Below are 144,179 nucleotides of genomic sequence, written 5' to 3'. Positions count from 1 at the left end.
CTTACCCTGTATATACATGCACACACATAAAATTACTTCTCTTGTCCATTTACAATCTTATGAAAGACAAATAGCTTTTTAATTAAAAAAACCCAAGCCCCCCACATCAGGATGAATTAGCTATTTCCAAGGATTCAAAAGAAGTCAGCTGTCTTATTATCTGATTATGACAAATCTGAGAAAATATTTGGAGACACTTCTTCTCTTATTAAAACATTATTTCGGAAAAGAAAATTCTGCAAATCAATACTGAATCTGACATACCTGCATTTCATGAGATAAGCCAACCACAACCTAATTACTTTATAAAATTTCCGCTGAAATCCAAAGATTAAGTACATATAACTTTTGTATTAGATATAATGATTATATATTTTGTGTGCATAATACACCTTTGCCAGCACAGAAAGCACACAGCTGTGTACAACTTTCCTGTGTCCTTCCTTCAATATTACATTTCTCTTTATTTTAAAGTGATAAATATTAAATTTTTATCCCTCCAGTAGAACACTTATTAAATCTACAGCTCTGCACTCTTAATATCCACACAACTTTTATTACTCGTCCAAAGCATCATTGTCACCTACCTTCAGCTTGAATTCAAGCTGTGGCATGACAGATAGCAGTAAGTGAGGATCTATGGCAAAAAGCTCTTGTATCAAATCAAACACGTGTTCTGATAAGTCACTTACTGAAGACTTTCCCAGTACCAGAACCTGGTTAAAAAACTAGAATACAAACAATGTTATTTAGCAGATTTTCCTTCATTAATGCAAACACTATTTTAAAAAAATATTTTAACATAGTATCATTAATGCTTTATTTCTAATGGAAGGCACTCAATACATATTTTTTTTCTTTACATCAAAGCATTTCACCCTTAGAGTTTTGGCTCAAGCAAATTACCAAACCAACATCCTTCATAATTCAGTTCTATCACTTCTTTTAGGAATGATTCATTCATGGTAATTTGATAATTTATAATATCAGTAACCATCTTGTCAGCAAAATTAACACGTAATAAGAGAACTGTTGATTTAAAATGCATATCGTCCACTAGAAGTTGAGAAACAAATTTTGTATTTTATTTTTAATTTTCTTATCATTTAAAACCAATCCAAATTGAAGATCACCAAATGTTGAAAAAGAAGCTTCTCTACTTCTACTTTTAATCCATTTTAAAGAATGTCCGATGACTTTATGATGTGTCTTGTGATATTTGATGGTAATGTATCAAGGTTGTTAGTGATCTAACAGGAAAAAAAAAAGTAGCTTAAAATATGAATGATTTCTTTTGGATTTGTTAAATTTTAATATGCTTAATATACTTCCTATTAGATACTGTGGGTTAATATTAATATTATTTGAGCAGTGCAAATGCTACAAAGCTATTACACACTTGAATAAGAAAGTAAGAATAATAATATTAAATCAACTCAAAGGTCACTCTATGCACTATCCTGTTTCCAGCTATGACTAATTACAAAAGCTTAAAGAAACAGGGGAGTTGGAAAGTGGTACTTGTTAGTGAGACTCCTTGAGCTTTCAAATACTTACTGATTAATCTTTTATGAATTTGCCTAATTCCCTTTATAAACTACTCCGGCTTTTAACAATTCTATGGGCTTCAGCGCCAAGGGAAGGCAACAGAATGGACCAGGCTACATCCCCCACAAGACTGCAGTAGCTATTTTAATAGGTAGAACATACAACATTGACATTCAACAACAGGTATTACAGTAGAAGGAAGCCTTGTAAGAAACTCCATTCTTTTAGTCTTTACAACTAAAACACATTTATGATGGGGAAAAAAAGTATCTAGTAAAGAGCTGGTAGTTTGAAATGCTTCGCCCTAGAGCTTGGTATGAAATTAGGCTGCCTGGCTGCTGGACATATGAAGTACTAACAATTCTGTTTATTGCAACAGGGTTTTTTGGTGGTCACCTGTTTTCACAGCCTAGATTTAAGCTTAACTTCAGACTGAGATGGGTAAAAATTAATTTCCTCTTCCCTTATTTGAAACATCTGACATACTTCTTTAACAATTGAGCTAATAATATCCTATTTGGAAAATTATATTCTCTTAGCTGCATTACAAAATGTGCCTTTTATAAACAATATTTTTAAACAAACAAACAAATCTTCAACAAATCAAGACAGTAACAGGAACACTCGTTACTTGTAGCTAACATGGATTAATTAATTTACATACATTGGCAATACACGGTTCAATGGTCTGGACGGTCCTTTTCAACAGGACTTTTGCAAGATCAAATGCTTGTTTATTAAGGTTCTGAAATAAAGAAATAATAATAATAAAATTTTAAAGAGACAAACTATTTCAGATGACTTTACTTTTCTCTCCCAGCCTTAAAAGACCATGACTTTAGAAAGGTATGTTTTACCACGAATCTATTTGTTTTCAAAGCTATCTAAATTCAGTTATGTTAATTCCAAAACTACAGACAAATCTTAAATCTAGTTTTCCACACACTAAAAAGATCTAACCCAAAACCATCACTTCTTGCACATTCTTCTAAGACTTTGTCACTCTGGTTGTTACCTCTAGCATTGCATTCATATCTATAAGAAGTTTTCACATGCAATCACATTAAAAATTTTGAAGAAACAATATCACACCTTCATACTTTGATAATTAACACGCACCAAATTTTTCCAATGAAAAGTGAACTAGTCTAACTTACATATTCCTTAAAGACCCACCCTGTAGCAAAGTTCAGCCATGTCTAGAAGGTAAAACTGTGCACTGACTTCTCCATGGGCTGTACTGTGTGCTCTGAGATAGCCCACAGAAAGCACCTACACTTCAGCAGAGGTAGCTACAAACTTTCCAAGTAAACATTTGATTGCAACATGACAAATCTGAACATTGTTTTTATTACTCTCGGGCAAGATAAGGAATGTAGCTGCACATCTGAAAAATGTGGCTGTCTAAATCTGCACAAAACCCAATATGCAGTATCTCATCTCGTCTAGGGATTAATGCAGTTTGGAGGCGGGGCGGGGGGGGGGGGGGGGAGGGAAGGCGGAAGGAAAAAAAAAAAAAGGAAGATGGATTAGCTGATTGCCGTGAAAATTATAAATGACTGCAGACAAAATACAGGCAAAACCTAAGGACGACTGATTCTTGGAAAGACAGCATTTGGCAAGTCTACACTGAGAATGACTCCCTCGTGTTCTTTTAGCTGATGAGATGACAAACCGAAAAACAGTTCATCAACTGATAGTAAAGAGAAACAAACGGCCAAAGGCGCAAACAAGTATTTCCTCAGTCACCATAGCACTAAACTGATATCTCTTTATAGAAGAGAGACAGATACGTATAAACTCTTCTCAAATTCAAAACAAAACAGTTTCTCTCCAGACCACGATAAAAATCTTGTTGGCAGGTACGTCTGTATTAAACTAAAGGACTACCAATCTCCTACAGAAAACGTATTTTATTTGGATCTTCGATACAGCTTCAAAGATTCCTTGCAATGAAGCTGTGTTGGGGTTTTTTCCCCTAGACAAACTCTCCAGAGATAAAAAAATACCCCAAACCAACAAACCAACAGCAACCCAAACAAAAGAACCCCAAACCAAACCCGAAAACCCCCCAAAGAACCAAACACCAAAACAGCCTAGAAGAGAAAAAAACCCAACCACGAAACAACAAAAACAAAACAACCCCACCAAAATGGAACAGAATACATTATCCCAAACACATATTTCAGCTCCTTTACAAAGACGAACTTCCATTAAGTGTAACAGTCTAGCCACACTGGTACTTTTTTTAATGTCGTAGCAGAGAATAACTAGTACTCAATTGCTTTGCACAGACATAAAAGTATTGTTATTATATGTTCTCTACAAAAAAACCCAAACTGTGCTTTTAAAGCTATGGTGCTTCTCATTTACATACCTAAGAACAAACAATTAATACAATCACAGAATTTCCTAGGAGAAGTGTTCATGAAAGAACATAATTACTGCAGTCAAACTCTGCTAGGCAGAGCAGACTAAAGAACTTTCTGTTGTTTGTTTGTTTTGTTGTTGGGGTTTTTTTTTTGTAACTGCCATGGTAAAGAACAGTTTAAGTTCTATTGTTACAGGAAACAAACAAATTAAAACAGACCAAAATACTGACCAAAGTATGATAGTGAGCACTGACTACAGCTTATTATTTCCTAAGTCATGATGGCCAAGAGCCAGCAAGGACTGGCCACCAGCCTAGAGGCCAACATACTCAATGCAGCACAACCCAATATTTACACCAAGTTTACCTCCCTCTTTATCAGACCCTTGCTTGAGAATTTCCTCCATTAGGCAAAATTAGCTAACCATGTTAATGCCAAAGGACCATATTCACTTCTATTTTGCCTACACCAAGTAGTCACAACACATTGCTCCGTTGTACAAGGTTTACCAGGTCTTTGCACCCTCAGAGCAACGCCCACCATCATTAATAGCATCACCCAGCACCTGACATACACATCTCCACTCCTCTATTTCCACTCCTGATCTCTACTGCCTATAATTGATTAGAAACAACTTACAAGGAACGGCATATTTCAAAGGACTCTTTTTCTATTGTTATAAGAGGCCTCCCTTCTTGTTAACAGTTTTAATAAGATATCATCTTGTTGCTGTCAATAAAAATTAGCTGGCAGAACGATATTCCCATCTCATGGTCACGACAGAAGGAATGTAAACTGACCTCAGGTGACAGATACTTTTATACACCCATTGCTAAGATTTCACAGGTGAATGACAATGGCCATGGCTTAGTCACTCCTGTGCTATACATTTCTATGAATTCTCCCTCTTTAGGTAACCAAAGGAAAAACCCCTAGTTTTATGCGCTAATTTAACTTTAATTATGTAGTCATGGATGGAGCTGCCTTAATATTGTCATTATTTTAAATTAATAAATGAACAAACAGAAACACATACTCGCTAATCAGAGTACAGTTCATTTACTCATAACTGAAACTTACTGTTCTCCATACAGTTTTCAGTAAGAAGCACAAGTGTTTTATCAAGGAAATTTCCTTGGTCAATGCAAGGCAACACCAGCCTGGCATCTCACTTTCCCTGATTTCATGGCTAAGGGAGTTCGGTTTATTATCCTTTCAACTTTATTTTAGCCATTATGGTAAAGGTACTTCAAAAGCTCGACTGCAGACCCAGTGACGAGATAATAAGTCACACGATGAAACCGGAAGGAAAGCATCAGTGACAGTTCATGAAGCTGACTGTAAAGGGTGAATCTCTGAAAAACCTGCTGAAGCAGCTGTGTAGTTGGGCTAAGACAACACCTGCATGACAGCAGCAATCTGCCAGGAGGGGCTCACATAAGACTCCTCTAGGAAGAAGCAGGGGGTGACTTCTAGTGAGTTAAAGGGATGCTGAAGTCTGCAAAGGGCAGGATGATTACGGAACTCGCAAAAGAATAGGGAGCACTAAAACCAACCAACCAACTAACTAAAAAAAAAAAAAAAAAAAGTACACCACTTCAGGCAATAATTAGGTTTTATTAAAAGGGAAGGACAGTGGGCAGGGTGGAACACAACTAGGGAGGTGGAGGGGAGTCTGACTGGCAAGCTGAGGCAAGCAGCAGGTCACCACAGAAATCTTGGTGAAGTTTCTCCCCCCCCTTTCTTTTTTTTATTTTAAATAAAAAAATACTTCACATCTTTTCAATTAAAAAAACCCCAACAAAGCCAAAAACCAAAACAACCAACAACCCACAGCCCTTAAGATGTAATGTCTTCCTTATTGCATATTACATTTGCTTGAAAATATTTTATTTCTGTTTCAGTAGAGAGTTCCTGAGGTGGCAAGTAGCAGAATCTCTTGATACTGAATAATCTAAACATAGCTAATGAACAGCATCAAATAATTCCCAAAGGAAATTTTGAATCCACTGTTAACAAGACTGGGGGCGGGGGGAAGGTGTTGTGATGGCTAAAGTGTGTGGAGAGATAAACAAGCAAAAATAAATAAAAATTATTGTTACAATGTTATGCTACTATAATATTTTACTTTGCAGACCTTGTGTGCAGGAATGAGGTTAATCAAAATGGAGTCCAGCAGCTCCTGAGTTACTCCATCGCCTTCCATGATGATAGAACTCATCAAATCCAGCATGTGCATTTGTACCTTCTGGTTGTGGCTATTACTAAGATGATAAAGAATATTATCAATAGAAAATTTTCAGACCCTGACAAATATTAACAGTACTGTTAAGAAACAATGTCTAATGCCGTCCAGCTTGTGCTCCCTTACACTCTCCACATCTCAAAACTCCAAGTTATTTTATGTGCCTTTCCTCTCTTACAGAAATCTTCAAAACCCTACAACACCCTAGCTTTGCATTAAGAAGTGAAACAAAACAAAATAAAAGAAAATCACAACCATGGAAATACAAATGTAGATAAATGAGTCAGAATGAAGTATATTCTTGTAACATGGACAAGAAGTTCTAAAACACATCTACTTTTAGAAATACACCCCTCCATATCGTCAGTAATTAACATTCAGTTGCTTTCCCTTTATCTCCTTGTTTGGAAGAACAGTTCTATTCAGACGTATTTATTTGTGCAAGGATTCAGTCTAACCCCAAAACTGATGATATTTTGACAGTTTAATATAATTGAGGCAATTCGACTTACTTGATAACTGAAAAAAGAGTCCTAAAAAGCTGAATAAAAATTTCATTGCAATCTTCCAACTCAAAGCAGATGTTGTAAGATTTAACCCAAGCTAAATTCTAAAACAAAAATAGGATATTCAGGATATTACAACTTCACATTAAGTCACATAAATATAATCATGTTAGTTACATTTTTTCTATTTAAGGAAAAACATTATACAATAGATTGTAAACCCTTTGGGGAAAGAGACTGGATATTTGCTTTGAATATAAAGAGCTCTTAACACAAAGGGGCTTTGCAACACACATCCAGAAAAAAAACCAAATATAGGATAACCTGATTTCTTATGAATAAAAGCTGATTGGCAGAAATTGTTAATAAGTCCACGTTTCTAGACTTTTTCTTCTTCATGCTATGAAACAATACAGTTTTAAACATCAATAAAAGGTTTACAAACAAGATACTGTTTCTAAACACACACCGATAAATCACCCACGTTTCTTGTCAAGAGTAGATTTTTCTAATTTTTTTAAACAAAAATCTTATATTCCTCCCATCATCAATATAAGCAGATTTGCATTTTAATCAGCATTTGAAATTCTCTCTTGATGAGGTAATACAACCTTAAGGGTGCACGATACGAAAAACAATGTATAGAACTGTAAGACAAAGGCTAAATGTTAATAAACACCAATCGTTTTAATGTGTCCTCAACTATAGGCTGCATGAACTTATTAAATGCAAACAGAATTATAACTGCTAAAAGGAGCAATGCATTGAACTTTAATGAGTTGGTGTGATTTACAGAATAAAAAAAATTTCCCAGGCATACTGGCACATTTGGAGAAAGACTGATTACATTTCTTAGGCTTACAGAGCAAATACCACCTACTGAAAGTTACAATTATTGTGTTACCTCTAACAAGTAAAAGTATCTGTTAAATTGAGGGCTCTTCGTGTCCTCCAAGCCTTTTAATTGTCTTGTAATAAACAAGAATATGTCCTGTCAAAAAACGATAAAGTGTTTACAAGCTTGATTCATAAGAGAGTAAAAATACCACACTTTAGAAGTGACACCTACCCACATTTACAAACTTATGATACCGAGAACATTAAATTGTCTTTTTTGGCACTGACAGAAAGCTATCACCGATACGGATACTGGTTATCTAGTGTTCTTTAACACATCTCTGGCCCTTAAAGTACTACACTGATTCACAGCAACATCTCATTCAAAGCAACACTCATTCAAAGCAACATCTCTTCAATAAAACTGAGCATCAGTATAAATGCAAGTAAACAAAAAAATTTCTCAGTTTTTTGTTTTGTTTGGTTTTGGGGGTTTTTGGGGGGAGGGGGGAGTGGTGGTGGTTGGGTTTTTTTTTTCCCCCTCAATAAGAGAATGAAGTAGGAAGAAAGCCTTTATTTTATAAAGCATTTTTACCTTAAGTTTGTCATGGGAAGTATATGGAGCTTCAGGAGCATAGATACGAAAGATATCAGCCAAGCAACATGCTACAAGGAGGCGCACATCTTTATTGGGATTCCTGAGGAAGAATTCAGATGCAAGGTGCAAGGCTAACGGGAGATACTGCTGCTTCTCATCTTCTGAGTCCTGGTCCATATCCATGAAAGTTTTTACCACCATCTGAAAAACACAGGAAAAATGAAACATTCAAGTGCTTTCTGATTTTATTCCTAATTACTAAACAATACTTTCTAAAAAGATGCAATGCTATCAATATGCATTCCATTGCATAATCACAGTACTAGAATTTTTTTGTTAGGACAAACATCAGAAAAAGAGAAGTGTTAATCTGGTACTTAAAGGCTTACTGAACTCAGTATTTTAAATTAAGACACTGAAAAATGCTTTTGCAGCTCTCCTTATTTTGCCAATCTTAACCTGAGGTGCAGCACAGAAACTGGGGCACACCAGTGAAGTCGGAGACAGCAGCAATTCTTCATCAAAGCTGTCCCAGACCACTTCAAAGTGAGAGCTTGCCTCAGTACGGACAGTGCGAGGGGCTGCAGGCCATCTGGCCTAATGTATGGGCCATATATGATGCAGCTGCTTTAAGAGCTCTGCCAAGACTCGAGAGGAGCCTAAGAGGCCAGTATTATGCTCTGCCTGTATCAAGGCACAGAGCTCAAGAACTACTTTACATATGCACAATCCTTTTATTTAGTTCAAATAAACTAGATACCACATAAGAATTTAATCCCTCATGTAAAATATGTCTAACACTGCAGATCTATTCTTTATGCATATCCCAAACTGCATCTATAGCCTTATCCGTATAATGAAAAAAAAAAATAAACAAACTACGTGGTCTCCTTGTTTCTTCTAGTGCAGCTAAGAACTACTAATTCTGATGAAATGCCACCAAGATTGCTTATTTTTATTTATTACACAACCCCAGTCAAATGAAACATATCAACATAATGATTTGAGAAAACTTACGTGAAAATTTAGTTTGAAGAAATAAAAAGTTGCCAGTTTAACTTTTGGAATAGGGTTTGTTAAAGGATGAGGATGACTTCTAGGATGTAAGCACAGAATCAGGAAGTGTGCCACAGGTTCTTAGTATGACCTTAGTCAAATCAGACTTTGTGTCCCATTCCTCCATGTCACTCGAGAATCTTTAGAGTTAAAACTGTGACAGACAGCCATATTGCATACCAGTTGGACTTAGTATACCCATTACACACATGCACTATACACAGTACTATACACAGTATACACATTAAAGAGATGTAAAAGAAAACACAGAATTATAGATCTTGATGGGTCAAATTTGCCTCTAGACTATTAACAGTAAAACACAAAAGGAGACTGAGCTCACGCAGCTAATAAACACATCTTTTGCTCTTACCACAATTCTTTTGTTATCATGTCATTCAAATGATACTAAGGTTGCTCCTCCATTACTAAGCATGCTCCTGCTGCCAACATGAAAACACTGCCTTTCAGCTTTACCTCCTTCCTGAGTTTTGGAACTCAGTTTCAACTCAGTAGATCTTATAAATTAAAAAAAAAAGGTTTGACAGCAAACTCTTCTACATTGTGTTACTTAAAACTCCTCCATTTCTCTAAATGTACAAGTACATTCCTTCCTGAAGCAACTTATAGCAAACCCAAAAATCAGGAAAGAAACAAGAGAGAAGAACAAACAAACAAACAAACAACAGAATAAAAGAGAACTTTACAGCCACAGACCATAAAAATCCAAATTCTACCCGCACTGGCCTGTTTCTCTGAACATATTCTTAAGTTATATTTTGAAGCACTAGCTGAGAGGACAAAACTATCCTTCTAGTGACAGTACAGGTCTGTCTGTTACAGTGTCACACATCATCTGTCCTTCCTAGCTGCCAGAATTAAAAAAAAAAACAAAAAAAAAAACAGGCAACCCAGCCTTCAAAACCTACCAATTCTTTCAATAAGGCTTAAAAAACAAACAAACAAAAATAACCAAACACAAAACAAACCACACCACCAAACCAAAACCCAACATGATGCAAAGCCAAAAAAAACCAAAACCACACCATGCTCTCTCTGCTGATGGCAGGACAAAGAGTAACAGCCTTGGCTTTCAGCATGGGATTCAGATAAGTGTTACTAAAGGCCTTAAGAACAGGGCAGAAAGGACTAAAAGAGCTGTGGATCCTACCCTGGAGACTGATGATAAACTCTGTCTGTACCATATAAACTCATACCACTAAAGTTCCTTTCAGTCTTTCTACTAATGGTAAAGACAACATATATAAGCGATGTTTTGATCTTTCTCATAAGCCCGATCTCCTTTCTCCCTATGCAAATCGTCAGCTTCATAACCAGAATACCCTCCTATACCCTCCAAGAGAGACTGATCTCTCTCTTCGGGTTCTCATAGTCATATGACAACATGCATAAATCCTGCATACATCCCTTCTCTGATACGTCAAAAACAGGCAAGGGGTAAGGCACCATGGTGCTGTGAAAACTCACACAACTTTCCCATTCAGTAACAAAATGTTAAGATATTCTGTCATTAAAGTAATGAAACTAGTCTTTGGCACTGTCTTCCCTGTTTGAAAACACACCAGCCTGACAGATTTTCCTATGTTGGTCTTGTATTCAGAAGGAACTGCCAACAAGTATCCATAAAACCTTGTTCTATTTCCCTGCAAAGCACTCCTTGATGTTTCTTTTCTATTACAAAACAACACTTGGTCAGTAATTGGGCCATTGGCAAGCTGCAACTGCTATTTAACTTACTGATCTATGTTTCCTCCATTGCTTCTTTATAGTCCTTTACCTGCATGTATTTGTGTGTTCTCTTTTGTTTTCTAATAAAGTCTTCATCCATGACGTTCTGTTTATAGCACCCACAAAAAAGGAAGAGAACACTGTCTTCGTCTTTAACTAGGATCTCAGATACCAAAGCAATACAAATAATGAATAATATGTATGGGGTATACACAAAATATATAGTATAATGCAAATCATGAAACTAGTACATAAAGAAACTATAGAGGGCTATACCATGGTTAAAAAGCATGACGTAAATTCCTGCTAGCAGCAGGACACATATAAGATTTGGGGGAAAGGGAATTAATAAAGACTTCCATTTAAGTACAATCCATAATTCTGTTGGACTGTCACCACAGTTCAACAAAATAATTCTATAAATTCCTTGAATATATGCAATTAACTATATCTAAAATCCTACAGCCGGGGAGTAGTCTCTACAGCCAAGCAACTACTGGCACTGATTAAGGTATTACGCAATAAAATTATTTCCAAATGCTTGCTGATCTACATATGAGATTAATTGTTTAAACACAAGAAAAGGAAAAAAAATCCAGACATTAAATACAATATGTACTTGGCTCTTCACACTTGCTAGAAAGCCAAGAACTCGCTCAGCATTTCACCAGTTACAGGATTGGTGCTCTGATAGCACAACTGAAAAATTAGTTATCAAGCAACAACCAAGTCTTTAGAAGTACAAGTTATTTTATGTTTGATGAAATCACTTATTTGTTATAGAACCACATATCCTTGAGTACAACACACCAATCAACAACTGTTCCATGATTTCCTGGGGTACTTCCTTCTTTCTCTCCACAGCCATCACTTGTCTTGTTTCCTCTAAGACAGGAACTACCTTCCCTTCCTCCCCCCATGTTTATACAAAGTCTTGCTCTAGGACTACAGTTCACAAATACATACATAATACAAAGAAACGAAACTACAACATACTGCAAGTTCTTCTCTGTGTTAAGGTCTGAAAAAGCAAAGTCACTTCTAATCACCTGGGACCGGTATTGCTTTGGATACACAGAACCAATAGAAATATTAACATGTAAAGTTAAGCATGCTTATCCAGCCCTTCCCAAAAATCTTTCTTAAATTGTATTGTAGTCACAGTTCCCACTCTTTGTACATTTCCTACAACTCCATTAAATTTCCTGGTACAAATTAGGGGCTATCAGGGAAATTTAAGGGAGAGAAGAAAAAAAAAGCAGTATGCAAGTTGCATGATGCCTAATAAATATTGATAACATCTTATGAAGAACTGCTCATAATTGCTTCAGAAAGATTTTCATAGTTAAAATTGTTTAGCCATACCACTGCAATACCGGTATTAATTATGACAGGTAGAAATTGATCTATTAAAAGAATCTGCTAAGGAAACAGAAAGCCTGAAATAAACTCTACATATACAAAAGACTAAAGGTCCAAATACTTTAAAATTTTTATTTTTTTTAAACCCAAACTGGAAGCCACTCATAAAACTAGTGACATATGTAAACACAACAATGAGGGAATATGACAAAGCAAGTAAGGCCCAAAAAATTCAAGGCTGTGGTTAATATTTTATTGAACCAGGGGGAAGAAAAAATACAACTGCAGAGATGAGACGTGAATTGCTACCGCCAGACAGATTTTAGTACAAATATTTTTTCCAGGAACCTGCATGTTAAGAAAATCCTTACCAAAGTTATACATCACAATATATGTGTGTGAATAGGTGCTCTATTAAAGCAAATTACATCCAAGATGTGATCCAAGCTATCCCTCCTTCTAATTGCAAAAAAAGCCCAAAACAAACAAAACCCCACTCCAGTTCCTTTTTGTATTGAAGTTTTCATTTTAGGTCTAAAAGGAGTCTCAATTTCCCAATGTTTCAATTCAACCATTAAATACATATTTCTCCAGCAGAATTAAGTAGGTATTTCAGAGTTAGGTATTAATCATTATGACGATAAACCAGTTTTTATTTCAGGAAAAAGTGATTTTCAAGTTACAGTACTATTGTCTAACTGAAGTCTTCCTGTACAGTCAAAACAACCCTAGCTAGAGCATTTATATAAAACCCTACAGATAGTTTCCACCACAAAAAATTCTTACTGTCTTCTGTGCAAAAAGTAGGAGACAGAACAGTATTATTTAAATGTATTAATGTAACATCATCCATTATTTTCCAAACAATTAAGCACTCAATTTAAACAATAATTGCTAGCAAATGTAAACAAAATACAGCTATTCACATTTACTATTAAATTCATTCTGCATTGGTTTTGATTTAATGCATCTCCATTAAGTTATCACATACTGGTACTTCAGTTACCGTGCAAAAATAAAAGTGTTAGAACTCTTCTAGAAATTTTCATTATTGCCTTTCTACCATACTACCTTGAAATTCTAATTATCAGACCAAGATTTCACTTGCCCAGGCTCTGCAAACATGTACGTTAACTGCTCTGATTATAACATTGGAGATGGTACAGAAATGCAAATGCCTTCATTCAAACTAGCAAGAACAACGGTTAAATTAAGACTGATAAGTCACTCTCAGCACATTATAAGCGTATTGAAAATTAAAGAATTTAAAGGTTTCAGGGAGGCGTTCACCTGACTGCACAAAACACGCACTGCGCAAGCCAGTCACTCTGGGCTACCCTTTCATCTGTCAGAGAGAAATGCACAGACCGGGACTGAACTGAAGGACAGATGTCTATGACGTTACAGACCTCAGCTCAGTTTTGCCCTGGAATTCTCCGTGCTGTCCATGAAAGCGGTCAGTGTGACTAGATGCCTGAAATGAAGTGAGATGAACTCCACCTGCAGCTTCTTCTGAGACTGTCAGCCTTTCAATTGCATTGAAACATACACCAGAGGTTGCCAAAGCGTTGTTCACAGCCTGCCCACACCTCGTACACAGTTTGCATGTGGCCTGTTTTCAGAGACAGTAAATCAGCGCGGTCGCTTGCCCTTATGTGACTCAGCTGCATGTGGCTCTTGTGCAAGACCTATGCCTCAGTCAGGAATACTAAACTTTTGCTCTTCGAATCCTGGTTTGCATTTATTGACCACGCAAGATTTAGGTGTATGGTTTGTTGGATCAGAAAGCTCAGCTACTGTGGAAACATACTGAAGGTCCCAGTATTATAGGGAGGAGAGCTATACAAACGCAAAGAGAGGACAGGGTAATTAGTGTAGACAAAGACTCCAAACAGTGCTTGCAGAGAGGAAGAAGCAGCCAGATCTAGGAAAGCCTTGCTGCAGGTGGCAGGACAAACACAAACCTCCAAGCTAGTCACAGAATGCGGAAGATGTGTGCAGGTTGCATCTGTTCTTACAGCAGCTTATTCATAGCATTCCAAAGAAGTAACATTGAACACCCTTGGCTTGAAAAAAGACCAGGGAAGGATACTCAGTATCTAACAATCCACCTTGCAATCCTCAAAACATTAAATTTGACAGCTGAGAGAATTTGATACCATCTACTGTTACAGGCATAATATTAGAAGTTAACTTCAGTATTGAGATTAAATACAAAAGATATTTAGAAGTAAAACTTCCCGAAATTGATGAGAGTCCAGATGACTCTTCCGGAGCTTGGGCAGCTCAGGGAAAGATGTTGAGTGAAGGCTGAAATCAAAGTATACCCAAATGCTGCAATTTTCAACAGAGCATTTCTACTTTTTTCCCCTCTCATGGTTTCAGTAGTATTATGGGTGACCCTTACCATTAGTTATTAACAATAAATTATGTTGTTTAACTAAGACCTAATTGTAAAACATAGGAAAATCCACAAACATGCGTATCTGGAAAAAAATACTTCTACACTGTGCAGATTTAGGACGAGAAGTCTTGGTCTCCCTCAGATGTAGTCCTGTCTATCAGCCAGAACCACCAAACAGGGAAAAATGTAAATTATTGTGTGGATAGAAACAAAATTAAAGATGTCAAAATATTCAAATCAGGAGGACCAGATGATTCTTATTTTGGAATCTTTAAATACCTGACAAATGGAATCACAAAACTTGGAACACAGGTTTTGTTTGCTTTTCTTTAAAAAAAAAAGAAAACAAAAACAAAACACCAAAATCAAACAAAAAAAGCCAACAACAACAAAACCACCACACACAAACTAACACCCGAAGGGCACCAACTGGCCAGAAATTGGCAACTGTTAACCTAATTATCAAGAAGAAGATCCTGCCAACACATCCAACAGGCTGACATCGACAAACCTTTATAATACAAACCTAATTTGGAAAGGCTAAACAAACACAGAAGTTAAGAAAAACAAGGCAACACGCAAAAAAGGAATTACTTTGCTAGCCTGATACACTTCCTTTGATAAGATAATCAACTCTCTAGACAGGGAAGAACATGACAGGCAATTTGTCTGAGTGTCAAGCGCAGCATCACACTGAGCCATGTGGAAACTGGAGATGTTGGAAAAGAGGACACTTAGCCCAACAATGTCTCCTTAGCCCCCTCCTAAAGTGTTAAACTGAAAGCACCTTTTGGATCTGAATGAATTTATTGGTGGAGAACGGTGTTATAATTGACCCTATTTGCTGTTTCCATAAACAACTGTGGTACAAGAAGTAGGAATGGAGTGTAATGACAACAGTTAGGGACTGGCAGTAGAGGACAGGATATCATATGAGAAGAACAGAAATACCAAGAAGTAATCATTGCGAAATGATCATATGCTTAGTGCTTAAAAGCAAGAACTTGCGCTATTAAGAGCTTATCAACTGGAAACAACAGGAGAAGAGAAAGATGGATATTTATTAAGCAACTGTAAAGAGATTAAGAGCCAACAACTGGCTATGTGCATGAAAACAATGAAAATGCAATTGCAGGATATGACAGAATAAGTACTTCCAGTCGAGGAAAGGAAAAAACAGCAATATAACCCATGGAATGCTAAAAATACTAAATGCTGATTTGAAACACATCACTTAGGTCTCATTACCCTCAGTGATGTACAAGAAGAATTCAAAATGGGAAAGGTACAGAAGGTAGCTACTAACGGAGTCTCAAAAGCCTTTTCTTATAAGAGGACATTATGAGACTTCTATTTGCTTAATCTACCAAAACAACAGCAAAAGGTCTCTCTTTTAATATGCTTTAAATACAGGAGTGACATTTATGCACTGGAAAGAGATTGCAAGTAGAAGCGAGTAGAAACGGGCCAACAGCACCTCCAGCCTGAGAACTGGGGCTGCTTTCTGACTGTGGAAGCATACGCTCTGGAGCACCGTCACCTTGCAGGGTGTTGCTTCATGGCAAACAATTCCTTTTCAGGGTCCACATTTATTAAGAGTCATAGCTAGACAGAAGCAGACGCACAAATCAAGTAAGGGGCATATGTGAATCATAGAAACAATGAACTGTAAAGAAGTTGATGGATTTTTGAGAAGTTTTGCTGTCGTCAAAAATGAAACAAAAAGTATCACTGCCTTCCTGATACTGTTAGTAACTCCTGAAAAATAAATTTTATTGCCCAAATTCCTCTAAAAATTCTGTATCTATTTTATACTCTCTGACAGGACATTTAACTGGCTCAGAATAACTCAGAGAAAAAAAAAACCCAAAAGAGTATGCAAAGCATATTGTACGCTCTTTGGGGCAAAGGCTGTTTGCTTCCTCCTTTATACACTGCTCACCAAGTGAAGGCAATGACCAGGGTTTCTAGATGTGACTGCAGATGTATTGTAAGAGATGTAAAGCTTATGCAGGAACAGCAATGGTACCCTGCACAGTGATACTCCTCCAGGCAAACAGTTGAAGCGGCTGTTCTACCCCTTGGGACTAACCTACACTAGGCATTCCTTTGGAGGTTTGGCCAATGAGCCAAAGAAGTCTTAGACTTGTAATTTACCACTATCTTCACACTGGTAAAACAGCATATTCTGTATTATTTTACTTACATTGAGCGACTCAGAATATTTTCCAGGAGCCCAGATGTTAAATTAATCTGACATATGAAAAAAGCAGAGAAACTGACTACTACTTATAATAAAAACACCATACTGAGCAGTTCCTGAATTATTTGAAGCAGCTTTCTTGATACACACATTTTTAAGTAACTACATAATGAATATAAACATCATACACATACAGTATCATAATCAAAACAAGACAAGTATTGTCACCAATTTGGGAGAGAGGTTGTACAATTACCCGCATGTTGTATCTCCATAACCAACGCACATCAGAATTCCAGTTCTGCTATAAATCTAGAAGATTCCTCAAGTAACATAGATGCAACAGATGCGGGCGGGAAGGCGAATAAAACGAGAAAAATCAGATACCTTAATATAAAATGTCTTTCACAGCACAAATTAGAAAATGCTATTTAAATAGTGGTGGAATATTTTGCCGTGCTATATCAGTCATGTAACGTTGACATCTTGATTACAATAACTTGTACAGACGGCTGCAAAGAAAGGTTGCAAAAAAGTATGCTTCCCAAGATTACAACAGCACAAAAGGAAGTACAACGGTGTTCTTCCTGTCCAGCAGAAGATAATTCTAATACGTTATCGCTTCATGTGATAAATCTTGTACTCTTTGGCCATGAACAAGCCCATCAGAAAAATCAGATTCATGATGTGCAAAGAAAATACTACATGCCTGTCCTTATGACTCAAATTTTGACAAAATACAACATCTTATTCAAAACTGAGTCTTTTAGATGGTATCATTGACTTTAAATTTGTACTGTAGTAAGACTGGAAGATTCAAAACCATTTTTATAGAACCCCAATTCCTTCACTACTATATCTAACAGTGAGGAGCTTTCTTCCCACCAAGACAAATGACAATTCAAAGCCAAATCTTTTTTTTTTTTTTTTTTTGGTCTTTAAGCAGGTACCACTATGCTTCATGTAAGAACATCCTGTAAGTTCATTTATGTCCACTGTTGTCACAATATGAGACACTTCTCATCTCTCCTCTCCTTTGAAACAGGGAGTATTTTAAGCTGTTAGAATAAAGTTTAAAAAACCCCACTCCTATCAAAACAGGCTGTGCTTCTGTTTGTTCTGAGGACATTAAAAATTGTCATTAAGGAGTAAACAGATTATAATCAGCTTTAATGGCCAGGAATTTAACAGAACTTCCCTTGTAACCCACTGGCTGGAGTACTATCTTTCTTACAGTTCCGTACACACTGACAGGGCAAGAAATACCAGAGGAAGATGAAGCACAGGCAGAAATTCAGACCTGTTTGCCAACCAGGAGTCACAGCAATACATAGTTCAAGTCCCTCTCCCAGTAGCTATGGTTTTGGTTCCACATAACATGGAGATCCAGTTGAACCACTCACTGCCACCATCTCCTTCTCCCTTTCCCATTACTCACCCTGTCCTGCTTCCGGCCATGAAGTGCCACCACATATTTTGCACTAGCCCCAACACTTGTTGAATAAGTCCATGAGTCAACTTAACCTACTAATCTGTCTGAAAACCTCCTCAGAAAAAGTCACAGATAGTTTTTTGACAGGCACAGTCAGATCATAGACAGATCTGGTATGTTCCAGAGCCAGAGAAGGGAAGGCAGATAGAATCCAATGGTCAAGACCAGGGAGAAAAGAATAATTTAGCTTTCTGGTACATAAACACTTAACGAACAACCTAATAGTGATGCAAATTCTTAACCTTAATACTGACAAGCACGTGAAACCTAAAAAAGGCAGCTATATCCAAATCCTACTGGACCTCCAGAAAATTTACCTTTACCTCTACTCATCAGAAACTGGCATAAGATATGATCACTGATCATTTTAAATTCAAGGTCTCAGAAACATGTTGTTAATAGTAATTTCCAAAACTTGTACCCAATGTATCAATTCATTTATTCATTTTAATTTAATGATATATTTCCTGGTTTTGTATTATGATCTGAGACAGCAGAGGTTCCCCGTTCACCCTTCTAGAACATCACTTTTACTTTGCCTTCCCGGTTCCTATTATTCTCATCATGTCCTCATCTCATACCTTTGAAGGCAAAGGTTCACGAGAACAGCAGTATTGCACAGAGCACATTCACACAGTATTCAAATGAGCACACTTGCCTAATTTATATAAGCGAAGCATAATATCCATAGTGTTTACCATCTGGCTCCTTACCCAGCATTAAGTTCTATTAGGTTTTTTGACAGAAGCTGTTCAGTGACCGATTTCACTGGGCAGACTAGACTGATACACCAGTCTTCCCTGACTTAGTCCTTTACAACTTCATAAAGACAGCAAATAGTTCTGTTTTCTCTCACTATTCCTCACCTTGCTTTTATTGTCAGTAAGCCTAAAAACTCCCACTGGACTCACCCCATTCACTTAGATAATTTGACTTAATAGCAATTCTGTGAAATCCTCCTTGCTTGTGATCAACCAACCAACTCACCTCATCATGTTTCCTGTTTCCCAAGCAGCCTAAAGGTTTCCAAGTGTGCAGAGTACTAGCTAACCTTAGTTAACTGTACGGTTTGTCATTAACAAAAATTATTTCTTTAAATCTACTTTTTGTTTACTATCAGCTTTTGATGCATGACAATACATGGCTACTCAAGACCTTTTAAAATAATTTTACTGTAAGAAAGGTTGAGAAATATCGCTAATTTGGCCTTGCCATATTGAAAACCTTTAAGTAATTTTTTATCCTAGTTTTATATTTTCATTGAGGTTTTATGACAGAAGCTATAACACTGTGGATCAAATAAAATGTTTTAACAATGTATGTCTATTTCTTCTCAAATAACAAGAAGTAAGAGACAGTGCACGTATTTATCGTCACATTATCTCTTCATACTCATGCTACTCATCACCTTTTACACATCCAAGATTTGAGTGTGGTGCCACAGCACCAATTTTTATTTTATTTTTTCAAAGAAATCCAGTCTTCGGCAGTATCTAGTCTTCATTACTGGAAAGATTTGTAATGGGATCCTTTCCGATTTTCCTGCCAAAGTCTAACAATTGTTTAAGTACTCTAAAGAAAGTTCATAAATTAAAAAAACTGAAAGTCTTCGAAGTTCCCAGAAACTTTGCTTCCACATATACAGATACATCACAAAATAGTATTTGCAGAGGGACTAAAAAGAGCTTATTCTTTAAACATTCTAATGATAATTCAAGACATCATCAGTAGAAGCATTTCATTAAATGGTCCTTCTCCCCTAGGTATACTAGCAAGTGTTATATACGGCTGGGGCAAAACCGAAAAATTCTTAACAGAGTATTCCCCACAGTGCAGGAGTTTCTATTTCCATATGAAGTTTCCCAAGTACTTTGGTAATAGCCTCCAGATGTGAGAGAGAGGATTCCTTATAACCAGCTCACTGCTGTGTGATAATTCATTTCCTCTTCCAAAGAGAAGGTGGTGCTGGACAAGAACAACAATGGCATTTTTATTTCTACTGTGAACTGACCATAAGGGTTCATTTTGAAGTGAATATTTAGGCTCAATTCTCACAACAAAATCATGTATTAGAGTTTCACATTAAAACACAACTAGAGGGCTATGCTTCCAGCAATACTGATGCTTTAAAGACTACCTCCGTCTCTATTTCTACACAGCGGAGCAGGTGCATCCCATCTTACAGTCTTCCCGACTTAGTCATCCAGAAGGGGGGGTACATAAAGCACATCATGCTCTCTTTCCTGCTTGTCTTCCAACACACCAATAAATGTGACCAAAACCAGGGATATTTTTTTTTTTAAGAAAATACACTTTTTGTATTTCAACAATCTTGTAAATTGTGGTGAGTTGAAAACTTGCTATACCTACTGAAACAGAAAATTATTCAAAATACTTGTACCTTGATCTTTAGCTCTGATTGCATAGTCTGTGACAGTAAGAGAAGAAATTAAAATTTCTTTCACGGAACTCGTTCAATGACTGGCAATTACGCATATTACCATCATACTCACAAGAAGGTCTCAAGGTGAACAACAAAATACTCTTCAGCCATGGCATTCATTTTCTGCTTTCTTTAGGAGCCAGATTGCACTGAGCCTTAGGACTGAACATTAGAAGGCAAATCATGTGAAACCCTACTGTGAACCCATATGTAATGATAAAACTGCATTGAAGAATTTTGTCTGTGTGCCTGTCATCTACTGGAGCCTTAATACAGGACTATCATACTAACGATGATTACCTAGAATGCAGAAGACGCGGGTTTCTATTCCCCTGTGAAAGGCTGGACAAAAATCAGAACTGTCAAACTGCAAAAACTTGATATTTCACAATCAAAACTAATACTACCAACCAGCAACAACAATAAAAAAACCCTAACCAACGCCACATCAAACCAGAACCTGCTCCCCAGAAGGCCCTGGCTGACATGGACATTCCTGTTCATCTCACTGCAGTAAACTCCAGCCAGCAGCTGCTGGTGCACCAGCTACTGCACCTACCAGACCAGATACAGTTCTGCAAAGGACTTCTATTCAGACAAATTAACTTTCTCCAGTAAAGCACTATTTTACCAGAAAATTTTGCTACCTGTTGGGCGCTATTATCTATATTATTAAACAAAAGTTTACTCTTTAGACAGGTACCAATCTCAAAAATAGGGCACCCTAGAATGGACTGAAGGCAAGACGCAGAAATTTGCTTACTCTGTGCATGGCTGGTGGTTTCATTTTATTTTTAAGTAGCCCCATTAAAAACAAAGTTTCTAGAAATTTTTAAAGCACAGGAGAAAATTGGTGCATGAAAAATTGGACCTGAAACATATCTGGAGTGATTTCCTGGCTATAAGTCTTATTTAATTCTTTAATATGGAGGAAGAAAATGATGTATGATTAGTGCATGGAAAGTACTGTATTGGTAGAATTCATTTAATAAGTTTAAATTATTTCACTCTGAGCAATGACAAGTATCCCTAGTAATAAAGATTGATTTTGGATATATGTTAATAAAAAACTATTTTTTAGAAATTTCCCCTTTTTAAAGTTTTCTTTAAAATGGGGTGGGAAACTAAAGGAAAAACAAAAGGCACCAATATCGCTGACGTAAGGATATGAAAATCAAATCCACAGTGCTCAGTAACAGGATGGTGCTAAAGACTTACTGATTATATGTAGGATATTCAGTGTCTGAGAAATAAGCCTGGAAAATTAATACCACAAGCCGATGTATTTTATTATAATGTAAGTAGCAAAGAATAATATGAAAAGTCTTCAATAAATTGATCTTGTAATATTGCCATCATAATTGCCAATATGAAAATTGTGGAAATATTTCAAATTGAATATATTATTTACAGAAAGCATTTTGGAGGACTTCAGATAACAACATTTAAAATGTTATTTTTTATGATTTTACTGTTCATTCTGCGATACAGTATTTCACACAAGAATATAAATGTTTCAGTTTTGGGTACAGGAGTGAGGTGCATTTGCATGTCCAAAGAAAAAGTAAAAATAAAAAAGGAAAAGGCAAAGGCAGGAGACTGAGGAAAAGAAAGGAAGACAGGAAACACCACAGTTTTTCCCATTCATCTTTCTATCTCAGAATCTTTTTATTTGTTGGATCTTGATGTTTACACCCAATCACCAGTCCCATGACTATGTTTTCACTTGGTTCTAACTTTGCTAAACATTTTAATATCTTTTTCAAGCCATATAGCTATGTTGAGCTGACCAAAAATTATGCCCCATCCAAAATATGTATTCTATTTCCAAAACCAAGACCTTTTTTTTGCCTAATTAAAGAAACAAAATCAAACGACTGCTTTTACAGAGCTCTACTATACCTTTCTGGATTAGCAATGCTATGTTAGGGGACATGTCACCCCCCAGAGTTGTGGTGATTTTGTTAATTTTCTGCAGTTATGTTAATTTCACCTAATAAAGCCTTGTCTGGGAATTCTCCTCTAATATTTTGAGAACTTTAAGTAACTCTGATTTCCTACACAAGAGTTCTGCAACCATTTTTCCTATCAGTTCCATCAAATTTTTGCCTTGTGGATAGCTAGAATATGCCCGTAACTGCTGCACCTGTCCCTCAACATTCCTCATATGTAATCACACAGTTTTATAGCTACTGATTTTGCTAAGATAAGAAACAGGCAATATATCAGATATAAAGTGTTATTGCAAGGTTTACTAAGGTTTACTTTTTTTTTTTTAAGAATGTTTTCAAAAAGGCTATGCCTGACTTTTTTTAAATAGTTCCAATAAGGAGAGTTCTTGTACTAAGACTTTCGCAGTGAAATATGTAAAGATTGCCAATGTCCCAAAGACCAGGGCACTGCAGTGTCCTTTCTTTGCTAAAACCAGACTTCAGATGAAGACTTCATGGTATGACCATTCCCACTATAGACATCAGCCACCCACCATTAGATAGATTCCCCAGACCACCCTTGGTGACATCACCTGCATTGTGCAGCGTTTTCCCATTTTACCTTCTACATTCAATTCTGCTATATTTTGAAGCTCTCCAATTAGTATAACAATTTCATTATCTAAGAAAAAATATGATATTTTCTGGAAAAAAAATAATCATGTAACTATGCAAGGAAGAACTCAAATCAGGCAGACTTCTCAAAGGCTGAAAAGTTGCTGTACAAAACTGTTATTAAAAAATACACTATTGATCTATTTAAAATATTTCATTTATATATTTAAATACATTATTTAAGTTCAGTCTCAGAATTAACCATGCTAAGTTTAGCTTAAAATAACATTTCACTAAACCACTCTGCTGAAACCAGCAACCTGCAAGTACTAAATATCATTTAAATAGCTGCCAGCAACATTCTCATAAAGAATGCCTAAAATAGGAATCCCAGAAGATTTTTAAAGGTCCGATGTACTTATAAAAAGCACTTGAGGCATAGTAGCTCTGTATTTGCAGACTTCGTCGTGTTCACTCAGAAAATCACTTATCCGCTCCATGACAAAATTGGAGAAATTTCAATCCCCAAAGTACAAAACAAAATAAGATTCAATCCACTTCTTGAGGTTATGCCCCTGAAGATTATTTTAACACGTAGTTTAATACTTTATTAGAAATAAAGTATTGTTACCCACTAAATTTTACAGTTTCTAAGAGTCTCGTAGTACAGTTATTTAAACTTATTCAATAAATGCTACCAATGCAACAGTACCACTGTCTCAAGACAGAGCACACACTGCAGCAGTGAGGAACTTTTGCCTTCGCTTGAAACAGCTGGAAGATGCAGCTGATTCCCTTTGTAAGATGAGACACCTGAAACAATACTAACCTGTATCCCAAGCATGAACATAAATTTGGTACCCATTGGCAGAGATTTTGGTCATTTCACAAATGTCTGCATCTGTGACAAAGAAACATCTGAGAAGCTTAGAGAAGGCAGCAAGCCTCAGCCTAAAAAATTATGATTGCCCAAAACACCTAAGAAAGTGCACACTTCATCAAGAGTACTGGATTGAAGTGGCCGGAAACCACAAGCAAAAATAACACCTCGTTGTTTAAAAAATGATCTTTGTTTTTGTTTCTCTGACTCAAAAACCGAACAGAGACTGAACTTCACTTGCTCAGCTGAAGCGTCCTGAGAACAGTAGTCCACAAGGATGTGCTGGATACTTAAAAAACAGCTAAAACATAAAAAAAAATTATTAAAAAACTATTGGGAAAATTGAAAAAAGGAGTGCAAACCTTACCTGGAAAAGAACACAATAGATCTCTCTCACATATAAATTCTGCAGGAGAATGACAACTAGCTCACCAGGTGATTGTCAAAATAAGCCAATTGATCTTTCTTAAGCATATGCGAGACACTAAGCACAAAATTTAACCTTCCTTATCTAAAAACATTCTAGACTGTATAGTTACTACCTTCAGGTCCTGAACCTCATATGTTTGTCTTAAGCTTGCATATAACAAGACTTAAAATACATAAAGTTTCATTGCTTTTACACTTCAAAAGCAAAAACAGGATGAAAACTCAGTTTTTTGGGTTGTTTTACTGTTTGATTTTTTTGTGTGTGTCTGTGTTGATATGGCTTTTATTTTTTTTTATTTTTTTTTAAAATCACCCTCATGATCATAGCATGCAGGTCCGTAGCATACTGAAATGGTTTACAAAAAAACCCTGTGGAACGTATCTTGCTGCGTCTGTTTTCTCACATTTCCATCCTAAAAAGAAAAATGTAACAGTGAAATATTTTATTCAGGTTGAATTTGTGTTGTTGGTTTTGGGTTTTTTCCTGCCTTTTTTTTTTTTTTTTTTTTTTTTTTTTTTTTTTTTTTAGTTTCAAATCAAACATTCCACAATGCGTCTTCATAGCGAGAAAGGAAGACTTCAGAAGTGCACTTTGGCCTACAGACTGTGGAGGCTTGCAACAGCCTTCAAGAGCTGCAGGACTTAATTGAACATCCTAATAACGCTGCTGGCAAAGATTTATGATCAGGAAACAAAAGCAGTCAACAATAATCTTTAAGGCCTAAAATTCAGGCATTAAACTGAAGCCATTTAGCACCTTAAAGAAAAGGTCTGAGACCTAATATTTTGACTACGAATTTTATGGGAAATTAGTGTAGGAAAAGAAAACAGTAAGTTGCTGCCCAAGTAACGTATATTGAGGAAAATGCTTCAGTATTTACATTAGATAGTCCCAAAATACTGACAGATTCATGACAAGATTAATCACAGAATTCTATTCCAGATGTTGAGAGTAAAGTAAATAACTATAGGATAGAGCTGAAATTCCTAGCCAAGTAGAGAGCCAGACGGTGTAACTCCCAGATGCTACTATTGGCAGTTTCCTCACTACAGGTAAATACAGCCCCATACTAAGGACCAAAAAGAAGTAAGTACTAAAGGAAAACATCCAGGAAAAGAAACTGAAGGATGAAGAAAGATACTTCCTGCTGCCTGCTTGAAACCACGGCCTTGCTCAGCTTTAACTTCAAACATCTGCCTTTTGCCAGAGCTCTAACACAGGGCGTTATCGTGGCAGTGGTGAAATTATGGGGTAACGTACACATCGGGTAGTGGCCACCTGCACTGGCTGACACTCTTATCTTCAACATTTGCTTGGAATTTGCTTAGGAGCTGCATCCAGATGTCAAAAGGAGGACTTCAGAAGACAGCTGATTCTTGTGAGAGTCAGGTATTGAGAGGCCAAGTGGCAGAAAAGTAGGTTTCCATCACTGAATATATTCTTCCAACTTAAGCATTTTGTATCCTATATGCTTATCACTTCTCTTGGGTGAGAAAGCAGGATCTCCCAGTCAGCAAACTCAGAGAAGCCCAGGAAAACCAGAACGTCTTCCCCCCTCATCTTCAATGTGAAAGTTTTGTGTGCATTCTGGTCTGAATTAAGACAGTGCAAAGTCAGTTTATAGTAAAATTGATACTAGCCTCCATCTAGCTTCCCTTTGCAATGTGATTATTATCTAGAATCAATGTACCCAAGTTTCTTTCTGTTGGTCAAGCCTCTGAACATTTGATCCATTGGTCACGAATGGTATCAGTCACTCACATTTTTTTTCATATACCATCAGAGACTTGAAAAATAATTAGAGATTTTGAATCAAGACTCACTTACGGTCTCCAGAATTTATTTACAAACGAAAAGACTGAACCCCAGGAATCCCAATGTACTACTGACTGGTGAATATATGCAAAGCATATCCACACATTCATTCCTTAAATATTATTTTGAAGCTTTCTGAATTGAAGATTACAAATAAAGATTTGCTTTAATAATAATACAAAATGAAACAACAAAAAACAACAAGCCACAAACCCACTCAATAATAGGAGATGAAATCAAATTATTTCAAAGTGAGGATTTGTATAATCAAAATTGTCCATACAACTTCATCCAAGAGTTTCTGGCAACATTCCCATGCAGCTATTTTCATAGAAGTTTCCAAATACAAACAAATTACTACTAGAAAAACAGGCAAAATTCATTTCTAAGGCTGGGTGAAGTTTGGCAACTACAGAATTTCAATGCACACACCATCACAGAAGTGCAAGCTCCTTGTAAACACTGTCTCTTCTAAGAATAAACAAAAGTATGTTCAAACATTTTGCAACAGCAGTCAGATTTTTGGCTTATCAAGGAGTCCTTAATAATATATTCTGCACAACTCTCAGGCCCTGAAATGTAAAAAATATGAGTTGAATGAGTAACTCTTAAAGAAGAAGGGTTTTCACTTTCTATGAATAATTCTGGAAGAGCTTCATGTGCAACAGTAAACTCGTGGCCTGTCCCTGCTATGAGCTCTGTGGAGTGTTAACAATGCTGGCTTTGGGATGACACAAAAAAAGATTCTACTACTTGCAATTTATCGGTTCGTGCTTGGGGGGAGGAGAAAGCTATGTATGGTCTCTATCTGCTGCGTAGTACAGTTTTTTTTGAATGTGTGATTACTTGGAAATAAAAGATTAATTTCTGTCTATGTGTACATATGCACACACCTATTGCCCTACAGACAGATATACATCCTGTAAGTTAGCGCAAGTCTTTGTTTGAAGAACAATCAACTACAGCAGGCGTTGGGGGGGATGGGGGGGGATAATGAAAGCTGGCATGAAGACAAATCTGTTTGCAAGCACTGGCCTGTACCGCCTACTCTAGTTCAAGTCACAGCACAAGACTCAGTAGTTTGGACTGCAGAACAGGAAAAGACCAGTCTAAACATCAAAGACCACATCTCATAACCATAATACTGGTACAGGACTGTGAGACATTGGGCTTAGGGAGGCCTGAAAAACACTGAAACCTCAAATTCCTTCTTTTGTACAAATGGGAAAGACAATGAAGGGGAAAAAGAGGAAACCAAACATTTGTAGAGAAAGAAGATGTGTATCCAAGTACCTCTCCCTAAATATTACCATACCAATTCTGAATTACAATATAAAATCCATTTATTTTGAAAGCAATCGTGTACTAGGGTGAATGGTATGATCTATTACAGCAGCCAGTCAGCTAAAACATTAGAAAATTCATCGTGGATTCTACAACATTCACGTTAGTTCAAAAGTACTGGCACCAGCACAATCCCCACATTTGGGTATAATCGCAGCACTGATTTCAATTGTTTCTAACCAGAGACCATTCTCCTCTATATCTCAGTTTCTTTTTCAGACGCGGAAGGGTAGCGCATCATTCGCTGCAAATACACGTGCAGCTCTCCAAAACAAGGGACACACTTCATTTTGTACACAGATGCTGCCTCGCCACATTGAAGGGGTGGGGGATGTTTGGAGACTTTCTTCGGGTGCAGTTTTACGGCAGCATGAGTCAACCAAAATCTGTCAGACCTGTCCCTCCATTACTCCAGCACACATGCAACTTGATGAGGGACACCACTGAAAAATTGCTTTTTCTGGCCAGGTTACTTTTCAGACAGATATGATTCTTGAACCAGCTCACAACATGGCTGAAAAAAACACACAGGGGAGAGTGGGACTGCTTCAGCTGAATCTTAGGGGGCAGTTTAATGAATCTTTAAGTTGATTTAATAAGGTCAAACGCAAGGAACACAATGTTCCCAACTAAGCTGTCATTGCAAGTAACAGTTCTGTCACCCCAAGATTGTCATCCAGCTTCTGCCAGCACAAGGAGGGGGACTGCGTAAGTCACATTGATCCAAATGAAAACCAACCTGGGGGGGAAAAAAAGTGGTTTTGAATAGGATCACTTCCACAAGCCAGTGTCCCGCAGGCCACAGGCACACCTGGGCTGGCATGTGGAAAAGGATGGCCCACAAGCAAGCGTCTTTCACCGGCTCCAAGGGCTGGCTTTGGTGTTTGTGCTTCCACACATTCCAGCTGAACGAGGCACACCAGGGTTTGATTCAGGGCAACCCTCCAGCTACTGGTCGAGCAACTCCATCCTTTCCAACTACGCTACTTTCCCCCTCCTTGCCTACACTCACTACGTGCCTCTGTTTTTCACTTTTCTCCTCTTACTCTTCACAAACCTGATTTGCTTCTATACCTTGAGAGTGCTGCTGACTCAAATAAGGCAAACAACTTTGAACTGTTGCTCTCCCTGACCAGCTATGGCAGCACGGCTGGGGATGAGTAACTGTTTCCTTCAGCAAGTAGTCAGGTACAACAGTGTCAGGATGACAAGCTTCCAAAACACAATTCTGGCACTCCATAAAGAGGACTTGCATTTATTTTATTTTTAGATAAACTTAACTTGCTTTTCACTATGTTAAAATACCTGCTGTGCAGGTCAGCTCAGATTACTAAGCCGACTCGAAATACTCTGCAGAACTAACCTGTAATTACTTACCCCTCCACCTTTTCACCTTCCTGATGAAATGATTTTTGCCAATAGTTTTGTTTTCAAGCAGAAGATTGATAAAGATGATGAAAAGCAGTATGAAAACCCTCAAGAAATCTTCTAAAAATGCTAGTGATTAACATTTTCCTCATTTATAAAGCTCTCAGGTGATCGGCTAGTTTTAAAATTAATTTTATGAGGATGTTGCATGATTGCCAGGCTTTTAACCGAAGTGTTGACAGGAGTTAAATCAGATAGGATACAGAAACTTAAACTCATCACAGCCCACATACAGACTTGAAGTCAGAGTGACTCTGAGGAGTCTCAAGACGGTGTGAATTAGGGCACAGCTCCACAGTATGATTTCTCAGGAGGCAGAGCCAGTGCGAGAGAGTCCCTGGAGATGTCTCTCAAACCAGCTTCACTGCCAGATAAAACGTAGTGGAGAACTCCATCCTCACAGATGCATATGGGTATCAAAAACCAATTTTAGCATCAGAAGCGGAGTGGCACACAGAGCTGCAGCTCTAGCCATGAGTATGCTTTAATCTACACAACAAACTCAACTCAGTCAGAATGTTCCAGCTTGCACAAGAACCGAAACTAAGAACAACAGGCAAAGATGTCAAAATGAAACAAAATTAAATGGCAGCCTTTTTACTTTGTAATCTGACTGAAGGTGTTTTAACCTTTAAAGGGAAAAAAGGCTAGGACTGAAAAGATCGTAACTTTGGAAAACATTACACGCCACCCCCACTTTCCCAGCTGAGGTTTAGAAACATAGCCTTTAACTTGGTTTTCACTCCCAGCTCAAAGAGATTTTTTTAACAACTTATGAGGCCTTCTACTGACCTACTTCCAGTTGTGCCATCGCATATACGTTGTACAAAGATACAGTTTTAGTACCTGGTGAACCCTCCCACTTCCCAAAGCAAAATTCTCATGATTTTACAGCAGTCTAGACTACAAGTTCCAACTGGGACAAAGCTGAAATATTATTTCCAGATTTTGCACTTTCCCTTAGGCTGCAGAGTTATGCCCACTTTCATATTCTACATACATATTCTAAGAAAGAATGTCACTAACAGCTCACAAATACAACTCCTAGATCTTTATTTACTGACTTCACACAAGAAAAAATAGTACTTTTCTTGCCACTGGAATTTTACTGGTGATCGCAGAAGTGGAAGCTTTAGAGAAGAGATGGATTAGAAGTTTTTCAGAAACAGTGACACATGCCAACTACACTTAGAAAGGATGACTGAATAAGGTATTGAAATAAATATGTATTTTCAGTAAAAAGCTTTAAAAGTTGCCTTCCATTTCTTTGTTTTGCTTTGTAAGTGAATGAATGTTAACTCTGCAGCAATTCAGTGCTGACAAAGAACCACCTATCAAAACCCAAAGATACAGGGTAACCTTTCCCGCCTCCCCCCAGAATGCTGAATTCCGTTTCTACCATCAAAGTAAGCACCGAGTTTACTTTATTTCATTTTTATTACTGCAACAGCTTAAGAATTAAACTTCCCTTCACTTAGCCTACAATACATTGTGCCATTGAGGGAACAAAGGGGCATAATTTCTGAATGATTCGTCTTCACTGTTTCATGTAAACAAAGTTTTTAAAGAAAAATTATATCCTTTCTCACTGACTAGGACATCAAAGGCACTGCAGCCAGTGAGACTGTGACTGAGTATCAGGTTTTACTCTTTTAAATCACAAGAAAAGAGCAATTTTTAAAATCCTCAAGATTTAATTTCAAATAATTCCCTATTAAATTATGAATATGGTTTGATTAAATTTCAATAATGAGCTTATTATGGAGAACCATTACTGCATTTTGGATAATTAAGTACACGCATATGTTTTCAAATAGCAGCAGCAGAAGAACATAGTTAAAACACAAAATGATATTAAAATAACAGGACTTACCCTTCTTTGACTACTCTATCTGAAGGCAGACTAAAAATTCTAAGGGGAAATATCCAACAGCATTTTCCTTTCATTAAATTGGTAACACAATCAATTTATTTTTTTTAAGGAACAACTTATTGTAACCAACTTATTTTCACATCCACACTATAGCATCATCATAAGGCTCAAACTGCGAATTTTCTTTATATTAAGCACTTTGTAAGTTCAACTCTACTTTCACTGCACACATTTTGCTTCAGCATTTGCACCTCTGTGATTCTCAGCAGCCAAAATAAACAGAAAAAACAAATTATGTTAAGAAAAATACTATAGAAAACAGTAACTTAAGAGCTTAGTGCTCATCTTTTGAGATTTCTAGCTACTTCTGAGTGTTTGTGTTTTTCTCATTTTTGCTTCACCCTTTCTGTAATAGCATATTGCATAACCAACTTTCATCAGGATGATCAAGGAACACAGGTATCATTTTTAGCTGTTAAAAAAACACCACTCAAAAGTTAAAAAATTAGTAATAAAACAAAAAGTTTTTTGTGCTTTATTTTAGCTGTTTACCTCCTTTACTGCTGCTATATTTTTAAATGAGTTTTATCATAAGGAGCAAAAATTAACGATGGCTGGTTTCCAACAGGTCTGTTCCCCATCACTCTCCTCCAAGAGGGCTGCCAACTCACTCCCTTCTTCATCTCTCACTCCCACCCTCCTGCGCTACCTGCCCACTCCCCTCTGGGTGCCCTGCCTGGAGAGCTGGGGGGGAGACAGCACATCCCCTACAACATTTGTAATACCCGTGTGGGAATCAGTTGAATTTATTCCAGATAGCACATGGGCTGCTGCCTCTTGAAACATTTAACAGTGCCGGTCCATTTTCCTTTATATAAACTGAATTTGGATGTCTCTCTTCTGCTCAGCACCGATTAGAATTAGACAAATCTTGCATCTCTGAAACCTTTGCCCAGCTGCCAGCAAGTTTTGAACTAACATAACTTCAGGGAAGATCAGTAATAAAGAAATTAGACTGGCTGATCAGATAAAAACCTTATTTCATTAGAAAAGCAAGCTAAAAACGTTTGTCCAGATGAAGCACTATCACATATACAAAGTAAACTGAAAAACACAAATATGTTTTCTTTCAGCTTTTGAGACTAATTCTCAGGCACTTAAAACTACAGTAATAAGATTTTCATAATAAGTACAAGTTTTAAGTTGATCTTTTGATGGTCTCTCATGTTAGATGCAGTAATAAAAATAGTTTAAAGATCAGCAGTTACACAATATTAAAAAAAAAAATACTGTAAACCTGCAAATCTCAAGCTATTCCCTGATGGTCAATCTGGTTATTTCCATAGAAAGCCATAAGACAGACAGAGAGTAAAATTGCCAAGGAAAGAGAATTCTTTAATGACTGCAAGCAAATGCTAACACTACTACACACTAACATAACTACTTTTTTCTTTTTTAAGCATGTGAGTTTTTCAGGTGTTGTAGCCAGCAAAGGAAGGGGTGGAGGAAGACTCCAGAAATACTTGATTTCTCCAAACTCCTTTCAAAATGTTTTCTCCTTTTCTTTAATCTTCAATATATCTATCAGTTCAAGAAGTTAATTGTAAATAGAAAAGGTAAGTCTCTTTAATGTTTATGAATGTATTTTGCCAGTACAAAACTTCTTCCTCTGCTTCAACAATTTAGAAAGTGTTGATAAATCTCCTGGAGACAGATGTCATAATTTCTACCATAAGGAATTAAAATACAACACTAAAACCATAGCATAAGGCCTAAAATTGCTAATGACTACACCAAACTGTTTCAGCAAAAGGTGACATTCATGGAAGACAACAAGAGTACCATTGAGATTAGGTAATATTACTGAACAAGAAGAAAGAAATAGGAACTCACTATTAAAAAGACATTAAAAAGGCTGACCAGTCATCACAGTAAACTTGAATGGATTTTTCCCTCACTGTGGCTGCAAAACTGATCCTAACACCACAAGCTCTGACATCTCCATCGGATAACCATGTATCATCTGTCTCATATAAATAAAACATACATTTAGGATAACCCATGCTATCTAGGTACCACGAAGTTTTCAACCTTCCTTTCTAAGCAGGAACATACTTTGTGCCAATTTTATCTTTGTTTACTTTTAACAGTACTTCATCATGCTTAAGTTGTCTTTGCAACAACCAAATTCTGATGTCAGCACAGCAGTGGGAATACAGTTCATTAGTTTACTGCAGCTGCAGAGCCAGCAAACACACATTGCTTTGAGTGACACCAATAATAAGCATGTGTTTTAGATTTCTAGGTAACAATGGTGATTAAGAAGATACTGCAGTCTGGAAGAATTTCATATACAAAGAATGTTTAACATAGATCGGGGACTAGACGAAAGTTTGGTTTCACTACCAAAATGGCTATAATATGTACTGTAAACGAATCATCTGCTAATTATTTTTTCTGTTGTTTTTCTTTTTGGTAGCAAAAGATGCACATAGGCATTAAGCAGCCAAAATAATATGAACTGATTCAAGTAGACAAGGAAGAAAAGTAACCTCAGATGATGTTTGATTTCTCTTCCCATCAATCACCTCCATATTACTGTCTGCAAACCAAGGGATAATTTTTCTTTCACTTCATAGCGCTTCATAGTGAGATTAACACATCATTTATGAGTCTCTGAGCATAGGTAAGGCTCCTGCTGTTTTGCAAACTTACGCATACAAACTCCTCATAAGAATGCAGTGATATGTCAAGGATTTTGTATCCAAACTTTATTTACAATATTTGAATACACAAGAAGTCTCCTACATTATACCATAAAAAAAGCCTTTATACCATAAAAAAAACCAGGCACACCCACCAAAAGCCAGTGATTTATGATTAAAACACATCACTTATACTAAATACAACATCAGTTCAGCTCTGCTCTGCCACAACCTTCCAGTATAACCCTAAGAAATATTTAGCCTTCAACAATTTTTTAAGTTTCAATTTCAACAAATGCTCTTTCTTCAGGAGAGAGGGGCAAACTATCTGTGATCCGTTATTTTGTATGCTTTTATCACAACAACTCTTATTCACCCCCTTTCCAAGGTAAACAATCCTATAATTCTCAAACATCTAGTCAAGTCTCCTCAACCCTAATGTTAATAGGGTATTTGGTAAGTGATTACATCCCTTTTTCTTTTTCCTTAAAAAACAAAAACAAACAAAAAACAAAAAAAAACCAAAAACAAACAAAAAACCTAAAAAAACCCCCCAAAAAACCAAAAAACCCCAATAACAACAACAAAACCCAAACAAAAACTTGAAACCACTACTTTGTTCAGTCCACAGAAAAGATTTGTTCTAGCGTTAATCAAGGTTTTTTGGTAGAGGAGCGCATCACCCAAAGGCCACCTTTCTGTGCCATGTTTTAAAACAGTTAAGCCTGAAGACTTGCATGCTAGCCTCCCACCTATTGCAAAGTTTCTATACGATGCGTGTTAAACAGCCTATAACAAAGTTTTCACAGAAAATGTTTGTCATTTTCTGGGTTCTTGAGCAGAGAGGATGAGGCCTCCTTTACAGAAGTGCTAGGCACTCAGAAATATAACTGAAATCAAAGGAACTTGTGGTCTGAACATGTAAAGTGCAACAGAATGCACAGTCAGTTCAGAACTCACATTTTAGAAATGCTAAATCAGGCATAAGAAGCCAGCTTGTCTTTCTTGTGTTTGGGTTTGTTGTTTTTTTTTTTTTCTTTTCAGGAGCTCTTCAGTTCCCCATCTTTTAAACTGTGATTAACATCATGCCTTCACCTCACAAAAAAGCATTAGCACAAGAATAAATTAATAATTCTTCAAGGTTTATAATAGAATAAATGAGGGCATAAGGACTTATCAACTAGTCTGTCCATTTCGGTGGCTAATCAGCAGAAGTTATCATTCTTAATTCAGCAACCTCTATTTTTCCCCCTTTCAAATTGGGTCTTCTTTTCTTTCACAATATATTTATCTTCTTGTTGCCAGGAAACCATTGGAATAATATTGTACATGTGAAATTGCCATTAATTACTAATGCACTTGTAACAAAAGAAAATTATCAGATACAAAAACAAAGGACCTCATCATCAATCATTTTGAAATGAAGTAACATCTGGGTGAACTGGGTGAGCCTACATGGTCTATTTCTCTAAGGATTGATCAAATCTGGACATTTAAAAAGAAAACAGCTATTATACCATTGGAAAAAAAAATCAGAACAAGATTTCTTGTTCTCTGACTAGTGGCCTGTCCTAGTTAATGAAAAACTTGATTGTTACAAGAGTCAAACTAATTAAAAAGATTAAACTATGAGCAAAATCAAATTAGAAATTTGGCTTTAGGCTTGCGTGGCCAGCAATAGCTCAAGAACATTGCAAACTGCAGTCTGCAGTTAAATACAATTAATGGAAGTTTTAAAATTGTTAGAATAATTAACTGCGGACCATTTCTGTAACCTGGCTATATGCCCTCCACAAAACTACTTATAATTCTTAAATGTAAGCATGTAAGCACACGCAAGTCGGAGGTTGAAGCCATGAAAATGCCCATGCTATCTAAGTCTTGCCAGCAAATAGTATTTATTAACTAGTAGTAGAATCCAACATACTTAATACATATACCTTTTCCCCTCAAGCATACCAAATTCTAGTGCATGACACAACATAAAATAGATTTTCTTCTCTGTGATGATACTCTAATTTATATTTTTCAAGTTTCCTTCAAAATAACTACCTAAGCATAGCCAGGTCAGATCAAAGGTCCATCTAACTACACAATCTCAGAGAGTGGCCATTAACTTATGTAGAAATATCAGGGTGAGTAAAGAACAACTTTTTTTTTTTCCTCTCATGTACCTCCAGCCTACTCTAAAACATTTCAGTAGCAAAAAAGCAACCTTTCTCAATTTTAACTTTATGTCACAGATGCCTAAAAGCCACCTGGGCATAATATGATAAATTATTAGCATTAACTATTTCTAGTGATATGAGGATAATCTTCCAAAGATAAATACACCACAGGCCCAACTACAAAGAGGCAAACATCTACTAAACCAGAGGAAGGGGCAGAAAGACAATAGGAAGAAGGAGAGGGAGTGTTTGTTTCACTCTGGCACAAATACATATCAGATAACTAAGAAATGCCATGAGACAAGATAAGGAAGACTTCAAGGCACACTAGGAGTGCTAACTTCTGCAGAGGACCACAAGCTAGGCCTTGGGGTGGGGTGGCAGGAGGAGGAATTGGGGAGGGGGTGGAAGTGGTGTGGAAATCAAAAGAAACTTTCACAGAAAATGCCTTGTCGGACTGTCACCACAGGAAAAGCAACACGACTACTGGACTGATTGAAAAACAAAAGGGAAAAAAAAAAATCACTCCCCAAAACAAAAAAAACCCTCAGAAAACAGAATACTAACCCCAGCTATAATAAAAAAGAACTACAACGCTCTCATTAAATTCTAACCTATAAAACTCTGAATTTCACAAAGACAGGTTTTTACACTGCCTTGAACCTTTGCTAAAAATCTCTATGGTGAAACTAATTTATCACTCCTTTTCCTTTGGAAGGTTTCAGAAACTTCCTTTTTTTTGTACTTTTGTATCTTAAGTGTCCAACTAAATGTTCTTTTTACAGATTTTATGAATTAGCATTGCTTACACTGATAGCTATAGGTAAAATAAAACACTGCACTATAAATGCTTTCCTTTTTTTCCACAGACTTGTCATACACTTTACCAAACTGCATAGTTGTTGGTACAAAGCTATATCTGAACTTGTCATTGCACATTATTTCTTTCACTCAAATAATCTAGCAGGCGAGACAGAGATGGGGACTTCTGCATTGTTTCTGCAAAATTATCTCAAAAGATAACATTTGTAAACTTTCAGATTCAAATCAACTCTGAAGTTCCTTCAACACTCTAAGGTAGGACTGCTGCAAAAAGAAGTTGCTTTTTCCCCTATACCAGCACAATCATTTGTAAGCTCTTACGATAAGTCAGGCAATAAAATGATTCAGGATAAAATTATACGGGTCTGGGGTTTTTTTTCCTCCCAAGTTTTCACCCAGACCTGCTCACCCACCCGTTTTGGCACGCAGCAAAACAAAACGCTTGTAGAGAGGGTACAGAACAGAGGTTGGGACAAGCAGCAGAGCGCGCCACTTCTTTCAGTAGCAGTTATGGCTTTGCCTACAAAATCAGTCTCAGACAAACTCCATGCATTTTGGATTGATGGGGCTATTTTTAGTATATCTGACAATTAAGTACAGTACTATTAATCTTACTCATAATGATGACAAGGTTATATATAAATGACATCAAAATATTCTCTTGTGACCAAAGAAGATTGTATCTGAGATGTAATAGTTTACTGACAACAATATACATGTATGGAGTTTGACAAGTCAGTAACATACAGTCAATTTTGAAAAAATGTCAATAGTCATAGAGAAGCTTTGCAGCAAAACAAATGCTGAGTTTCTAAAACTTCTTTCAACCTTCAACTATCTCATGAGAATACCATTGTTCTCAACTTGTATTCAGTTGCTGGCTTGATTTTGGAACTTAAGGACTACTCGGGTGCCTTAAAATTGTTTGTCATTTTCCACTTCTATCACTTGGTTAAATAAGAGTTATCACCTCTCTGCACAAACCTTACTAAATTGACAAGCATTTGACTTACAGCCCTGAAACCAATCATTGAGTAACTTGAACAGCTGCACTGTAAAGAGGAACATTAGCCAAAAAAAAATTAAAATCATTTTGTAGTAAGTCTCAACACTCTGCTAGATGCCAGCTGCCTAGTTTAGTTAAACTTAATTGGATCTATTAAACAGACACTTGTCCCCAGCCATAGCACACCACAGTTAAAATCACTTCTTCAACAGCTGAAATTAAACATCACATACTGTCACACTCCAAGAAGGCACTGACCCGTCAATGTAATCTAACACACCAGAAAGCACCTTTGCCTCCATCAAGCACCTGAACTGGTGTTTCATTCATCATGCATATGCAATCCAGAGGCTTTTTCTTTCCACTTTACTCAGAAGGTTGATTTTAAAATTCTCAATACTTCCATTTTCAGGACAGTGCTAATGTTATCGTACAGATATATCAAAACACTGTAAATGAATCTGGCCTACATTTTATTACCCACAACCCCAAGCAGAAGGAGGGAAAGGACAGAAAAACATTCTTTTAAAAAGTCCTTGGCACAAAAGCTGCTGCTCAGGCACTCTGGGACAGGTGCCCAGAACGTCTCAAGTTCCAATAATAAGAAAAGCCTTCATTACGAGAAGAGGTCTGGACACAAAAATACGGATGTGATATCAGAAAAGTTGCTAATAAGCACACAAATTTGCAACCAATTAAGTTGACCATGACTTCAAGAAGCTAAAAAAAGAAAAATTTGCAGGAACTGACCCAAAGTGGTGGTCAAAACACCAAGTCACACACGCATCTTCTGTAAGAGACACACAGAGCATCTTTAGATCATGCATGACCAAGAAGGCGGCAAAAAGCCTACAGTTTCAAGGATTGATTCATGCCTGAATTTGTACATTCTGCAAAAGCTGGTTTTTAACATCAAGTCATATTTAAAGTTGTGGAAAGTTATCTTTTAATTGAACAAAGCTTTTTCAAGCATTTCCATCCCATGCACTGCACCATCATTATATTCCACATGCCAAAGTGAGTGTTTTTTTATAAATCAAGTTGATATAAAGATTTTGATTTCATAAATAAAGATTATATGTATGTCTATGCAAAAACATAAGGACAAAAATACTTGTTGGTTTAGTTCTAAAGTGTACAGTACTTCCCAATTTTCTTGATGCTTCAGTAAAGCCAGTATCTGACCAAAAACATCCCTCAAATTCAGCTTAAGCAGTACCAATAAGATAAGAAAAGTCTTCCTCTGTTGTTTCAGTGATGACAGGTCCACTAGGCAAAGTATTTGTTTCCATTTAGTCTATGGTCTTGAGGTCACGTGAATTCCTTAACAGTAGTTCATTAAAAAAATGACAGAAAGAAAAAAATCTGCTCTTAGCCTGAAAATTATGTCCAACACACACATGTGAATTTGGCAAAACATGTATGTATGTATGACTTTGAAATTCTTTTACTCCTATTTTCTAGGAATGGCAAGCTCACCATTGCAAGCTCTTCAACTGGGACAAAATAAAATACCCGTTTCAATGAGCACCTCAAAGCTGCTCTCTTCCCCCATTCCACACAGACTTTGATTCAAGGTCTCCATCCAAATGATGAAAACTCTAGGATCTTCTCCTGTAACTGGCAATATTCCACTGGAGTTTTGAAAATACTATGCTGGACTTGTCCATTCAATAATTTTCAAAACTGTAATCAGACAACAAGGCTCGTTTTCAAAGAAACAACCGACACGTGCCTTGCTGCTTTGAAAGCAAAGCATAAAGCCTACATTCTCTTCACATTTATAGGTAAAACATTTTTCGATGTACTAACTGACTAGCCAAGACCATGATTTCTATTTTTCTGTCTTTGTGAGGTCACTGTTATGATGGCAAACAGATCATCAGATGAGAGAGTATTTCCGATCTCTAAAAAATTATTACTACATCTCCACCCTGGGCACGGGACCAAATCCCAGGTTACGACAACTTTCTGGTCCAAAGACCATGGCGTTAACTAATGAGCTGTGCCAATATTTGATCAATGCTCCACTTTATTCTCTATTTTCAGCATAGAGTTAAGAAATAACACTATTGTATCACAGTAGCATCTCATGTTTCCAGTGAAAAAAGGGATTAAAAAAGTAAAAAACAGAGATAAGCCTCCCAGTCCCCCAGGATGCTGTCAAGCGAGCAGAGAAGACGCTTTTGTAACAGTCCCTTTTCCTTATGAAAATTTAGCAACTTTGCTAAGCACCAGTTGTACCGAATAGGAAAGAAACAGTATGCATTATATCAAATTGCAAAATCTGAGGCAGGTTTTACATACAAAGCAATTAAAAACTTCCATCGATAAGCTCCAGAAATTAATCTTCACTGTTTATGAACGGTGCTATCTTTTCAGTCAAGAAAGATCTAGATCTACTTGTTTCCCCCACTCAACTACGCTTGCTCGAAGTGCTTGCACCCACAAAAAAATTCTAGCTTACCAACAAAAATTTTCACTAAGATATCCTGCAATTGTTGCTTATGATTCCACTTCGGACCTTTCCCCAAAACTGTGGATGTATTTCACGCACAAATTAGCAGTTTAATGTATTAAACTCCAGCTTTGAGAAAACTCACAAGAGTGCAGTCACATATTACAAAAACGACTCCTCCTCTTTTATGGAAAAGCAAGGAAGTGGTATTCCCATAAAGGTCTGCAGGCAAGGAAGAGACATTTCAACTATGACAAGGAAACAGTTCTCTGGCAGTTCTCCTTTCCCGTGATAAAATGTTTACCTTAAGAAGCAAAAGTTGCAGGGAAGGGGATGGTGGTCAGGACTGCTCACCTTTAACCGTTTAACCACCTCATCGTTGGTAATTTTGTCCGTAATCTCCTTCACTCCGGGAGGGTAGTAGATGACTTTACCATCGGCAGCAGGTTTTGGTTGGGTAGCAGGGAAGTCCATCCTGGCGCTGCTGGTGATAAACTTTCCTTCTCCACAGTCCTCTACCGGCCTCTATCGGTCAGAAAACAAAAGTTCAGCAGAATGGAAACGACTTTCTAACCCCTCTTTTTTTTTCCCATTTCTCACCCTCAATTCGCAGAAGGCCCCGCTGATCGTCCGTCCCCCCCACCCGCCGCCGCCGCATCCCCCCGCCCCGCGGCCCGGTCCGCAGCCGCCGCCGCTCCCCGCAACTCCGGCCCCCTCCATTCCCCCCCCTCCGCTGCCTCCTTTCATTGCGGGGCTGCTCCAGCCCCAACACTGTTAGTTCGGAGCCGACGGGATTTTTTTACAATGAAATTTCGGGCTCCATCGAAGGATGCCCCGCGGCCGAGGGCACGTTACGGCCCGCGGGGTGCAATTCCCGGCCCCGGAGGGGTGCGGGGGGGTTTGAAGCCGGCACGCCGGCCCCGGAGCCGGGAGACGAGGCCTAAACAGTTAGGCCTCAAAACTATCAGGAGGCAGAGAAACCAACAGGAGAGGGGGAGGGAGGGAAGGAGGGAGGGAGGCGGTGGCGAGCACAAACAAAACACCCCCGCCGCCCCCCCCCCCCTCAGCCCGGCGCCGGGCCCCCCGCCCGCCCCCCCCGTGGCGGCGGGAGCCCCCCCGGGGAGGGGGCCAGGCCACTCTCCACTTTCCATTTGTTTCCCGCAACTTCATGTCCCTTCGCCCCACAGCCCCCTGCCTCGCCCCGCACCCGGCCTGGCCCACAAAGAGCCCCCCGCCACCCTCCGTCTCGGCGCACGCACCCCCCCGGCGGGCAACGGGGAAGGGGGTTGGAGGGGGGGGGGGGGGGGTGGAGCGGGGACGGAGGGAAGCGGGACCCGGAGCCGCCTTTACCTCATGCAGCTCCGGAAGGTGCAGCATTGAGTAGCCTCCGTGCCGGGTGGTCCTCGCCGCTCCGCCGCCACCCCCGCCGGCCACTGCCCTGGCTGCTCCCACCGCCTCCCTGCTCCGCGGTGCGGCGGCGGCTCCTGCTCGGGGAGGGAGGGCCGGGGGGAGGAGGGGGAGGCTGCTCGGTGGCGGCAGCGGCGGCCGGGGAGAGGGGGAGGCTCCGGCGGAGCGTGCGCCGCGGGGACACAGTGCCGCTCTCCGTCCGGCCGGGGAAGAACAGCCCGGGAGGAGGCTCCGCTCGGCGCCGCGCCGCCCTCCTCCCCCCGGCCCGCCCGCCCGCCCTCAGGCCTGGGGCCGGGCCCGCAGCGCCGCCCAGCCAGGATCCCCCAGCCCCAGCCGCGGGGCAAGGGGCGAGGCCGGCCAGTAAGTCTTGTAGCCCGCCGAGCCCCGCGCAGGGCGGCGGCGGCGGGCAGTACCGGCCACGGCCGCCGCAGCGCTGCCTCCCGCTTGGCGCCAAAACCCCCGGAGCGGCCGGGCCGCGGCCTGAGGGGGATCGTTCGCCGGCCGGGCCCCGACCCCGTGGCGCTCTCTCCTAATGGGGCAACGTCCGGCGGCCACGGCGAGGCCTGGGCGGTGTGCGGGAGACATGTGGGGCCGGCTAGCGGGGAGGGGGCCGGCGGCAGGGCGGTGTGCGGGAGGCGCGGGGGGGAGACATGTTCGTGCTTCTTGAGGGAGCCGGGCTGCTCATGGCTGCGCCGTCTCGGCCGGTTCCTCAGGCAGCTGGTGCCGGCGGTGGGGCCTGGTCGACGCGATGAATAAGAAAATGGGGGGGAAACGGTGCGTGGGGTGGTCGAAGGGTGCTATGGAAGGTAGGAGTAAATAGCCCGTCCTCAGAGAGATGGGGGGGGAAGAGCAGCATCAACGTCCAAATTTTTCTTCTTCCCTGTTAGCAGATGAGTCTCTCAAACGCTAATTTAGTTATAAATCTTCAGGAGCAACTCGAATATGCAGACCGAAGGAGCCCTCGCGAGCCGACTCAGGAAATCCTTCCATGCAAAATGTCTTTGTAATTTAATATTCTTTTATATTTTCAAGAGATGGGGTATGTCTGGAAAATCAGTGGCAAAGTGGGATATATCTGTCTGTTCTGAAGCTGCATTATGTGCCCTGTGTGTCTTAAGTATAGGTGGCTGGAAAGGGTTTTCCAGATGCCCACCCTGCTCAGAGAGGATGGGTGACAACTGAAAGATGACTTTTAACTGATCAAGACTAATTTAGGCTCTTCAGCTGCTTGTTCTTGATTACTCGAACTGGCTAGAAGCATCATTCTTCTCAGTTTGGCTAGAAGTATCATTCTCCTCAGTTCTGGAAATCTCTAATGCATTTTCCGTAGAGCAAATTAAAGGCTGGGACCAGTCTGCATGGAGGGATGGGTTTCTCCACAGGGGTGTGTGACTGGGGCCTTGCTGGGCACAGCAGAGGGGCCAGCATGGCCTGCCAGCCACGCAGGAGGGAGGCAGGAGAGTGAGGGGATGGAGAGGGGTAGGTAAGTGAGATTATGGTGAAGTATGACAAATTGTGGATTTACACGGTGTGGGAGGAAAATGTATAAATACTGAAGAGCTCTCAGGTACTTGTGGTGTAATAGCATGTGGGTGGGACATCTCTCCTACACCTGCGTTCATTATCTCCTTGTCGTGTTGTCCTAGGGGAGTTAAAGCCTTCAATGTCCATAACCTGCATGAAACCAGCTGAGAAGGATTATAGTGAATATGAATTAGAGTTGCAAGGAGCACTTAGGAGATCTCAGACGCTGATTTGGAATCTAGAAGGCAGACAAGGCATTTAAATCTGGCTGTGAGTCCTTGCTTAGATAAAATTATTCTCTTCAGGCTTAAGGATGGATGGATTGGGGCATTCATGATGGACAGGGGACCCAGGGAGTGGGATACACGATTCAGTTTTAACAAGGTTGTACTGATTTAATAAACAAATAAAGCCAACACCAAGTGTTTAATCTTTTTCCTAATCTAAACTTCAGTTGCTGTTTAGATTTGCCTTAGAGCTGAAGTACTCAGACTAGCTATCAACTCTTATTTGTGTCAGTAAAATAATATGTACTGTCAGAACTATTATACTTTGAACAAATTTGTTTTTTTTTTTATCCTTACATTTGTTACATTAGGTATTTTGCTTCCCAAATCAAATGACTAATATAAGCATTTAATTTGGTGTAGATTCCTTATTTTTAATACACTTGTATTAACACAATAAATCAGAAACAAATCCTGTAACTAAAAAAAGGAAAGTACATATCAAAACTCTATAGGAGCTGTCTTCAATTTAAAGAGGAAAAAGAGAGAATGTAAGTTAGTAAAAATGATACAAGAAATAAATTTGAAGTGACCTTTGAGGTTTTTTTATGACCCAAGCATAAAGCTAGGAAGTTGTTAGGCAGGCTTCTCTTTCGGCAGAATTGTAAGTATTATGGGTGTCATATTCTAGAAATTTCACCTAAGTCTCTCAGCTTCCTGGGTTTTAATGTTTATTTTCAAGTAATTTTTTATTTTTTATTGAAAAGCGGTGTTTTAGGTCTGTCATTAATGTGACCTACAATGTCATAATGTTTCCTTGTAATCTTGTGGTTATGAGTTTTTCAGAAAGTGACACCATCTTTACCTAGGTGTTTTTATACAACAGACCATGAAGTAGGAATAAGAATGAAAAGGAAGAGGGCTACTCTCCCACAACTTGTTTTTAGCCTAAGTTAAGGACAAACACAGTGCAGAGGCACTAGCATGCACTTGTACTCACTTTTATTTTCCACTGAAGAATAAGATAAATTTTTGCATTCTAAGGCATATGTACACTGTAACTAACATGTAGTTAGATGTGGCAGTTCAAAGATTTCACTTGAAAGTGCCAGGCAAAGTTTGCTCATTTAATTAAAATTTTATTTCACCTTGAGCAAGTTGTTTGTCAAACCCTACACTGGAGTACCCTTGGTTGTGGACCAAGATCTCTATCTTCTTGCAGACTTCAGATAAATAGTGAAGTTAGCAATTACTGTGGAGTAATGTTTGAATATTTTTAATTCTCAGGATTTTGTATCTGTAGTATAACACAGAAAAAGTCCCGAAATACATCAGTGGAAAGCTGAGTATCTAGGATAGATTCACACTATATTTCTGCTTTCACAGGTAGTGATTAGTCAGCAGTATGAAAACTGACCACCCCTCAGCGTCAATGTTGTTAGGAGTCCTTAGCCATTAAATGTAGGTGGAGTTTCTACCGGTAGACTCTTCCATTCCTGGTATAATTTGCTGTCTGACTGTAGATTCTGGTATAAACACAACTTTGCTGACATACCCTAGGTCTGCAGCTGGAGTATTTTGCCAGCATACTCATGTAAAACTGTCAGAGCACTCTTAGGATAGACATTAATTTAGACGCTGTTAGTCAGATATATGGTGTTTTGAATGAGTCTTGGGCAAATCATGATCAGCGCAGTGGTTGAGAGAGTAGGAGCAAATTCTGTAATCATGGGATGATCAAGCAATGGTCTGTTTTTTCTCAGAAGAGAAGCAGCGGGATTGGTACTTCTGCACCATTTGAAATTCTAAAGGGCTAAAACAAAGCGTGTGGTTCTGATATCACACCCAATTAAGGGAAGTATGAATGAACACTTAACTGCCAATTAGCTGGAATATATGCATGGCATTTTCAGAATGTGCAAACATAAAAGCTTCAGATAATCTGACCTGTGGTACTCTTAATCTGAATAGTCCTGAAATCTGCTGGCAGATATGATTACAGCTGCTAGTGTCTGGTTTGTTGCTTTTGCTTGCTTGACCTTCACCCTTCTAATTTCAGCAAGCAGCTGAGATCTGACTTGGACTCTGCTTCTTGTACAGCTGTAGCCAGGTTCACATGATCCCTTGGATTTTAATGGATGACTCTGTCTAATAATAAAACACAGTCCTTTTAGTATTTACAGATTTTATTGAGTCCCTACTTGGACAAATTTATGTTGGAATTTATTTACTTTTGCTCCCATTATTTTTATTGGAATGTATTTACTCCAATCCGTTTGTTGCTTGTTTGTTTATTAATATATTTTAGACTACCACTGCAAGTATAATTTATAAGCAGACTGAAATAAAGGGTGCTGAGCAGTCTTATGGGGCAGTCTTGTGGGGTGCTTTTTTCGCTCTATCATGCCAGGAGAGGTTAGAGGAAAGTACCAAGAAGAATGTGGTATTTTTACTGGTAGGAGAAATAATGCAGCACAGAATTTTCAGAACAAAACGGCTTTCAGGTGAAACAGAAGAGAGTATGGAGTGATTACTCTAAGCACAGAAAATCCCTTAATTCATGTTGATTAAATTAAGCTATGCGCATGTTTCCAGGAACAGCTTTATGTCTGTCCTCAGGTCTTTGTTAGTACAATAAACATGGATAGTAATAATGATCAAGAACTAGTCATATCAAGACACAACAGCGTGTCATGAACTGCAGAATAAGTCATATCTGTCAGTCAACTGGGCAGACATGTAAGAAATCCTATCTGGTGGGTTAGGAAAGCACTAAAGCACTTGTCTTCCTAATAATAGCTATGCTCTTGAAAGCTCCTGCTTTGCAGAACCAGGTGGTGGAGTGTGGTCCTTCACTATGAAGTTTTTTTAGTCACAGTCAAATAGGTCAAGGGGTGGGGGGAAGCTTAATTACTTGTTTTCAACTCGAGCATTTAGCCAGTTTTTGGTATCTAGCAGGTTGCTTTCTGGCAGGTTTCTTCCTGGCAGGTTGCTTCCTGCTTCCCCCCCCCCCCCCCCCCCCATGGAAACCTTTTTTTCCTGCAATATAATACCAGTTCCTCTGAACTCAGTAAAAATCAAACCATGGAAAATAGTTTTTTGTCCTCAGTTTTGCAAAAAAAAAGCTTTCTCTCTCAGCTTTTTGACTCTGATATTAGCCCTTATTTCTGGTCATCTTTCCTCTTTGTCCATCTGTTGTTTGCCCCACGTGTGCAGTCACACACAGCTACTCCAGTTATAATTATAACCTCAATGTTTGCTGCACTGGACCTTCAGAGATATCCCTGAGGTTTCTAATTAAGCTTTGCAGTGTATAACAGCATCTGATTGTTTGAACTACCTATTTTTATAAAAGAACTGATGTTTTTTACATCCTCTGTAAATTGAGAATAGTGGTTACATTCACCTGAGTCAAAGGTGGGTTTCTTTGCAATGTGCGTTGCCATAATGAAAGACCTCCAAAAGGTGTCCCATTCCAGAAGGTATTTGCAGTGAAATTACTCCCATCTAAGAATAGACCAGGAAGCACGTTTTGTCCTGAAAATGGGGACTTATGTGTGTCTCCCATGATCTACACTGACAAAGCAAAATCCGTAAAAAGGTGGAGGAGGACTTGTGTATATGTATTATCTCATGAAGACAATCATCTGGAGGCAAAGAGCTTCCTTAGAACAGAGGGGAGTCCCACAACTCCCTGACTTTTCATGGAGTACCACCAGTTCTGAATAAAGGGAAGGACTAAATACTATGTGGATGATACACTCTTTTGAAACTGATCCCTATCCATAATCTGTCTAAATGTTATTTTGCTCTGGTTTTGGTGAGGAGGGCTTTTTCCTGTGCTGTCTGAAAATGTCTTTATTCTGAGTCATACTTGGAGATAGGGCAGTTATACTTGCCACTGGACTTTTGTGGGATCAAGGCACGTTGAGAAATGACAAGGATTGTCATTGTCAATACATTTAAGCCATTGTGAAAAAGTGTATACTTGCAAATACACTTGTAATTTGCAAAATACCGTGTTGACAGAACAATTGCACTTGTTTCCTTTGCTTGCAAAGGAAGTAAAATGATTTTATTGGCACCTGCCTATTGGTGATTTCATAGGAGAATTTTTAGAAGCCTCCTTGATCCGTTGCTAGTTTTGAGCAGTCAGAAACTGAAGTCACAGCAGCCTACTGCGTGTCATCTATCCACCTCCTTTCTAGCTGCTCGCTATTATGATGACTTGTCACCATTCACTCCATAATTACATTCTCAAGGTTATTTCCATCTCTACTCCTGATGTGTCCAAAGCACGTACATTTACACCTATTCATTTCTGACAACCAAGTCTACTTTTCTCCAATAATATATTTAATATGAGCATTTATCATCTTTTCTGTCCAGGAGATATGCAAGAGTCTTTGCTTGCACCACATCTCAAAAGCTTCAATTTTCTTTCTGTCACTATCAATAATTTCTCAGAAGTCACATTCGTAAGTTGCTACCAGCAAAAAATTAAGCATTTCCCCAGTCAAATCTTTCTACTTTTTGAGGTGGAATGTTTTTTTTTTCAGGCTTTTATAAGGGAAGCCATGGATGGATCAACTGTTCTTCAAATTTTTCCAGTTTCTATTGGACAGGTTCTGATTGGATAGATTTGATGCCAGGTAACTGAATTTATGAACAATTTCTGTAGCTAGCCCATTAAGCGTGAAGTTAGCTTATACTCTATTTTTATTAATTAATAAAGTTATTTTATTTATGGCACACTCAAGAATAGCCTGTATTTTTCATTAGCCTTTTATTGTCTCTCTAATACTTGCTGCACAGCAGAAGCAGTTGTGGTGAAGAGCATTATGTTGTCAGCCTAAGGTCACTTAAAATGAGTCTGTTTCAAATTCAACTTTTCCATTCTGTAAAGTCCTTCACAGATTCTTTTTTTCTCCATCCAGCCTGCAAGGAAATCTGTAGTTACCTGCAGTTGTAGTAGTAGTGTATGGCTCTTTATGTTTGCCTGCTGTTTTTTCAAATAAAAAGGCAGATTTGGGGAATTTCTGAGTGTATGGGACTGCTTAGAGGAAATACCACTGAGGAAATTGAGAAAGTTTGGTAATATATTTAGCCCATGGCAGCTAACTCTTCCCTCCAGCCACCTGGAGGGAAGACAGTATGAGCAGAGTCTCTCCCTCTGCCCCGTAAGATGAGAACTGTCCTACAATCTGTTAAAAAATGAGAATATGTGTGGTACTAACAAATTCTGATTGAGAGGCTCCTTTGTGAAAAGTATCGATTGTATTTGTGATGCTGCTGTTCTTAATTCTTTCACAGATACATTGTCTGCTGCTTGCAGTAAAGAAAAGTATTATATGAAAATTTACAAATGAATATGAACTTGGAATTTACCATTACGGTCAAAGAAAGATGTTTGATGAATGGATGTGCAATCTCAGACCTGTACTGTAATGATGGGGTCATTTCATGATGATGGATAGGTATGAGATATACTCTTCAAAGCCTTAAAAAGGGGTTGCGTTTGTCAAACTCAGGGAAGCATCAAAGTGTTTGGGTATGACTCTGTGAGCAATAGAATCATTGCAATTTGCCTTTGAACAAAGTCATGAAATATATTGATCATATAGCTTTATGCTGCTAGGAAAGCAACTAATGATGATTCAATCGAAGTGTACTGTGAATGGCTTGAGGGGATAATCATTAAAATATTACACCACTACGCCATTTGGGAACTTGAATATGAAAGTTGGAATTTCAGACCCTTGTAAAGAACAATCTTGTGTTTGAATTTACAAAATAAAATTACTTCTTTGGATTGTGCAGCTCTGGTCACTTCATCCTTACGATTCTACTTCAGTAAATTCACTGGATGTTTGCGTCCATGCAGGTCCTCAGGCAGCACAACAGAGGAGCACACTGACAACACAGTGAGCAAGCAGCAGGGAATACTCAGTGTCAGTGGAAGACGATTCACCTAAATTCAGGATATGTGGCAGCAGAGAAGGTAACTAAGGTTATTTGAGCCAGTACTCGAATGGGTATTTAACAAAGTGGACAAGGAATTGGTGTCTAAAGAGAGGACAGAATATCAGGTATTGAATAGACAAAGCCAGAAGTAGGCTAGACAAGGCAAGAGCAAATACAGAAATTAGAAAAGCGTAGTCTTGACAAAAACGGAACGCTTAGTAATACAAAAGCTGTTGGATTTCTAACCAAAAATTCTCCGTGATGGAGCGTGAAAAAGTCCATGATGGTAGAGTGATTGCTGAAGGTGGTGATATTAAATGCCAGCAGAGGGATTACTGCTTGTAAAGTAGACTGATATGTATCCACTTACAATTTCACCAACATCTAATACCACTATTTATATCCTATCTGAATTTGGCAAGGCAGCTCATGTGTACTCTGTGTAATATACTATAACTACAGTGTATCAAGCATATAAACACTTGCTTTCTTAAGTATATGTCTGTACTGTTCTTTTTATCTTCCAGACACTGCATACTTATACCTAATAATTTATGTTTTCAGGGAACCGCATACTAAAATTGTAAACTTCCTTTATCTGAGACCATTAAAAAAAGCAGACAAAGACTTTTAGCCAGCATGTGAACATTTAAGTCACTACTTTAGATGTACTCCAGTTTTTGCTTATGGAATGCCATTGATCGATATTTAATCAATATTTTTTAAATTTCCTTCAAGATCTGCTTGGCAGCCACCTCTAATCCAGCACATGGGGATGAAAACTCGAGTGAACCATTTTTTTCATTCATTTTCAGTATCATTTAGTTTGACACTGCCTGGATGGGCTCTGTTAGGCTTGTATCCTTGCTTGAAAAACTGTAACAGTATGTTCTCTCACACAGCTTCATAGTAAAAAAGATATAAATGAAAAAATATCTTGACAAGTCTATTAGATTCTGAATATAATTAGAGAGAACAGAACGATGTTACTTCTAGGGGAGAAAAACTTTATCTAGCAACAGGTCCTTAGATCCCCTAAGGAAGCAGCTTATTATAGCAAGTAAGAAGAAACACTAAAGAAAGTACATGGATTCTGACATCATCTATGAATAAAAAAACCCCCAAGGGCTTTATAGTTTCCTGAATTTAAGCAAATTTGCAGTAATATTTAGTCTGTTTTACCAAACCCTTTATTTTGGTGTTTGTGTTCCTTTCTAAAAGGTTTGTCCCTTGGCCTGTTGCTGGATAGGAGAAATGGGAACACAAGAAAAGGTATGAATGAACAGGAGAAATGGGAAGGGGCAAAGATGAATACGTGTGGTAGAGAATCTGCAGCTGGCCAAGCATTAGGGAGTTTCATGTCAGCAAACAAAAAACGAAGAGATAGAAGGTGAAATAAATATCCCTGAGTGAATTGCAAGTATATTTTAAATATAATGATTTGTCATCAGTAAGTACAATTTTGCCAAATTCAAGCTGAATTGGAGAAGCAAAATTCTGAGAACAATATGATTAAATCTTCTGTTACATATCTTAAAACTAGTTACACCTACAGTTCATATTTACTTAATATAAAGGCTCCTTTTGAATTAGATTTCAGCTTTGCATATTTGGAAGCTACAAAAATAAACTTTTCTAAAACTAGCTGAACAAACTTGTGAGAAGATTTTTAAAAAACAGAGCATACTATTAAAACTAAAAATGAGGTTGTCGATTTCTTTTGACCCTGTTTACATAGGAAGGGAGTTCCAGGTCAACTGGAGAACTACATCAGAATATATTGGGAGCTTTTGTTTCTGTGTGCTTATGTCCTGCCTGCTGTTTTGATGCTGCTATGGTTAGTAAATGTCTTCTTGCTGAGCCCAGGGAAGAATATATATGTGACAGTGGCTGCAGTCGCACTCCTGAGTGACACAACCTGCCATCCACAAAGGGGTGAAGCTGAGTGTTGACAGGTAAATGAAACAAATTTAAATTATGGAAGTGCTTTTTGTTTTCTATTTTCATCCTAATAACAGGTTTAAACATAATCCACATAGGGATTTACTTGTATGTGCCTTTGATCACTGGTGAATTTGAAAAGTAGATGTATAACCAGCAACAATTCAGAGAGTCCCAAAACATTTGCCTTTAAGAGTCATCAGAGTCACAAATTGCATAATGTTGCTGAGGAAAATAATTACCAACATGTGTATGGATGAGGGGAAAATTGGCAATTTGGTCTTCTGCTGAGTATTTAACCTTTTCACTTTCTACTCTTCAGCACTGTCTAGAAAATACAGTTCATTTTTTGCATGTGGAAAATAGGCAAGTTCATAACAAATACTGATGTAAAGATAAAATTCTTACTGGTTTTGAGGTACACGTTGTTCTCTTCTAATCATCACCACTGCACAGAAGAAGAAATCATAGCTCAGAAGTTGAAGAACTCCATAGAAAATATGAACTACTCACGTTTCAATGTTTTTTTGAGTTAGTGTGTTCTTTCTTCCAGGTTTTGGGGAAGGTAAACAGAGGAATAAAGTAATTGAAAGAGTTCAGTGTTTGATCATCTATTTGAAGAAAGCTTAAATATGTTTTCATGTTGGTTGTATCAGCTGTTTTGGTTGTTATTTTTTTTTAGTAAGTTGTCTATTACAGATGGGCCCAGATCCAAATTACACCACCTCTTCTCCATCCTGAATTATGTGTGAGCTACATCTGGTTACAGATACCAATCTGAATATCATGAGCTAAGGCAGGGTGGAGTGGAGCTTGTCTTTAGATCTGACTCCCTCGTTCTCTGGACCTGGAATTGGCATGAATTTGGCAGGTCCGAGCTACCTGATTTTTACCTAGTCCTCAAATAAATAAATCAAACTGTAGACTGCCCTGTTACAAGGAGTGACTGTCATGTCATGTCTCTGAAGCCCTAAAGTGGTCCTTAGCTGCCTGCGGCTTTATAAATTTGAGTTTCTTTTGTTGCTAGTGTTATTCACTGGAAAAGAATGTGACCCCGTTTACAGTGACAGAGGGTGTGAAATCTTAAAAAGTCTTAAAATCTTAAAAATCTTAAAAAAAAGGTAGATTTTAAAGCTACAAAAAAAAAAAAAAAAAAGAGAGGTCAGAATTTACAGGGAAGCAAAAGAAGGCCCCTTTCCCTGTTCATCAGGGACCAAATAGCCATGGAGTCGATTTCCTATCTAAATAATTAGGTTCTATCATGTGGCAGTTACAAAGAATCACATACTGAACAAAGGATTTCCTTTTTTTTAAAAAAAAAAGTAGTCTATACAGCTGTTTTTAAATGCACATCACTCACTGCTCCCTTCCCCCATCTCCTTGGCTTCTTGTTTCAGCATAAGACACGCATCATACAAGTTATTCAAGCTGAGAAACTAGTTAGTGAAATGTAATTTATAAATGAGTGCTAGTGGGTTTAGATCATAACCTCCCTAATTTATTTTTATAAGCAGCTGGAGTAATTTGCAGACATTCATGACAGAGGCCAAGTGCAAGGGTTGCTGTAGCTAACCACTTTTTGTGTAACAAATGGCGAGTGAGCAAAATTGACACTAAGCAGGATAACTGTGAGATACTTACATATCGTAGAACTTTGAAGCCGTTGACTTGTGGTATCAGAAAATTTTGTAAAATACACAGGTCTGGATAGGGTCTGTACTTGGAAATAAGGCGTCTATGAAACTCTTGGGGAAAGAAATAAAATAGATTTTTGTATTTTTTAAAATCTTCTATTAATTGAAGGTCAGTCACCCGTGAGGAAAATGGATTCGTAAATCACTTATGATTGGCAAGCAATTAACTTCTGGTAAATGAATCGTACAGACAATGGAGTAGAGTCTGTCTTGACAGGTAAAAGCATTTGTTCGTTCAAGTGACATTAATAGATGATTGAAACTTCCCTAAAATTCAGGCTCTTACTTAACATTAAATCTACTTAGAAATTCCATTCTGCATCAAGGTCCTATGTTTTAACATTTAAACATTTCTGAATTGGAGCAAACAACAGACAACACAAAACTTCCAGTAGAATGGAAATACTGGGTTTTATCTAGAGTCACTGAAAAGTTTTAATGACTTTTTTCCCCCAGTATTTTAGTAAGGTGAACTGGACTGATAACCTTTAACATCACAAAAACCATAAAATATGAACATACATCAACTAAAAGAAGCCAAAATTTTCATTGAAATAATATTACATAGTCAAAAGAAAACAGTAACTGATAGCTTTTTTTTACTTTTCTTTATAATGTCAAATTGACTTTTTCAATAAATGGTTTGTTTTCAAATGTTTAATTCTGCATCTCAGCATGACTTGGTCACATTAAGTAAACTTCGGCATTAATATATTTGAGGAAATGCATCTGTTTTTCTTGAAGGAGAACAGTTAACTTTAGGCGATACAGAATACTTTAATGTGATAAAATCCTAATACGAGCAAGGTAGTTTGTAGTTTTTACATGCTATTGTGGTGAAGGTAAATAGATAGGAACACAAGATTATTTTAACCCTCTAATACTTATAATATGATATTGTTCCAGCTGAAAGAAACAAACTTCTTTCCCTTTCTGCCTCTGCTCCATTTTTTCCACAGTGAAGATAAAGTCCAAAATAGGATGATTCGGATTCAGTAGCTATCACTTACATTAGGGACTTGGCTCTGGGTAAGATATCCTGGGAGAAGCTCAGCTGCCCAAGGAAGTAATCCTGGAGACTCACTGCAAATTCTTGAATTATGTTAGTTCTGTCTTAACCTAGAAAATTGTAGCCCAGTTCAATACCAGTGCAATTTCTCCTGCAGCTGTGGCTGTCGAGCTCTTAACCACTGCTTGATGGCAGTTACCTTGCAGATTGGAAACCTGGAGATTTTCTGTCCTGGCGCAGTTTTGTTCTTACAGCTTCGGCTTTACCAATGAATGGAGGCCATTAATGATACTGTTCCTTGGAAACGTTCTCTTTCTTGATCACCATACAACAATTGTTTTATAAAAACCAGTTAAGTAAACTTTCACATCCTGGTCAAATTCCAGTTCAGATAACAGCATGCTGCTTACAGAGTTCAGAGTTCCTGCAGTTCCAACTGGACAGTATGTTGATGTCTGTTAACCTACTCTGTGGTATTGCATGGCACAGTTCAACAGCTGCTGCATTTTGTTTGAGAGGTGGTTTCAGCTAATTGATGTATAAAGTGGATCCCCCCCACGGTTCTTTGGGTTTTTGTTTTTTTTTTTTTTTTTTTTCAAAACATTTTGGGGATGCTAAAAGTTACAGAAGTGTCAAACATTATTTTTTTTTTGCTGTTAAGCTTGGTCTAATTACTGCAGTGATATAACTGAAGTTGGATTTTTAAAAATAATATAGATTTGCAGTTTTACCGCTAGCCTTTTTCTTAGACCATGTCTTAAATAAATACACTGACCTCTAAGACCTTTGATATTAAATTTGCTATGGGATAGGATCAATGCAGTTTTTAAAAACAAAGGCAGTGATATTCATCAGATAAGAACATGACAGTTACAATGAAAGTCAGCTTATTACTTTTTATCATGTGCCAAGGAGGCATATTAAGCATCGTTTGTTTTTCCTTTCTGCAGTTTAAACAGATCAGGATGGATTTTTGATATTCATGAAATTTGACATTTCAGACTGATAAAAGCAGCATAGCAGAGAACATCCAATACAGGAATCAGATTCAGCACAAATCAAAACTGAAGTGTGAGCTTATTCCTAATTCAGAAGGTCCTTGGAGCAGTGAGGCTTCTGTCAGCTATATAAGCATGACCTCATTCTGTGCCTGCAGAGAAGATACAATTAAGTATAATTCTTTACTTCTTGGATTACAGTATTTGTTGTCATCATGTCTTTGCATCTCCTTTCCAAAAACCCAGCCATCTTTGTAGTTCTACATTCTGGTGATCTTTAGTATATCAGGTATAACAAGCAAATTTATTATTTCTGTTCTGCAGTATATCTGGAGTATATGATTAAAGTACAAGTATGCTGCTTTAGAATGGCTTTAAACAATAATTTGAAACGTTACAACTAGTAACTTTCAGCATAATCTTATAAACTCCTTTGACCGTTTACTGATGGGTAGGTGAAGCATATACTGATTTGTTAAGTAACTTGTCAATTCATTACTGATAATGCTGGAATTGGTGTGACCTGCTCACCTAAAAATGTGATCCTGTTGAAACCAGCAGAATTTTTGCTGTTGTCTTTAGTGGGCCAAAAATTGCCCCATGATCTAGTTTTTCTTCCTGCTTCTAAATACTATTTTTTCCCCATTTAAAATCATGCTGAAATAGAACCCCATATAAAGGCAATGAAGTCATTATTTTAATATAGGCATAGTAAAAATGTACTATTTGGAATGAAAAAATATATATGTGAATTAACTAACATTACTGCAGGGATACCAACCTGGCAGTTTCTACAGTTAACTACGGAATCCATAACTACATGGAACAGAAGATCAATATACTTCAAGTATAAGAAGCCAGACGTGGAGCTCCTTTACGGAGATTAACCACCACAATTCACTATGCATTTGACTTAAATCTGGAGAGGGGGAGAGGGGTGGAGGAGAAGAGACAGTTTTGTGACTTATTCTGCAAACATTTATTTTTATAAAGCTTCTATCCTTCCCAACCTGCCTTTTTTTTTTTTTTTTTTTTTTACTGAAGGAATTAGATTTCTGCTTTGGAAATCAAATTCTGGCTGAGGAAAGAGTTATCTTATGTAGGAACACAAACTCCAAGATCATGGACAAAGTATTGTTAACTGGAGACAGACATTCCAAGAAGCCAAGTTAAACATCTTAAATCAGCATTAAGGTAAATCCATTAGGAAAAAAAATAAAAGGGGGGAAAGCTAACACTTTTTATTTCCCCCAATGGTAAATGAAACCTAAAGCGGGCAACAGAATGTGAAAGGCTCCTTGGGAAGAGGAAGGGTTATAGCATGGAATCAACTTTTATGAAAATGTTTTCTGCAGGAACTAGATGGGGGCTCTTTTCATCTCTCCTTTCTTAAGGATGGAAAACCCCACGATAATTCGGGGCTTTGATTGTATATATTAATGGTCCAAAGTAAAATTCTGAATAGTGACAAAAAATATACCTTAAATTCCTGGAAAGATAACTTATTTCAGATTTACTGCAGGCAGGCATGAATTTCTAATGCACCCTAATCTCTCAGGCATTTTCCTACAGTATTTATTATTGTATATTCAACATGTTGCTGGAAGTCTTTAAAATGTCTTTCTTGCCACACTAGAATGTTCTTCAAACCAAAAGTTTAGCTGCAAATTGTTCTTGCAAATAAAAATCTAATCTAATCTTTTTTAACTATAGACCCACAAAGACAATTTGAGCATAGAAGAAAGGAAATTTGCTGAGTGGACTTAGGCTGTATATAATCAGAAACATTAAAAGAGTCGGGCATTTCCTTGTTTTCATAGCCCAACTCTGGTAATAATACTATTTTAATGTGAGTTATAACATAAGCAAGAACATAGTGAAGTATTTTTACTTTGAGAAGGCAGCATTGTAGAAACTGAAATGGAAAATCTGTTGTTAAAGCATTCAGTGAAGACCAGACTAAACACTTGAGCCAAACAGCACAGATTACATGCTGTATGTTCAAGCCACTCCAAGTAAAAACAAGCTGACTGTAGACACAAGGAGAGACAATGGAATGAACAAGACCCCCCAAACAATAGCAGATAATTGGCGATTATTATGTTTGAAAAAGTTGTGTGAAAACTCAAAAAAAAAGGACACACATACTTAAAAGAACCTCTATTACAGTGATTATAATTATTTAATACCAAAATCCCTCCTGTTTAAAGTGTTAACTGTGGTATCGAGAAATCTGCCAGCACCCAAGTTAGTCTGGCATTTTCATGGTGTCAAATACTGTACAAATACTGTAATACGTACAACTGGCGAAGAACAACATAGCTTCATGCATCAAGTGCCAGCAGCAACACCCCACTAGCAATGCCGCTTAATGGAGGCTGTCAGGCTCGAGCGTACTGAAAACCTCTCTCTTCCTCTTTTTTGGCAACCTTAAAAATATAAAGACACAGTCATTAGACTGGAATTTACATGACCTATTTTTCCAAACGTATGATTAACACATTAGCAGCATCACACCCTTAAAGAAAAACGATTTTGTTCCAAATGCTTGTCCAGACACTGAACGCATGAAGTGAGGAAACTGTTCCTGGTACAGGCATGAAACCACCACTTGACACCACCACACGCACACACAAATTCTGATCAAGGCTTTTCCTCCAGATTTTGGGACATATACAGTATCAGTTTATTGAGTCATGGCAAGAGACAGCTTTTTTGAAACTTAACAGCACATCCTGTGGATGAGTATGTATATGCTTTACGTATTGTATTAGAAATGTAAACGTTTGTCCTTGTTTATTTAAATATCACACACCATATAACTACAAGATAAACACTGAAATAGCAAAGTGACAGGCAAATTAGCAATGCCTAAATCAATTTAATTGCTAAACTATTAAATGCTTTGAGTACTAATTTCAAAATTTCTAACATTACTTTTATTGTGAAATATATACAATCACACATAAAAATTATTTGCTTTTCTGTTGCTGTGCAATCAAGTAGGCAGCACTTTGGGACTGCGATCTCCACAAGCTCTAGAGAAATTACTCTGAGCACACTTCTGCAGTTTTCACAAGACAACTATAGTGAGCTACCCATGTATAATTAGTTCACCTTAAATTAAGCTTATTATTTCTGCACTTGCTTATTCGTTATTGGCATTAAAACTAGTTACATCTCTAATGCAACAGGTTGGTGCTGGTGGAAGAGGGAAGGAGCCTCCAGGCCCCAGAGGGAAGCAGCAGAGGAGTACGAGTGACCAGTGACCGAGACACAAAGCTGGCCGTGACTTCTTGGGTCTTGTGAAACATGTAACACTAGCTGCTAAATAAGCAGCGCTTTAGTAGTCTGCTAAAAGCTGCTTCTCGTTTCCCTCTTTGAAGGAAAATGAAGGACAAATGAGGCTCAGGGATGCCACCTCGTCCTTGAATGGGATGAATCACAATGTGAGGAACCCTCGGGCTGGGGCACAATCATACTTCCCTCGGGGGGGAAATGCTCTTCCTCTTTCAGAGCAGCGCCATCACTTCTGTTCCCTAGGAAGATCCCAGTGGGACACCTCCAGCCAACGTCCTCCAGAGGCATTGTGCCCTGATGGGAGGCAGTTGAATACAGATGGTGGGGTGGTATCTCCAGACAATGGTGTGTGAGAAGGCACCCATCTCCTGGGAATCAGATGAACAAGCAGGAAGTTGAGACCCAGCCTATTATCTTGCTCGGGCAGGCAGGGAGACAGAGCTGACAAGGATGCCTGTGGCTATGTAATGAAGTCCTATTCTTAGAAATCAGTAATGGGTAAACCTCATCAGTAATTTTGCAATTATATGTTAATGCCCATTTGTTGACCGTGAAATTTCTCAGATCGACAAACTTCTATAAAACTACAGAGAAGTTTCCCAGTAGAACCCCCTCATCTTGAGTGTTTGGTTTTGGGTTTGTTTTTTTTTTTTTTTTTTCATTTTAAGAGCTTTGCCCTTTGTTTTGTGTTGATAAATTCAAACCTCTTTTTCAGGTGCCTAGTTCCCTTCATGGTGGCTTCACAGCCGTTTTAATTTAAGAGCTGCTTATAGTCATCTCAGTCTGTCAGAAGCACATCTCTCTTCCCTTTCATCTTTCCACAATCCCTTGCTTGATGCAGATAACGAAGCCCTCTCCTGATCAGTTGCTCCGCTGTTCTCCTGTTGCAGTTCACACTCTCCACTGCAACCGCTGATGCCAGATCCCACCAAACTCTCCTCAGATTCCTTAAAAAGTCTCGATTTCTCGTCTGCCGCTGATAAATCATTTCTCCTCCCACCTGAGCTCGCAAATCCACCACATCGTTCTGGACCGCAGGAGCCTTCTCTTCTGCTGCAACGTTAGAAATTGCTTGGTAAAAGAGGGCAGCGGCACCAGAAGTTAAACATTCATCCTTTTTGTTACAAACTTGAAGCCTGCCAGTACACGCCCGACAGATTTAACTATACTCTCAGCCTCTCATCTCCAGTCATTCGCTGAACTCGCCTACGCCCTGCAGCCATCAAGATGGCCTCTACGGGCGAGGCCGGTCCTTCCACACCGCCTTTCCCCGCACCGGTAGAGCACACCGTTTCCCTTTTCACAGGTGAACGCTATGGGCGGTCAGTTTTATCAAATAACCCCTGGAAAAGGTGGCGAGGTCCTCCCCAGGCGGGGAGCTGCCCTCAGCCGGTGGGAGGCGACGCCCCCCCCGCCACTCCCGGGTCTCTTCTCCTTTTCCTTCAGAAACGGCCCCTTGGCAGCAGGGGGGAAGGTGTCGGGCAGCACCCGGAGGACGCCAGAGTGGCCGGGTCCAGACACCCGGGCCACCAGCCCGGCCTCCGCGGCGGCCCCTCGGGGCGGGCCGGGGGGAGGAGGGCGGCGCGGCGCCGAGCGGAGCCTCCTCCCGGGCTGTTCTTCCCCGGCCGGACGGAGAGCGGCACTGTGTCCCCGCGGCGCACGCTCCGCCGGAGCCTCCCCCTCTCCTCGGCCGCCAAGCAGCTCCCCAGCCCCTGCGTCCGCCGCCGGCGGAAGCCAGCGAGCCGAGCGGCGGGAGGTAAAGGCCGGCGGGGTCTGGGCGCGGAGCGGCAGGACCGGGGAGGAGCCTCGCCCTCCCCCCGCTCGCCATAGCGTCGCGGCCTCCGCCATCTCGGGGGTGGCTGTGGGCCGTGCGGCGGCCCCGGTGGCACGGAGGGGCCCGTCCCCCGGCGTCACTGGAGAGGAGTTGCCGGCGGGTGGGAGGGGAGGCAGCGGGGCGGGTGCTGTGCTGCGGGCCCGCCCGCCAGCCGGGGGCTCGGCCGCGGGTCGCGGGCCCCCGCTAGCGGCTCCGCTAGCGCAGCGAAGGGGCCGGGGAAGCGCGGATAGGTCCCGTCGCCGCTGGGGCCTGCCGGCCCCAGGGTGGGCCTTGCGGCTGGAGCGGCCGCCGGGTCGCCGCTCGCCGCCGTTGTGGTGAGGGCTGCGGGCGCTCCGCGGCGTGAGGCGCTGGCTGCTTCCCCTGCTCCACCTTCCTCGCCCCTCCGGGTGAAAGGCGGCCTTTCCTCTCAAGAAACACCGACTGCCGCCCCCGGCAGCCCCGGGGAGGGCGACGGCGGCCCCGGCCTGCCCTGCCCTGCCGTCGGCCGCGGCCTGTGCGGCGGCCCCGGGCGCTGGAGGAAGGGACGGGGCTGGCGAGGCCGTGTAAACGCTTCGCCTCCCGGTCCCGAGCAAACGGTGAGGAGTGCCAGGGAGCTTTAAAAGCGTGTCCCGAAGGGCAAAGCCCCGCAAGATAAATCCACCCCCCGCAAAACGAAATCAAAGGGGTTTTAGTACTTGAAGGGGTTGTTTGGTTTTGAACGGTCGAACGCTGAAATGTGTTTATCGTGCGGTTATTTGTGTCCTTCGTGGCGTAATGTTCCCACGTGCTGATCGAGAGCCATAAGGTCACTGGGGCTTTGGAGGACCCTGACTTCAAAGGAGAGGGAAAAAAAATAATATGTATTTATTTTTCTTAACTCTTGTGCTAAATAACTAAGACCAATTTGACTGTTAAGAGACCCTTAAAATGTTTTTATACAGCGTCTTGACAAAGTTTAGTATGCATCGCATCTTTCAGTAGGACCTTGCAGTGAAAAGATGAGAATAATTCATATAGGACTTATCCAAAATACTTTTGGAGTTTTTCTGCTTATTTCAGGTAAAGCAAAAGAACAGAGAAGGTAACAGGGTTGCTTTTCATCCATTTCACCTTCACTGGAATAAAAGCTTAAGTTAATATGTCTTGGGATGTGATTAGAGAGCCAAAGGTTGAGATGCAAACCTGAAGAAAATTACAGAAGGGCAGAAAAAATTAGGTATGGTACATGTTTGTTAGCATGAGAGTTTTAGCCCTGATTCATACGGGTACAGTCACCATGACTAGGGCAGGGCTCGCTTGTGTCATGTGCTTACAGCACTTTCAAGTTGCAATAGTTTGTGTTCCTATAGATCATGTGAAGAGCTTGTGAAGGAAATTTAACAGCATCAAAGCACACCTTAAAAATCCTTTAATTTCTTCTTTATAGGCTTTCTCCTGTTGTGTTTTGTTTTTAACTGTGGAATTACGCTATTTTTTGTGGTCTTGTTTACACTTTTTTTTTTTTAAGAACTCTATTGTATTAACATTAAGGCATTTCAGATGGGGAACGCACTGATGCAGAGGGAAGCAAGGTTCTTAGTGTTACCAGTGTGAAAGTCCAGTAGTACCTGGCAAAAATGTTAGCCTAGGCATGGTGTTAGGAAACATTCATGGTATACTTACAGCTGTTTCACTTTATGGTGTAGGTGGACTGTTACCTGTGACTTTGTCCATTTTACAAGAGAAAATTACGTTGTCTTGAATTCATGTATATGTTGTAATAGGGACTTCATGGGGATGTAGTTCTGAAGTGTTGCATGGTTTCTTGTCTTTCACTCCTACCTGTGGATTGATCTGTACTTTGTGCTAAATGGCTGACATAATCAGTATAATTATTATTTTATATAGAGTTCTTCTGCATGTGAATTTAGCTCTGAGTTTAGCTCTGAAGTTCCTGAATTACTAATCCTTGAGTTTTAGGAAGTTGCTGCCTTTGTTTTTCTTACAGAGGCTTTGCTATTATAAAAATGTCAGTAGGGCATTAATTAGCTGTCAGTTACACCGCCTCAGAATTAGGTAAAGCTGTACATTGATATTTTCTCCTGAATTCAGCTGTGGTTATGGAAAAGGTTAAGTTTTCCAGCTGTTGCTTCTTGCAACTCCACTGGGGTTTTTTGATCTCCTGGTGGGTTGGTTTATGTAACTGATCTGTGTTCCATCTCAAAAATTGCCTGTGTTAACTTGAACCGCCATTATAACCATTTAAGTGGACCTGGCTGATGTTTTTTTTCAAGTCATCTAAGGTGAACTACTTTCTGAAGGTAAATGACAGGTTTGAGTCTCTATCAAGTAAGTAATGACAGTCATTTGGAGACTGTGAGCTTTTTGTTGATACACAAATCAGGATGAGGTCATCTATCTGTGGTTTATATTAAGCTGAAAATAGTTTTTATCTTTTTAATAGCTGTGTAATGGCTGTGTGTGTGTGCTATGTTCAACAGGCCTAGTGGCTTCAGCAATGGAAGTGCATTTGAATGTATGAAGTAGATATAATTGCCCGGATAGGTTTGTGTAATGTAGTTTCCAGCCTAGGACCTGATATGTGATATTTTTTTGTTTGTTTTTCCCCAGAAAATATTTAGGATGTCTATATGAATAAGCTATTCTCATTCCTGTCTTGCTTTCTTCATGTGATTTGGTTTCTTGCCTTTTTTTTTTAAGTTATAATTGTATCATGCAACTTGAATAGGTGTGAGTTGTCTAACTGTGTTATGTGTCACTATGGTATGTTCCTGTTTGTGAAACCCTGGAGTGGTTCCCATGTTGCTGGTGTGGGTGGACCACCAGCAAACTTTACAAACTGCTTTATGTCTCTTTCCAACCTGACTCCTTAGCTTCATGATGTGGCTGCTACTGTTCTGAGGTTACTGCTTAATAGATAACACCTTGGTAAAAAATCTGGCTTATGTTCCAGTGCACCTTGTGCTCTGATGCTCCGGCAGTCACAATCTTGCAAGTCTCCTGTTCTTGCACGTGCTTTCTGCAGACCTGAACACATCTTCATTTTGTTTTTGTGTTTGAGCCCGTGCTGAAGTCCAGAAATTTCTTGTGCTTCAGCTTTGTCCCAGTGTGCAACAAACGTTAATTTAGAATCACAGAACTGAAAACTGTGTGAGGCAGTTAGGAGGGAAGTGGCAGCTGGGGATCACCAGAGTGCAGCACTGTGTACATCACAGACTCAAGATCTTCAGCAGACCTTCAGGAAGAGATTATACTGCACAAAGCTGGCCAGACAGTGCTGCCTTTGAGTTGTTTTGTTATCACATGCAAGGGAAAGCTGTGGAGCTGAGAAGCCTTTGTCTGTGGACGCAGCAGAACCAAGACCTGGTCACATGGCAGAAGCCCTGTTAGATGTCTACATAGGTCTGAAGATTCGTGCTCTGGAGTCTGAGTCTTTGACAGCCACTTCCCTTTGTTCCCAGACGTGTTAGAGTTGTGGCATCATCTATAAGAAGGAAGTTAATCTGTCTTCATTTGCATCAACAGCTAAAGCAAGCCAAGATTTGGGGAAGTAGCATTTGCATTTATTGCCAGTCCTGACTGCTGCCATTGCAGAAAACTCTAAATAAAGTATTCTTTTGATTTTCCACTTTTCCTTCCTCTATAATGCCACCTGCATTTGCGTGCCCATAATAATAAGCCTCACCTGTGATCTTCAGTAATACTTCTTTTTTACAGTATCTTCTCATCTTGATGGAACCAGTCCTCACTCACTCTTGCTGTTGCCCTTTTGCTGGCTTTCCAAGCACTAAAATAAGTGCTCATTCTTTGGCCAGGTCTCAGTCACAGAAACAAAATAAAAATAAATTCTTAAGAGACAGGAAACAGTAATATAGCAGAATACAGCAGTATTAAAATTAACCTCATTAGGAGAGTTTTGCTCAGCTTTATAATGTTATATTTTCCTTTTTTTCAATCAGACTCAAATATTTTGTGCATCAGACTATATTGTAGCTTAGCTAGATATTGTCAGAGTTGCAATTTATAAAAGGTTACAAGCTATTTCCAGCAACTCAGAGAGGCACCAAGTCTTGAATTACAAGATCCAAGCGCTGCTGTCTGTTTGAAGGCTTTTTGGACACAGGTATGAAAGTTCACCTGGAGAGGATGTAAAAGGAAATTCTGTTGTGCTGAGGAACTGTAATTCTGCAGAGACGTGTTCCTCTTATTCACTGCCCTTCAGCCTGACTTTCGGACAGAGTCTCTGGAAACATGATGGGGGCAAGTTGCAGCTCCATCTGGCAGGAGTTCTCTTTTTCTCTTTCCAAATCTTTCCCTCTTGCTGTTTTATAATATGGAACAGGAATACAATCTTAAGCAGTAGCACTGATTACAGATGTGAAACTGCAGAAGCACCACTGCAAAAAAAAAATAATCCTCTAAACCAACCAACAACCCTCTCCACCCAAACAAGGAAAACAACTGCTTGTTGATTATTTTTTTTTTTTCTAGCTTGTCAGGCTGCATATCTGTGTGCTCCATAATCCCAAGACCAGTTGGTTTTTTTGCCACCTCCCAGGCTTTGACCTTCAGCACACAGCAAACGGAGGGTGAGTGCAAAAGTAGTTCTTACCAAGCAGACCTGGTGCTGGGGAACTTGCTTACTGGTGGCTCTCCTCCTACCTCACTGCTTTAGTCGTGTGCACCCAGCAGGAGATCCGCCTGTCCTTTAGAAAGCACTGTTCTGGGAGCTTGCGCTCACCTGTACGGAGGGCCTCTAGCAAGAGCAGCTGCCTGGCTTAAAAGGAAACTGCGTGATGTGGAGTTCTGGAGTTTGACAGCTTCTGTCACCTGTCAAATACCATCTGACTGTCACTGCAGGTTGACTTCTCCTTTCGATGTGGCCCGTGGAGAAAAGCCTTTGAGTCCTTCCTAGCGAACAGCGCTCTGCTCTTCCTGAAAGTTGCATTTACTTCCTAAGCATCTACTTCGGATGAGGTTGGGCTGGTTTTGTACTCTTGAACTGTGTACTTGATGGACAAAGCTTTTGTTCTGAACTCAAAGCAAGATTTATTTTCTGCTGCTGCCTCAAAAGAATCTGGCAGTCTGGTCCAGGCCATACGCAGGGCTTAAAAATCACAACTGGAAAAAAAAGCCCTAGCAGAGCAGACTGCATAAAGCAAGTGTATTGAGACATGGGCGTCAGTGTCTTGCACTTTGACAGAATTTGATGTGAAAAAGAGTAGCTTAGTTAAAACTGTTGTAATAGCCAAAGCCCTTGGAACGACCAGCAGGAATAACACTGAGTGAGAGAAGGAAAAGACCAGAAAAGATGCTTGAAGTGTTTTTAAAAGCGCTTTGTTTCTAGCTGGGTATAGATTTTCACATTAAGTAACAAAGCGGTTAGGTGGGGTGTGCTGTTGCTGACTGCTGTCAGAAATGGAAGCACACAAAAGGTTCCCAAGCTGTCTCCTTTGCTACTCTTAATGCTTATTGAGAAAAATCTGCTGGAAGGCATTTCCTTTTTTTCTTCCCCTTTTTACCTTGTGTTTTTTAGAGAGGGGACTAGAATGTTTTTCAAAAAGAAAAGCTTCTTGTGTGAATACAACTAGAGTACAATGATTGGGTCTCAGTTTGATTTCATTGGATGTTTTTTCTCTATTTATTTTTTTTCTCTGTTTCTATTTACATACTTAACTTGTTTTACTCCATTTATGAGACTTCAAAGTGCAAGTGAAAAAATGTGGAGATAACCTTTGTGTTTTAATGCCTGCATTCGTAGAGCTTGATTCAGAAAGCAGAAATCTGAGTAGTGGAAATAATGTAGCATTACGCTGTTATCAGGTACGCTTCAGCCTTTTCATTCTGTTCTAGTCTGAATTTATATTCAGAAATGAAATGTTCTGTAAAATTGAGCCTTTCCTGGTGTATTTTTTGTGAAACCATGTGTTTGAGAGTGGGGTGAATAGTGTTCTCTGCCTGCAGCCTGTCCTTTACTTTGTAAATTTGGATCCTCATGATCAAGTTCTTGCTTATGTGAAGTGCTGTGTATGTTTCGATGACAATTCTTAACTCTTTAGAGCGGTGGAGTGAGATTAGGTGCAAAACAGGAGCTGGGTTTCTCCATCTCTTGTGAAGAGTGTTACAAGGTAGTTGAGTCCTCAACCTGCTGTATTAGGTGTGCGACAGAATGTTTGTTCCAAATTCTTTACTTGATTTAGGTGTGTATGCTCGTAGGTGTGGTTTGGTTTGCCTTTTTTTTTTTAAGCTGATTTTAATTTGATTGAAAGCATAAGACTGTTGTCAGTAAAGTGAGCTCTAGGCTGATTAGGCTAATATGTACACTGGAATTAAATCGGGCTTTGAGTACATCTGAAGTCTTTGGTGTGTACACAGTGGATTAGGAGTTTGCAGGCTCTTCGATGAACAGAAGTGCAGTGTTTTAGCATTGGTAGGGCATTGCAAGTTAGTGGTATATCTGTCAATAACGTATTCTGACTTTGATGTTCCAGGTTTTCTTTGCCTAATCCACCACACGATGGAACAAATCATTTCTTGACCAGCATAGATACGTAAACATCTTCAGGATGGTTAAGAACTGTGGTGAAGAACCAAGTGGAATGACAAGTGAGGAAACTTACTTTTATTCCTAATTCTGCTGCCATTATGTTTTTTCTTTACCTGATGTAAGTCAGCTTTTTTAGATGACAAATCAGTAGCTGAAATCAAGTAGGTATTCTTATCCTTAGGAAAAGTTACATTTGAGCTCAACTTGGCATGTTGTGTACTTTGTCAGTAAAATATTAATTGTTTTTAGTAGACTAAGCACAGCTATGTGTATTGCTCATTGTTAAATCCCTACTTTGTTCTATGGTCTGTGAGCAAAATATCAATTTTAATTTGTGTTCTGATCATTCCTTTGCCAGGAGGGAGTATCCACTTCTGCTGACATCTAATTTTTATGTTTGAAAGTATGGTTTCCTGACAGAAGAGTGCATTATATTTTTTTAACAGCAGATTTTTATTAAATGTGGCATCAGTGTTGGTTTTGGAAAGATGAGAAGGGACCTACTGTGGGGCAACTCAGTGAAGCTGAAAATGTAAGTTCTATGCAATTACTGTTCTATTTGAATTACAAATGTAGATTTATTTTTTTTCAGTGTCCAGCATGTCCATATATATACATGTGACTGTTTTTTAAAAGCCAAAAGATGCAAATAAAATATTTATCATGTAATGTTAATGTAGTTTGAAATTGAAAAATTCTTTAAAACCCCCCAAAACCAACCAAAAAAAACCCAACCCCTAAACCAACCCTCTTTTATATGTGAGTTAATGTCCTTAAATTGATCAGACAAATTTAAAAATATATACAAATCAGGCAGCTTTCGTCATATTGATTGAGTATTACATTATGTCAAGGCTGGAGACTTTCTTTGTCCTTAAGAAAGGAAGAGAAGTAATACTGATAGCTTATTTGTCATCTGAACTTGATTACAGGTAAACCTGAAATGTCCCGTGCTGCTGAATGCTTTTAGTAAACCTCAAATGGTGGTTAGAATATTTTTCTTGTTTGCTTGAAAAATAAGTTCTCATAATGACTTTGAAAAATTATGTTTACTGGTGATTATTTCCTGATTGCAGTATCTCTGATTTAAAGAGCTTTGTCAATACTTTGGTATCAACTAACTCACTTAAAGTAGTTTAGTATATTTCTTCCTTTATTACATGTGTTCTCTCTCTTTTGAATACTACCTGTTTCCTTCTTGTACTGTACTTGAGGTATATGTGTAATACGACTTGCAGTCAGTCCAGTCTACTCAAGAATTTTGACAGATCTTGAAAACGCAAGCTACTACATGTGGTTTCTAAGATATCCCAGTGTAAAAGACGTATGAGATGTGTCAGGCCTTAATCAGATCTTTATTCAGCAACTGCATATGCATTTTCATACTACACTGAAAATGAAACAATAATGCATGTCTCAAGCCTGAGACATATTGCTTTTCCAGAAATTTTATGATGGTCAGGTGGTGCCTAATATTGTTTTATAGTAGCTTTTGTTTGATTTTGTAAAAATCCAGTTCTTCAACAATATATAGCAGTTCTTAGGAAGCAAGGGGGAAGTTCTAGCTTTTGCTATGGAAAACAAAAGATGTTTAACTGGACAAATGTAATGTAGCCTCAGTGTAAACATGACTCATGCCTTTTAGCTTAATTTTAGAAAATGCATTTGTAACCTTATGTTTTATTTTTTTTTTTTACATTTGTTCAAAGTTCTATGAGAATTCTTTACAGCAAGTCTGTGGATTCAACAGTACCGCTTAGCAATGTGAAGGCTTGTGTATGACAAATCTGTTAGCACTTACTTCCTAACAGAAATGAAATCTTAGCTCTTCTAAAAATAATAAAATAACACATTTGGTTTTGGAGGGTGTTGGGGATGCCCCCTCCCCTGCCTTAGATTTTCATTTGGATGGTTTAGTTTAAATGTTTTGAATTCTTTATATTATTATATTATGTGTCATAAGAAAGAGTACCATTTTATTTTTTTATCCCCCCCCCCCCCCCCCCCCCCCCCCCCCCCCCCCGATAAGTTACATATAAGTTGCAGTTAAGTTACAATTTGCTTTACCTATGTTGGGGCCTGGAAGGGTTGGTTTGGTTTTTTTTTTGACATTTTTTTTCCCCTTAATGTGAGGAGTCTGATCAGGATGACTATTATACTGCTGCTATTTTGGATTAATTTCTTCTATGGGCAATTGTATTAATGGAAATAAAATGGAACATTTTGGATCATGTGTCTGCAAGGGAATTCCTTTGCAGCAAGTACGGTGATTTAAATTCACTACATGCTTTATGGAAGATTTTTTAATATATTTTCCTAAGACCGTAATGCTTCATCAATTAGTTTATCAGTTTAGGTATGAGAGTGCAAAAAAATGGAGAGGGAGGGGGGAAAAAAAACTTGCATATTTCTTCTCTTCTGTATAACTGACAGACACTTCATATTTACTGGGAACATTGGTCATCTTTAATTCTTTCCCCTAGGGAATTATAAACACATTCTTAGAACTAGTTTATGAAATTATTTGTTTTCCTTTCACTGCAAAGGGAAGTTGAATGCTGTTAGTAAGGTGCTGAGATCTCAAGTAAGACTTGAGATCTTGTTCCCTCCTCTTGTTGTGCCAGGTTGGCCACTTGTCTATGCTTCATTGTTCTGTCTGTCAAACAGGAAAGAAAAATGTGTTGTGTTAGGTTGATTATGTTGGTACCTGCCTGTTTCTGTAGTGACTGGCTTGCCTGTTATGGATGCTGATCTCTGGCTACGTGTGTCTGCGCCTACAGAATGTCTGTGATGCATCCATCCAGCTCCTTAGGGGTAGCAGTACTGCCTGAGGCTCGTAGTCTACCATCAGAAATAAACTCTGCCCAGCTAGAAAGATGATGACATTAAAGTGCCCTGACCTGACAAGTCTACTTTTTCTCTTGTAGGTTAGTAGGGTTTGAAAATTACATTATTTTGTGAGAATGCTGATATCTTAATATCTCTTATTTGTAAGATTACTTAATTTGGAAGGTAATTCTCATACGGGCAGATTTTTGTACATATGTTTGTTTGGGAGGAGATCCTTAATATCATGAGATGCCTATTTCTCAAGAACTATGAGTGAGGAGGTGCTCGTGGGTTTTGTTTTGCTTTGTTTTGCTTTGTTTTTAAAGGTGAAGTTGAGACTGCCACAAGAGTATTGTTTTTCATCAGTGCTAAAATGAAACAGCTGTTTCTTCTAATTGGATGCGTGTCAAACGGCGTACCCAGAACTGACTAGAGAACCTCCAAGCATATTGCAGCCTCTGGCTAATTGTCTAGAATTCCCTTTCAGTGTGTTCAGCACAGCCCTGCTCTTCTAAATCATTATGTTATTACAACTCCATTTTCATCTGTGAGGGGAAAAAACCCACCCTCATCTACAGCAAACTACAGACTGATTCATATTATGTTATCCAGAACCAATAAATATAGCTGACCTGCAAGTCTGGCTATTGGGTTATTCAAAATTATTTCCTCCTTCATAGTAAACTGATTTTCAAAAAGAGAAACTTGACTATCTGAAAAGGCAAGTCCCTAGATAAAATCCTCTGTAAAGTTCGAGTTTGCTCTTAAAAGCAAGTGAAAATTCTTCCTTTCAGTTGAGCATGTTAATGTTATGTCTTATGTAATACAGTAGGGTGTGCTTTGCATGTACGCAGGCATCTATTTTTATATACTTTTATTGTGCTTGGTAATATCAACAGAAGATACTACCCAGGAATCTGTCCAGGAATTTCATTGTGAATATTGTGGTAAACAAAGCAGATTGTGTCAAAATATCTGTCTGTGATACTGGCCATGGTAAATGCCTTATTTTAAGTGAAATCCTGGGCAATGCTGATCTATCTTTTTGATAGGTCTTAAAATTTCTACAATCTTACTAAGACTTTAGATGAGATGAGACGAAATGTTGATCTGTGCATTGCCTTAGCATATGTGGATGTAATTCTGAATAATTATTTGTAAAAATGAATTAGTTTATTATGAGCATCCCTAGAATACAACAGAGCTTTGATACTATTTGATATAAAGAAAAAAAGTGAGATCTCACCATATTCTGGTAGTTACTCTGTGCTTGTACTTCAATTAATAATCGCTTTCCTTTTCTAGACAAGATTAATGCAGTAATTGCAGTTATTAGAGATGCCATAATGTTTTAACTAGACTTATTCAAAGGCTTTATGGCAGGAGTGGGGGGGGGGGGGTGGGCAGACAGAAGCGTTGTCTTGCTTTATGGCTTATAAAGCTGTAAAATGTTTTTAACAATTAAAAAAAAAACCCACACAGGCTGAGGTTGGAAGGCACTTCTGGATGTCATCTGGTTCAACCCACCTGCTCAAGCAGGGTCACCTGAGGCAGGTTGCTCAGGGCCATGTTCGGTCAGGTTTTGCGAATCTGCATGGTTGGAGACTCCACAGCCTCTCTGCGCAACCTACGCTAGTGTTTGAACGTTGAAGAACCCCAACTATTTAGTTGTAAAAAATCAAGTATGAGGAAGATTTGGAGATGTCTCTTACATTTTCCAATACTTTCGTAAGGGGAGCAAAATTTGTGAATTTTAACAGAGAATGTAAGTGTTCCATAATGTTAACTGGTCATCAGTAGGTGTTAGCAGGGGAATATTTGTGAATTGGCTGCCTTGTATTGCTTCCTTTACTCTTATGGATTATTCTTTTAAGCTCCATTTTATTTGTTCTCTCTTCCAGACGCAGATTCAGTATCTAGTTAGTTGAAAAATAAGGCTGCTATTTAGCTGTCAGCCATTTGAAAAGAAGAAAGGCAGCCTTCTAGAAAATGCTTTCCTGGATGCGGATGTATTTTTTTGATCTTCTAGCTATCTAAATAGGAGACATGGAAATGTGACTGTGTATTTCAATAAAATTTCTCTGTTCTCTTTTTTCCAGGTCTGCTATTTCTGTTATCCGTATCCCAGTTACGAGAGGTTTTTTGTGATTTCTGAGCTTGGTGCTGTCAGCCTCATGTGAAGAAACTAAATCGAAAAGCAAGCTGATTTTTAGAAAATAAAATGCCGCGGAGAAGGAAGACTGGTGGGAGTCCTTCTCGGAAGAATGGCAATTCTGACAGAACTGCTTTTGGTGTATCCCAAGGGGACCCAGGCCACTCAGTGTCACAAGCAGTGCATAGCGTCAATAAGGAAGAGCTCTTCAACAGCATGTCAGAGATGTTTTCTGATCTAGATCCTAGTGTGGTTTATATGGTTCTGTCTGAATGTGATTTTAAAGGTAAATAATGCACAGTTGGCGTTACAGTTTTGTTCCATATGCAGACAGCTCTTAACTAGGGTGACTCCAGAAAATTTGATGTGGGTGTTGCAAGCGTATTTGTGAGTTTAGTTTTTAATGAATAGGTGAGTCATAATATTTTGAAATTTTATAGCTCTTTCAATGCAAGATTCTCCAAGTTTGACAATGTTTCTGTGAGGCTGGTAATTTGCAGTAGCAGTGTGCTTCATACATGGAGGTACGGTTTAAGTGGCTCGTTCTGTGACACAGAGCAGGCAGTGGTAGAGTTGTGAGGAGAATCTGTTTTTTCCAATTAGTTCCTGTGCCATATCTGCTAGATGCATAAACTGTTTCTGCAGGAGGCGTATTTTATGTTGTAGATCATCATTTTTTAAGACAATGGTACACAGTATGTGGTCCTGGCAGCGTTTGCTTTTCCTTAAATACTTGAATTGAGATTTTAATTTACTTTGTTTTGCACTGTCATCTTGTCATCTCCACTGAGGATTAGTTTTTGCAGGATAAATTCTGTTTGTCATGTTGAATTCGCTGCAGTCTTGCTTGGACTGTGTTTCTTCCCCTGTGTTCTGCCAAGCTACATACCCACCTCTCCTGGCAGACTATTTTCATGCCTGTGCCCAGTCGTTTCCATGCTTTTGTGGCTTTGAAATTCTTCTATATACAAGTTTATTCACTTATTATAAAAGTAATGGATGAGATGCTGCATAGCAACGTCTGAGGAGTTATTTAGCAGGAGAATAAGTCATATATGGAGCATTTTAATTAATCTGTTCATGTGATCACGTGATTAGCTGAGATTTTTCTAAGACTATTTGCAAAGAAGGCAGAGTTTGGCATTTTTTTTGTGTGCATGAAAACTAGGTAGCCATTAAAAAGGCTGCTTTTATTGCTGTTTTTGCCTTACCTAAATTGTATGGAGTTTATAACTCTCACGTTTGTTGCTATCATTGTTATTCCTTCTAAAATTTAAATTGATGGTATTACTGATTCATGCTTTGAACTCTTAATAAGATTTACCTTTATCAAAATCACAGATTTATCTAGAAGCTTATTGGAGAATTCAGTAAATATGCTAATTTCATTATTGTGTTATACTATATATATATATATAATAGTTTAAAAATTGAAAGATTAGCATCTTTTTCATATGAGTAATAAGTTGCTCTCAGAAAGTAGAGAAGATGGAAGGACAAGGAAGATTTTATTTAACATGTTTGCAGAAAGAGTTGCACTTCAATGGACTTAGGCTTTTTGGTAAACTGTCTTTCAGGAAAACAGAAGCTTAGATTTAGGGCTCAGATGATACTTGTGTCAGGGCAACCTATACTCCATTTAGTCGCTTTACAAAGAATTAGTGCAGATACTGAATTTTTCAGACTATATAAGGTATGATATTTTCAATTGGGCCTAGCCATTTTGCATACTTTAATCTTTTTAGTCCTCAGTAGTGTTTTTCAGTTCATTTTACACTATTTTGCCTGTATGAGTTAGGTTAGAAATGAGTATCCATTTAAATACCCAGTTCTGATTTTTTTTTCCCAGTTAAAATTAATAATTTTTGGGCAATGTTTACTTAGTAATTTTCATGCTTATTAGGTTGTTATTTTGCAATATGTCTGCATTGAGTTCTGCCTTTACCTCGAATGAGAAATAGGTCAAGGGAGTTGCAGAAGGTGTATTAAAAGATGAGTTGGTGAACTGCTTTTGGTTGTCTCTTTAGTTGTGATAAATACTCCTTCAAGTAAAAAAAATGCATTCACATCAGCTCGTGTTTGTTCAGCTGACTGTTGCTTTATTCTCTTTACCTTATTCAACAGTAGAAAATGCTATGGATTATCTGCTAGAGCTGTCCACCCATGCCAAAGGAGTAGCATCTTCAAAAACCTTGGGTTTTGATTCAGTGGCATCATCACTAGCTCTTGTTAATCAGCAAAGATCTGTTGCAAATGAAAGAATGGGGGAAAGTACTGCAGAACAAAGTAATTCTGAAGAAGAAAAAGAAAAGGTACTATCACCTGATGTGCAGCTGACTGAAGAACTGGATTCCTTAATAGAAAACGCCATTCAGAGATACAGCTCAAGTGATGAATTGCCTAATTCTGCAAATGACCAAATAGTACATGAGCACTCTGTGGAACACGATGGTTTTAATGAATTCCCTGAGTGGGAAAAGTCTGATTCAGCTTGCGATGTCCTACTTCTTCCGCAGCAAACAGGGATGAGTAATGAGTTTTTAGAAAACTTCTGCTGTCCTCAGCCACCAGTGAGTCAGCTGAGCATCCAGACAAGCTCACCAGCTGCACCAGACACTTTTGCACAGATATTGGAAGAGTCTGATTTGTCAGAAATACATGTTCAGCATGATGTAGCTTCAGAAGTCTGTAAACAATGGAATGGAGAAGTATCATGTGGAAATTCTGAACAGACACAAGATACTGTTTTGGATCAAAAAAGTCTAGCTGCTGCTTCTGGTGAATCCTCTCAAAGACCTCTGGAACTTGGAGTAGCTGTCACTGGAAATCCTAATTCAGGGTGCCTGGAACAGCATGAAGTGGTAGTGACTGCCTTTAACAGCCACCAGAGCATTTGTCTTCCTGAGGCATATGTCTCACTTGAAACATCCAGTTTGAAAACACCAAAACCTGCAGATTTTCAGCAAACTCAGCAGGGTTATGACTTAAATTGTTCTACATCGTCCTGTCAACCTCAACAACACTGGAATCTCATGGCTCCCGTGTTTTATCCATCCAGTGGAAGTCACAGCTTTCTAACTCCCGTGGTTGTTAGTCCAGGGCAGTGGAGACCTGTTTCAGACTATAGGACTTTGGAAAAAGGACTTTTTTTTTCCTCTCCAGTGGTTTCAAATGCCTGGGATAGCAACCCTTCTCTGAAGGTATGGGGAAATCAAGATAGAAACTCAAAATTGAACCTCTCGCAAGCACAGCAGCCACCTGTTTGTCACATGATGAGAAAAAAGATGCAACTTATAGGTCAAGTACTTGTTCTTCTCAGAGGTGTTCCAGGATCAGGAAAATCATATTTGGCAAGGTAGAACATCTATATTGTGAGCTTCTAAAAGAAATTGCTTAATTGTGTGCAGGATTTAGTGCAGGCAGAGACAATTTTCTGACATTTGTAAATAGTTACGCTTATGCCCTAATTGCCAGCTACATGATACATGCAGCAAGATGAGTAATAATAATTGCGCAGAGCTGAGTTGCTTTCAGCTCCTTCACCTTTAGTGGAAATTGAAGTAGGAGGGGTTAGCTTTAACTTCTGTCACTGACTGAAGGAGCGTGTGTCAGCAGAGGATCATTGCAGTTGTATTAGGTCTGCTGTGTTCTTCTAGTCACTGTTTGGTTTGGGTGTTTCCTTCCAATAACATGGATGGAAATACACCATCTCTTTATAGGCAGAAATTTCCCTTCCACTGTTGGAATTCTTCTGTGTAAGTAGTACGTGTGGAGCTTCTTGGGTTGAATTCTTGATTTCTCTTTTAACTCTCCAAAAGCCTAGATTAAGCTTAGACTCCTTTGGCTGGCAGCTGAAATATTTGGTGCAATTAAGACTGTATGTGTATTTGTCAGTGTGAAAGTATGTCACTCGATGTAGATGGAAAAATACCTCCCTTGTTTTTTTGAAATGAGACTTGTAGGGAACCTTTGTCAGCTCTTTCCCCCAGATATCCTCAGTCTTTGGGAACAGAGGGAAATTATTATAGATCATCTTTACCTGGATTTAAGATGATTTTTTTCCCTTACCTGGATTTGCTACTTCCATTCCAAATAATCCCTTTGTGCAAGAGCCTAAATACACATATATATGGCAGCAGATATCAGGGCTGGGGAGGAAAAGGGGGAAAAGCTATTTACTTCTTGGTCTTTCACAGGATTTTGCTTGAGGATAACCCGGGTGGAATCATTCTTAGTACTGATGAATACTTTTATAAACATGGACAATACCATTATGATCCCGATTGCTTAGGGGAAGCACATGACTGGAACAGGAAACGAGGTGAGAAATAAGGGACTAGCTTGCTTGTTTACAGTTCAATGCTTGTGTGCCATTTAAAAAGCTGCCTGTCTTGTAATATCCGTGTCACAGGACAAGCATTTATCCCATCATAGAAATATTTTTTAATATGTGCGTGGAAAAAGAATATGAGCACAAACTCAGAAGTCATCTGTCCATTGTGTCTTTTGCAATTAACTATGCCAGTGTCTTTGTTAAAAGATTGTTTTGTCCTCAGATTTTGTCATGGTATGTATTTTGGGTTGTCTCCTGTTTCTGGAGTGGTAATCTGCACCATCTCCCAGAAATATTTCCTCTGAGATGAGCCTTTATATATGCATATGCAATAAGTAATGAGGATGTTGCTACAGATAACACTTACATAGATATTTTCTTGCTCTTGATTATTTTTTCTCTTGAGCATTACATTCTTGGCAAACTTAAAATTATAAAAGCAAGACAGAAGAAATGATTTATTTTTTTCCATAATTAGTGGTTTTTTTTGATAGTGGCTTTCTCTAAGCTCACCATAGAACAACTCTTTTTAAACTTTTATTTGCTAAATTTGAACCATGATCACTTTTCTGCTACCACATTTCTCATCAATGGAGAAATGGGTTAATAAGAAACGTGTTATTCAACGATAAGTTCGATTGTTCAGATGCATTGTAACATAGCTACAAAAACACTGTATCTCAAAGCTAGTGATTCTAAACACTTCATTACTGTGTATTTAAGTTACAATAACTTTTCATATTTTATACAGTTTACAGAGTGGACTAATCTTAAGACTGTTATAAAGCCAAGAATTTTGTACGCAACAAAGAAGTCCACTTTAAGGTGATCATGTAGTTGTTTGGTTTTTTTTTTTTTAGTTTCATTTACTGGTTGATTAGCCATCTTTGTGCATTTTACATCTGCATTTTCGTTCCTTGATTATCATATATACGTTAATTCAAAAGAATAATGCCATATCTCAGTAGCTTTACATGTGAAGGGGGGATTTCTAAAATGAAAGAGGACCCTGAAACAGATCAAGTTGTGGCAAGAGTTCTTTACGCAGTAGTTAAAATATTACAAATTTAGAAAATTAGTATAAATGTTACATGTACACCCTATTATAACAAAATTAACTGTATCACATTCTATTGCACACGTGTGTCTTTCAGCCAAAGAAGCATTTGAAATGAGAATCTCTCCTATAATAATAGACAACACAAACATACAAGCATGGGAGATGAAGCCTTATGTTACTTTGGTTAGTATTACAATTTGATCGATTTAAAAAGGGATTATTGACCAGCATGGCAACAACACATGTTTTAAAATGAGATTGTCTTTCTCAGTGTAGCTGTTATTCCACAAGGAAGTCTGGACTTAAAAGAAAAGTGTTACAATGGAATCGTGTTACTCAGTGTCATATTCCGTGCACATCTGAGTGTTGACCTGGCCTAGTTTCCAAGTGACAAAGCCAACTGCATTGCATTTGGGAGCAAAAATAAATATTGTTGAGGAAACTGAATACTGTTCCTCTTTATGATCAGTAAAATTCTAAGCTACTTCTAAAATATAATTAGCACTAATTAATAACACTGATGTTTGATGCTCCATGAAACTTGAAAACTCAGTCTTAGTCTTAGTTTCATCCTAAATATGACCTAGAGGCAGATAGCAGATGACCAGTTGCAGGGCTACCAAATGTTGCTAGCTTGCTTGAAGTTGTACATATTTGCTTAATAATTTTTATTGAAGTGATGTAATCAAAATAATGCAACTGCACTATTTTGTTAGTAGTGTAGTGCTTTTATTTAGTGACTAAAAGTGACCATCTTATATTTAGTACTAAATAAAAGCAATCTACATTCAACTTCCAAAGTTCTCTTTAATGATTTAAGTAACTTGGTGAACTCTTCTGTAGGTTTCTCATACTCCAGTTTTCTGGAGCTTCTCACCTTTTGCATAATTGTTTCTGAATGGGCATCAGCACGTTTCGACTCTAGCTTTTATTTTGCTGTTGATCATTTGTCATTTTGGTTGGTAGTTTTAATAATTTTTTTTTATGCTTACAGAACTGCATTATTTTATAAAATTAGTTCTGATTAACAGAAATAATATATTGGAAGAAATATCATAAAGTAGATCTGGGATTTCTCCTACCTTGGTATAGAAACACATCACAGTGTAGTACATAGAACTGATGGCTTTTGAGCAGATGCCCTACATGTGCTGCATGTGGTAATAGATCAGTGAACAGTGGGACTTAATACAGATAATTTTTATTAATAAAAGTTTTATTTTATTATCCTTGCATTTATTAGCAATTGTCAGATTAACAGTTCTTTCATAAATTAAGTCCTTGATGATGTATACTGAAATAAAGATACAACAAAAGTTCTTCCAGGAAACGCAGGGTTTGGTACGGTGATAAGAATTTTTTTGAAAACAGGAACAAGGAGAAATGGCACAGTTACTCCCAGTGTTTCTCCTGATTAGACTTTGGGCTCCTTTTCTGTCATGATGAGACTAGACCGTAGAAGGACTATTGACTTGGAGCATGCTCAGGTTTCTCATAGGCTGCCCACAATAGCTGTGTTAATGCAACTGCGTTGCTTGTTTTGAAACGGGCTCACATCTGGTCAGCTCTAAATGTAAGCAGGAGGCTTTTCTCTGGCTTGGAGAGGCTGCATAGACATGTGCATGCTATACCTGGAAAGAGGAGCTGTTCTGCGGTCTTGACTCAGAGGTAGAATATTTAAAGGGATGATATGAAATAGTGATTTTATCCCCCCCACACCCCGTGATCATGGCACACATCTAATTTTACAGTAAGAGATGCATATACATGATTTTAAAAATCTCCATTTATCTATAATAAAAAGTGAAACACTGAACAAAGTATGTTATTCCAAATGTTCGGTTGGTTTCAAAAAATACAAAAAATATCTTTAAAGAAGCAGGCTGTATGTGTGCTTTTTTGTAGAAATAAGAAATGGATCATATGGCTTTGTTTTATACCTGTTTTATTCAGGCTCAGCAGTTCAAATACAAAGTCATATTCCGAGAACCAGACACTTGGTGGAAGTTTAAACCAAAAGAACTTGAAAGGTAAGAATGTAAAGGAAAATTTCATATTAGATTGTATGTCTTTCACAGTTTATGAACTATTATTTTTAAAAAGGTATCAGTTACTACAGTGGCTGGTGAAAGTAGCAAGATAACAGTCAAGATTTTTGCGGTAATAAGTAGCTTTTTAGTATTTTTTTCCCTATTTTATATGTATTAAGATATTTTTTTCCTGTTACTTTATTGTAGTTACATACAAAAGATACTATTAGCATTAGATATTATGTAATGTTTTTATGATTGCAATTCTTTTGCATTTAAGGTATAGTGACTGCTCCTTTCGTTTCCTGAAGTTGCAAAAATAATGTCAGGTTGGGGCTGTTTTTGCATCTGGCTGGTCTGTTGCCTTACTTGAAATGTTTCTGCTGTCAGTGAGCTTAAGGCAGTCAGCACCTTGTGGCCTGAGAGGGACAAACCCCTGTGCATCACCATTGTTGTTTGCCTCTTCTTTAGCAGGACCTTCTACACAGTCATAGAGCCATTACTTAGAACCAAAAATAGGCAAGACTTAAACCCTATGTAAGGGAATAATAAGGTAACTAGAAAACTGGCTAGATGACAGGTTCAAAGGATACGATCGGTGGTTCAAAGTCCAAGAGGAGGCTGGTGTCCCTCTAGGATGAATACTAGGGCCACTACTATTTAATGTCCTTTTTATGACTTGGATGTTGGGACGGAGTCCACTCTTAGCAGATCTGCAGATGATACTGAATTGAGCTAGAGTAGTTTGCTCAGTCTTAAGAAGAGAACATTAAGGAAGGATCGTATTGTTGTCTTCAGCTACCTTTTGGGAGCTTATAGAGAAGACTGAAAAGATTTCTTCTCACAATCATGCAGAGATATGACAAAACAAACATAAGCAAGTTGGAACTTTGAAAATTTTGATTACATAAAAGAAAAAACGCCAAAACTTACTTCGATGGTCATCAGGCACTGAAAAAGTTTGCCCAGAGAGTTTATAGACTTTCAGTCATTGGGGATATTCAAAATATGACAAGACAAAGCTCTGGGCAACCTGATCTAGCCGTACCTCCTCTGAGTAGGAGGTTGGACTATGTGACCTCCAGAGGTGCCTTTCAGTGTAGGTTATTTTGTGATTTCATAGTATCTGTTGTTGTCTGAGTTTGCACGCTTAGCTTAAGGTTGGCCACTTTGCAAATCAGGTAAGGAAGATTGTTTTCTTTCCTAAAATAGAATTGAAACATTTTCTCCTAATACCTGTTTTGCCGCCATTGGCAGGTTCACTTGTTCTAGGTGGAACTGACGCAGAGCACATTGCCAGTTAGTGTTTTAACAGAGTCAGTGACAATTTCTAGCCAAAGGGTGTCCAAAATAATAGGTGAATAGGTTTTCCTCAAGGCTCGAGAAGTTCTTAGTTTAGCAAAACCAGAGAAGGAAAACTGAATTCAGAAATCTTCCGTACCCAGTTTGATATCCTGCATCACTGTCAGGATCTGATATAGTGTGTTTCTGATACTTATATGAAGATGCATTATTGGTGAGGTTTTAGATTTTAGTATTATGCAAAACATCTTATTGCAGAACAGGGCCACCAGGTGGGGTGGAGAAGTCAAGTAGAGCAGCGATTTTTCTGAGATACCCTGTTTGGAATGCCTTAGTGCACTGATAGAGAAAGAATTGCTGTTTCACAGCTTTTGCCCTGGCCCCCTGAATTCTCTGGTTAGTCTTGCTGTAAACGTATTATCATTAAGTTATTATTAAATTATTCTCTTCTTTCATTGTAGTATACAAATCTGAAATGTTTCTTTTTAAATTATTTTTTTTTTAATTCATAGGCGAAACATTCATGGTGTATCTAAAGAAAAGATCAAAAGAATGTTGGAACGGTATGAACGCTGCCTTACTGTTAGTTCAATATTGGATTCTTCAGTCCCAGACAAATCAGAAGCTGCAGGCTGGAGTGAAGATCCTTGTCAGAAGGAAAGCCATAGGTTAGATTGCCTTACTAGCTTTGTAGTCTCAAAAAAAGGCTAAAAATTCAAACTTCATAGCAATAGAATCTGGATACCTGGATAATGCTGTTGAACAGTGAATGCATTAAAAAAAATTAGTTAAATTATAAAAAGAAATACACTATATAGTTTTCTTAATTTTTAAGAGTTTCAGGATTTCTAGAAATGAGCAGTCAAAGGATCTAGTCAACTTTGGTGCTTTTTGAAAACCTCCTGGTATGGCTGTGTGTTACTTTTCAATAAGCCAATCTTGATTGACTTTCTTTTATCTTAGAAATGTGCAGTTGGATGTATGTTGTAGATACAAAACACTTAAAATCTGTAGAATGCTTTTCAAAAGAATGTAGCCCCAAATATGAGCAAATTACTATTTCTGAGTCTGTGTGTTGGTATTAGATGATGTCTTTGTGCTAGAAGGTGGAATCTTCGTGCAGTATTAACGAGTTATCTACTTGAGTATATTTAGTTTAGATTTATCTAAATTTATGTTGGTTGTATACATGAGTGTTTTGTAGTGGCTAATCTGAATAATGCTGTATATGCAATATAATAATGCATAGGAAATCAGATTTTATTGTGGTTATTATTTCATTTGGGTTTTGCATACCTAATGTATTTGAAATGAAGTGGGCTCTGATAATTAATGGAATGTAGCTGATTGTGAAAAATGGTGTGATAAGAAAAGGCCCATCCTCTCCTAGTTAACTTCTAGACTTGCTTTAGCATCGGGCTATTGGGAGAAAGCAACAGTCATTAAATAAAAGCCTGTTTACCAGGTTTGCTGATCTGAAGGAGGAGATGTCTGGTAGCAGAGTGCTTCAGTATGAAACTGAATGCTGGGAATGGGGGGAAAATAGAGTTCTGAGAAAGTATTCTTAGCCCCATGCTGAAGTGAAAAAGGGATACTTACCAAGGAAAGTTCTGCTTTTCTTAGCTCCTTCTTTTTTATAAAGGAGTGTTGAGGTTAGGACTAAGTTGTCATAAATTTGTTTTCCTCTCACTAGAGTTCTCCAGCTGGATGATTAGTTTCCTAAAAGGTAGTTTCTGGTCTGCAATTTGAAAATACTAAATAGCCAAGCCAAAATTAAAAATGTGGATAAGAGCTTAAAGAAGGTTTTAAATGGGTTTACCTTTCATTCCCATTTGTATTTCAGAAAGAGAGAGGCATATTCTGATGTAAAGGAAGAAAAACCTTTTGCTTCTGACGTGAAACCTCTTGAATTAGCTGAAGATGATAAAACTTTTCCCAATACTTCTCTACCATTAGAAAGTAACTGCGATCCTGAACATTTTCAGAAAGAGGAAAAAGAAATGGAAAATAACTCAGTGGAACACAATTCCGAGAACAGCACTGTTCAAGATGACTTGGATGTTTATTTATCAGGTTGTGTAGAAAAAGAACTGCCCTTGGAGAAGAAAGAAGAAAATGGAGAAAAAACAGAAAAAAATACTGAAACAGAAGTGGAAGAGGTTGCTGTGACCACGACTGAAGAAACTGTGTACTTGCATACAGGGGGAGTTGAGGAACACAGTGATAATGACATTCTCAAAGTTCAAACTGAAGTTGAACAATCTGGCGAAATATGTATGGAACCAAAATCAACACTGAGTAGTAACATAGTAGAACCAAGCAGTTCAGCTTTTGACGCACCAGGAAAACCAGAACCACTGAACTTTCTGGGTGACTGGCCTGTAGAACAAACAATGGGACAGCGAGTCAAAAGAAGTAGAAGACTAGAAAAATCTTCTCTGAAGAGCGATAAGGAAGTTAAAACTCCTGGTCAGCAGCACCCTGGGTTAGGTAAAGAGCAAGCGGGCCTGCCTGGGACCTGTAATGTTGAAAAAGGACATGAGGAAGAAAATTTAGCCTCTAGCTGTTCCTCTCTTAGTTCAGATAAAGTTACACCGGAATTGCAAATGATAGGACATTGGCCTGTCTCAGGCTCATTAGAGCAGAGACAGCAAAGGTCAAGGAGAATGAGAAAGGCAAGTCCAAATCCATCTGATGAAGGTAGAAATACCGAGAGTGACACTAATAGAAATGCTCTTGAGACCGTAGATGTGCTTCGTGGGACACCTGTGAACGCTGCAGAGCAACCAGATACAAAGAGTTTGCATACGCACCAACCTGAACCAGTAGCTAGCGAAACAGTAGGTGAGAAAAAAACCCAGCAAAATAAGAGAATGAGGAAACATCACAAATTGGCCCTCACTTTTACAAACAACAATTTTCCCCATCCCAAAGAGGAGGAACATTTGCCTATGCTTAATGCAGCAGAAGAGAAATATGACGCGTGCTCATGTAGACAGAAAAGTAGCCATTCACAGACTGAATCACAGGACTTTGCTCTCTTGTGGAGATTAGAAAAGAAAATGCTTTTTCCCGAGACTGCCAAAGTGTTGCATGGCAGACTAGATGGCTTCAAACCCAAAGACGTAGACAATGCCTCAGATTCTCAGGAAAAAATACCCTATCGAGTTATGTATGATAAAAGTACGTTTGTGGAAGAAAGTGAACTTATCAATATTGATGAGTCTGAAAAGCTAAATATGCTGTGTAAGCTCTTTGAGTCTGTTTCATTTGAAGCTCTGAAAGATCTTTATGAAAGATGTAACAAAGACATAGACTGGGCCACAGGTCTGCTGTTAGACTCTGATGAAAAGTTATGCAAAGATGTTGATACTGAATCCTTTCAAGTAAGAGAAGCTGAGCCAGTTGTTGCAGACCTTGATTTCAAGGCAAGTATAAACTATAGTGAGAATCTCAAAGACTGCGAACAAATGCCACAAGTAACTGGGGCTTGTGATATCTCTGAGCCTTCAGAAGACAAGAACTCATCACTCAGTGTTGCAGAAAGTAGGGCTACCAAGGCAACTGTGACAGATGCTGATGTGTCTGACTCATTGACTGCTACCTCATTGAATGATTCAGCGGATTTGAAAAATTCTGGAGATGCAGCGCCTAGCAGTGATGCAGGTAGCATTGAGCCATCCATTTCAGGAAAGCAGAAGGTAGAGTCTGAGAGTCCTGTTGAAGAAAATATAAATAAGCCATCAGTTTCACAACTTGATGCAGGTTTATGTATACCCATGACTTTGCCTCATGGTCCTAACACAACATCTACCAATTTGGAAATTGAATTAAATAGCAAAAGTGACAGCAATCTTTCAGAAAGTAATGCAGAGAACTCCAAATTGACTACTTCATTACTGGAAATGGATCATGCACCTCTGATGGGTACTAGGAGCGATAAAGAACTGGAGACAGATAAAGAAACGCAGGGGAGTTCCAGGGAGATACGTGGTAAAGAAGAAATTGAAACTCTAAGCGGGGATGAAAATAAAGCCAAGATACAAAACCTTCTACCAGCATCAAGTGCAGCCTTCAATATAGATTGCCTAGAACTAACATTACCTCCTGAACTGGCACTCCAGTTGAAGGAAATATTTGGGCCTGTTGGCATTGATGCAGGTATGACCATAATTATATCCATATTTTTATGAAAAAACTCAGTTTGTGTAAGAAAACCTTTCTTCCTTTGCCTGTGCCTTTTTTGCTTCATGTTTGATTTTTAGGGAACAGATTTGCACAATCCTCATTATACTGTTGTTTGCTGTTGTTAATCCAAAAACGGAACTGAATTAAGGGTGGCAAAAAGTACAAATACAGTAGTGCTACCTTCTGCCTTGCTTTTTTGTACATGCGTGTGCTTTAAAAGCAGAAGAAAATATATTGGCTTATTTGCATTTTGAGCAATAGGCCTTTGAGCCTATATTCAAACTCTGAAGGAATATTAAGATGATGAGGAAGATGCAAATTATGACTGGTTAGGAAGAAAGAAAAGAAAAAGAAAGCTTTAGGCACCAGTAAAATTGTGGAAGGAGAAGATGAATGGTTTAGAGAGAATATAAAGTGTGGCTATACTTCAAAGATGAAAACAGACTAGTCTGCTGAGACACTATGATGAAGGAAGCCATAAGCAGCTTGAACATGCATCACAAAAGTTAAAACTGATAGAAAAATGAAGAAAAGAAAACACAAGGACACAAGGAATATATAGCTTGTTTGTTTTCTTTTTTTTTATTTTTTAATTTTTTCTCACTTCTCCTGAAGATTACTTGATGCGAAGCTCTGGATATCTGATTTATTGGTGGGTTTGACTGCTGGCCTCTTTGCCTTCCATGCCTACCTCCTTGATAGCAGAAAGGGGTTTGTCATGTCTGAAATATACCCTTTCTTTTTATTTGATACATACATACTTCTTGCCCATTTGTTTTTGAAAGGGTAAGAAATAATATCAGAAAGATCTTTTAGGGAAAAGATGTATCATTATGATACCATGATAATTCCTGCAGTTTCCTTTAGAGTTAGAGGGGATACTTGGAGTTTGCTTCTCTGAGTTTGTGTGTTGGAAAGTAGGGATGTGACTGCTGTTGGGCAGTGGCGAGTATGTTGTATTACATAAAAGCAGTTGCCTGTGGAATAGGGGGAATCACAGTTTCATGGATGAAACTCTGCTTGTAAATTAACAGTGGCTTTTTTCTAATTCTAGAAGGTTCTGGAAAAAAGAAGGAAAAATGTAGTTGTTCCAGGTAGTCATATTTCAACACCATACAATTAATGTTAACTTTTTTTCCTACCCTGAGTTTTTGAACACCAGATAATGAATTCCGTGTGGAATGCTTTTTTTCAACTTGGCAGTTGCTGAAGTTTTTTTTCAGGCGTGACAGTTTGTGCAGAATCTCCAGAATTCCAATTAATAAGTCTAGGTTACTGTACTTTAATTGCTTTTTTTTTTTATAGAATGCTTTAATGAATATAATTTCTTTCTTCCATAAGGATCACTAACTGTTGAGGACTGTGTGGTTCATATTGATCTGAATTTGGCAAGAGTGATTCATGAAAAATGGAAAGAATCTATTCTGGTTAGTAGATTTCTTGCTTATGATACGGTATGGCATGCTTGTGCTTTGTCAGACCATTTGTCTCCATATGTGTTGGTATAAATGTGTAAGATGGAAGTATCTTTGCGAGAACAATGATAAAATACAGTAGTAGTTTGTAAAATATGTGGCGTATATCAGCATGTTGTAATCATCAGAGCTGTTGAAAGAGAATTCAAGGGATGAAGAAACGGCATGTCATGAGTGCTTCTTCATGAAACGAAGATTCTTAAAAAAGAAGGATTGTAATGCACAATTTCATTACAAAATTGACCGAAAATTTCACTGGCCAAAAATTATTATTAGCTTTTACACATGGAAGAAGAGTTCTTTTATGAATAATTACATATACAAAACATCTCCATGTACATTAATTGAGAAGAGTCTTCTAACCTCTGTTCCTTTATAGCCATATGAAACACAGAATACTTTTTGGGAAAATTTTTGTTCAGTTTATTTAATTAAGGTTATGAAATTCTAGCAGCAGGGCATGTTCCTCCAGTTTGATGTGTTTTCGGAAAGATAGTTCTATCTTTTAAACTTAACTTGGTAATTTTTCTTAAATATATTTCTTTTAAAATGATCCAAACTTTGAGAAATACCGTGAGACATTATTTTGAAGCTGGTTTACTTAGAAACTAACACTTGCGAAGTTTCACTGCAAAATTTATAGCTTACATTATGGTTTTACTATTTTTATTTAGAAGCGTCAGAGGAGAGATGAATCATGTAAGTTGTTTGCAGAAGGTATGTTCTGTATGTCTCTTAATTGTAAAAATACTTAATTGTCATTATAAAAATATTTAATTCTTTGAAACTTCGGTAAGGTTGCAAATATTCTGTCTATTGAAAAATTATGGATTCATTTAGTAAGATAAGCCTTTATGTATTGCCCTTGGTTCTGTTTATAATTTTCTTGTGGAGGAAAAAAATAAGTTAATTATAAGCAGAATCACTGGTCCCAGGTAGATGCAAGGAGAAAGCTTATAATTTTGTGTACTTCAGAGCTTAAAGGGAAGCTCTGGCTGGATCAGACAGCTATTTGGTACAACTTCTGTAATCTCTGTGGCAAGAAAAGGTGTGGCCAGAGAATTATTAGCTGAATAAGATTTCTGCAGCTGAGGGAAGGAGGTCGGGAATATAGCATTCACACATTGTTGTCAGAGGAACTGATTGTAGCAGGAGGATGTACGTCCTTGTTCAAAAAGTGTTAAAATCTCTAGCAATCTAGTTTTCATGCAGGTCCCAGAATAAATGGCCTTCTGCAGTAGAATCCTACTATTGCATGGGACCTGGGTGAAGACTTGGATTGCGGTGTGGGTGCAAATGCTCCTCTCTAATGACTAAACAGTGCTGTTAGCATTAACTCAGAAACGTAAAATCAGATTGTTAAGCGTTTGTCCTTAAGTTGTAGAGGAAAGGCAGGTATACATGTAAACACATGAGTCAATAATTCTCTTATAAATCAAACAAACCTCCCCACTTAAGGTATGTGGAAGGTAATTTACAGCTGCAAGATATGTCTTGGCACTGGAAAATTTGGTGAGAGAGTCTAATGGTTTTGCTTTTGATATACAAAATAAATAGAGATGATCAGACAGTCTTTGGAAAATAGAAGTGATGAAGGTGAAAACAACACAGACCATCTAGGTTGAAAAACTTAATTATTTTGACTTTGCTTGCATAAATAAGCTAATAATTGTTTTATTTGTCACCTCATTTTTATTGCTTTTGAAGGTCCTACTGTGATTCAACAGATAGATACAGATGATTCAGAAATGCTGTTATCTCAGAACGCAGACAGCAAAATACAGAAGAAAAAAATGGGCTGGGTTTCAGGCTCATCTAATGACATACAGACTAAAAAACCAGCAACATCCGATGTTTTTCCTTTTATGGATCACTGGAACGCTCAGATTCAGAAAGTTTCTCTCAGACAAATAATTTCTGAAGAAATAGCTATGCAGGAGAAACAGGACCTGGTATGGATAGCACCGCTTTTAAATGCAGTTTAAATTCATTACTATTAATGAAGCAGAGTATGTCTTATCTGGTGACTCATCTTTGTGCTGCTGATTACAGCCTGAATTCATGAGACAAATGCATGCTAATTAGTATTGTTGATTACTATGATACAGGGGTTTGCTTGTGGTAGGTGTTTCTGTTTGAAAAATATGAATCTTATTTTTAAAAGTAATATTTTGATTGTTTCACAAACAGATTGTGGTGCATTTCACTATACAGGTTAGCATTTCTGTTTGGTTGAATTGTTTTTTTGGTTGCTCACCTGAAAACAAAGATCAGTGTGATTTCCCACACCTTTATTGGGAAAGCAATATAAAAAAAAGTTCTTAATTAGCTCCATGCCTTGTTTGTTTAGAAGTGGATTGCATTGATTTTAATATTTTTTTGTAAGGAGAACGCACAACATTCCTCACAGATGAGACATTAAAAGAAGTACTTGAGGTTAATCTCAAACAGGTTTCTTTACCCACTTGTCAGAAAATACTCATTTTTTAAAGATTTTTATTAATTCTGTATCTTCCACGCAGTTAGCATACCCTTTCTGGTCGGTGTGTGCATAACACTGCCCTCTACTGCCCGGCAGTTGTTCAGAACAGGCATTTTTATTTGTAATTATCTCTCATAAGTAGCTGTGCTAAAACAGAGGAACTTTGCTTCTACTGGTATAGAAAGTTGTATGGATTAGCCTGTACTTTGAAAGAATGGCTTGTGGATTCTTTCTTTGAACTACATGCATGTGGCTTACTGATAATAACAACTGTGATGTCTGCAGCTTTATTTTCAGTTCGGATTCATGGAGCTTGGCTTTGTTTTGACAATTTATTTTTTTCTTTAAAATCTGAGTATTGGAATGATCAGTCTGATTTATTCTGAGCTGTAATTGTGTTTTCTTCTCAGCATGACTTCACAAATATGAATATTTATTATGGTACAGCTTCAGATACAAGAAAACAAAATTGTTTATGCTGTTTAATAATGTTGTTTCAACCACAGGCCCTCAGTATAAAGTAGAGAGGTGGACTTTGCACAAGCTTAGCATTGGACTAGCTAGACTAGCAAAATTCCTCCTAAAAATCCTCGTTTTCCTTTGTCCAAGTTATGAGGGAGCTGCAGCTGAGTCACTTCAAATGACTGCAGAGGTGTATAATACAACTCACCTGTCCCTACTTTATTCCTGTCAAATCAGTGTGGCAGGCTGATATTGGCATGTTGTCACTGCTGTGGGTGCACACCTACTGAGTAGATATTTTTTTTTTTTTTTAATCTTGACAAATAATAGTAAAGTTGGCTTGGCTTTGTTGTTACTATATTTTATTCTAATTGAGAACTTGTAATATTTTTCCTTTGTCTTATGGGTAGAATCGTGTTCCTTCTATGGCTAGAAAAGACTGTGCCGCTAAACTAAAGGAGAAGCAACTTTTTGAGATGTTTCCAACTATTAATCAAAATTTCTTAATGGATGTCTTCAGGGACAACAAGTAAGAAATCTTTAAAGTTCTTTGTAAAAATGGTACTCAGTTACACTCTATAGTAGTGCACAGCTACTGTCTTAAATATTAGTTAAGATACTGCTAAAGAATGGCTTTTTCCAAAAACACTTTTTTGTAGATCTATATAAAGGCAAAAACAGCTGGTCTTAAAAGAAAAAAGGGCATAAAATCTTTATGTGTAGGCTTGTTTCTTTTTTTTGGGAGTAGACAGGTTAACTCATTGGGAGAAGAATGTCTCTGGCTATTGACCTCTGTCTGACTGTCAGTGGAACTGCGTATTTGCTCTAAAGATGAGGTTTAAATCAAGTGGGAGAAATTAGTGGGGGTGGGAATAGTGGGTTCACAAAAAATGGCATCCGCCCAAGAGGAAAACTGCCATCACTTGATGTTAGCTGCAAGTACTTTCCTGGTTACTACAGCAGCTCTGAAGGAATGAGCCATCTCTCTGTCTCTTCCTGCTGACATTCTTTTCTTCATTATATTTCTGGTTTATGTGGCTACCTTCTTAAATCCAAGTTCCTGAGAACTGAACTTTTTTGCAGGAGAAACTTCTTTTATCATCCTTGGCCAGTTGAATGTCTGTCTGTACATATGGGTTTGCATGCTGACTTGTCAGTCTTTCTGCTTGTCCAGGTTGTTATCAAAGCCTTTCCTTGTGGGACGTTTAAAATATGTCCTTCATCCATCTCTATAGCTCAAACATTTCACCATCCCTCATTTTTCACATTCTAAATTCTCTGCATAGTGTTGTCTTTCCCAAAATCTATCTTTACTTTTGATCAGTCTTCCTCTTGTCTGCTTACTGAACAGCAAGAAGAATAAAGAAGAAAGAGGGCTTATTAGAAATCTGATGGCAACTGATGATCCTATTCCTATTTCGTTAAATTTAATAACAAATCTTGACTGGAAATACAAGGATTTTCCTGCATAGCAGTTTCAGAAAACTGAGCTAGTTTTAAACTAGTTTGTACTATCTAACCCTGACCAGAGAAGATTTAAGATGAAGTAACTTATCCAGCCCAAAAAGCAGTGTGTACTGCTAAACTAATGTCTGTTTGATTAAGGTAGGATGCAATTTACTTTAGTATTTCATTGTCCTTTTAATATTCAAGTGCTCCTCAATTACGTTTCAGTCAATCAAGACTGCATGTGTGTTGATGCCAGTAATGCAGTACAGTGAGTCTGCAAGCCTTTTTGTAATAAGGTGGAAAATTCCATTCTAGTGCTTTATTTCTATTGTCATCTATTTCTGTAACGATATCAAGGTTTGTAATATGCATTTTAATAAACGTAGCAGCTATTAATGTGTTTGTAAAGTCACAGATTTACTTATCCTTTACAGCTACTCTTTAGAACAAACTGAACAGTTTCTGAACTGTGTTCTGGAGGCAGATCCTGTAAAAACAGTTATAGCTCAAGAAAGTGTTCAGCAAAATGAAACTGTTTCCTCTTACAGTGCTGCAAAGAACCGGGATAAGAAGGTATTTTTATTTTTTTTAGTAGTAGTTACATATCCAAAGCTATGTTAATGAAAACACCCTACAATGCATACTTAGCTTCAACATTGCAAATTCCTACAGGCAAAAAAAAGTAAGGAAGATGATGATCCTCTGAGTGAAGTATTTCAAGAATTTGAGTATCCACAATATGATGATTTAAGAGCAGAAGCTTTTTGTCACCAGCAGAAGAGACAGGAATGTTTGAAAAAGGCTGGGGAGGCCTATCGCATGGGTATGAAGCCTGTGGCAGCATTTTATGCACATCAGGTAAATGTAAATATGGTGCTTTTTTTGCCTGAATTTAGAGGGGTACTTAAATACTGAATTGGAAGTGATAAGAATAACATTGTGCCTACTACAGTTGATAAACTTGCTCAATTACTGTTGTCTGTATGTTATATTGAGAATCACCTTAGAAGTAAACTTCCTTTCACTAGTAATGATACTGATACAGGAAGCTAACGTACCCAAATTCAGTGCGAGACCTCGTGAAAGATGGTATTTAGTGCTTAGTCACACAAACTCATTTTCTCATAGATCCCACTGTTGCATCCAGATACTTTTAAGCACCGAGATTTGTGTCCATGTGGTCTGGCCAGGTTCACTCATGTGTGATATGGACTGCAGCAAACATCAATTTTCGAATCCTCTGTATGTCCCTTGGGTTTCTCTTAATTGATGATGAACTGGTTTTAGACATGTCTTTCGCACTTTTATTTAAGAGTCAGATAGGTATTAAGTTGTGACCTTTTGCGTCAGAATCTTGTTTGCTTCATCCTCCATAAATCTCGGGCAAGATTGCTGCCTGCTGTCTTTGCCTCCTCATTCTGACTGTCTTTATGGCTGCAGTCTGTCTTGGGTCAGGATGAACATGGTGTGGTATGCCGTGCTAGATCTGCTGCTGATCAGTCTTGTGTGCTCTGGCCGTGGAGCCCAGGCTTTCTGGTCTTGATTCAAGCACATTTCTCAGTATATAACCATTGGTTACTGTTGATCATTGCTGTTGATCATATTCCTGATTCGAAGTATCAGCTGTTCCTGTAGATTGGTTTCCTGGTGCCTTCACGTGAGACCCTTCCATTCATGCTTCGTTCAGACCACTCTTTAAAAAATTCTGTTACAAATACCTTCAAAGGCTGTTGCTTTTTCACTGATCTAATAGCACATAAAAATTCAGTAAGAATCCACATTATAGAAGCATTTAATTCTAAACTATGAATTGCATTATGACAGAACAAAAATGTAATAATGAATTACTTGAATTTGCTATTATCTTAAATCTTTCATGCAATTGGTATAATGTATCACTCTAAACGTTTAGATTTTTACTGTGCATGCAGGAAATACTCATTATCGTCCTTTATAATGAACTCTTTATGTTCTTTGTTTATATATCCTTGAAGTTTGGAGAGATTCTAAACAAAGGTCTGCATGATTTTAAGTAGAAATGTAATTTCAAGTCCTATCTTACTTTTGTTCTTAGTCATAATGACAAGTACAATCTACAAATTTATTATATACTTTCTTTTAGGTAATAAAAAGGCAAACTAAGCTACCTTTATTCATACCAAATGCTTATGCTTGGTGGCCTTAGCCTATCTTGAGAATCCTCTGCAAGTGAGAGTTAAAGGGCTGGTGTCTCTGGTCTGACGCTAATGCACTTCAGATGATCCATTTTAAGAAAGTGTAAGACAGACTGTCACTTCTGTTCGCTTGAGCCCTTGTCAGTCCAATACCTGGTGTTAAATCTTCCTTCCCTTCTCCATCCCTTCTCAGCTGTGCCTACAGATATTAACACTGCAAGGTTCATGTGTTCACTGTGTAATGTGAATAACCCTAATTCCAACAGAGACTGTATTGACCTTGTCAGTCATAAAAGATCTGTCAAAAATATTACGTAGATAACAGGCAACTACTTTAAAAAAAAAAAAAAAAAAAAAAAAAAAGGAAAAAAGTTTAAAAAAAAAAAAAAAAAGTGTTTGCCCTTGACTTGTCTGATTTTTAGGGAATGTGTTCAGAAGAATTAACCTCAGCTATAACACTCAGCAGGCTTTTCCTGGCCTGTTGGGAAGATTCTCTGACATTGTTTCATTAAATGTTGAGCAAAATAATTTCAGAAAGTAAAATTCTATTGTTAGGATAATAAATCGGAAAACCATCATGGAGTATAACTTTTTAGCTTATGTAAAGACCTTATGATTTTGTGCCTTTTCTGGCTTTTTTTTTCTTGTAAGGCTTTTGTTATAATTTCTTCTTTGTGCCGGCTTTGAATAGTTTCCTAAGAACAGATTTCATGAAATCTCCTTGTGAGTAGGTCTCACTGAGCCTCTTCCAGAAGTTCTGTTGCGATTATAAATTTTACTGCTTCAAACTGTGAGCGAAAAGCACCCTGCCAGTACTGTCATTTTGTACCCAACGACCAGTGTGGAGCTTAGATTATATCTCAGCGTGTAATAGTTGCTGTGCTTATGAATAAAGGGTCGTCTTCATGAGCAAAAGATGAAAGAAGCCAACCATGCTGCTGCTGTGCAAATCTTTGAGAAAGTAAATACTTCCTTGCTGCCTATGAACGTGTTGGATCTGCATGGTCTCCATGTGGATGAAGCTGTGAATCACTTGTCCAGAGTCCTGCAGGAAAAAAGTGAAGGTAGGAATAAACTAATAGTTCCTGTGCCCTAAAAGTTATTCTCCTCGTTTTCTACTAAGAAATCACAATATATGGCAATATCAGGGGGAATTAATCTAATTTAATAACGTGTAAAACCAACCGGCTTTTGGGTGGTTTTATTTTCAAAGTTCCCCCATGGATTTTTTTATTTTCTTTGACTTGGCAATGATTCTTTTTGCTCTCTGTTTTTGCCCTGCCCCTCCGCGCCCCCGCCCTGCCCCTCCGCGCCCCCGCCCTGCCCCATGCTTCTTTGTATATCTTCCTTTTCCTTTTGCTTTATCCTTCGCTTTTATTTTTTTATTGAAGATTTGATCTGTCCTTCCTGGCATTTTTAACAGAGATGGTAATTCAAACATTTGTGTCGTGTTTGCATTGCTTTGTCAGAACTATGTTACTTATTTAATCTTTAAAGAAAAATCATTATGTTGGGATTCTGAGCACAATGGTTATATTGTCTTCAACTTTTACATGAAATTGTGTGATTTGAGCTATCTTTCAGTAGCTTCCATATCTATTTTTCAGCAGGATCTCTTGAGATGGGAACACTGCTACTTCCATGAATGTCATTTTGTGCAGCTTTGCTTGAGGGCTTGTTTTTTCTCCCAGTGAAGTGTTCTTTATGAGTGTTCTTGCTGTAAAAAGATATATTTTCTGCCTTATTAGTTTACCCTATAAATTTAAACACACTGGGAATGCTTTTATAAGAAATATTTCTTATGCAAGGTACCACTGCTCAAACCTAATTTTTCGAAGCAGCTAATCCACACAGTAGAAACAAAAGTGTTCAGTGGGGCCTTCATCCTTTTCTTGCAATATACATCAGAGATAATTTAATTGCATTATCTTGTGCTATTCCTAAAATGACATTTGTATACTTTAAGCTGCAACCTAATGCTTTTTAGAGCTATATTTCCTGATCTGTGCTGGAATGATGGTAGGGACTCTCTTTTCAGTCCATTCACCTAAATCTACAAAAAATTCATTTCAGTGTGCATACGTGGGAAAGGGATCAATAACAGCCACTAAATGCTTGCAGAATTAAGAGTAAACTAATATAAAACCCAAATAAAGTTAAGTGAGAGAGAGAGGGTAGTTGAGGAAAGATGTCATCTGAACTGATAATCTTGAACTGGCAAATCTTGTCTTGTTTTGAGAATCCAGTTTAATTTATATTTTTCCTCTTTTTTTTTTTTTTTAAACTCTTAATCAATTTAGGTTGCTGTTACCTCTGGTAGAAGAGCAATTTATTTTGTTATCAGGGCTAGATGCCCTAATAAAGCTCATGTGATGTGTTGATCTGTTGATTCACATGCTCCACCATAGCAGAAGTTAGTCAAAATAAGTCTAATTTAAATGTCAAAAACTGTGTGGATTTATATTTTCCTTCTTCCTTTCTTTATCTAATAAAATTTTATTTCATTAGTCACATTAATTTAAGATAAAATGTGAAGCAATAGAGAGAAGTGTTGCTTAAAAATTAACTAAATCACACCCGCTTCTTTTAATTTTGCAATTTTAATTTACATCACAGGATGTAAATTCCAAGCAAAGATTAAATGGTAGAAACAGTAAAACTGTATGAAATTAGAAGGATTTTGTGATGATCGCAACATGTGTACTGCAAGCAATCCAGATTTAAAAAGCTTGCCTATATTTTTTCAGAATATATTTCTCAGAAGAGGGGAAAAATGCCTACGTTTACGTAAAAGATACATAGCCAGCATGGGAGAGCAAAGTTCTAAATCACTAGTGAGAGTTTTCAGAAGAATGGATGGAAAGGTTATACTGAATGCCAAGTCTCTGCTGAGGGAAGATTTTAACCGTTACAATCCCTGCTGTTACAGAGTACCAGCAGACTGGTGGTAAACCATACCTCTGTGTTATCACGGGAAGAGGAAGCCATAGTCAGGGAGGAGTTGCTCGCATCAGACCAGCAGCTATCAGATACCTCACAAGCCACAACTTCAGGTGAGTTTAGATTTTTGTTACTGATACGTTTTTTTCTTAGCCCACATTTAACTAACTGAAAATTGTAGTTAGTTTTAGAATACTGTTAAACTACTAAACAGATTAAGGCAGGTCTGCTGTTTCAGATTAAAGTAGGTCTGCTGTTTCATAAATCCAGTGCGATTGTGTGACACACAGCCATCTTATACGGAGCATCTATTATGTGTTAGATCCTTTCCTCTGGGATAGATGAAAACACTATGAATTAAACTTATCTAGTATAGTTTAATTACATATTTCCATTCAATGTTGTTAGCTTTACTGTGAAAAGTTGTTAATCCTGCTTTTTATAGGTCTCCAATAACCTGCTTTAGTGCTCAGCATCTTATGCGGGACAGCAATTGAGCAAGTCTGGGCTGGCATCAGTGTGTTTGCTGCTTTTTCTTTACAGGAGCATGTGAAGGTGGGACTCAGAAATAGCAAAGACTTCCCATTTCCTTCTTATTTTCTACAGAAGACAAGGGAGAAAATCTGTTTTGAAAGAAGAGGGAATGAAAGGGGAGCAGGAAAAGAGGAGCAGAATGAATATAACTGGGAATATTGGGCAACTTTTTTTTTAAAACTTTCCTCTTAGTTCCTGCTGTTTCCAGCTCATCACCTCTCCAGACCCTGTAAAATCCTCCTTCACTGTCACATCCAGAGGACGTGATGCTGATTTGCTGACTCTCGCAGGCATGCATACTTGACTGAGAGCCTTATCACTTTCCGTATGTTAGATAAGGGCTGAAGGATATGGCATTGCACGTAGCTTTCATGTTGAAGCTTCATCTTTTCTTGTTTCACAGGTTCACAGAAGTAAAACCAGGCTGCCTGAGAGTCATGCTGAGTTGAAGGGTTGTCAAGAAGAGAAGAGGAATATAGAAACTGAGGTGTTAGATTACAGCTCAAAACTTTTTGAACAACTGCAATAGTATTTTGTAATCTGTTTTAAAGGATGCTATTTTGTTAGAAATGGTTTCAATTTACAGCAAGTGGTTTTGTCAGTATGTTTTCAAGAAAATTTTTTTGTGGAATGGATCCTATTTTGAACCTGCAAAAAGAAGACACAGTATTTGAAGTCACAGAAATGCATATTAAGAATTCTGCTGAGCAGTGTATGCTGTTTTAAAGGGAAGTTAAGGTACAATTTTTAAATATAACTGTCTTCTCAGCATACCCAGTCTGTGTCTTTTGACCCTCACACATTTTAACTGCTGTGGATTCTGTGCTTCTGAAATGTCATACCTTGTACAAAGTTATTTTGTGATTCAGAACTTTGTGCTAAAACCTTCAGAAGAGCACAGGGGAGGTGGGAACACAACAACTACTAATACTTCAAATCCAGTTACAGCTGGGTGCTAAATATTTCCAGGTTTCTTCAAAAGTCTAATGTAGTCTTTTTTAGTGGTGGTTTTGTGATGGGTTGACCGGTTCTGTCGTCCTTATTCTATTCTAAACTTCTTCTGATACTGATGGAGGTTGTATATAAAGGACTGTGCATTAAGACAAGCTGTGTGTTTGGTAATTCTGCAAACTGACTGTGATCTATTAAAGTGAAAAATACGATGCTATAGTTCAATCTCTACTTACACATAGCTAACACTGTAATTTTGCAGGAAATGCCCATACTCTTTTCAACATCCACTGGATTAAAAGTGTTTCTTCCTTTATGACTTTTTGAATGGAGCGAAGTGAGTACTGTTTCACTTTACAGGTGTCTAATAGTGGTGTGTCTTCGTTCTGTCTGTATTAAACTTGGTGATGTCCTTGTAGAAAGTATGATTGTCTGTGAGACATTTTAAATGTATTTTTAACGTCAAAGAGAATGCTAATACTACAGTAGTAATTGCCGAACTGGAAAGTCTGAGAGTACGAAAGTTATTCTGTTGTTGGTGGTGTTGCATCAGCATCTAGAAATACCTGTGGAAAAAACCCAAAACAACAAAAAGCCCCAAACGAACCCCTGCAAATTAAATATAAACATCTATATACATCTATACTTTGGCAAGTATTTCCAGTAAGCAATCAGAATGTATTTTTAATAGAAACATCTTCTAGAATGCATTACTACTTTTGTTTACATCTTTGCCTCTTGAAAGGCATATGAATTTTTGTTGTAGGGCTTTTTCAGAACAGGTATGAGTTCTGTATTAGGAATAATACTAATAGGTTAAGGATTAGTGGGAGGGTGTTTTTCTTTCATTTTAAACCACTTTTTGCTCTAAATTTTACCCAGGAACTACATGCGCATAGAATTTGTGTATGAATCCATATGTGTGTGCAAGTTCTGCCATTTGCGTGCATGGGTAGTAATAAGCAAGGAACTTCCGTGAGAAAAGCTGTGCACAGAAATAGGTTTCACTTGAAAATGTGTCTGTTTAAGTTGCTGACAAACTGAAAGACATGATGTCTCCTGAATATCCATATTTACTGTAATATATACACAGTGAATGCAATGTACGGTAGACTTAAAAGTTTGAGTTTGTCATGCTTCAACAGATACTGTAATCTTTTCATGGTGATTTCAAGTGGAAGAATAGCTTGAACGATATTTAATCAAAGGGACTCTTACTGGAATAATAGGCTGTCATAATAAGTTTTATACTTTTTGTGGGTACTTAGTTCACCTGAATTGCATCCCTTCTCTTTTTCTTTCTCTCTGGGCTGCTCTGGTAACCAGTAGGTGAAACACAGAAGATCTGTGCTCCCCAGACAGCACTAGCACAGCTGTTTCTGCCACCACACAATGTCCTGTGCGGTGAAGCCCATGCTTCATCCTCTGTGACAGTGCCTAAAACGGACTGAGATGTTATTCAGGCACTTGGACTCGAGACAGCAGTTCAGACTATCAGCTGTCCAGGGTTGCAGATGCTAGAATGCTTCAGCAGAGCTAGGATCTTTCTTTTGGACCAAGGAGCTTCCTTCTGCGCCTGAACGGGTTTTCCTTAGTGCTACTGTTTACAACGAATGGAGCACAGCTCTTTAAAGCGTGGTCCCTGTTGTATGGCCTGGGTGTCTGAGTTGCCCAGTGTGTGCTCAGAAGTGTTGCCTGTTGAGCTGCTGGGTGCCCAAGCCCTACAGTGATGTGCTCGTAAACAGGGAAGTGCCAACGCTTCTGGTTGTTCTGGGAAGTGGCCTGATTCACTCAGCATGTTTGCACTGTTCTTGACATGGGCAAAGGCAGCTTAGATTTCAGTTCAAAAGATGAGCAGAAAAAGTTATGGTCTTGCCCCATCTGTTCATCATAATGTAGTTGTTGACAAGTTTACCCTGGAGGTGAGAAACACAGCTCCTGTCTTAGCAAGGGGGTGATGATTGCACTTGACTTTCACTTCCCCAGAAAATACTGACCAGTGCGCTCAGGAGTATTCTTGAATTTGCCACATCCTGAGCCTCTTTCAAAATAGCAACTGTAAGCTAAAAATGCAAGGTCAAGGGGACGAAAGCGATTAAAGAATATAAAATGCATAAAACGGCCTCTGGAAGAGGGCTAAGACTCTTCAGAAAAGAAGCTGTTCCCACTGAGCTTCAACATCCCTTCCACATTATTTTTTCGTCTCTTAGTCCTGTTTGGATAAATGCATAAAAAAAATGTTCAGGGCAAAACCTCAGCTCCAGTCTTTACTAGGAGAGTTTGCTTTCTCCAGTCTGTCAAAGTCAGCGGAGGAGTACATAGCTTAGGAGCCATTTGGAGTACTTCTCTCTCTCCCTCTCTCCATTGTCCCTTTGGGTAGATGTTGAGGTTCACGAAGGTGCTCTGAATACCCTATGTGGTTATAGGTTGATCATTTGGCTAGTATCTGCCATTTGATTACAGGCTGAACTTTGATGGAAAACGATGGTTTAAAATCATAACGTGGGCAGAACTGGTCTTACTGTTACTAAAGTTATTGACAGAGCCTTCAGCAGCTCGGGGTGAGCAGTTGCAGTTGCAACTCAGAAAATATGATGAGCTCAGCCTTTTTCTTCCATAGGAGCTTAAGCGTGTGCTTAGAAGCTGTGCTGAGCTGGGTACAGAATGGAGCAGAAGATCAGTGCACAGAGAGAAAGAAAGTAGACTTTTATTAGTAAGTGTCTCCATGCTTTTAGCTACTTGCCAAACTGTCCAGAAAAAAACACACTGGACTACTTGTATTTCTTTGACTGTTTTTATAATGTATAATGGGATGAATTACATCAAATATAATTGTTTCAAAATAGGTTATATTTCAGAACTTCCATCTTTTCTGATGTCTTTTGCAGTTACATCAGTGAGAATCCTGAGGTATCTTGTAAATTCTGTATCATCTTACACTTTTGATTAAAGTAGCGCTTAGCAGTATTGCCACCAGCACTCTGAAATAATGTGCAACTGTTAAAATACCAATTTTGTGTACCACTTTTTATTCTAGTCTTCAACAGCATGTGGTTGTGATGACTGGTATTCTTTAATATGTGACTTTTGCTTTCTTTTTTACAAAACATTTTAACATTTATCCCAGTTTTTAATTTAGGAAAACTATTTTTAATACAAAACCTGATGCTTGTGCTAGCATTGATGAGTATTCTTACAGTAAAGAAAAAAAAAGGCTCAGGGGTGCAATGAAGAAAGTTGCTCATAAGTAATGTGAGTGTTTAAAAATATATTTCAGTTGACTGTGAAAGTGTTAGGGCAAAAGTGACTTTAAAAAAAAAAAAATATTTCAAGATACCTTTAATATTTTAACGACTTTGGATTTTGCTTTTGTGGTAGAACTTTATTTAAACTTAATGTTTTCATAGGCCTGTTGAAGGACACCTCAGGCAAAGTTTAACTGGTGTTTCTTTGTGGCTGTTGGAAACACATTGTGACTTGGGAATCCCCATTTAAACAATGTCCAGATGCTCTAGTCGTAACCTAGAACATCACTAGAACATCTGGAACGTGACTGTTGTGAATACATGCAGTGTCAGGGAAGATCTTTACATGCTTACCAGAACATGCATTCTAGAAGGTTTAACTTGAGGAGGTGAAATGTAACCAAATTGTTATTTAATCTTGCCACAAAACATGGTGGGTAGACAAGAGAATAATTTTATTTTTGATAATGGCAAAGAAGGATTGTCATAAATGTAATATGAGAAATTATACATAGACTTTATACATAGACTTTATGTTACTGATGCTTATGTCTTCAAGTGCAATTCACATTTCCAGTACAATATTGCCCTCTTCGCAGAGCTGAGAGGATAGAGCGTGAACGCTGTAACAAAGGAGTTCATTGACTTACCACAATTTCCAAGTATCATGTTCTCTTTAAAAAAAAAAAACAACAAAGCAACACACAAAACCCAACCAAAGCCCAATGGTTCATGCTATTTCAGCTAAATAAACTGTGCAGAGGATTAAATGACTATATGTGAATATGCATGTGAAAAGACCTAGTATTGCAGCTACCAGTTGTAAAAGCTCTTAGGACCATACAGTGGAAGATATCAAAGTCTATTTTTAAATTAAAATTAAAAAATGATTTTTTTATTTGTATAAAGTTGTAATTTTGCTGTTAACTATAACTTTCATTTTTTACTGAAATACAGTTTTGTAATTTGCATTTAGAATTTCTAATATGAAAAGGAATTTACAAAATCTAGTTTAATAAAGGATTTTTGCCACAAGTATAGCCTTCTGTCTTTCCTTGGAAGATTGCATTTCAGCTTGTATCAGATTTTGTCAAGTAGTCGTCTTGGAGTTCTGCATGAAAGCCACTTGCCTTGACTTGAGGATACCGTCTGTAGGGAGATGAAGCGACCATCTGCGGGTGTGAAAAGGAACAGATTTGTGGCCTGATTTTAAGTGTTGTGAGTGGGAGCTGAATGCTCACATTACTGAAAATAAGGGTCATGGTTGCAGATTTTTTTTGGCCTGAAGTAGCTGAAGAGATGCTTGTTCAGGCCTGGCTTATTTTGTGGGAGAGTGAGGGCAGTGGTGTATGTCTCAGGGGGAGGGCAGGTATAACCACTGTAAAGGTGAGGGGTTGGGGTAGGGAAGTGTTCTGGATAGACCTCATTTAGCATGACCCCTTAGATCAGGGGCAGTGACAGGTCACATCCCGAGGAAGCACAATCGCTGTATTGTCATGGATTCAGAGCTAGTAAGTCTGGCTTTTCCCAAACCTGGCTTTTCCCAGACAAGCCTGCTCTGTGCAGATATTCCTGTGTTATGTTCCTGTAAGTGTGGAAAGACACCTGAGAGCAAAGTGCTGGCCAGAGCCCAGGCTATTTTATTAGCTCAGGTTGAGGACAACTGGCTTCAATCCGAGTTAACTCCTGCGGAGTTGTTCCTATGACTTCATTGCCTTGTAGCTCAGATAGACTGCTGAAATAAGCCAGGTTTGTGCATTTGCACAGCAAAGCTCTAGCTAATAAGGTTTTGGGAACACATAAAAGCTTGGCAGATGCTGGCTTGGATCCGATACGGCTGCTTCTGAGCCACAGCGACTAGACCACAGAACGGGTGAATGTCTGGTCGGTTGTGTACTCCTTATGTAAAGGACTCTCTGCTCTGGCAGCGTGGCTCAAGGTCAAGCTTGGGGACTCTCAAACTATCATGTTTTAAAGTGGAGGAACTGCTTCTGGACTTGCCTCCTCTCTGGAGGCAGGATGGCGGCTCAACATGGAGACCCAGCTTGACTCCTGCGCTTGTTAAACAGTCCATCCTTCTCTTTCACTTCATGCTTTTCTTTCCTCTGTGTGCTGGGCTGGCTCTGAGCTCTTCTCTGCTTGCAGCTGGAACTTTGCTCTGCGATGGCACTCTGGGCATTTCTGAGAGTCCTTCTCTCAGTTTAAATATGAGAAGTGTAGTATTTCAGTCTGTCCTTGCTTATGGAAATCGTTTGAACTTTTAAGACTGAAAATTGAAGTGTGGTAAAATAAAAATATTGCTTGAGGTGAACAGAAATTTTCAGCCTAGATCCTTGAAGTACGATTAAATGTTGTGTCTGCTGGTGGAATGCATCGGGCAGCTCGACAATAGGTGGTGCCCTTGCTAATGGCATAGAGTGATGGTGGCAGCAGCTTTTACTGTGCCCTTGCCGGAGCTGTTGTTTCTCTGTATGATGTGCTCTAAAGGATGTTATTACACATCACGCGCTGCTCGTTTCTTCCTCAGAGGGAGAATACTGTATTCAGAGTATTGTTTTGGTGACTTTTTTTTTTCTTCTTTACAGATGGGTGGGGTAGAGTTTGTTTTCAAAATATACTTGCTGCTCTGTACTAAAGATGGGGAAGACAGGTTCGTTTTTGCACTCAGATTTGAAGATGATAACGTTGGGGTTTCTCCTTTAGCTATTCTGCATTGGTTTTTGTAGGTTAGTTGCCTGGGTGTGTGGACAAATCAGTCTGTTCAGAGACTGACACAAAGACATTGTGCTATCTCGTAAAGTCTATGCCACCGTGGGTGTTGCCGGTGGTCATCTTGAATCTTCTTAAAATCCCTCATGGGGAAGGACCCTCTTGATGTTGCTTGACTTCTTGCATTAGGAGGCCTGGCTGGGCTAGCAATGGCTTCTCATTAGTTGCCATCGTTAATTCTGTAGGATATGTCAGGAGATGAAGTTTGCTTTTTCCTATAGCCTGAGTGGCTTCTACACGGCATGTAGCTGGGAGGTGTTGTCTTTTGAGGATTAGCTCAGAGAGCCTTTCCCATAAACAGGGCCTGTGTTTGTCCCGAATGACAGTTGGGAGCTTTGGAGGATCCAGGAATCCTTACCATCCCCTGGGCTGGTCTGCTCTGTGTCCCTAAGTGCTGGAGACCCCTTGGGATGCTGAATAGGGTCTGCAGCCTTTCTCTCTCACATCTCAGTGGAAAATACAACAGGCAGATGGTGAGGGAAATGGTGGGGCACGGAGATGCCCTGTAAGCTGGAAGAATCTCGTAGGGAAGGAAGATCTGTGGTGGCCTGTGGATGGGCCACGACTGAGGGGACATGTTGCCGGGTGCAGGCACAAGCCCTGAAGAGCAGTGGGGAAGGGTGGCTACTGGATTCAGATCAGCGCAAAGAGACTGCTGTGATGAAGGAGAAAGGCCTGTTATAGCATGAGGGGCTTTATGCCGGAGGATGGATGGTGGCGTGGAGTAGGGGCATGCCAGTGAATTGACACTAGGAAGGATCTGGAAAAGATGATAGGGCAAGGTCTTGTGTGGCAGGTGGGCAGTGCAGAGGTGTCCGGGACACCCTGGAGCACCGCAGGACCGTTGCAGTAAGGTAATGTCCTGGTTTGAGAGACACAGGATTCATTTCTCTTTCAGTAATTTTGGGTAGGGTCTCTTCTAATGCTTGGGAAGGCTGCATTTTTAGAAGACTCTAGTGTCTGAATTTGTGAAAATATTTACTTTATAGCCAGCAATGGTGTGTGGGTTTCAAGGTCTCAGTGTTTTTGGGCCTTGCCAAGCGCGGGGACAAGGAGGAGCACAGCTTCCAACTGATATAAGTGTCTGAGTATAACCCTTGCATATTTTATATTGGTATTGGGATCAATATTGGTTCTTTAGTGTTATTAATGTTAATTATTTAGTCTTATTCTATTAAATCTGTTTATATTTCAGCCTTCAGGTTTCCTTGTTTTTTCAGATTCCCCTTCCCAGGTTGGGAGGTGTCATCGGGGGATAGAATAATTGTCTAAATGACAATAAATTGTTGTGGGTTCTTCAAACTGTAACAGGTACCATGTGTGGATGGGGCACTACTGCTGGGGCAGCCCATTTCCTCCAGCAGAGCAGTGCTGATGTGTCCGAACCAGCATCTCAAAGCAGACTGTTGCTGGGATGCCCCATTCTTGCTGAATTAAGTGTAGTAGATGGGGCTCCACATCCTGTGAGTGACTTGTTTTGTACTGTGTTCAGGTTTGGGGTTTTCTTTTAGCTTTATTTATGTAGCTTTCAGATTTTAAGAATGCCTCAGATCTCTGTCTTGACTGAGACAAAAACTGTGTTGCAGACTTTGGGGTGGGGTGGGAAGCACTTGCAGTTTTGGTAGCTTTTTGGCAAAAACATGGGGCTTTTGTCATCTGTTCCATGATGGACATTTAGGCAATCCCTGCTACTTCAGGGTTTGAAAAAGGCAGCCATGTATCTATCCCCAGTGCCACCAGAGGTCCCTATGGCCCGAGACCCTTGTGCTGTGTGATCTTTAACTCAAGTTGCGGAAACAGAAAGGACTGAGGGGGAGCACAGGATAAAAGCCACCATCTTGCTTTCCTCCTCCTTGTCCTAAGCTGTTTTGTGTCCTCTGCCATGGCATTGGGTCTAAAACTATATTTGTGCATTCCTTGTGAGTAGGGAACGTTTTTTTCGTATGGCTCGGGAGACATGTTACATGACTTGGGGAATGCTAAAATAATAGTAAAAATATTAAACACTGATGCATTTCCTCTGTATGGTCGGGATGTGATATCTGTGACTTTCTTTGGGCAGTAGGACATTGAAGTGTGGCAGTGCTGCTGTGACGACTGCTCTTTCTACAAGCTTGGTAAGCAACTGCATAGATCATTATTATTTTTGTGTTACCCTGAGAAACAGGACCCTCCTCCTTCTTACACATCCTGCCTGCACCACAAATTTAATCAATTTGGTCTGTAAGTAGAGGAGTGGTAGTCCTGTCAAGCTGGGCTGTGCGAGCTCTGCATCGGCTAACTCACAAGGCATTGCCTTGGATTCCCACCTCTAAGTGAGGGTAAAAGTAGTCTTCCTCACCTCTGTGTCCATCTTGCCTTTCCAGATTATCCCCTTTTACTGTCTTGCAGTGCCATATAGGCAACCCATGGGTGACTGGGAGCTTCAGCTTTTCAGCATTTACCAAGATAGCCATGTTTAGTAGCTATCGTGATGTACTGCAGAGAGAACAGAACGTCCCAGGAGGGGTGGTGCACCCTGGCTGGCAGGGGGGCTTCTCCCAGAGAGGGCTTTGTGAGCAATTCAGGGCACCTTCCTCTGGGGAGACATCTCCATGTTCATGGACTAGAAACTGGCTGGTGAAAAGGGGAGCCTGAGACTGCTGGGTACGACCATCCCCATCTCCTCCTTCAAAACAGGAGGAAGTGGGGAAAAGCACATTCAAAATAAAAACAGCTGCTGCCTTCATCTTCCTGATTTTCCCAAGAGGAACTCCGATGGCTTCTGAGTTTGGCAGGGCAGGAGGCCTAGTTTGTGCTGGCATTTCTTTCCCTGCCAAGGCTGATGAGGAGGCTGCGGAAATAAGGAGACAGGGCAGCGCTGTGGGGCAGGAAGGTGTGTGAGTGGAGTGGGGCCGGGGCAGGAGCAGCCCTGGGCGAGAAGGGGGAGAGGAGCACTTGGTCCCGTCTCGCTCGGCATGGGCGGATGGGCTGGGGAAGCTGTGTGGTCAGCATCTACATTTCTGGTGGTTCCCCCGGGGCCTGGGAGCCGAGCTGCCCTCAGCTGCGGTTTCCTGGGCTGCTGGGGAGGCAGGGAAGGGGGAGTCCCAGGACAGGATGGCCGCCAGGGCCTGGCCTGGGGCCGCCTCACAGCAGGGCTGGTGAGAAAAGCTGCTTCCTCTGGCACTTCCCTGCTGTGACGGAGGTCAGCTCTTCACCCTTCTGGGCAGGGTGAAAGGAGGAACCAGCGTTTCCTCAGCGTTTCTGGCCTCCCTCGTTGTTTTCTCGCCTGGGCAGTGGCACTGGGGATGACCTCAGCTGCTCTGAGCCTTGGGCAAGGCCAGGGGTGAGTGAGGGAAGCTGGCCTGGCCCTGAAGGCCATGGAGTGGCCTCACCTCGGGTGCAATTTCACAGAGAAAACCACTACAGCCGCCTCCACGGCTTCAGCAAAGCTGCTGGGATTAATTTTGCATTGAATCCAGATGGGCGAAGGAAGTGTGAATGTCCCCGGGGAGAGAGAAAATTGCAAAAGTCAGACAATTTACAGGAACAGATGTGGGCTTGCACACTATGCATGTGGAAGTGTTTGCGGGCAGGAGAGGGCTGCCCCTCAGACCCTGGGGCTGCCAAGCAGACCCTGCCCACCCCGCCGGCCCCTGCCAGGGCTCTCCTCTGCCTGCCCTGCCACCCTGGCCACCATCTGTCCCCCTGCCACAGGCAGGCTGCCTGCTCAGCTGCTCTTGCCCTCTCCCTGCCAGCTGTGTGGCCACTCTGTGCCCCTCCAGGCTGCAAATATCTCCTAAGAGCTACACCAGAAAAACAACAGTGGGCAAACTGCATGGATGGCCACACTCAAAGAGTTGCAGTCAATGGCTCAATGTCCAAGTGGCGAGCATGACGAGTGGCGTTCCTCAGGGGTCGGTACTGGGACCAGTGCTGTTTAACATCTTTGTTGGTGACATGGACAGTGGGATTGAGTGCACCCTCAGCAAATTTGCTGATGACACCAAACTGTGTGGAGCGGTCAGCGCACTGGAGGGAAGGGATGCCATCCAGAGGGACCTGGGCAGGCTTGAGAGGTGGGCCCATGCGAACCTCATGAAGTTCAACAAGACCAACTACAAGGTCCTGCACCTGGGTCAGGGCAATCCCAAGCACAAATACAGGCTGAGTGGAGAATGGATTGAGAGCAGCCCTGAGGAGAAGGACTTGGGGTTGTTGGATAATGAGAAGCTCAACATGAGCCAACAATGTGTGCTCACAGCCCAGAAATCCAACTGCATCATGGGCTGCATCAAAAGAAGCGTGGCCAGCAGGGCGAGGGAGGGGATTCTGCCCCTCTACTCTGCTCTGGTGAGACCCCACCTGGAGTACTGCATCCAGCTCTGGGGATGACAACATAAGAACAAGGGCATGGACCTGTTGAAGCAAGTCCAGACGAGGGCCACAAAGGTGATCAGAGGGCTGGAGCACCTCTCCCATGAAGACAGGCTGAGAGAGTTGGGGTTGTTCAGCCTGGAGAAGAGAAGGCTCCAGGGAGACCTTATGGCAGCCTTCTGGTACATAGAGGGGGCCTACAGGAAAGATGGGGAGGGACTCTTTATCAGGGAGTGTAGTGATAGGATGAGGGGTAATAGTCTTAAACTGAAGGAGGGTAGATTTAGATTAGATATTAGGAAGAAATTCTTTACTGTGAGGGTAGTGAGACACTGGAACAGGTTGCCCAGAGAAGTTGTGGATGCCCCATCCCTGGAAGTGTTCAAGGCCAGGCTGGATGGCCAAAATCAACCTGGTCTAGTGGGAGGTGTCCTTGCCCATGGCAGGGGAGTTGGAACTAGATGATCTTTAAGGTCCCTTTCAACTCCAAGCATTCTACGAAACGCAGAAGAAATCTTGCTCCCTCAATAGGGTAGATGGGTATTTTGGGAATTAGTAACTGATTTTGGGGGAAGAAGATTGCATTTATTCACAGTAGCGTGACTTCTTTTATGCTAGACTGTCTAAGAATGAAACGGAGGAATTAAGTAACCCTCAGAGCAGTTCCTAAGCACGTTTCCCTTTCATGAAAGGGGAAGTAGGTTTTCATGTTGCCCTGGAGGAAAGCACTTCCCATATATTGTCCTGACAGCCCATTCTGCACTGGCGTCATGGGAGGAATTGTGCTAGGAAGTTAGCACACTGGTTTCTGCTCATCAGATACCAAGAAAAAAGAAGTGTGTAAATGTTAGTTTTGTCACACAACCCAATCTCAAGAGGAATATCCCAGAGAAATGGCTAGTCAGTAATCTGTACCCAGCAGGAAAACATATAAAAGTAGCAAAGGGTAGTTAAGTAGTTAAGACTGCAGAAGGTTGTCTCAGAAAGTGGGGAAATCTCTCCCTTCTTGTCTGCACAAGTGTATGGGTTTAATGTATGGAACAGAGCTATATCAGTCTTGAAAAGAGGCTGGATAAATGTAGATGCCCACATACAAATGTTAGCACCAAAACCAAATGTAGTCATCATTTGCACAATTCAGGGTCCTCTGTTTTGGGCCTGAGAGGTCTGTGCTGCTCAGATGTGCCCAGGTCTGAGTCACTCAATGCCTTGCACCCATCTCAGTGCTGTTTGCACCCAGAAAGTGGGTGGCTTGGGGCCAAATCCCCCGGAGCACGGGTAGCTGGAGGGATGCTCTGTGGCCACCTGAAGCACAGGGCAAGCCTGTCACTGACGGCAGCTCCATTTCTGCGTTACAGAGAACACAGATCTGCTTTTGCAGGGCAGATGGAGGTGCTCGTTGGCCATCTCTACCTGCTAGGTATGCCAGTGGTGCCCAGGCTGTGGCTGCTCCACGCTGCCCCTCTGCCTCCTGATGGGCCTCCTTTCATGGTCCTGCCAGGTGCAGGATGGCAACCAGCAGGAAAGGTGGCTGGAGGTGGTACCTCGCTGGCATGGAGCCCCTGCTCACAACAGTGGGGACCTGCAGCTGCGGTGCCGGCTCCCCGCTAGCCGCACACCACCTCTCCCTCTGCACCAGGGCTGTGTCGGCTCCTTTGTCATTGCTCAAGGAAGAGGCAAGGCCTTGGGAAGGGGCTCAAGAGCTGAGTTGAGGGTTGAACTTTGAAACTTGCTCTGTAACTCAGGAAGGAGGGTCCACTCAGGAAGGAGGGGGTGGCATTGCAGGTATACTCCTGCATTTAGACTTCTCTGTCAGGAATGGTCCAGCCCCAGTGTGCTGGAGGGCTTTGACTCACCCTCTGAAGAACTCTAGTCCTCCTCACATGATGTGTGAGGAACTCACCTCATGCTGGGTTTTGGATTCTGTTTTATCACCATGTGCTTCACTACAGTACCAAAACTGAGGGGTGTCTAACCACTGTGTTAGCTTGCTGAGGAACCACAGCCTAAATTCATCAAGGCACAGGAATGAATAGTGTGCAAGTTCTAGCAAAATCCATGTAGGAACTGCTTGTGAAACTGCATTTTCATTTCCTCTTTCAGATTTATTTCTCTGACAGTGAGTAATGCTTCAGAAGTTGCTGTGCCTGGTCTGCTTTAGAGACTTTAGCGATGCTCTCCGCTGTGCTGCGAGGAAATCTCCCTTTCTCTGAGGTATCTATCCCTGGGAAGGGAGTGCTTTCACCCCCAGGCTGATATGGGTCTGGGCAACCTACCTGATTTCCCCCGTACTGCCCCAGGAACCCAAGGGAAAGCAAATAGCCACATCCCAGTTTTCCCAACACACAGCTGGCATTTTGACCACATACATTTCTCCTCCCTTCCTTTGAAAATGTTAACAACAACAAAACCAAATTAGGCTCTTTTTTAACCAAATAAGCACGCTTCTTGTGTGTTGTTTATACCTCTGGTGCAGTGCCTAGACATAAGCAACAATTAGCTTTATTTTGTATAATATAATGATCATCTAGGACAGAAGAAGGGCTTGAAAGGCTAAATACAATGTGTATCAAGAGTGTCAGGATTTACTTCCCGAGCATTGCAATACCATACTATTGGAGGCAGACCAAAGCCAGAGCTGAGCAAATCTGAGAAGAAAAAGGCAATCAGGTAGTGGGGACAGGGATAGCTTCTTTCCTTGATCTCAACCCCCTTCCTAACATCAATTTTCTCCAAGTGAGACAGAAATCAGTGGATTAAGAGACAAATGCGACCTTTCCTTGTAAACTGGCCCATGTCTTTACATGACAAAACCCTGGATAATATTATTTTACATAATTGGTCATAAACCCTTAGTTACTTGAGGTTTAAGACTTTAATTTTTACTGTCAACTTACTTTTCAATGCAAAGATAATTTGCAACCCTCCACTGCACCCCCATAAATATTTTCCACAACAAAGTGTTTGTTTCTGAAAGTCCCAGATAATGACTCATACAGAGTTTAAAAAAAAAGGAGAAGCAACGTATTTTAGAATGTATTAACAATATTCTCTCACAGCCAGATGTTCCCCTTCATTGCACACCATGAAGAGGTGAAAAAGAGCAGAAAAACTGTAGTAAGAAAGAAAAAGAAAAAAAAAAGCAAGGATCAAGATAAACTTGTCAGGCTGCAGTGTTACATCTAACTTTGGAATTGCCTGCATGTTGTGCAGGGAGTGTGGAGCTGAGGGTCTCTTCCAGGTCACTTAGGAAGTGAAGTCATGGAGCAAGTGCATGAAGCATGTGCATCCCTAAGAAAGGTCTCAAATTTTTATCCACAAAACCCCAAAAGAATGGAAGAAACAAAAATAAATCTGACATTCAACTATTTTTAGCAAATTATTGGGTCAAGATGCTCCAGGAAGCACAGTGGAGGGAAACGGGTGGACATCAAGATACGTTAGAACACATTTCTTATTCTACAGTCTTGGTTTTTCGCTGAGCTCACTTGATTCAAAAGTTGTTTATGAAGTATTTTACAGATGGATGCACTCTTTATCCAAAATGCAAACTGCTTAGCCAGATGGCCTCACATCTGGATTAGTCTACAGCGCAAAACAGAAAAGAATAGGTGCATTTTTAAGCAGTTGCTATCTGTAGCGGACCTAAAATGGGTGATGATCACTGAAGACATTTATATCAATATAAATTGCGAATGGTATTTATTTCTCTACTTCTGACAAGCCACAGCGTTCTGGTGGAAACATTTCAGGATGTTTGGGTGTCTGATTTTCTTTATCACGATCGCAATGGAAACTTATTGCCTGATTGCATGCACTGGTATTGGGAAACCCAAACCCGGTTAAAAACAGAATAGATGTTTAATGTGAAAACTAAGTAACACAAGTTCTCACGTAAACTGGTAATGCACTGAAGCCCCTTATCAAAAATCTTGTCTCAAACTAAAAGGAAGATTGAAGCTTTTAAGAAGACAGTATTCCAAAAATGCCTTCTGTGAGCCACCCTTCCTTGCCTTCATCCCTGTTGATAATTAACTAAATTAATTTAATGTCATAAGGAAAAGAAACAAATTGATTCTCCAGCCTAACTGTGCAGCACTGTTCCGCAAGCTTTGAATCGGCACGTTTACAGCATGTTTACACAGGTTATATTCTTGCAGCAACTACTTATATTTTTGGCACAAACTGCCTTTCATCTACATATAAATTATCATTTTGTTTCCTTTTTGCTTTATCTTGTAATTTATTTGGTCGGTTTGTAATCATTCTTGGAAGCGGTATGACTTTATCTTGGAATGCATTGTACTGTCATAATGTTAATGTGGACAATTTCGTTATCTGTCTTCAGAGAGATCCCATCCTGCAAGGAACACAAAATGCATGGCTTTAGATCTGGATCAAGCAGCCTGTTCCTATGGCTTCATGGATAGAGATGGTCTGAAAAGGCTTCACTGAACACAAAACGTTTTCTGAAAAGGACTTTGGTTCTATTTCTCTGTCTCTGGGGCCAGTTTCAAGGCTGCTGGGAAACCCACTGCTCATGCCTCCAACGGAGGTGTAGCCAGCCCACTGTGCTGGTCATCGAGCTCCTCGTGTTCAGCTCTGGGGCAGCTCCCCATCCGTGCCAGGGGTCTTGGGCTGCTTTGGGATTATGGGACAGGAATGTCCTCCTTGCTGTCTGATTGCCAAAGCGGACAACCTCTTGTACTCACAGCTCCTGAAGCATAGACCATAGACCTGGCACTTGAAATCATCAGAGATGGAGACTCCACCACCTCTCTGGGCAGCCTGTTCCAGTGCTCTGTCACCCACAAAGTAAAGAAATTCCTCCTTATGTTTAGATGGAACTCCCTCTGTTCAAGTTTGTGCCCTTTACCTCTTGTCCTGTCCCTGGGCACCACTGAAAAGAGCCTGGCCCCATCCTCCTGACACCCACCCTTTAAGCATTTATAAGCATTGATAAGATCCCCCCTCAGTCTTCTCTTCTCACACTAAAAAGACCCAAATCCCTCAGCCTTTCCTCTTAAGAGAAATGTTCCAGTCCCCTAATCATCTTGGTAGCCCTTTGCTGTACCCTCTCCAGCAGTTCCCTGTCCTTCTTGAACCATGGAGCCCAGAACTGAACACAGTACTCCAGACGCGGCCTCACCAGGGCGGAGTAGAGAGGGAGGATGACCTCCCTCGACCTGCTGGCCACACTCTTCTTGATGCACCCCAGGATGTTTTGGTCACAACAACCCCAAGCAACGCTACATGCTTGGGGAAGAGTGGCTGGAAAGCTGCCCGTCAGAAAAGGACCTGGGGGTGCTGGTGGACGGCCAGCTTAACATGAGCCAGCAGTGTGCCCAGGTGGCCAAGAAGGCCAACAGCATTCTGGCTTGCATCAGGAATAGCGTGGCCAGCAGGAGTAGGGAAGTGATCGTGCCTCTGTACTCGGCACTGGTGAGGCCTCACCTCGAGTGCTGTGTTCAGTTCTGGGCCCCTCTGTACAAGAGGGACATTGAAGTGCTGGAGCGTGTCCAGAGGAGAGCTACCAGGCTGGTGAGGGGTCTGGAGACCAGGTCATATGAGGAGAGGCTGAGGGAGCTGGGCATGTTTAGCTTGGAGAAGAGGAGGCTGAGGGGAGACCTCATTGCCCTCTACAACTACCTGGAAGGAGGTTGTAGAGAGGCGGGTGTTGGCCTCTTCTCCCAGGTGAATAATGACAGGACCAGAGGAAATGGTCTGAAGCTGCGGCAGCGGAGGTTTAGATTAGATATTAGGAAGAATTACTTTACTGCAAGAGTGGTCAGGCACTGGAACAGCCTGCCCAGGGAGGTGGTTGAGTCACCATCCCTAGAGGCGTTTAAGAAATGTCTAGATGTGGCACTTCAGGGCATGCTCTAGTGACAGAGATTGTAGGTTGTTTGGTTGGACTCGGTGATCTTAAGGGTCCTTTCCAACCATGAAGATTCTATGATTCTATGAAGATTCTATGCCATTGGCCTTCTTGGCCACAAGGGCACATTGCTGGCTCACGGTCATCCTGTTGTCCTGGAACTATCATCAGAGCTATGCTTTCAGTGTTGTGGTAGGAAAGCTGGAAGTGATGACAGCCTGGCCAGCTCAAGTTGTTGATGCTGGGAAAGGTGGGAGTCTCCACGCCTGTCGTTGCTCCTCCTGCTCAGCCTCCGTGTGCTGGCAGAAGAGAGGACATGTATGTTAGTAAAATGATACTGGTCAATCCTAAACAATGCTACTGGGGAATCCTCACTGAATTATGACAAATCCCTATAAACCAATGTTGAAACAGCCCAAAAGTACCTGCCTTCAGTTTTGCAAAAGATCAACTAAACACGTATACTCCCTTTTTTTTTTTTAAAGGCAGGGCCACGTTCCGGCTTGTATAAAAATATCCCAAGTCTTGTCCATGCTACTGGAGTGTGACTCGCACATAGCACTGGCGGGCAGTTGTCGATCTGCTCCTTTTCTCCTGGCAGGTACCGGAGCTGCTGGGCTGCGCTATGCCATTCACCGCTGTGGCAGAGAGGAGGCGGCTGTAGGAGCAGCAGAGTGCACAGAGAAAGCTTTCAGCAGCCTGGAGGTTTTGCCCCCCCTCCCCCATCTTCAGGGTTTTTACATCTGCTCCCATAGTCACCAAAGAGAGAAAGACATATACACTCATGTACCAACCCACAACAAAACCCACACAGGCAGAGCTGAGGAGCTCTCACCAGGAAGCTGACTTACCCTAAACCACGCCGCTATTTCTCGTCACACTACATTTGGGTCTGCTGTCACTGCTGCCTCCGGATGAGATAGACCCAGTTGCCAGGACTAATTTGGCCTGTACGTGCAGTGGTCTCAGGTCACCTCTTGAGGTTTGGTTTTTGTTGGTTTTTTTTTTCATCTCAGTAACATCAGTGTTCTAATCTACTAAAATAGAAGTCCATCTGAAAAAGCCAAGAGAACAGAACGCCACTCTTCTATTTTTCTTCTCCTGTCTCGTCTAGAGTAGTTGACTTCCGTAACGTTTATTTCCAACAGCCGCTTTCAGCTTCCTGCGCCTGGTGAGTTCTTTGCGTTTTCCTTTTTTTTCCCCAAAATGTCTAAATGTGAATTGATATTCTGAATCAAATTCACTATCTTTAGTTTTACTTTTATTAATAAGTTTGTGAAATTGATTCACATAATCAGTTTTACTTTTAATACCATCTCTTAAATACTCAGTATTGTGATATCCTATTAAACAGTGGTCTAATCCTTCCTCAGGTTGTGCATCTTCTAGATTTTCATTTGTTCCAGAGTTTGTTTCCACTTCAGCATAAAAAGGCCATGTATAAAAGTAGAAAAAAGGGGAGCGATGGGCTGTGCCTTGCCAGTATTTTCCACGTTAACTGGTAGAAGAAAAAAGAGAGAAAATGGGAATTACTCTAAAAATGGTGGGCTTGATTCTGATGCCCTGTGCTGTTGTAGGAACTATGAACCCAGGAGAGAAAGGCATGTGTAAACTTGCAACACCTCACAGGACGGCTTTCTTCCCCATTTGTGAAGTACGTCATGGTTATGAGAAAACTGTTCTGCTTCATCTTAAATGTTTCCAAGCAAATTTAGGTGAAGATTTTACTGTAAGGATTTGAGAAAGGTGAAATTTAGGTTCTTAGGACTGTGAGGTTCTTAGGAAGTGAGATTCAAAGTATTTTTAATTTGTCACTGGCTCTGGTTCCAGCGGCTCTCTGGCCCCGCTGGGTCTAAGCACAGCCTCTGCTGCCTTCTGAGATGGAAGGGCTTCCTTTGCTGTCTAAATGGCCGCAGCTGTAACTCTTTGCTTTCATCTCACCCCCATGGCTTCTTCCCCTCTGCTTTCTGAGCCAACTGTGGCATCCTCATAGTGTGGGATTCCTTTAGAGAGCAGTGCGCGTGTGTGTGTGTGCATGTGTGCATATCTGTGCACACCATTTCTAGATTCTGCTTACAAAAACCTGCATCTTACAATGGTCTAGCGGTGGTGGGATGGTCTTGTCACATTGCCAGTGAGAGGCAGTTAATCTAAAAGGTGAATGAGGAGGAAGCATGCAGAGGCTGGAACCAGCCCTCTGACACAGGTCCCTGCAAAAAATCTGAATGTAGCTTTAAGGCTTTCTAACTGCTTCTTTCAGCCATTGTTTCCAGCTGTGGATGGTGTGGGAGTGCAGCTGTGGCATCTGGAGGAAGCCAGCTTTAACACGGGATCTATCGTGAAGAAAATACTTGCAGAGGAAAAAGGTAGGATGAATGAGATCATAAAGTTGTTAGCAAGCAGATCTGTCAACATTTTTGTGGTGTCAGTACATGCCTGTCTGCTGCTGCTGTCACAATAAGGTGGGATTGGGCATTGCATTGGGCTGCTTTGTATTGCACATTTCCAAAACTCACCATTTAGAATCAGTGGATGTTTACAAATGTTCCAGTAGAAAAGACCGTATGTGTAGACTTACTTGACTTTAGAACAGGATTTGATCTCATTTTTCTAAAACAGCTCTGAAGATGTATCACAGAGTGATGTCCAGTTTGCCAGAGAAAGTGTGTACAGGCTTGATGTGAATACCGTGTTTGAGACTTGGGCAGTAACCACAGGGTAGAAAAGCCCCACGTGCACTTGCTTCCTGCGAAATTGAGAGAGCAGACCTTCGTGAGGCATAATACCTCATTCACTAGATTAGGTGCACCAAACCAGGAAAAACAGAAGTTTTGTATTTGTAGAGAAACTATGTTTTTATAAGTAATCTGTAATTGCTATCTAAATGCCAGAGCAAAGAATTAACATTTAAAAAATGGATTTGATTCTCATGTATAGCTAGACACAAATTCATAGTCCATCAGCAGGTCAAAGTGTCTGCAAATTACTACCATTTAATCCAATTTTAAGGGAATTTTACCGTGACACAGCAGTGTGTGATGGCCTCACAGCCTCACATTATTGCCTATATCAGAATATATCAGATACAGTCCCAGTATCTACATGCGGCACAGTAAAACCATGAAGTTGGAGCTATACTTCCAGAAAGTTACTAGAAATACTTTTGCAACCTGGTGACCAGCTTTCTCAAGAAAATTTTTATATGTAGAAGTTTAGCAGATTCTGGCTCAGCTGCTGCATTGTGAGTGTGAATTTGGGGACGAAATTAAAATACTCTCCCTGATGCATAAACCCAGCCACCAAGAGACTGATGCAAAAGTCGCATCAGCCGGTAACAGCTGCCAGTGCCTGTGAGATGAGGGAGGCAATCTCTTGTAAAGCGAGGGGCAAGCCATATACATCCTTAAAGATGTAAGTGGACGCTTTGCCGTATACCCAGAGCACACAGGAAATGAGCAGAAATTGCGGTGGCGGCCTTGCAGGCTGCACCTCTGGCCCGTCTTGTAGAGCAGTGGGGCCACAGCAGCGGAAGCTCCCGAGGAGCTTTTCTTGGTGACACTTTCTGATAACCAGCCATGGGGACGCCCAGGCAGGGACATGAAATTCTGCTGTTTCTCCTCTTGCTTTTGCTGTGCAGCTTGAGATGCACAGCAGCAGCTGGGTTAGGAGCTTTAAATGAAAAGTATTTTCAATGAAAAATACCTCTTTTCTCTAAAGCAAACACCCCCCTGTTTTCTTTGTAAAATGTTGGTGCTGTGATTCTATACTTTTCATTAAGAAAAAGTTGAATGTTCCTGAATGCACTGTTCAAGTGATTCGTTCGATCTGACATTGACCATACAATGAAAAATTTCATATTTTTTTACAATGCTTTTAATTATGGTTTGAAAAGAAATAAAAAAAGTAACTTGCCTTTTTGAAAGTCCTAATGTGGCACTTCAGGCATCACGCTACACAGCTTAACATAACTTCCAAATTAGGTTGTTACTTTTTGGCCAGTGGTGTGTGGTTTTATTAAATCAGCATTTTTCAAATGTTTCCACACTATGAGTACAGCTTACAGCTGAAAAATGGGATAACCCCAGCATAGTAATTAAGAAAGGAAGTTGGCTGCAGTTGTCTCAAGCCTGCTATTAAAGTATGACAGCTTTAAAATACTGGACAGGATCACACAAATACAACAAAGTGATGTTAACAACAAAATTTTTGGGCTGTAGCTCACCATTAGCTCTTCTCCACAAAACCAAATACAGTTTCATATGAGCTTAGCAGAATTTAGTTGTGCTTTAATTCTTATGTCAATGAAGAACTGGAAAACCTTCCTAATCCACCAAAAGTGTCAGTCTACAGTGGAAGGGGAGATATTTGGAGCCAGCAAAACCTCTGTAATGCAACAGCGAGCGTAAGCACTGGAAGTCACAGGTACAAAACCTTCGTGTGTCGGGTCTAAAATGCGCAGCTGACAAAGTAACATGGAGCAATAGTCCCAGCAGGCCACGTTCTGCCGGAGGCTGTGTCAGAGGATTGCCTTCACTGCTGGCACGGCAGCTGGAGGATAGCTGGGAACATGGTCTGAATACTTACTAATACTTACTCTGGGCGTCTGTTCCTCGCAGGGTAGGTATGGGAGCATTATCTTGTGCCCAGCCCCGCTCGTGGCTGTGACCTGTGTTTGTTGCAGATTCTTTCATCTTTCCCACCCTGCACAATCACTCGCCGATGTGTTTGCGTCGTATTTGTTTTTCACAAGGAATCGCATTTAGTCTTTGTTTACAGAAGCCAAGGAGAAGAGTAAATTCCTAAGGGATGAGGGTGGGGCTGAACTTGACATGCTTGTCTTTACCTGTCGAAATGTACGAACCTGCTGGAAACCACACGTGGGTTCTGCTATGGTTTGGGGGTTTCCCCAGCGGGGGTACGTGGTGATCTATCGCATAGGAAAGACCCAGCATGTGCCGGAAAGGGAACGAACACCTCTCCTGGCAGAAGCCAGCACGAAGGGCTGTGGTTATGTACTGTAACAAGTGTGAGCATGGAGTACCAAGTCCTAATAACTGACACTCGCTCAGCTTGAGGTTGTTGTACAACCTGGTGATACCTCTTTTTCTCACAAGTGACAGGGAATTTCTTTTGAAGGTTATCCTGGTTTATGTCAAACTACAGATAAGACTGGCTGTCCTAGTATAAAAGTATACGACCAAGACCCCTACGTAGTTAGGGGTCTGTTTTGATTGTCTCCTGCGCACGCAGTTGTTGAAAGAATACGAAACCTCTCACTCTAGCAAGAAAACCGTTCTTTCCTTTTGTTGATAGGCATGCCAGTGGACACACAGTTTGCAGCTTGCCTTCTTTTTTCATTAAATGTCTGCGCTTAAAAACTGGTAAAGTTTTTAGAGTTCAAAGTTATTGAATTAATGACATACCGAATTATCTACTAACTTCCTCTCATCATCTGCGTGCTTGCATTTTTCTCATTACAAAAATATATTATAAAACATCTGTCTTAAAACCCCCTCATGTAATTTCCTTTGTTTCCATCAATTTAAATGCAGGTTTTAAAATTCATGTATCTTTCAGTGGAGTTTTAATTCTGGATGAAAAGCCTTTGGGTAAAATATCTCTGAGTTTGAATCAAGTCCACCGGGATTCAAAAATAAAGCATGGGAAATGTTCTCATAATGTTCAAACATAGCTTTCCTAAAATATCTCCCTTTTCATATATGTGATCATTTTCATGCAAAATATGTAAAAATAAAGAATATCAAGGAAAACTTTCTATGCTTCCCACTGAAAAACAGACATTCTGTGTTAAGATTTAGCGTAGCGTGGAGATTTGCATGATCTTTAAACCAACTGAAAGCCAAATAGATGTCAGCTTTACGTGTCTGAAATGGCTTCTCAAAATACTGAACTGAAGAATGCGTGAGAAGGATTTTTAAATTACATTTGGTGGTACATAGTAGAGGCTTTTCGTCTCTTAACTTATTCCATATGACCCAGTGATGTCTGCAGTATTACATGTTTTTTATAAAAGTGACAAGAGATTAAGGTTATACCAGCATCAGAGAAACGTAAAGGAAAACAGGCCCTGAAATATATATTCTGCTCTGTCATATGGTTGGTGTAAGGTATAAATCGATGTAAAACCTCTACTACCAGGTATAACTTATGCTAATTCCAGAAAAAAAAAGAAATCTTGACAGCATGTTCATTTGAAATTGGGCTTTAATCATAACTATGCATAGGATGTAGGCAATTTGATGTAGGCAAGCAGGCATGCCCATTTATTGTGTTTAATTTAATTTACTACAATTAAGGAATTCTAGGGAGGCTGCGTAGTGAGTAAAAATATTTTCCTAACTGTCCTGTAAATACATATTAACCCTTATTTTATTGTTGTGCTGGGTATGGTGCATGAATACTGAGTTGTGGGATAGATCGCGGAAGGCAACTCCTTTTTTAGTTTATAAAACAAATTAAAAGATAAAGACCTTAAATCAACTAATGCAGGAAAAGTTATGACAATTGTATGTTCTGTATTGCACCTCCTACTTGCAAAGTGATTGAAATTATTTCCAAGTAAGCCCTCCAAATTTTTAACATTTTAATGTAGATGTGCGCACACGTGAAATTTAAGAATGAACGTAAAAAGACAGCAATTTCCCTCTGGCTGAAATCTAGACTATGATTTTAAACAGTCTAATATATACAGACACAAGAAAAATATTTTTGTTGCTGGCAATTCTAAAGGGAAAAGCTGAAATTGTCAGCCAGTTTCTCAGTGTAATAAAATAAATAACCAACCAAGTTATCATTGCTGACTTTACTAGCTTTGCTCATTAATTCGAGAAGTTTAACATACATCACAGCAAAACTGAGCCGTGACATACAGTAAATATGCTTTTTTCCCAAAGAAAAAAAATCAGTATGTTTTGGCAAGAAGTCATTATTCTGAATTGCTTGATCAACTGAAGCACCATTATTTGCTGCTCAGAACAGCTATACATTCAACACATTTTATTCTTATCACAAAATATGCAAAAATAATCTTCCATCGAACATTGGATAATTCTGTTCTAACTAACATTTTCCTCTTCCACCTTTACCTCCCACCGAAATTAAACTCATGCAAATACATAACTTAATGAACATGGAGAACCTCCTTCTCCTCACCATGAGGTTAGGGGGAGAAGGTCTGGGCTTATTTTGTGGTAGGCGTTTTATAAAACCAGAGCAAAGTTAAACCTGAATAGACCTCTGAAAGTGACCTTGGAGATCTTGCATGGGATCTGTGGAAGGCAGCAGAGAAATGGTAGGACAATTTTTTTTAAGACTTTTTAACATCGGTTAGGATGTTACATCACCTGCATCGTTCCTATATTAGCTATACTGTTAATATTGGTTACTTGTTAGCGTTTAAGGGACCCAGTCAGGAAGATGAGGTACTGTGCAAACAAGGGAGAGGAGCGCAGTCCTACCCCAGGTTAGAGCCCAAACACCCCGCAGTCGGCCCGCTCCACCGCAGCGGGTTCGGCACAGGCTCCGAAAGAGACAAAGCCCTTTTGCCAGTAAATGCAAGTGTGTACGTGGAGTTGCCAGGTAGTTAGTTTTAACATTTTACCAAGTTACACATCTGTGGGATTTAATATAAATCCATCTCCTTAAAAAGAAATTATTGTAACATATCGTAAATATGTGCCTAAAAAATTTAATGGCTGCATACGCAGTAGAAATGTAATTGTTTACATTGTGTGACTATGTAATTTATGTGTAACACTATTACCTATCAGTTATATACCTATGGTATTGCAAATCTCAATGTAGCACAGCAGTCGTTTCTGCTCATGTGTATGCAAATACACATGTGTACCTATATGTAGAAATAAAGTAATTTAAAGACCACAGTCATTTCAATAATGCATCCATTCTTTGATGCAAAATATGTATGCAGGTTTTCAAATGACGGTAAGGTATCTTACACTGAATATGCATCTGTTTTGTTTAGCAATCTGTAGCAGTCTTCTGCAAATGAATGAGTATCAGTTTATGTATATATATACCTGTCTATATATGTATATAGACATACAAACACATGCACGTACTTATGGATGTCATACTTTTTGTACATGGATGTATAGATTCATTATTGCAATAGTTATGTTTTGAAATACACACTGATTTATTTTCAATATTTTTGACATATTGAAATAGATACACACTTCTATGCAGCCAGTCTAGCAAATAATGCATAATTCTACAAGAAATTTAAAAAGCTTATTTAAAACTAACACGTATTAGTTGTATATGAGAGCAAAATAGATACTTCATGATGATTAAGCCTGTATCTGCAGATGGTCAAAAAAGCCCCGAACAGAAATAGGGAAAGGGCCAGGCTTTCCAGAAAGAGAACACAATCATTGTTGGAGGTTGTAAATAAAAGAGGACTTCATGTTTTATGAGCCAAAAAAATTCGAGGAGATTTTGAAGAGTTAAACCTGTAAAAGAAAAAATCCGCAAAAATATTTGTAAGTGCCTTTTTGATTCGTTTCAAACTTCAAGAAAGGTGAACTGTGTTAAAAGAGGATGTGGCATGAGAAATTTGAAGTGGTTTGGGGCCTAAAGCTGCAAACGTTTCCACATGTGAATAATTCTACATACGCAGTAGTATCATTGAAGTCAATTACTTAAATATCATGCATTTTATAATGTCAGTCCTTCAGTTTGGCTACAATGCAGTTAGACTTAGGTGGAAATTTGCTTTTTAACTGTGAGTCCAGTGTGATAGAGTAACTTTTCTTAGATACATGTGACAGCGCTATAGTCAGTGTGTAGCGCTTTATCCATGTTCACCTGCAAGCCTATCTGTATCCGCATCTGGACCCAAAGTAGTTCTATGTCAGTGGTGAATATATATACACATATATATATATATGCATATGCGTGTGTACAAAAACAGAGACTATGAGGGAACGCAGACGGACAGATGGTTGGCGAACTTCTGTGCTCGAACATAAACATGTGTGACATTTGCACACCAGCTGCTCCATGAACGGCTGTGTCTGTGGTGAGATTCATGAAGAATTTCTTCTCTGTTTAAGAGCAGAGCAGAAAAATCGTCACAGGGAAGGGTGGGAAAGGCAGGTGACATACCCACTATCTTGCAGAAGGGAAGCACTTGGTAAGCGCAAGGGCACATGCCACGCTTTGGGCATGACAGGCCGCTCCATTTCTCCCGACTTTGGAGGATATTGGATCAGACTGAGAACAACACATGAGCTGGTCCTCTGTGAAGGGGTTACTTTCCCCCACTCGATTTACCCAAATTTTAGTTTGGAGAGGATGCAACATTTACACTGAAAATGGGTCACTTTTGAAAGTGCCCTACAGTGCCATGAATACCCCATAGTCCGTAATTTACCATGTCATGCCATAAACTTGTGGAGAAAAATGACTTCAGACTCATGGCTTGAAATTTGAAGCAGGTACTTAGCACTCCCAGGTCTCGTTGACTTCAATTGAATTTTGGATCTTGGATCAATACATGAGAGTCTTACAGACTTTTTGTTAATTTTTGGAGTGGTTCTAATCATTTGTGTTCATGTTTAATTTGTAAGTAGCTGAATCAAGGTGTGATTAGTCACAGCTAAAGTGTTCTCGAGGATAAAATAAATATTTCTGTTGTCTAATTGGGTAATTAAAATGAGAGTTAAATAGTTTTTCCCAGTGACTGTAGTGAACCAAATAGATCTTTAGACATGTCATTATCCATTGCTTATATATATTAATTATAGCTCCTATTACTAAAGTTATGAACTAGCGATTTTTAATTTAAGGTATCTCATTATACAGCATCATATCTATGTGCAGTGTGTAAGCACGTGTGTAAATATGTACATGTTCTTATACGGAAAGCTTTCATCCCTTTAGGACTTAAAGTCTAACTTCATCTTCTAAATAACATTGGTCTGTATTTGTCATTATTTTATAGCAAGATTCCCCAGTCTCAGTATGAGGGAATTTCCTTTAAATCTGATGACTTGAGTTCCCTTGCTAATAATAAGGTTGGCAAGATGACTGAATATTTGATCATAAATCCTTTTCTTTAGTTTCAGTTGTTAAAACTGCCAAAGAAAGAAACTGGTGTTTAAATTTTCAGGTGTTGTCTTGATCCAGAAGTGATTTTTTTGCAAAGACTCCTAAGAAAGTGGTTTTCCATTTTCTTTAAATGTCATAAATTAGAAATGTAAAAAAAAAATAAATTAGTTTCATATTTTTTCAAAACAAAGCACTGAAATTTGAAAACAGGAACAGGATTTCGGTTTGGTGAATAAGGGAGTGAAAGAAAAATTTCTAGGTTTTTATATCTGCATTTTTTTTTAATGCTGGAAGCAGATTGTTTCTGAGACGACAAGACGTCCTGGCTTTGAATATATGGATTCATTGCATGTTGCTCGCTCTTCTAACTTTAGGAAGCCATTGCAGATACGATTGTACGTAAGGGTAAAGTATCTGTATAAAAGCTCTCATCCAAGCTTCTAGGCATCCCCTCAAATCTTTAAAATATAAGAACACATTAAGAGGTATTCTGGCAATTAACCCATCAGTATCATAAATATGCCAGACAGCTGAAGCATTCTGCCAATGAAATAACCTGCCATCTTGCTCTTGGGCCAGGGAATAAAGATGGTCCCTGTGGTAGCCTGCTTGGAGAGTGAATGAGTTGAATATTGATTTTTTTGGTGGAGTAGTTTGGGGAAAAGATGCAGCGCCTTGCAAAGGTACGGGCTGTGAGCCAGTTCTCCTTCACGGCAGTGGTACCGCCACTGAATGCCACTACGGACTGAAACGCTGACACTGCGTGAGGCAGCGGGAGGCTGTTTCCTAGGCTGGCAAGACCAGGGCCACTTAGTGCTATAGATCAAAGTCGTCTTAAAATGAGTTTACAAACCAGGAGGCAGCTAATGCAAATGTCAGAGCATGAGCTTAATGAATGCGTGACAGGAAACTTCGCAGCAAGGGGCCTTTTGCTTTCAGACCAGCTGCAGTCTCCAGACGGACTACAGCTGGCGTGTTCGTTTCCAGCAGCCCCGTGCTGTGGCAGCAAAGGCCCATGCAGCAGTCTGACAGTTTGTATCTGAACGGAGCAAGTACAGCTCACCCACGGAGTTGAAAACAAGGTAGCATGACCTTGGCAACCTGGTCATCCAGCTGAGCATCCAGACTGGATCCACAATGGCCGCGGTGTCTCCGTCATGGAGGCCAGTCATCTCCCCGCTGAATCTTCTGGGTGCTGCCCCTAACCAGGCAACAGGATCTCTGGCCTGTCTCGATTTCCTGCCAGCCTTCCTCCTCCTCCTCCTCCTCGCAGGAGTTGCTCTCAGGCCCCGTCCATGCCCTGCAGTGCCCACTGCACCCACGGAGGTGAAGGCGTAAAGCTGCACGCTGTTCCGGTCAGTGAGGGTATTCTCCATGTCTCCTTCCTCTCCTCGAGAGCCTCCATGTAAGAGGTGCTAGGAGAGTTTTTATTCATCTGTTGCGCAGTTAGGAGGAGCAGTGTTTACAATCAACGCGATAGAGAAGAACTGTAGACACTGTTTTGCAGACCCCATGTCTGTGTGAGGTGGGAGTTACAGGAGTAATGTGGGCAGGCAAAGACAATATGTGTATTCAAACATCGCATAGCAAGTGGAAGTCTCTCCAGTGGTTTTCAGCTTTTTTTATTAGTATAAATATTTTAATTTCCTCACGACATCAGGTCTCTTCAAGAGCTAGCGTACACAGTGCTCAAACTGAAAAATTAGCCTGCTCTTATCCTGATATCAACAGGAACTGCACTGACATGTAATTGTGGTAGGGACCGGATAATGGCAGTAATAGTTAGCATGTTAATTGCTTTACTCTCTGAAGCATTTTGTGACTGTCTGATCTAAAAACCCTGTTGTCTTGTGTGTGTCATTTGTTTACTTATGAGCTAATTCCTTCCAAATCCCAGCCTACTTGAGGGTGCACTATCAATATCCAAGATAGGTTTTGAAATTAGGAGTTCCTGACTCTTTTTAGTTGCCCCTATCATAAGACACTGTGCATCTCCTGCAGGCGTTTAGCTATAGTGAGCCGTGTTCACAATGATATTATAGTAGATGCCAGAGGCATTCCTGCTGTAAATGAAAATCCCATTTGGTTCAGTTGATAAATATACCCCTTCAGATACAAGCAGTCCTGCTTTCCTTTGTTGGTAGAATTGTTTCAACGAATATTAGATTAGTTTTTCATGGGATGTGTATTCAAGAGAATACTCCACCTGCAAACACCTTGGTGCTGCTGTGCTCCTCTTCCCATCCCCTCGCGTTACAGGTTGATAACACCGCTCACCTTGTCCGTATGATATTCTGCCGTGATCAAGTGCGAGGCATTACTTGCATGAAATCGCTGAGGTGCAGGACAGGCAGCGCCTGGGGAGCGGTTCTTGTACAGCTTTTGTTGCTCACATCGTTACTGAAGTCTGAGTGCTCTATAACCACACACCAGTGCCAAGGTTCTGTGTTCCAAAGACAGAGGGAACAAAAATAGGAAAGCAAAGAAAGTAAATGTTGCATTCGTTACCTAGACAATACGATACAGTTGAAAAAACTGTGCTCTGTCTAAAACTGTGCAAAAATTTTCTTTGAGGCTAATCTCAAAGTTTATTAAAGGTCACCATTCAGAATGACTGCAGTAGAATTAGACATATAGTCTTAATAATATTGTAAAACCTCTCACCTTATTGTTCAAATAAAATCTTCTATTGTTACAAGTGATGAAAGCATAAAGCAAAGTAGTATAATAGAAGATACAGGTTTATACCTGGAATTCCAGACCTAAAATGGACTTGGTAAAGTTAGTAAGATTTGGAAAACCAAATTGTTGGGAAAAAGAAATAATCCATCAGCAGCTTAGACTCAACCATCTGTGATGAGAAGATTTTGTGTGGTCTTTTAATTGGCATAGCATGCTGTGCTATCAGACCAAGACCATAGGATATAGTACGAGAGAAAGGAACCAAGGCTTTTGCAAATATTTACACAACTGGTTGTATACTGAGGTGTAGAGGTCCCCAGTACTGACCTGTCCTTTAAAGGACATTGTTTTCTGTTTATGTTTGATCTAAAGAGTTTTCCATTAATTAGGGTCAACTTGCTTAATTATTTTAATACTTTAGTACTGCTCTTACCCTGAGGCTGCATCAAGGACAGGCTATGTACATAATTAAAAATATATTTTCAACATGCTCAAATGTTGTCCCAACTATATATGGAGGCACATGAACTCCAAATGGCTGTGAACAAAAGCAAGGTCAGGATCACTGACAGCAATCTGTCCACAGGACCAGAATGTGGAGCTTGTTATATACTCTTCATTTTTATTCATCGATGGACTGTAGAACATTCGCTTTGAAAACAGTTCCGCAGTGTCGTGGTGGAATATTTCAGCTTTTCCTATTGTGTGTGTCGACTAGCCATATTCACTAGTTCTTGATACCTTTTTCAGTCTTTAATCATTTATATACTTTCTTTTAAATAGCCAGCATAATCAGACCTGGTAATCAACAAGCTGAGTAACAGAACAATCATGAAATATTTATGAAATAGCAAAAGTCATGCTTTGGACATCCTTATTTTCCGCCACATTCAAATATAGACAAAATAATGAGCCTGAAGGCATGAAGGACTTCTTGCACCAAGGAAATGTTTGTTCTGAAAAGGAGACTTGGTAGATGCTGGCTTTCTCCTGGGAGCGTGCAGCTTTGTCTGAATCACACGCTACTGCTTGTGGTGAATTGTGGTGTTTTCAAACTGTACCGCTGACACAATTTTGAAGTAGAATACCCTGAAGAAAAGATGATGATGCATTTAAGTAATTGGACTGTGTATCCTGCATATACTTTTTGAATTTTTTCATAGGTATATTTTGTAAATGTCTTGTTTAATTCCCTTGAGAGCTTGTTTGGGGAACAGAGAAGGCAAGACAGTGGAGTTAGACTTACTGAAATCTTTAAAAGTAAGTTTCCAACTGCTGCCACCAAAACTTAAATTCACGAAGCAGCTTGTTTCCCGGCAGCCAGGAATGCTGTGAAGCAGCCTCGGCCTCCATCCCACTTCCTAGAAGCGAGCTGAGATGGCGAGAGCATGGTCGCGCTGGCAGACCAGGAAGTGAGGTCTGTTGCAATGACTCTCCTGGGTACCGGTAACTCAAATACGCATGAGGACTGCACCGCAGGCTTGGTGCCTCCTCTATAAAGCAATGTGCTCCGGCCAAGCCGCTGGCACATCTTCTTGCGGCCGGTGCATCGGGTGGGAGAGTTGCAGGTGTGCCGGCAGCACGCGAGGAGGTAGGGCACTGCCTCACTACAAAATGAAAGCGGGGGAGTTGCCAGTAGCAGCTGTCAGTGCCTGTGAAGTGTTCTTTCTAAACTCGTCTGGCGCTTTTCTTTTCCTTTGTTTTTCCCCTTCGTGGAGTCCGCCAAAGCTTAGAGCATACTAGAAATGTGGGTGGGGGGTGGTGGGGGGGGTTAGGGTACTGAAACTGGAGAGCGTTATGGTAATGTAGAGTATATGCTTTTTGTGGCCAACATTCGTTTCTGTGTAAATAACCTTAAGCTGTGACTTCTCTCTTCATATACGAAGGAGAAAGAAATATATTATTTGTGTAACATACACAGGACATTTTGAAATTATGCAGTGATACTTTTTTTAATTACTTCTGTTGAGCAGAACTAATTTGCCTTCAGTTTTGCAGTTAGTGATTTTCATAGCATCTTGTGTGTCGCCCTGTGTGAGCAGTGAATCTTGCACACAGCTAGTGGGGAAGAGGCAAACGCTTTCAAAATAGGAAAATTTGACTGAATGCTGGCAGGAGCTCAAAAGCAATTACATATTCTGAAGAGTTACTCTCAGTTCAGTTTTACAACAGAGTAAATGTCAGGGCAGCTGTATCCCCTTCAAACGAAATTGCTTGACTGGGGCAAGCATTGGTGGTGTGGCTTTCTTTGGCTTGTGCTTCTGGCTTGTTGAAAGTGATTTGTAAGAAAAATTTGGAACTTTTTCGTATTTTTGCCATGAATTCTTCATTGCTTTTGAAAACTGTTAAGGTTTATGTTGCTTGAAATTCGTACCTGAAGTCTTTTCTTCCTCATTGTCAGAAGTGGTTCCATTTTACTGTTCATCATAGGATTGCTTAAATAGTCAAATTGGTTAGCGCAGTTTTTTCTCTTGAGTACCTCTAGAGAGCACGGGTACATTTTCAAGGGAATCTGAACTGATCAGTTAAGAGGGATCAGGATTCTGTCAGTCTTGGTGAAAGTCAGAGGCAGGAAATATCTCACTAAAAGCAGGTTAGTAGCAGTTATACCAAAGATAAGTTGGTTTTATTCATTTTTTTAGACAATTGGAAGGAAAAAATAGTTGGTGTCAGTGGAGAATGGCAGAGGTGATAGCACTGTTAGTCCCCATGGAGCAGCAAGAAGGTTATTTACATGAATGGCTGTTGCACACACAGCCGGCTGGGAGGGAACAGCAAGGTTCAGCATCCTCAATGTGGGGTACTTCCCATAGCTGTCCAAAGACGTGTCCAGGCATCTTTATCTTGATGGATAATGGTCTGTTGTCTGAGGGTTATAAACATTACATTTTATTTTTACTCTTCCAGAAAAGTCATTTGACTCATTGAAGAATTAAAACCGACAGCACCACAGAGCCGTGTGGGAGAAAAGGGGATTTTGGACTCAAGTGACACAATCAAGTCTTGAGAAGTAAAGAGATTTGGATGGTTTCTCACCAAATGGAAGTTATCTAGAAAGCCTCAGAGACCACTGCATCTCTCCATCCCACTCCTGCTGCTCCAAGACAGTGCTTTTGGCCCTGGACATTAATAAAATGCTGGATTCAATCAAGTGTGTCCTGGTGGGAGACTCCGCAGTGGGGAAAACATCTCTCTTGGTACGTTTCACCTCTGAGACTTTTCCAGATGACTACAGACCCACTGTATATGAAAATACCGGAGTGGACGTCTTCATGGATGGTGTACAGATTAGCCTAGGTCTTTGGGACACATCTGGCAGCGATGCCTTCAAAGGCATTCGCCCCCTCTCATACCAACAGGCAGACGTGGTATTAATGTGCTACTCGGTGGCGAACCACAATTCCTTTCTAAACCTGAGGAACAAATGGATCGGCGAGATCCGCAGCCATTTGCCCCGCATCCCCGTTTTGGTAGTGGCTACTCAGACTGACCAGCGCGAGACGGGGCCTTACCGTTCCTCCTGCATCAACTCAATAGACGGGAAGCGTCTTGCCCAGGACGTGCGAGCCAAAGGCTACTTGGAGTGCTCTGCCCTCAGCAACCGAGGGGTGCAGCAGGTGTTTGAGTACGCCGTGCGGACAGCAGTCAATCAAGCCAAAAGGCAGAACAGGCGGAAGCTCTTCTCCATTAACGAGTGCAAGATCTTTTGAGGACCGTTGGCAGCGGGTTTGCTCGTGTTCGTTCTTTCTGTCTTTGCACAAAGATACTGTGGCAGAGAGGATGGGAGGTGAATCAAAGGAGGACTCCTGGCTGGACCACAGTGCAGGTGCCCCCATTGAGACAGATGTGCACTCTATCTGATCTGCTCCCCCAGCACACATGGGCACAATCTTTAAAAACAAAAGGTGCAGGTACATACCCTTATTCACAAACTTGTGTTTGGACTTTGCTAGCCTGGACTGGAGCAGGCCTAGTCTGGAGATCTTCAGATAATAGCTGTGCTGATTTTGTTGTTGTTGTTGATGATGTTCCTCAGTTGTTGGTTTGTCTGCACTTATTTAATAACAAACTTCTGCCTGGATCAACCCCCACCTCTTGACATGTCTGTCCATGTGGATATTTTTTTTTTTACTTTAAGAACTTTTTGTATAAAATCTGACCACTGTGTGTTCTATTTAAAAGGCTTTTGTATACGTTGTTGTAAAATCCTAACGTTTTTTTTCATGTTTTGAAGGTTCTTCCTTTAGCTAACCACAGAAATAAATTGTCCTATCCATATAATAAATGGCCTGCAGGCAAGCTGAGCACTTCTTACACATGCCTGAGTCACTGCATAACAGTAATCAAATCCAGTATGTCCAGTATAGGAGTGATCAGAACTTAGTGACATTTGACAGCTGTCCTGTGGCTTTGTGAGATTTGTTATCTTAGTCTTGTTCCTCAGCAATGTGGTCAAATATGGGACAAACCAGGAGGAAACTAGCCTGATTCTTTCTAGACCTCACCTGGTTACAACCCCAGAAGGGCTGGCTTGCAGTCAGGGCTGGTTTAGACGTATGGTTTGGGTGGCAGAGATGAATCTGTGCTATCATCATCTCTGTTGTCCCTTCTGTAATTCTGGAGGCAAAAGGTTTCAGTCTGCAGGGATGAAAGGTATTTTTTCGTGAGCACTAAAATTCTTACATACTTTTAGTACACTTCTTTGAAACAATGGTTTTAGTGAAACCAGTCACCCACTATAGTAAAAGAATTAAGTACATGGCAAAGTTGAATGTGCTTATTTAGAATGGCTAAATAACATTTTTTTTTGAGTTTGCATACTAAGTATAACTGCCTGAGTCGTATCAAAATAAGACTGAAACAGGCTTTGCATCCTGGGGAGCCTGGCAAGCCTAAGAGTCAAATCCTGACGTACCTACTTGGGCCATGTTGCCCTCATGCATAGAAAACCAGGCTAAGGACGTGGAAACTCCAGGTGTGTAAGAGACCTCTGCTGTAAGATGTAGTGGGGTTAACACGCACTGCTGTACTTTCCTCCTGAGTTGTGGTGTTCCCCTCCTCGTCAGGTTATCTGTCCCCTCTGTCCCGCACCATCTTAGATCTTGCAGATCTGTCTCATCCCAAGGTTTCTGCTGCCCGTAGAAGAAAGCCCCTGGGGGATTTCTTAGTGCAACAAGATTTTTATTCTTCTATTCCCTGTCCTTCAGCTAGCTCAGAACTGACCTTTGAGAGGCTTATAGCATGGTGCCATAAAAGATGGTACATAGCACAGTAGGATGATTCTCTCTCCTCATGGATCCTAAGAGAATGACCTCTGTCTGTTTTGACTGAGCTCCAACTCATGTGTTTCAACAGGATGCAGCAGCTTGTCTCATTCAAATCCAAGGTGGGACTTCAGGAGTTACCCTACTAAGCAAGTGAGCTATAGATCAGACCTCATCTATCTATAGTTTGTTCCTGAAAGACTTGTTGGGTGCTCTTCTCCATACTCTGTTCCAGCTCTGAGCTCCTCTATAAAGAGATATTCCAAATGAAATCATTCCCCTCCTTTGAATCCCAGAGATGATCTCACTTGTGAGGTAGGTGAGCGAGTATTTGCATTGCGAGCACCCTGAATAGCAGTGGTGCATGGGACACTCGATGTTGTGATCATTCCTCCAGCTCCCAGGCTGGTGAATATTTACCACTCATCAACCTGACTCTAAGGGAGGCTTCTGGTCATAAAAACAGACTAGTCTCATGTGAGGTTTTCATATCAGCTTTAAATCTTCACAAGCTTCTGCACCCGAGCACCCGAGCCGAGGGCTCCCATCACCGCCCATCTTTTCTGTACTCTTCTCTTTCCTGCTTCTCTTTCTCTCCACGTGTTGATTGCAAATCCTTTGCCCCCTGGAACACTAAAACTGACATATTTGTAAAAGAACCTGAATGGCGTGATACTTATGCGGAGTTATACAAGTGAAAAACCTTTTGGCTTTTGGAAGAAATACGTTTCTACATCTCAACTCTTGCAATGCCTCTTCACTGAAAGTTCTGGTTTTTTGTAACCCTAATTTAAAAGTAGCCGTTGTTACTGTTTGAACATTAAAGATCACATGCAAAATGTCACGTTGTGAATCTTCAAATCTGTTACAATTGTGGGCATTTTTCTTATGGTCCCCACTCCACTAATAGGTTTTATACCTGGTTTCAATTTTTCTTTTAAACATATTTTTGCCAGTGTGTTCTATTAAATGGCCTTTTTTTTCTCTGTGAATTAAGCTTAGTTTACAACATTTCGTACTGCTGTTTTTATGTGTTGAAGAGCAGTAACTGCTAGGCCAGGATGCTGTGTTGTGGTATGTGCCACGGGATACTGGTGTTCAAGGGCCAGAAGGCTCCAGAGAGCTGTTTTATCAGACAAAGCCAGATGAAGACGAGCTCCAGAATCACACCATAACTGAAAATCCCATCTCAGCTGTGTTTGTTTCGCAAGGCTTGTTACAGTGTGTTACAAAGGAAGAATGCAAGGTTTGCTTGCAATTCAGCAAAGCAAAGCAGGTCGGCTTCCTCGAGATGCCTGAGACGACAATATGGGATGCAAAGGCAATTTGAAGGTTGCTTGATATACTCTTGACTGTGCATCCTAGAGCCAGTGCAAGGTGTGAGGCCACCGAAAGCCGTCAGATTTTTAAAGTCAAATTAAGAGACTGTAAAGTAACTGGGGGATTTTGGTTTGGTGCTATGTGAAAAAAAAAACCCAACAGTTCCAATTTTCACAGCCTGGTTATTTTCAGACTCTCAAAGCTAAAAGGCACTTTTCACTGGGAACAAACTGCAAAGCACATTATTTTCGTGTCTGTAATTATGCAGCTTTGCCTGAGTTATAAAACCGGTGTGCTCAAGAAGCGTGACAACTCAAATGCAGAGAGTGAAATCTGGATGTGTCGGAACTGAGAACTGGACGTATCAGAATTTGGCCAAATGGCTGATCGCTGTGGGGCTTGCACAACTGCAGCTGTCCTGCCCGCAGAACCCTACCGAGGTGGTTTTGCTAGCGTTACCTGGGCCACAGGGTCGCTGGGTACGGCTCGGTGGTAAAAACCTGGCTCTGATATTCAAAATACATTCAAATGACAGCTGGGCACACATGCTAAGTTTTGACTTCTTTTGCTCTGAAAAACAGCAGTTTGAGGGAGACCGAGACAATGTGGCGTCTCGCCTCAGCCGGGTCGGGCTGTTCAGCTGAGGGAAGAGACCTTGCCCAAATGTTCCCTTTCTATCTTCTCAAACCGACCCCTTTCAGTTTGTTATTTCACTGCTAATTCTACTTTCACTTGCTATTAAAATAGGTTAAAAGAAAAAAAAAAAAGAGAAAATACTTGGAACTTAAAATGAGAACAGCAATAGCGCCGTTATTTTCGTCAGCGTCTGACTTCTCATTTCGACAGAAGAAGTCGTTTTGGGTCACTAATTGTTTTATGGAATTCTGCAAGTCGGATAAGAAGTTGAATAGATATGCAATTCTGAATAAATTGGAAACTGTTCTTTTAGCAGAAAAGAAGAAGTATTTTCCTTTAGTAATTTGCAAAATGTGGTGAGTACACATTACATTATTTAAAATACAGATTTCCCAGCCTTTTTATACTTACTTGGTCTGCAGTATACAATATAAATATTTTCTAAGAATAAATAATAAAAATGTGTTTCAGATCTTCCCCCCCACTCCCTGATTTTTCATATAGGAAATTATTCAAGCTTGTTAGATCTAATTGATACTGTTTTGCTTGCAAATATTTGTGCAATTTTTGTGGGTACTCTGCGACTGCGAAGGTGTGTGAACACACACTAGCTGATGCTTGCCTTGATACAGAAAATGCATTTAAAACAGTCTTTTTATACGTGGCACCACTGTGAAATAAATCACCACAGGGATTAGACGCAAAGAAAAAAGAAATGTTGGCACTCTGACATCTCAGCCTTTCCTGTATTACTATTGCAGTCGAGTGAATACAGCCATTAAAATAATTTCCAATAAATAGGGCAATTCATGTCTCTTAGCACTTTCTCCTAATGCCTCTGCTACGCAGGGCTCAGGTTAATATACAAAGAATAAAAAGCTTCGTTTCAGAACATCAGAACGGCTTGTCTACTCTTGCCTCTGCCAGCAAGTTAACTACCTTGACTTAATTAAAAGTCAGTTCAGCTGCTGAAAAAAGCCAGATACGAGCACAATCGGGTTAGCCAAACTCCCTTGTTAGAAAGCGCTCTGAAACAACAGTAATGAGCTTTTGTCTCTGGCTGTGAGGAAGCAGATTTTATGTCTCGGAGTTTTTCCTTCGCAGCTGTAAGTGCAAAAAATCCTGACGGTTTATTGGTGTGCGGCTGCCCTATCTGTCCTACGCGCCTCTCGTGTCATTCTCTGAGTGGCCAGCTGTTGAAAACAAAATTCAGGGAGAAAACAACCTTTGTGCGTACCTAGATGTTTATGGTGCTGTAACTGCTTAACTGGAGCTATGGTGGCCTATCCCCTGCCTTGGACCTCTCGCTCCATGGTGGTGGGACCACGCAGCTGCTGTGTGCCAGTGTGGTCTGTGTTCCTCAGGAGGTAGGAAGAGAGCATGGGCCACCAGGCAGCCCTGCCCACCCAGCCCCGAGGGAGACAGGTTCTGAGTGGGAGAGAAGAGATTCTCCTCAGGGCTCCCCTCTACCAGGCTTCACAGGCAATTGAGATTCTCAAAGGAATATTTGATGGGGGAATCTCAAAGCACCGAGCCCAACTCTGTGGCACATCCCTTCCCGAGTGCAGGGAGCCGGTCTCCAGCCTTGCATCAGCCGCGAATTAGTTATTAGCAAAGAAAATGTCAGCTGTTGCTGCCTTTATGGTTGTGAAGAAGTAGTGAAGGAGCGATGTGCCCCTCTCAGGTCTTTCACAACCGCCTGACATCGGGCTGGCCGGGGGGATTTCTGCCGTGACTCCTCTCACCTTGGGCGGCCATCGGTATGATTCATGCCGGGGCGGAGGAGAAGGGCACAGGCCTGCATGTGGCGGGTGGTTGTTTCTGTCTCTGGAAAAGAGGAAGGAAACGACGACTGATGCCTCTGCACGGTGTGAGGTGCTGGCTTGCCTGCGTCGGCAGTGTTTCCAAGAAGCCTCCGGCGAGTGCCGGCTCCTGCAGGTGCCCCAGCAGCTCCCGGCCGTGCTTCGGAGAACCGAGCCCATCTGGTCTCCCATGCCGAGACCCAGGAGTCTCCCCCACCCCCTGGGCTGCCTTCCCTAAAGGCTTCATCACTGTTCAGGTACTGCAAAAAGGTGAGATTTTTGAAAGAGCAGGCTCTGCTTTGAGAATCAAGATCCCTTGCAAATGCAGACAGCCCCGGAGGTGGTGGAGTGTGTCTGCTAGCCACAGGCAGGGTCATGGTAGCCAAAGGCTCACAGCCAGCCCCAGGGTGAGGGGAGAGACCCAAGACTGATGCTCCTCAACTTCGTTGATGAATTAATTATGTAGAAGCAGCTGGAGGGGGACTTATGTGTCTTACATGCCAAATCTCTGGTAACACATAAGCAACTGCTGAATTTTCTCTTTCTCAGAAAACTTTTTTTTTTTAATACATGAAATTCTAAGTGATTTTCTGTCTATTATCTTGACAAAATGCTTGTGTTTATCTGCCACCGTGACACCAAATCTGCTGCTTAAAAGCCAGTGTCCTGCTGTGAACGACACAGTGTTCAACACAGCACGCACCTGAGTAATGGTTAAATGTCACAGGATTTTGTAAGAGACTGGTCTTCTAACGGATCTTCTGATGTCTTCTAATGGATATTGGGTATTAAAATACATACATGTATTTTAAACTATTACGTAGTACATGGAATTTGGGATGGTATCTGATGCGTCATAGAATTATTGACCAGCTAAACCAGAGGTGCAGCCTTGGGTCATGATCAGGGCATTGGCTTAGACAGTGAACGTTGCTGTTTAATCCCTCTCGAATCACACAGAGCTTGGCCAAAGCCAGGTCAGGTCAATGCGGAGCTTTTACATTTAGAATCATAGAATCGTTTTGGTTGGAAGAGACCTTTAAGATCATCAAGTCCATGGATTCACCTTGTTTTCTGTGGCTGGCTGGTGAATGGCGGGAGGATGAATTGCAGACGTGAAACGCCGCTGCACAGACACCTTGGCTGTCCCAGGCCTCGCTGCCACAGCTGAGTGACACCAGGCGAGCCACGGCTCCGCCTGCCCCCCACGTGAAATGGGGAGATGGCAGTGACCTTTTTTTTAAAGTATTTTCAGATTCGTCATGAAAGATCTTGGTGCTGGTAGATACTTCTGACTTCGCCAGGTCCTACCTCCCCTTCTGAGAAATGTTTCTGATGATGGGTTTGACCTGCAGAATTTGCTCTGAAGGGATTTGTAATACCACTTTATGGGATTAGGGCTTTCCAGCGTTTCAATTATCTGAAGGCATAGGGAGTAGGTAAGCACAAGGGACAGAACGAGAAAGGACAATATATAACAATGCATTAATTACTTTACTATTTTAACAGATTGTAATCACGACTATCAACATAATGCCCTTTTTTAACTGTACATAACATGGGTACGGGCTGAGCTAACACCTGATTCATCAGTGACATGTGCCAGGAGGGTAAAGCAGCGGGAAGGTCCCTCCATACTTTCTGCCCGCTCTTTCTGGAGCACACTCTTGCATCCACTGTAGTGACTGGACTCTGGGCTGGACTGATCTCAATGTGTGCAGTAGGGACATTCTTACGCTAAGGATTTAGTGCCCAAGAGACAGATCACACTGAAATGTCATCACCTTGAAAACGTTCCTGTTTCCTTTAAGGGTGAAGAGAAGAGACTTGAAGACAACCTGAGCAAGCATTTGGGTTTAGCACAACCAGGGAGAGCAGCCACGAGGTAAGCAACCAAAGTCTTTGCACCCTTAGAATTTCACCCTTCCATGATAAAATACTGGGGAGAAATGATCGATGTTACCCAAATTGTTCCTTTGTGATGGGAAGGATTTTATTTTCTGCAGTGGGAACAGACGGACATGCCCATACGGAGTCTCAGGCTCCTGATGCAGTACAAGACATAACCCAAGGAGATTAACCCAAGGAGGGGCCTCTGACTCTGCTCCACATCTTCCACAACTTTCCACCTGGCTGCCAAGAAAGCTGATGCACTGCCCTTGCTCTGGACCATCCTCAAGTTTTTGGTTCTAATGTGCAGGGCCGTATTTATCCAGAGGCACTTAAAGAAAATGAGGCAACCTTACCCAAGAAATTCCCCTCCTGCTTTCAAAACTGACACAGGCTTTTGAACCCCACTACAGAGATGTCACAACTTAACTTTTAATTTACGGATGAAAGAAAACCTATGAGCCTTGCCTAGCAAAAAGATTGGTTGGGAAGTTGCTGTTCCCCCCTGAGAACTGCTAGTTCTGATGGAGTCAATCTTTGCGGTAGGTGCCAGCCAACCCTGGCGGAGTTAACGCTCTGTGAAACTGCACAGCAGAGGCTGGAGGGATATCACGGCATTGCATATTAAATACATGAGTGATACGGCTTTAAGGAGACTACAAATAGCATATGAAAACAGAGATGGGTTCTGGAAAGATCTGAGGCAGAAGGGGTTGATTAAGCGGGTTCCTGAAAAAAGACTAATTTCTAATTGGGATTTGGGACAAATCGCTCAGGGATACTATTGAACTACCCAGAATTAACGGGGCATTGGCTGAGCACAGGAGCTTAGATGTCTGCAGGGTGGTGCTCTGACGCTGTGCATATGACAGAAGAATGAAAACAGTGGGAAAACTGTAACCTGAGGCAGGGTGGCATGAAAAAACCCTGCCTTTAGCTCCACAAAATCAGTCTGCCGAGCTGCGTGTGCTGTGACGAACAAAAGAAGCTACGAGTGTGGCTGGCAGGAGGAGTGAGATGCAGAAGGAGCAGCGGATGCATCATTGTCTGCAAGGGGTCTGCAAGCACCAGGAGAAGACACCCGGGGCAAGGAGAGAAGACAAAAGCCTGGGAGCTCGGAGGTGCGCTTCACAGGAGCAGTGGACGAAGCAGCGGCAGATGGGCAGAGTCAGCATGAATGTGAATGGAAATTACATTCATTTCTGTACAGGGCAGAGGTACGTAAGCAGCTGCGGCGCTACAGATAATTATGTAACGCTTACGAAAATCCCTGGGCTGTGGACAAAAAGCTGCGCCAGGGCCTCTGAGGACCTGCAGGTACATGACAAGATAGGGAAATAAAAGCCTTTGATTGGACCTGGGGCTCCCACAGCTGCTACCGCTTTGGGAAGGTGATGCTGCGCTTTTCTGGTGGGAAACATGGACAATGGGGACTATGAAACACGGTCACGTGCTGGTTTTGCCCTGGCAGGTACATATTACAGAGAAACGCGCCACGCTTTCTCTGAAGCCTGGAGGGAAGGCGGCGATGAATCAGCCATTTTGCTGAAAAGGTCTCCGAGAGGCAGCAGCCTGAGAACGCTGAGCCACAACCGAAACACAGAGAGGAGCCATGTCGATATCTATGATGGGTCCACAAGGTCATATGGACATCCTGGGGGCTGTGGCAGGACCATGTCTGATGACAAGGCAGAGTCTAACTCTTACCATCCCCTGGCTTGGCTGGGCTGGGAACAACAGACGTAGGAGACAGGCCTCTGAGGGACATCTGTAGCCCACATGGCTAGCAGCATGCAGACGTGCCTGAGCTAAAGCCACTAGTCCCTGGAGCGGGAAGCATGTGCCTATGTTGATGTGGCACTAAGAGGTGGCTTCATAACAACACCAGGTCCCACTTTGACCTGGGTTTAACAGGGTGCAATGGGCTTCAGGACTGGGCTGCAAGACACTGGGAATGGTTGGAGCACCAGAATTTTCAAGAGCAGCTTGCCAGGATAACACAGCAATCACAGCAAGAGGTGCAAAAGAAATCAAAGTAAAAAAAATGACAAGTTCATTGTGTGCCTCCGGTGCGTGCACAGCTTTACATGACAGCAAGCAGCTGTGAGGGACTTCACATCCCTGCAAGCATCTCATGATTTGGTGCTCCCAGTGGGATGTGAGTGAAGGGGCCACAGCTGGATCAGGCATTGACTGTGACGGGCTGATGTCTGCTTGTCCTTGATTGCACAAATATCGTGCAGGACACAGAGGGCAAACAGGAGACAGAATCGGAATCGAGCAGGGTCAGACTCAGGTTTTCTGTCAGTACTTCTTACGGACAGTCACTGGCCATACAGAAGTAATCGAATGGATCTGGTAATGGCTTCAAAACATCAGCTCGGAAGGTAGGACTGCCACTTATGGAGGGTGGTGCAGAAGCTCCATTTTTCTCAGTGGATTGAAGATCAGGGGTCAGGGCTGGGGCCAGACCTATTTGAACTCAACAAAGAGGCAGGAGATGTGGAAAGTACGGTTGTCATGTGCCTCATCAGACCAACTGGAGGTGTAAAGTATCCGTGATATTTGACAATGCACTCATATTTCTGTTTCCTCATGAGGAATTGAGCTTGGCCAAGGGAGCCGGCCTGTAGGATCATGTTTCCCATTGACCATGCCAAATGCTCAGGGAGCAAAACTCCCCTGTGAATTCCTCTGCATCGGTCTTCTGCAGGTTGTTTGGGACAAGACCTGCAGGAATGGAAATGTCACCTCCTGGTGCAGTGATCATATTCTCAGGTTTGAATCTACTGAACAGTGAAGGAGAGGCTTCCAGCTGCCAGATGTCAGAAGACCAGTATGTCTCTCTCAAAAGACCAAATGCTCCCCATTTTAGCACAGCAGGTTCCCATCTTCTTCAGTCCAGAGGCCTCCACTGTTGATCTTCCCACATGTGCAGTATGACCTTTGCAAAATCATTTTCCTTTCACAGGCTGAGGGCATACATGGAACAGATCATTAAGAAGCAGGTCTGCATCTTGTGCCTCCCTCCAGTGTGGTCCTGGGTCAATGAGGAAAGCTCTCTCTTCATGTAGCAAATGTTGATCAAGCTGCAAAACCTCTTGAACGGGACAGAGATGCTGCTTGGACATAGCAAGGAAACTCCCCCAAAACAAATATAAACCCAAATATTTCTACATTGCAAAGAGGGTTGGGGTCACAGAACGAAAAATACTGGCAAGCCGGGGGATGGAGATGATGCAGTCTGCAAGAGCTGGCCCCAGCTGGGTTTCGTGGTCACTGCTCCATGCTCTTCACAGGTAAGCGCGAACACTGCCAGCGGTGCACTGAGAATTCAGCCGTGTACCTGAGCTTCGGTTAGCTCAGGTCTGAGTCAAGCACTGAGTGATCCAACAATGCACAGATTTGGCATTAATGGCCACAAAGTTAAGCCCTCGGCCAACGGCACAAACAGGAATCACCTTTTTTCTTTCTTTCTCTGAAGTGTCCAGCAGTTTGTTTAGCAAGCTGTTTTCACAGGAACAAAAACCTGCCCTGAGTTTCGACTTCATGGAGAGCCTGCACTCATTGCAAGGAATAATTTACAGCTTTGAGGTGTATACGACACGGTTAAGGGGAACTTAGTTCAAACGTGTAAAATACAGCTTACTGGGGTGGTCTGCGCACCTGCAGATGGGAACATCTGAAGAGCAGTTTGGGTTCAGAGCTGCGCTAGACCATTTGATCAAAAAGTAGAGCTGTAACAGCAGCGACAGTGGAGGCTCTAACAATGAGAGGAGCGTAAGGATGTGGTTTGCTCTCATGAAGGTCTTGAAAGAAGGTAGGAGGGGGAAGGAGGATAGAGAGGTGGGCTGCTGTAAGCAGAACGGTAGGAGCTCAAGCGTAGTAAAAGGAAATAGCTGAGGCTGTAAAAAGTGAAAAAGGTTACTGAGAATCAAAGAAATTAGAGAAGAGAAAATGTGGCTGAAGGGAGCTTTTCCTTAGCTCCCTGCTCCTGTTTTCAAAAGCTGTTCTCTCAGGGTGGTTTGCAGCACAAGGCGGGATTCAGACAATTTGCTCTGATTCTTCTGCCGACAGAAGAGCAACAAAGGTGACGTCTCAAACCAGGAATTCATTGATGAACAGGCGACATGAGGAATGACCTCATGCAAATGAGGTCAAATTCAAGGGCTCTCCTGCGAGATCAGCCTCTGCCACGCAGGAAAGTGTGGAAGGGCAGCTAAGTCCACCCCCAACCCAGTGCTCTCAGGCAGAATTAGAGGCAAAGCCTAATACACTCCCTTAAAAAAGCAAATTCGCTTTGTGCCTGCACTGCAGCAGGCTGTGACACCTGTGTGTGGCCCCACGCGTGCCTCCCTGGTTGCCTGCTCCTCTCCCACACCCTGCTCGGGGCTCAGGGGACTGTGGCACAGGGGACGGGGAGGCTGTTCCTTGGCCAGCACAGCTCTGCCAAGGACCAGGAGCTTGGTGCTGCGCCCACGGGAGGACGTCTGAGGTCAAAAGTGAGTAGGGTGGCTATTTCGGAGGTGCTGGGTGGTTGTGGCCAAGGGGGTTGTGGAGAGAGGACAGAGCACCTGTAAATGCCCCAGGGTGTGGGGAGACACTGGGTCTGTGACACCCGGTGACACCAAGTGGTAGCAGTCAGGGTGCAGTAGTGTTTGTGGCAATGAAACCTAGGGCTGATATTTTCCTCGGTACCCACATACTTACTACAAACATCATGAAACTGGTAGAGAAACCCAAGGCTTAGTGCCCTTGGGTTGCTAAAGGAAAGTAGAAATCTGTTTTCTAGATTTGGCCTCACCCTAAACAAGTTTTGCATCTGACTTGGGAGCTTTTCACTCTGCTGGGACTCAAGTTGTGCCACCGATTCTGCCCAGGTTTGCTGCAGACCTGGGGAGCAGCCTGCCAAGCATCCAGCAGGTTTCACAAGCAAGTCTCATTTGCCAGGTGAGCGATTGGGGTAAAAAAATCAGCTTGTGCCTAAGATGAAGCGACACAGAAAGCCTTCAGAGCACGTGCTGTGGGACTGGTGCTCTGCTGCAAAGTCCTGCAGATGCTTGAGAGACCAGGTGGCTCGTGATGATGCACGGTCCTCTTGGGATATGAGCTCTACATGCCGGTGGGTTTTGGCAGGGTTTGCTTTTGGAACAACATAACTACTCTGGGTGTAGCTCAGAGCAGAGCTGCTGGCCCAACAGCTGGTATTTCAAAGTGTTTCAGATCCACGTGTCCATCTGCACGGCACTTCAGAAGAATTGTCAGGGAAGGAGCATTCGCAGAATTGAACAGAGACGAAAGATTACTAATCAGCAGCTGCAGGTAATGTGGTTGTGGGCTGTATTCTTCTTCTCTCCTTGCCTTGCAAGAGCTTGCTCACAGGCTCTGTTGGTGCCAGCCATTCCCAGATGCAACGGCGTGGGCAGGGGTCTGCTCCTGCCTCCCACCCACTCTCCCCAAAACCAAACCCAGAAGTTTAACAGAGATAAATAGGTACTTCCGACGTACAATTCACTTGGTCTATTCCAGACGTTGGTGAGGTGGTCTGTGCCCCAGAAAAGCACGTTTCTCTCTCTCAGCTGTAAAAGGAGTCTAAAGAACCCACTCTGCCGTAGGTGTCTATGCTGGGGCAACTGAAGATGCGGGGATTCATTCCGCCCTTGTCTACAGCCACTGTGCACAGACCAGTTAGCACAGCTTCTGGGAGCTTTCTGTGCCCTGTCTGATACTGGTCTGGGGAGTCCTGCCGCAGCTGTCACCACTGCGGTGCCTGAACGTCGCAGCAGAAGGGGTGAAGCTGTCTTTCCCAGAGACGTGTATCTCAAAGGTGGGTGAGTTCAGCTCAGATCACAGCGTTTTCATTTCAGTTGTTTCAATATTTCCATGACATTTTTAAGAACTAAGTATCTCTGAGGTTTTTTTGCTCCTCTGTTGAATGTAATTGAAATTTACCAGTGCATTAACAAGTTGTTGGAGAGGAGAGACAAGCAGACAGCAATCGCATAATCCTTGTTTTCTTACGAATTCAGGTGACTAGAGTGATCACCTCATGTCTGATCCCAAGGGAAAATGCTTTCCAAACATATGCACATGATCACGATGCTGCTGTTGAAACTGTGGGCAGAGGTATAACAAAACAGATTTCTACTTGCATTTAAACCTTATTTTATATTACAACGCCATTGAGAGGGATGGAGGCACTTGTCACAGCTATCGTTTGTCTTTCTGAAGTTAACTGCACTTTAAAGGTGGGTTTTTTTCTCCCACCTGTCACTCCAGGGGCGGAACGAGAAACTGCCAGGAACGACTTTGTGCAACAAAGCAGCATAAAGGTACGATCATCTATATTTGATGTAGAATCAAACAAAACTCAGAGGAATTAGAGACAAAAGTAAAGCTTACGGGCCTAAATGTTTGAAGTTCAACTTCTGCATCAAGATCAAGACAGGCTTATTCGGCTCTGTAGATTTGAGGCATTTAATCTCACAGCAGCCACTTCAGGGGCTTCCCGTGGGATGGGGTACAAAGTCAGCTCAGACGGGTTGATGTCAGACCTAGGATTTTTTGGGACAGGGATGGACACCGATGGGGTGTGAGGGATGTGCAGCGTGAAGGCACGGCCTGATGCTTGTGCAATGGGTACAGCCCTCCCTCTTTAGCCATCCTCGCTCACAAAACAGTCCCCGTCAACTTTGCAGCTGGAATTAAATCCAGAAGGGAATCCAGAGTTCATTTTGGCACTGGATTAACAGTGAAGCTTCTCTGTTCTTGGATTTTTAGCCATGAGGTTTTCTGCCAAAGCAGATGTGTGTTAAATCTAACAATTTAAATGAAGTATTGTTCACCGATTACACACTAAGGTTAAGACCTTCAGGTCTTTCACTACATGGTGGAGAGTGTTTGGGCGATCACCCAGCATGAACGTGGCCCTCTGTCCTGAAGGGAATGGAAATTATTAAACTCGATGCAGGTTTAGTGAGCTGCAGCATGGAAAGAGAGAGGCTCTGACTCATCTACTCTGCAAACGACCGCATGAGACTGCAGTTTCACTTTTTGATGTGGTCTCCTTACAGAAGTGTATGCCAGCTGAATTATTACAACGAAATACTATTCCTTCCACCTGGCTAAGCACTCGGTAATTTTACTCGGGGTTCTGGGGGAGGAGAG

The 144,179-nt window shown here is 40.3% G+C and overlaps 3 protein-coding genes and 2 long non-coding RNA genes across 20 annotated transcripts in view; 4 read left to right on the top strand and 1 right to left on the bottom strand.

The window, feature by feature from the left end:
* Positions 1–41,862, bottom strand: part of PDS5A (PDS5 cohesin associated factor A) — an 81,115-nt gene extending 39,253 nt beyond the window's left edge. Inside the window, exons 1-8 of one of the 2 annotated variants that reach the window (XM_054202292.1) lie at positions 41,641–41,862; positions 40,645–40,815; positions 8,104–8,307; positions 7,576–7,662; positions 6,678–6,775; positions 6,058–6,184; positions 2,213–2,293; positions 588–728 (exon numbers count right to left, since the gene is read on the bottom strand). In XM_054202292.1, coding sequence (XP_054058267.1) covers positions 588–728; positions 2,213–2,293; positions 6,058–6,184; positions 6,678–6,775; positions 7,576–7,662; positions 8,104–8,307; positions 40,645–40,815; positions 41,641–41,667 — 936 coding nt within the window. In that variant the 5' untranslated portion in view covers positions 41,668–41,862. The remainder of the gene's footprint in view (positions 1–587; positions 729–2,212; positions 2,294–6,057; positions 6,185–6,677; positions 6,776–7,575; positions 7,663–8,103; positions 8,308–40,644; positions 40,816–41,640) is intronic. The other variant, XM_054202291.1, reaches the window with a different exon arrangement.
* Positions 41,863–42,427: 565 nt separating this feature from the next.
* Positions 42,428–51,839, top strand: LOC128910670 (uncharacterized). Of its 2 annotated transcripts, none has more exons than XR_008466819.1 (6): positions 42,428–43,491; positions 48,008–48,100; positions 48,762–48,925; positions 49,333–49,449; positions 50,634–50,684; positions 51,279–51,839. It is a non-coding gene; the product is annotated as an uncharacterized LOC128910670 (long non-coding RNA). The 2 variants fall into 2 exon arrangements; XR_008466818.1 differs by having other exon boundaries at positions 51,151–51,839.
* A 7,936-nt stretch (positions 51,840–59,775) lies between these two features.
* Positions 59,776–101,030, top strand: N4BP2 (NEDD4 binding protein 2). Of its 12 annotated transcripts, none has more exons than XM_054202378.1 (21): positions 59,776–60,110; positions 64,659–65,144; positions 65,866–65,990; positions 66,659–66,773; positions 67,073–67,246; positions 71,643–71,981; positions 73,820–75,050; positions 75,892–76,016; positions 77,183–77,271; positions 79,042–79,118; positions 80,933–81,088; positions 82,264–84,581; positions 85,950–86,035; positions 86,758–86,800; positions 87,791–88,035; positions 89,438–89,556; positions 90,911–91,049; positions 91,149–91,334; positions 93,546–93,714; positions 95,580–95,703; positions 96,528–101,030. In XM_054202378.1, the coding sequence occupies exons 6-21, from the start codon at positions 71,765–71,767 to the stop codon at positions 96,571–96,573; spliced, it is 5,370 nt and encodes a 1,789-aa protein (XP_054058353.1). In that variant the 5' UTR covers positions 59,776–60,110; positions 64,659–65,144; positions 65,866–65,990; positions 66,659–66,773; positions 67,073–67,246; positions 71,643–71,764; the 3' UTR covers positions 96,574–101,030. The 12 variants fall into 12 exon arrangements, with proteins under 12 accessions (XP_054058353.1, XP_054058357.1, XP_054058351.1 ...); XM_054202379.1 differs by lacking the exon at positions 59,776–60,110 and adding an exon at positions 60,778–64,290; XM_054202385.1 differs by lacking the exon at positions 59,776–60,110 and adding an exon at positions 69,495–69,641 and having other exon boundaries at positions 60,778–65,144.
* A 12,523-nt stretch (positions 101,031–113,553) lies between these two features.
* On the top strand, positions 113,554–134,051 carry RHOH (ras homolog family member H). Of its 3 annotated transcripts, none has more exons than XM_054203649.1 (3): positions 113,554–114,305; positions 115,584–115,689; positions 129,008–134,051. In XM_054203649.1, exon 3 carries the CDS (start codon positions 129,235–129,237, stop codon positions 129,808–129,810), a length of 576 nt encoding a protein of 191 aa, XP_054059624.1. In that variant the 5' UTR covers positions 113,554–114,305; positions 115,584–115,689; positions 129,008–129,234; the 3' UTR covers positions 129,811–134,051. The 3 variants fall into 3 exon arrangements, with proteins under 3 accessions (XP_054059624.1, XP_054059623.1, XP_054059625.1); XM_054203648.1 differs by having other exon boundaries at positions 113,554–114,494; XM_054203650.1 differs by lacking the exon at positions 113,554–114,305 and adding an exon at positions 114,568–115,480.
* Positions 134,052–135,231: 1,180 nt separating this feature from the next.
* Positions 135,232–143,677, top strand: LOC128910700 (uncharacterized). The gene is made up of 6 exons (XR_008466832.1): positions 135,232–135,392; positions 136,934–137,007; positions 139,984–140,311; positions 141,805–142,334; positions 142,628–142,839; positions 143,292–143,677. It is a non-coding gene; the product is annotated as an uncharacterized LOC128910700 (long non-coding RNA).
* Positions 143,678–144,179: the final 502 nt, after the last annotated feature.

Source organism: Rissa tridactyla, chromosome 5 (assembly GCF_028500815.1).
Source record: "Rissa tridactyla isolate bRisTri1 chromosome 5, bRisTri1.patW.cur.20221130, whole genome shotgun sequence".
Lineage (NCBI taxonomy): Eukaryota > Metazoa > Chordata > Aves > Charadriiformes > Laridae > Rissa > Rissa tridactyla.
Note: the sequence above shows the minus strand (reverse complement) of the source record. Positions and strands in the feature narration are given on the sequence as shown.

What these genes read in the sequence shown, in the direction of transcription:
- N4BP2 (XM_054202376.1), top strand. Translation starts at nt 71,765, where the DNA reads ATGCCGCGGAGAAGGAAGACTGGTGGGAGTCCTTCTCGGAAGAATGGC. An exon ending in GGAAAATCATATTTGGCAAG is followed by an intron (nt 75,051 to 75,891) that starts GTAGAACATCTA and finishes GGTCTTTCACAG; the next exon opens with GATTTTGCTTGAGGATAACC. An exon ending in CAGCATTTTATGCACATCAG is followed by an intron (nt 91,335 to 93,545) that starts GTAAATGTAAAT and finishes TTATGAATAAAG; the next exon opens with GGTCGTCTTCATGAGCAAAA.
- RHOH (XM_054203649.1), top strand. Translation starts at nt 129,235, where the DNA reads ATGCTGGATTCAATCAAGTGTGTCCTGGTGGGAGACTCCGCAGTGGGG.